This window comes from Drosophila virilis, chromosome 3, assembly GCF_030788295.1.
Source record: "Drosophila virilis strain 15010-1051.87 chromosome 3, Dvir_AGI_RSII-ME, whole genome shotgun sequence".
NCBI lineage: Eukaryota > Metazoa > Arthropoda > Insecta > Diptera > Drosophilidae > Drosophila > Drosophila virilis.
In genome coordinates this window covers 12,985,001-13,090,743 of record NC_091545.1, presented here as the reverse complement: position 1 = coordinate 13,090,743, position 105,743 = coordinate 12,985,001, and the positions used below count along the sequence as shown (strand labels likewise).

At 41.9% G+C, this 105,743-nt stretch overlaps 13 protein-coding genes and 1 long non-coding RNA gene across 24 annotated transcripts; 5 read left to right on the top strand and 9 right to left on the bottom strand.

Moving 5' to 3' along the window:
• The first annotated feature begins 5,714 nt into the window (after positions 1-5,714).
• On the top strand, positions 5,715-9,229 carry LOC6623285 (nardilysin). Its single transcript, XM_002047320.4, has one exon. It carries the CDS (start codon positions 5,787-5,789, stop codon positions 9,030-9,032), a length of 3,246 nt encoding a protein of 1,081 aa, XP_002047356.2. The 5' UTR covers positions 5,715-5,786; the 3' UTR covers positions 9,033-9,229.
• Positions 9,230-12,116: 2,887 nt separating this feature from the next.
• Mrtf (Myocardin-related transcription factor) lies at positions 12,117-62,070 on the bottom strand. The gene is made up of 5 exons (XM_002047319.4): positions 61,149-62,070; positions 22,248-23,090; positions 22,036-22,176; positions 17,568-17,633; positions 12,117-16,927 (listed from the first exon to the last, which is right to left on the bottom strand). The coding sequence occupies exons 1-5, from the start codon at positions 61,210-61,212 to the stop codon at positions 12,609-12,611; spliced, it is 5,433 nt and encodes a 1,810-aa protein (XP_002047355.2). The 5' UTR covers positions 61,213-62,070; the 3' UTR covers positions 12,117-12,608.
• LOC6623761 (dynein light chain Tctex-type protein 2B) lies at positions 24,921-25,725 on the top strand. The gene has a single exon (XM_002047318.4). It carries the CDS (start codon positions 25,053-25,055, stop codon positions 25,608-25,610), a length of 558 nt encoding a protein of 185 aa, XP_002047354.1. The 5' UTR covers positions 24,921-25,052; the 3' UTR covers positions 25,611-25,725.
• On the top strand, positions 52,533-58,453 carry LOC138911065 (uncharacterized). Its single transcript, XM_070208109.1, has 2 exons — positions 52,533-57,599; positions 57,660-58,453. The coding sequence occupies exons 1-2, from the start codon at positions 52,811-52,813 to the stop codon at positions 58,109-58,111; spliced, it is 5,241 nt and encodes a 1,746-aa protein (XP_070064210.1). The 5' UTR covers positions 52,533-52,810; the 3' UTR covers positions 58,112-58,453.
• Positions 62,071-64,278: 2,208 nt separating the features above from the next.
• On the bottom strand, positions 64,279-67,809 carry LOC116650576 (uncharacterized). Its single transcript, XR_004303578.2, has 2 exons — positions 67,496-67,809; positions 64,279-67,387 (listed from the first exon to the last, which is right to left on the bottom strand). It is a non-coding gene; the product is annotated as an uncharacterized lncRNA (long non-coding RNA).
• A 98-nt stretch (positions 67,810-67,907) lies between these two features.
• Positions 67,908-69,973, top strand: Non2 (upstream activation factor subunit spp27 homolog Non2). Its single transcript, XM_002047317.4, has 2 exons — positions 67,908-68,056; positions 68,142-69,973. The coding sequence occupies exon 2, from the start codon at positions 68,214-68,216 to the stop codon at positions 68,955-68,957; it is 744 nt and encodes a 247-aa protein (XP_002047353.1). The 5' UTR covers positions 67,908-68,056; positions 68,142-68,213; the 3' UTR covers positions 68,958-69,973.
• Positions 69,974-70,281: 308 nt separating this feature from the next.
• AhcyL1 (Adenosylhomocysteinase like 1) lies at positions 70,282-73,190 on the bottom strand. Its single transcript, XM_002047316.4, has 3 exons — positions 72,432-73,190; positions 71,212-71,661; positions 70,282-71,143 (listed from the first exon to the last, which is right to left on the bottom strand). Exons 1-3 carry the CDS (start codon positions 72,954-72,956, stop codon positions 70,550-70,552), a joined length of 1,569 nt encoding a protein of 522 aa, XP_002047352.1. The 5' UTR covers positions 72,957-73,190; the 3' UTR covers positions 70,282-70,549.
• A 152-nt stretch (positions 73,191-73,342) lies between these two features.
• Positions 73,343-74,901, bottom strand: LOC6623746 (uncharacterized). Its single transcript, XM_002047315.4, has 3 exons — positions 74,373-74,901; positions 74,098-74,297; positions 73,343-74,036 (listed from the first exon to the last, which is right to left on the bottom strand). The coding sequence occupies exons 1-3, from the start codon at positions 74,820-74,822 to the stop codon at positions 73,598-73,600; spliced, it is 1,089 nt and encodes a 362-aa protein (XP_002047351.1). The 5' UTR covers positions 74,823-74,901; the 3' UTR covers positions 73,343-73,597.
• Positions 74,902-74,954: 53 nt separating this feature from the next.
• On the bottom strand, positions 74,955-75,702 carry Svip (small VCP interacting protein). Its single transcript, XM_002047314.4, has 3 exons — positions 75,530-75,702; positions 75,308-75,478; positions 74,955-75,165 (listed from the first exon to the last, which is right to left on the bottom strand). The coding sequence occupies exons 1-3, from the start codon at positions 75,590-75,592 to the stop codon at positions 75,151-75,153; spliced, it is 249 nt and encodes an 82-aa protein (XP_002047350.1). The 5' UTR covers positions 75,593-75,702; the 3' UTR covers positions 74,955-75,150.
• A 359-nt stretch (positions 75,703-76,061) lies between these two features.
• On the top strand, positions 76,062-84,526 carry UGP (UDP-glucose pyrophosphorylase). 2 transcript variants are annotated; one of them, XM_015175207.3, is made up of 8 exons: positions 76,062-76,283; positions 81,614-81,800; positions 81,857-81,948; positions 82,525-82,871; positions 82,924-83,149; positions 83,207-83,345; positions 83,412-83,821; positions 83,890-84,526. In XM_015175207.3, exons 1-8 carry the CDS (start codon positions 76,257-76,259, stop codon positions 83,995-83,997), a joined length of 1,536 nt encoding a protein of 511 aa, XP_015030693.1. In that variant the 5' UTR covers positions 76,062-76,256; the 3' UTR covers positions 83,998-84,526. The 2 variants fall into 2 exon arrangements, with proteins under 2 accessions (XP_015030693.1, XP_015030691.1); XM_015175205.3 differs by lacking the exon at positions 76,062-76,283 and adding an exon at positions 77,664-77,920.
• LOC6623755 (uncharacterized) lies at positions 79,821-81,616 on the bottom strand. The gene is made up of 2 exons (XM_002047313.4): positions 80,518-81,616; positions 79,821-80,449 (listed from the first exon to the last, which is right to left on the bottom strand). Exons 1-2 carry the CDS (start codon positions 80,953-80,955, stop codon positions 79,967-79,969), a joined length of 921 nt encoding a protein of 306 aa, XP_002047349.1. The 5' UTR covers positions 80,956-81,616; the 3' UTR covers positions 79,821-79,966.
• Positions 84,252-86,078, bottom strand: PGRP-LF (Peptidoglycan recognition protein LF). Its single transcript, XM_002047311.4, has 4 exons — positions 85,659-86,078; positions 85,443-85,591; positions 84,926-85,310; positions 84,252-84,873 (listed from the first exon to the last, which is right to left on the bottom strand). Exons 1-4 carry the CDS (start codon positions 85,798-85,800, stop codon positions 84,425-84,427), a joined length of 1,125 nt encoding a protein of 374 aa, XP_002047347.1. The 5' UTR covers positions 85,801-86,078; the 3' UTR covers positions 84,252-84,424.
• A 383-nt stretch (positions 86,079-86,461) lies between these two features.
• PGRP-LC (Peptidoglycan recognition protein LC) lies at positions 86,462-94,134 on the bottom strand. Of its 8 annotated transcripts, none has more exons than XM_015175808.3 (5): positions 93,858-94,134; positions 90,941-91,963; positions 89,329-89,553; positions 87,796-87,935; positions 87,304-87,732 (listed from the first exon to the last, which is right to left on the bottom strand). In XM_015175808.3, the coding sequence occupies exons 2-5, from the start codon at positions 91,767-91,769 to the stop codon at positions 87,352-87,354; spliced, it is 1,575 nt and encodes a 524-aa protein (XP_015031294.1). In that variant the 5' UTR covers positions 91,770-91,963; positions 93,858-94,134; the 3' UTR covers positions 87,304-87,351. The 8 variants fall into 8 exon arrangements, with proteins under 8 accessions (XP_015031295.1, XP_015031292.1, XP_015031293.1 ...); XM_015175812.3 differs by having other exon boundaries at positions 87,305-87,732; positions 89,386-89,553; positions 93,858-94,133; XM_015175805.3 differs by lacking the exons at positions 87,304-87,732; positions 87,796-87,935 and adding exons at positions 88,287-88,760; positions 88,830-88,957 and having other exon boundaries at positions 89,386-89,553; positions 93,858-94,131.
• Positions 94,135-95,837: 1,703 nt separating this feature from the next.
• Positions 95,838-99,483, bottom strand: PGRP-LA (Peptidoglycan recognition protein LA). Of its 3 annotated transcripts, none has more exons than XM_015175803.3 (5): positions 99,105-99,483; positions 97,087-97,335; positions 96,801-97,036; positions 96,487-96,693; positions 95,838-96,094 (listed from the first exon to the last, which is right to left on the bottom strand). In XM_015175803.3, the coding sequence occupies exons 1-5, from the start codon at positions 99,391-99,393 to the stop codon at positions 95,951-95,953; spliced, it is 1,125 nt and encodes a 374-aa protein (XP_015031289.1). In that variant the 5' UTR covers positions 99,394-99,483; the 3' UTR covers positions 95,838-95,950. The 3 variants fall into 3 exon arrangements, with proteins under 3 accessions (XP_015031289.1, XP_002047344.1, XP_015031290.1); XM_002047308.4 differs by lacking the exon at positions 99,105-99,483 and adding an exon at positions 97,429-97,938 and having other exon boundaries at positions 95,842-96,094; XM_015175804.3 differs by lacking the exon at positions 99,105-99,483 and having other exon boundaries at positions 95,842-96,094; positions 96,801-97,024; positions 97,087-97,228.
• Between the last annotated feature and the right edge of the window lie 6,260 nt (positions 99,484-105,743).

Genomic DNA, 105,743 nt, shown 5'->3' with positions numbered 1-105,743 from the left:
AATCGGACGATATTTACTCGAGATATTAAACAAAAATAATCAAAAAAGTTTTGAATTTCGGACCGAACCCGATTTTGCGAAAAAACGTGATGTAACCCCTTGCTTTTTTTTTATCGATTTGAGTCAAAATTCAGATTTGCAATCTTTTAATGCCAATCGATAGTCCTGATTGCTACGGGTCCAAAATGGTATAAAATTACAAAATCTGACATTATTTGGCTGAGATATTCCAAAAAAATCATCAAAAAAGATTGACTTTACAAACGTATCGTTTTTGGGTCCACAACTTTTTTGATCCCATCCATTTTCAATTTGCTTGAATGCAAATTGAAAGTAGGAGTCCGTACGAATTAAAAAAGGTATAACATATTAAAATCGGACGATATTTACTCGAGATATTAAACAAAAATAATCAAAAAAGTTTTGAATTTCGGACCGACCCCGATTTTGCGAAAAAAAACGTGATGTAACCCCTTGCTTTTTTTTATCGATTTGGGTCAAAATTCAGATTTGCAATCTTTTAATGCCAATCGATAGTCCTGATTGCTACGGGTCCAAAATGGTATAAAATTACAAAATCTGACATTATTTGGCTGCGATATTCCAAAAAAATCATCAAAAGAGATTGACTTTACAAACGTATCGTTTTTGGGTCCACAACTTTTTTGAGCCCATCAATTTTCAATTTGCTTGAATGCAAATTGAAAGTAGGAGTCCGTACGAATTTAAAAAGGTATAACATATTAAAATCGGACGATATTTACTCGAGATATTAAATAAAAATAATCAAAAAAGTTTTGAATCTCGGACCGACCCCGATTTTGCGAAAAAACGTGATGTAACCCCTTGCATTTTTTTATCGATTTGGGTCAAAATTCAGATTTGCAATCTTTTAATGCCAATCGATAGTCCTGATCCCTACGGGTCCAAAATGGTATAAAATTACAAAATCTGACATTATTTGGCTGAGATATTCCAAAAAAATCATCAAAAAAGATTGACTTTACAAACGTATCGTTTTTGGGTTCACAACTTTTTTGAGCCCATCAATTTTCAATTTGCTTGAATGCAAATTGAAAGTAGGAGTCCGTACGAATTTAAAAAGGTATAACATATTAAAATCAGACGATATTTACTCGAGATATTAAACAAAAATAATCAAAAAAGTTCTGAATTTCGGACCGACCCCGATTTTGCGAAAAAACGTGATGTAACCCCTTGCTTTTTTTATCGATTTGGATCAAAATTCAGATTTGCAATCTTTTAATGCCAATCGATAGTCCTGATTGCTACGGGTCCAAAATGGTATAAAATTACAAAATCTGACATTATTTGGCTGAGATATTCCAAAAAAATCATCAAAAAAGATTGACTTTACAAACGTATCGTTTTTGGGTCCACAACTTTTTTGATCCCATAAATTTTCAAATTGCTTGAATGCAAATTGAAAGTAGGAGTCCGTACGAATTTAAAAAGGTATAACATATTAAAATCGGACGATATTTACTCGCGATATTAACAAAAATAATCAAAAAAGTTTTGAATTTCGGACCGACCCCGATTTTGCGAAAAAACGTGATGTAACCCCTTGCTTTTTTTATCGATTTGGGTCAAAATTCAGATTTGCAATCTTTTAATGTCAATCGATAGTCTTGATCTCTACGGGTCCAAAATGGTATAAAATTACAAAATCTGACATTATTTGGCTGAGATATTCCAAAAAAATCATCAAAAAAGATTGACTTTACAAACGTATCGTTTTTGGGTCCACAACTTTTTTGATCCCATCAATTTTCAATTTGCTTGAATGCAAATTGAAAGTAGGAGTCCGTACGAATTTAAAAAGGTATAACATATTAAAATCGGACGATATTTACTCGAGATATTAAACAAAAATAATCAAAAAAGTTTTGAATTTCGGACCAACCCCGATTTTACGAAAAAACGTGATGTAACCCCTTGCTTTTTTTTTTATCGATTTGGGTCAAAATTCAGATTTGCAATCTTTTAATGCCAATCGATAGTCCTGAACCCTACGGGTCCAAAATGGTATAAAATTACAAAATCTGACATTATTTGGCTGAGATATTCCAAAAAAATCATCAAAAAAGATTGACTTTACAAACGTATCGTTTTTGGGTCCACAACTTTTTTGATCCCATAAATTTTCAATTTGCTTGAATGCAAATTGAAAGTAGGAGTCCGTACGAATTTAAAAAGGTATAACATATTAAAATCGGACGATATTTACTCGAGATATTAACAAAAATAATCAAAAAAGTTTTGAATTTCGGACCGACCCCGATTTTGCGAAAAAACGTGATGTAACCCCTTGCTTTTTTTATCGATTTGGGTCAAAATTGAGATTTGCAATCTTTTAATGTCAATCGATAGTCTTGATCTCTACGGGTCCAAAATGGTATAAAATTACAAAATCTGACATTATTTGGCTGAGATATTCCAAAAAAATCATCAAAAAAGATTGACTTTACAAACGTATCGTTTTTGGGTCCACAACTTTTTTGCTCCCATCAATTTTCAATTTGCTTGAATGCAAATTGAAAGTAGGAGTCCGTACGAATTTAAAAAGGTATAACATATTAAAATCGGACGATATTTACTCGAGATATTAAACAAAAATAATCAAAAAAGTTTTGAATTTCGGACCGACCCCGATTTTACGAAAAAACGTGATGTAACCCCTTGCTTTTTTTTTATCGATTTGGGTCAAAATTCAGATTTGCAATCTTTTAATGCCAATCGATAGTCCTGAACCCTACGGGTCCAAAATGGTATAAAATTACAAAATCTGATATTATTTGGCTGAGATATTCCAAAAAAATCATCAAAAAAGATTGACTTTACAAACGTATCGTTTTTGGGTCCACAACTTTTTTGATCCCATCAATTTTCAATTTGCTTGAATGCAAATTGAAAGTAGGAGTCCGTACGAATTTAAAAAGGTATAACATATTAAAATCGGACGATATTTACTCGAGATATTAAACAAAAATAATCAAAAAAGTTTTGAATTTCGGACCGACCCCGATTTTGCGAAAAAACGTGATGTAACCCCTTGCTTTTTTTATCGATTTGGGTCAAAATTCAGATTTGCAATCTTTTAATGCCAATCGATAGTCCTGATCCCTACGGGTCCAAAATGGTATAAAATTACAAAATCTGACATTATTTGGCTGAGATATTCCAAAAAAATCATCAAAAAAGATTGACTTTACAAACGTATCGTTTTTGGGTCCACAACTTTTTTGATCCCATCAATTTTCAATTTGCTTGAATGCAAATTGAAAGTAGGAGTCCGTACGAATTTAAAAAGGTATAACATATTAAAATCGGACGATATTTACTCGAGATATTAAACAAAAATAATCAAAAAAGTTTTGAATTTCGGACCGACCCCGATTTTGCGAAAAAACGTGATGTAACCCCTTGCTTTCTTTATCGATTTGGGTCAAAATTCAGATTTGCAATCTTTTAATGCCAATCGATAGTCCTGATCCCTACGGGTCCAAAATGGTATAAAATTACAAAATCTGACATTATTTGGCTGAGATATTCCAAAAAAATCATCAGAAAAGATTGACTTTACAAACGTATCGTTTTTGGGTCCACAACTTTTTTGAGCCCATCAATTTTCAATTTGCTTGATGGCAAATTGAAAGTAGGAGTCCGTACGAATTTAAAAAGGTATAACATATTAAAATCGGACGATATTTACTCGAGATATTAAACAAAAATAATCAAAAAAGTTTTGCATTTCGGACCGACCCCGATTTTGCGAAAAAACGTGATGTTACCCCTTGCATTTTTTATCGATTTGGGTCAAAATTCAGATTTGCATTCTTTTAATGCCAATCGATAGTCCTGATCCATACGGGTCCAAAATGGTATAAAATTACAAAATCTGACATTATTTGGCTGAGATATTCCAAAAAAATCATCAAAAAAGATTGACTTACAAACGTACCGTTTTTGGGTCCACAACTTTTTTGAGCCTATCAATTTTCGATTTGCTTGAATGCAAATTGAAAGTAGGAGTCCGTACGAATTTAAAAAGGTATAACATATTAAAATCGGACGATATTTACCCGAGAAATTAAAAGACAAATAATCAAAAAGTTTTGAATTTCGGACCGACCCCGATTTTGCGAAAAACGTGATGTTACCCCTTGCATTTTTTATCTAGTCTTCTTCAACTTTAAGTATATTTTAATAATATAATAAGTTGCGATATGTTCATTAAATTTATTATATCGCATGGACAATAATCAACGACGTTAAACTCGAATAGACACCGGAAATATCTTTTCGGCTTCGTATTGACTAAGTGTGAGTGCAAATAGAAATTGCTTTCTATTGGTAATGGGATACGTATTTTTATCAATGGCTGTTCATGCCCGCAAATCATACTTCAGTTTCTTGCTTTTATATACCACTAACAGCAGCTAGCATGTTTACTCTCGTAGCACTACTACTTCCACAACACGCACACACACAGAAGTACAATTCTGCATATTTACTTTTTCTCGGAAAATTGATCAAAATTTCGATTGCATTGGCAACTGCTATTGGTTGCTAATTGCCTGTCATCAAATTGGATTAAAATTCTATTAAGCTGTCAGCCATGGCAAATGCAATTGAAAGTGTCGTCGAGTTCAGTGCACAAATGGTCAAACGGCTGCCATTCGCCTGAGGTTCATAAGACTAAAGGCTTAAGCTAATTTCGCATTTGCTATGACACTCAATTAGTGCAGCCCCAGACAAGAGAAGCGGTACGAGATGTCTAATCCTTTGAAGCCTCTCAATGGCAACAAACCAACAACTACGATTCATAGATCCCATAAAGAAAGATGCCCTTATAAAAGCATTTGAAACGGAATACCGCTGAGTTCTAAAAGTTAAGTTAAGTTGCACTTAAAGGCAATGATGGAGAGAAAGAAGCAGTACTAAACGGCTTTAATACAATGCAGAACTAGGTTTTAAAGCGTCTTGTTAGATATTATAAATCAGAAGATTTATAAGGTAAACTTCAAATTGAAATACTTCAGTAAAACAGAATAAATTTGCTTGAAGTTTAGCAAATGGCGAATTCAGTTAAGCACTGATTAAATCCCTTCTCGATGATAGCCCTGCTTAGATATATGCTTAAATGCTTTGTTAACTTAACAGCGTAATACCTACATGTACTCGTCCTACTCTGGACCCTCTGTCTGGTTGTTAGCTGTAATAGAAAAAACAACAAGGAACAGCGCTTCATTACAATTTTAATTTGGCCTTTTAGCTGCCACGAGGCTGCCAGAGCTTAATTAGTACAATTTGCAAGGCAGGACAAGTGTCTCCCTAAACGTAGCCTTGCTGCTAGACTGCGTTTAAACCTGGCGACAAGTCGAAATTTTGTTGATTGCTAACTGTAAATAGATGGGAAAAGCAGAGGCTGGGCAGCAAGTGCAGAACTGCAAATACGATTTTCTTTCATTTTTTTGTTTTGTTTTTTTTTTTTTTTGGTTTACAGGAAAGTTAATTGAACTTGCACACCAAAAAGCGGCCGCCCTGCCTGTAGCTATTGTGCCTGAGCTGGAGTGGGGTGCTGCAGAGAGTTGGTGTAGAGGTTTTTCAACTGGCTCTTAGTGCTTTATTTGACATCATAATTAAGTCGGAATAATGCGCATGGAAATTGTTGTCAAGTGGCTCATAATTTATTAGGCAATGCGGCAGTTAGCTTCTTTGTGGACTGCCAAAGGTAAAATCATATTGTTAACAGAAGTGTTATGTTGCTAAGGATGCCTTTAAAGCAACGTATTGACATACGCCACTTCTTAAAACAATTGCAGAAGGTGAGGTTTTGGCATTCAAAAAGCACAAACGTCACCCAAATGGACTTACCCGACAAGTCCGAGGGGGATCGAAAGATCTATCGTGCCTTGAGCCTGGCGAATGGCACGCGCGCCATGCTTATTTCGGACCCCGGCATGGGCGAATCTAATACATCTTCGCATACGTCGGTGGCGAAGTCAGCGTCGTCTAAAAGTGGTACCTCCGATTCATCGCTGGAACACTACCAAGGCAAGTTGGCGGCCTGTGCGGTGTTAATGAGCGTAGGCTCCTTCTACGAACCACCTCAGTATCAGGGACTGGCGCATTTTTTGGAGCACATGATATTTATGGGCTCGGAAAAATATCCAATTGAAAATGCATTTGATTCGTTTGTAACGAAAAGCGGGGGCTTCAGCAATGCGCACACAGAAAACGAGGACACGTGCTTCTATTTTGAGGTGGAGGAGCAGCATCTAGACAAGACACTGGACATGTTTATGCATCTGATGAAAGAGCCACTTATGTCCATTGATGCTATGGCACGCGAACGCTCCGCACTGCAGTCCGAGTTCGAGCAGACCCACATGATCGATGAGGTGCGACGAGATCAGATCCTGGCCAGCATGGCGACCGATGGTTATCCACATGCCACTTTCAGCTGGGGCAATCTCAAGTCCCTGCAAGAGAATGTTGATGATGATGACCTGCATAAAACGCTGCATGCGTTTCGACGCAATCATTATGGAGCCAATCGCATGACGGTTTGCCTGCAGGCGCAGCTATCGCTGGACGAACTGGAAGAGCTGCTTGTGCGCCACTGTTCGACCATGCCCAAAAGCGAGCAGTCGCCGCTGGATGTCTCCAGGTTTAACTACAGGGAGGCGTTTCGAGAGCAGTTCTTTCGCGAGCTGCTGCTAGTGCAGCCTGTAGAGGATGTGTGCAAGGTAGAAATCAGCTGGGTGCTGCCTGCCATGCGCCAGTTCTATAGATGCAAGCCGGACGCTTTCCTTTCGCAGCTGCTGGGTTACGAAGGTGTCGGCAGCTTATGCTCCTACTTGCGCCGCCGGCTGTGGTGTATGAGTGTCATAGCCGGCGTCGGAGGAAGCAGCTTTGAGACGAATTCAATTTACTCCCTCTTCACGATGTCCATTTATTTAACAGACGAAGGCTTCGAGCATCTGGATGAGGTGATGGCCGCCACCTTCGCTTGGATACGCATGCTTAACGAGTGCAACACGCTGCATTCCACCTACAAGGAAATGCAGCAAATAGCAGCCACCAATTTCCGCTTTCAGATCGAACTGCCCTCCATGGACAATGTGCAAAGCATAGTAGAGGCCCTGAGATTTCTGCCACCCAAAGATGTGCTCACCGGCACACAGCTCTATTTTGAGTACGATGACGCAGCGATGTCGATGCTCAAGCAGCACCTTAACGAGTTTCGATTTAATATCATGATATCATCGCATATACCATACGAGCATCTGCTTTATGATCAGGTTGAACCTTGGTTTGGCACACACTACACAACTATCAATATGCCCGCTAAATGGCAGGCCATGTGGTCAAAACCCGAGCCGCATCCGGAGTTAAAAATGCCTGAGCAGAATCAGTTTATAACCACAGATTTCACCGTGCATTGGATAGAGGCGGGCAAGCCGCATGTGCCACGTCGCCCCAAGGCTCTTATTAAAAATGATTTATGCGAGCTTTGGTTTCGGCCAGATGACACCTTCCTGCTGCCTGATGGCTTCGTAAATCTATACTTCATAACGCCTATAATGCGCAGAAGTCCACACGATTACATGTCGGCGGTGCTGTACACCTATTTGGTGGAATTCAGCATCGCCGAACAGTTATATCCGGCGCTGGTCGCAGGTCTGACCTATGGCCTGGATACGGCGGATAAGGGCTTGGTGCTGCGCGTCAGTGGCTACAATCAGAAGCTACCATTGCTGCTGGAGATCGTAATGAATGTGATGCAATCGGTAACAATAGATCCCGCTCAGGTGGTGTCCTTCAAGGAGCTAAAGAAGCGACAAATTTTCAACGCGTTAATTACTGGCAGATCTCTCAACCTTGATCTGCGTCTTACTGTACTTGAGCATATGCGCTTCACCCTGCTGCAAAAGTACCATGCCTTGGAAACCATCACCGTGGATGACATACAGAACTTTAAGGATAACTTCTACAAGAAGATGTATGTACAGGGCCTGATTCAAGGCAACTTCACAGAGCAACAGGCGCGCGACATCATGCAGAAGGTGCACAGCACCTACCAAAGCGAAAAGGTGGACAACTTAGTGGATCAGCACAATCGATTGGTTCAGCTGCCGCTGGGCGAGCACTTTCTGCGCGTAAAAACCCTTAATGAGGATGATCCCAATACTATTGTGAGCAACTATTATCAAATTGGACCATGCACTCTAAAAATGGAATGCCTGATGGATCTCGTCGATCTGGTTGTGGAGGAACCGTTCTTTAATCAGCTGCGCACGAAGGAACAGCTCGGCTACAGCCTGGGCGTCTACCAGCGTATTGGCTATGGCATTCTTGCCTATATACTGAATATAAACACTCAAGAGAACAAGCACACGGCCGAGCATGTGGAGGCGCGCCTGGAAGCATTTCGCAGCCGCATGCCGGAGCTGGTCGCTCAGCTTACAGATCAGGAGTTCGATGAGGTGCGCGAAACACTCATTAATGGGAAAAAACTGGCCGATTACAGCCTGGACGATGAGGTAATGCGAAACTGGAGCGAAATAGTTAGCATGGACTATTTTTTCAATCGTACTGACATGCAAATACAAACTCTGAACAGCCTCACAAAGGATGATGTGGTCACATTTCTTTTAGACTACGACAAGTTCCATTTACGTAAACTCTCTGTTCAAGTGATTGGCGCTTCTACCGTGACCAGGCATTCGACAACCCAATCTATTTCCGATGCCGTTGCCGCCAGGCAAAGCTCTGTAAGTGGCCTGGGCAGACGATCCGGTTCGCTGGCCATGATGCTCGATGAGGTGCAGCGCAACATATCCGAGGAGCAGTTGCTGTTTGAACAGATTGGCGATCGCATCAGACTAGAGTTCATTGGCGTAAGCAATGATCCCTCCCACATAACGGATATAGCTGCTTTTAAGAAGGATCTGCTCGTCTATCCGTTCATCACTAGCAATCCGAAGCTCGACAAGTCGTAAGAATCAGCGATATAAATATATGTTGTTCTTGTACAAACAACTGTTAAAAGTCGTCGCGGACGAGCCTCAACCTCAGGCAACGTGTTGCTTATGGGAAAGAGCCAAGAATTTTTAGGAATATGTATTGGTAGATCTAGCAATAAGTGTCTTATGTTTTGAATCTGAAAATCCAATAAATTTGTAATACAATTAAGTAAGGCTTTTCTTTAAATGCAATGTTAGATCAATCAAGATTAAATGTTGTGACGGGACGGGGCAGGGTCTAAGGGGAAACTTTTTGCTGTAGTAAACAAATTACAGTCAGTTTAGTTGAAGGCGATGTCTGGCCGTGTGCGTATTGCCGTGGCAACTGTTGCTGGCGCATATTGTGCCTGCTGTTGCTTTCATCACAAGCAGAAAAAACAACTTTGATGCTGCATAAGAAATAAAAGTTAGTAATTATAAATGTATAGGGTAAATGATTAACAATAGCATATGTTAGACTACAAAATACTCTGCATTAAATATAAATACAAAAATTTTAATAAGCATCATTTTGCGCGCAGGCTGTATGTTGAATGATAAATTAACCTTGGTTTCGAGTCCGCACCAATATTTTATATATTTATTTTAATTTTCATAACACTACACCTTACCAAATTATTCTTGAATTTTATTGAAAGAAGCTGCTTAAATTAAATAACAAGCATTGCAACAGAAATGTTCACGCGATGATTGCAGTTGGCTTAAAAGATTCAGCTCCTGCTGGGGTTGCTAAGCACTGAGCTTCATTATGAAAGCATATTGTGCCAGCCACTGTCCGCACTCAAATATATATACTTCTGTAAATGGGTGTGTGTGTGTGTGTGTTGGAGCCCAGTAGCCTGTGTGCTGCTTGGCAGCTGTCCAACTGTTCAGCATTGTTGTTGCTGCTGGTTATATCTGCAAATTGTGCTGCTGCAATTTTGCGTTATATTGTTTGCGTATTTCGTTTCGGGTCTAAAAATAAACAAAACACAACAACTGCTAATGCCAGTTGAAATGCCCCGCCTCCAAAACAGTGTTGCCCACCAATCAGGCAATGGCCGGTTTTGCTAATGATAAGCCTTGTTTTGTAGCCATTATTATTATTGTTGATGCTGCTGCTTGTGGCTGGGATTGCCATAAAATAATTATGAGAGCACATTATTTTGATATTGATTCTGGTTTTAATGAGCTGACTTTAATGGGCCACAACTTTAAGCCTTAAAATGCCACAAAAAGAACTAACACAATTTATTATTTAAGTGTTTATCTTTACTTACTTGACAGTAGCTGAAAGTACACAAGCGCATTGAATTCACAAATTGCATTTTGGAAAAATGAATAAAGTTTTATTCACGCAATGATTTCTTGCACAGCTATATTTATATATGTATATATATATATATATATATATATGTAGTATATATAGATATATAAGTATATGTATATCACTTGTTATAATTTATTTTATAAAACTTGTGTGTTCCTTTTGTTGGCCAAAAAATACACAACTTTTATGAAGTCATAGAATTGATGCACTGCATTTTATTGATTTGTATTTGTATTGTATTCAAATTAAATTTTAAACGCAACACATAAAATGTTTAAGCCAACATTAATGTAAATATATGTATTTATAATATATATTGAGTAATTGAATTAAGCATTTAAAAAAAAAAAACAATAAATTTAGTTATTGGTAATTAAATTCTGTGCGCCTGTCAGGCGCTTAACAATAAGTAAACTTTTAGCAAACTTTTTTTTCGTTTTTATATTTTTGTTGTTGTGTTTTGTTTAAATTAATTAATGAATTGATAATAATGGAAACATTTTTGCAAGCGCATTGATGATAATATGATTTATATTAAGCATTCAATTAAATTTTCGATGCACTGTAAATCAGTAGCAATTTCATGAATATCTAAATAGATTATTGCAAATGTAAACAAGTGTTAATTTAATTGTTGTCAAGTTTTTTGGGCGCATTTTAACGCATCTGGACTTAGGCTATAATTAAATAAAGTAATTTACTTATATAAAAATATATATATATATATATTTAGGTGTATTTATGCGTTGATTATTATTTTTTTTATGATTTTATGTTTTTTTCATTTTTAGTTCAGTTTTTATCTTTCATTCTAATTTTTTGAAATGTGTCGATTAATCTACATATTGTTTCAGTTTTATTTTATCAATTTGGTTTTTTTTCTATTTGCGAGTGTGTAAAACACTAAAAATATGTCCGAATGCTAAGCACGCTCTAAATGTTCACTTACATTTAAGAAAACTGTATTAAACAAAAATGACTTATTTATAAAAATTAGGTTTACCTTTTAAATTTTATATAATAAGTTAGAATATGCTGTGAAGTACATACCGCCTTAAAGAAATTTTTAGTATATGTTTTAATTATTTTAAGTAACGGAATTTGCATTTTTTCTATTTGCCCCAAAGTTAATTGAATGCAAAAATGTGCCCTTTGCGACTAAATAATTGGCTTAAAGGGCATTAAATGAATTATTTTAATTGATTTAATTAAATTTAATTTTTGTTTCGACTACTTTAAAGGCTTTTTCTTTCCTTGTAGGAAATACTTCTCAAATTGTTTATATTAATTTTAATTTGATGTGTAATTAAAGTTTGCAAGAGTTTTTTTTTTTTAAATGATTTTTAGGCTCGTTATTGCTATTCTTTAAAATTAATTTCATTTTAAATAGAACTTAAAACAAAATTCTTGAATGTGTTTTAATTGTTTTTTTCGCAATGACAAGACATATGTTTTTTAGTGTTCTTTTGCTCGCTCACCAGAACAGGCTCAACCAAATTAAATAATTTAATTATAATTAAATTGCTGATTAAGAATATCATCATCAATTTTTAATTATCATCCTTAAATCATCTCATTCATGCTCTCGAACTCACTGCGCTCGCTCTTTCGTACTCTCTTTCTCTCTGATAGACTTTTATTTAGATTTCACTCGCGATATTTTCAAATTGGAATGACCTTAATTAGAAACATGTACTTTTTTCTCGAGCTTTACAACATTTTTGCTTATGTTTTTCTATATATGTATATCGTTTTGTTATTATTATGTATTTTCACTCATTTCTAAACGTTTTGGCTGTTATTTTTTTCTCTTTTTTTTGTTGTTGCTGCTGCTTATAGGAAAAGGGTGCTGAAATATTGTGGAGTGTTTTTTGGACTAACTCTCCCGGCAATTTTGGCTTTAGTTGTAGTTGTGTATGTGTATGTGTTTTTTGTTTTATATATATTTTTTTAAATTGGAAATAGTAAAGTTTTGAAATTTCAACTATATCGTTCAAATGTTTTAAATGCATTTAGAAAATAAATAGGATATATTTTTAGTTGTGCTTTTTTTTATCTTTGTGTTTTTCGTAACGAATTTTCAGGAATATTTGAGAATAGTGAGCCACACAATAGGTATATAGTGTATTGCATAAGGATCGTCTATATGGGCAAAGCAACAAGTTTGTCCAAATTATTGGCCCATTTCAATGCACATTTTGTGTGCATTTGTGTGTGTGTGTGAGTGTATGTGCCGCATTTTATTATACGGTAAAATCACCTGCCGCCCAGCTCATTTTGTAGTCATCAATATTGAACAAATCAAATATATCGCCACTAGCATTGAATGCATCCACAGCACCACCACCGCTGCCGTCCATGGCATTGCCCATGCCGTTGGCTATGCCCGTTGTCGCCGTGGCATAGTCACCATGGCCGCCCGGCTGCGGTTGGGTCACTGCCTGCATTATGGAGTTCAATGTGCTTTCAAAGTCATCGCACACATCCATCGGAGTGCTGTTGTAGTGACCATTTGCCGTGCCACACTGCACGGCGGCAGCATTGTTGCTATTGTTGTTGGAATTGTTGCTGCTGGGGGTGGTGGCAACATGCTGGCTAAGCTGCGCCACAAAGCTGTCCGCATCGAAGTCAACATCGGCGCCGTGATTGTTATTCAGGAGCACGCTGTCCGGACTGCTGGCATCGAGCAGCTCATTGATGCTGGGCTGCAGGCTGGGATTGAGATCGCGCCGCATGCTGTTGCTGTTGTTGTTGGCGCTGTTCTTGCCGGCACAATAGTTGTTCGAATCGTCGCCAATGTCCATTTCCAGCTGCTGCGACATCAACTCCAGCAGCTCATACTCATCGAAATGATTAAGCTTGGCATCCGGACTGTTTGGTTTGTCGCTGGCACTGCCAGTGACGCTGCTGCTGCTGCATTTGGGCGGCGTGCTGGGCGGTGGCGTGGCATGATGCTGCTCCAGGAATATGTCCAAGGTTTTGGCCACGCTCTCCGCATCGATGGCCGACACATCTGGCTGTAGCGGCGAGGCCATATCAATATTCTCAATGTAACCATGCGTTGTGGCTTGCGGATTGCTGGACGCATAGCTGACGTGGCTGTCGTTGGTGTCCATAGCCATATCAAGGTTGGGCAGCGATTGTGGTGTGGGAGGCGCCTCCAATTTGGGCACAAGCGGCACAATGCTGGCACCGCCAGCTGCTGTTCTGGGCGTCACGCCATTGAACATGGCCAGCTCGGGCAGGGGCGTCAGTGGCGTTATGGGCTCCAGGGCTGCGCTCTCCGGCAGCTCACCCTGCTTGATTAGTATGTCCAGCACATCGCTGACCTGCTCCGATTTTATGCCCGTTGGCTTGCGCTGTATCTGGCAATTGCCGGTTGCCGTTGCTGTTGCTGCTGGTGGCGCGGGTGATGCTGCCGGCTCCTCTTTGATCTTCATTAGCGGCATGCTGTTTCCCATGGCAGCGGCTGCTTTGCTGGCCGCCAACTGCTTTGTCGCCTCCTCGTACTGGGGTGGCGGCGCTGTTGTGGGCTTTATGTCTAGCTGTATGAGCTGTTGGCCAGGCTGAAAATGCTGCTGCTGCTGCTGTTGTAGTTGCAACTGCTGTAGCTGCTGTTGTGTGATGATGGGCTTGGCATCAATGGGAAATACAATGCTGGGCAACGAGTTTGTGCGTTGGTGTCCATTGAGCAGCTTCTTTGTGGCAGTTGTTGCTCCTGCTGCAGCCGCTGGCGGTTGCGGCGGTGTTGCTGTTGTTGTTGTTGTCGCAGTGAGGCTTATGTTGCCCAGCGTGTGTGCCGTCATCTGCTGATCATTGAGGCCCAGCAAAAATATGGTCTGGTTGCCCTCATTCCAGACGAGGCCCACGTTGTTTGGATGTGGCACGGCGGCTGTTGCTGCTGTAACTGTCTTGCCTGCGTGCAATATTGCTGCCGTGTTGGCAGTAGCATTAACCGCATTCGATTGCTTTGTGGGCGTGGCTTGCAGCTTGGGCACGCCATTTGAATTGTTATTGTTGTTGGATGGAATGAGTACAGTTTGTGTCTTTTGCGTAAGCAAACGCATCTGCTGCTGTTGCTGCTGTTGTGCCTGCTGTTGCTGCTGCTGCTGCTGCTGTTGTAGTTGCTGCTGTTGCAGTGCCGCTGCGGCAGCGGCCGCCTTTTGCTTTTGTATCTTGGCTTCCAGCTGTTGCTTGACCACCATTTTTTGATTGATCGGCGGCGCCTGTTGCCCATTGCCGTTGGCCTGAATCCCGTTGTTGCTGCCGCTGCTGTTGTTGGCGGGCTTCTTAGCTTGACTGCTGCTGTTGTTGTGCATGCCATTCAGCTTGCTGGATGGCGTTGTTGTTGCCGGCTTGACGCTCACCTTGGCGGGTATAGTCTTCTCTAGCTGCGGCATCACCGTCAGCGTTTGCTGTGGCCCGTTCGCTGTGGTGGTTATCAGCGTTATCTGCTGCGACGGCAACGCATTAACCACCTGAGCAGTAACCGTCTGCTGCTGCTGCTGTCGCCGTATTTGCTGCAGCTCCTGTTGGGAGCGTTGCAGCTGCCGCTGCAGCTCGTCGATTTTACGCTGCTGCCGGCGCAAAAGCTCCTCGTTCTGTATGATGGTCGCCGTTTGGGGCTGCGGTGGCAAAATTGTTTGCAGCGTCATGGCATGATTGCTGTCCATCTGCTGCACCACATCCATTTGCTCGTGCTCCAAGGTGCTGGCGGGCGACTCTGCCACCAGCATGGCGACTGGCGGCGGCTGCACATCCGTAGCACCGCAATTGCTGGTATCCATGGCATCGCTGATGGTGATGACCTCGCTGACAGTTGCGGGCGTGCTGGCCACCATGCTGCATTCGATGGGCTCCAGTGGCAGATAGGGTTTCAGTCGCTCAATCAACTGCGGCTTAGGCCCCGAAACAGGCAAATTGCGACGCTTTAGATGCTGCTTTAAGTCAGATACCTTCATTTTCTCCAAACGCGTCAGATCTGTTATAGAGCTGGTGGACTCGGCATAGCTGTTGGCCGGACTGGCCGGTATAGATGAGCTCACTGAGAGCGCTGGCGAGGGCAGCGGCGGAGGATGTTGCTGCTGATGCTGCTGCATCGCGGCCGTGGCAACTGTTGCTTGTGTCTGTTGTGTGGCTATAAGCGACAACGTTGGTGGTGCGGGCGCGGGCGTAGCTGCAGGCGTTGCCGCCAATAATGCCGCATCTCCAAAGCTCAAGGGTGCACCACCCGTGCTGCTGGTTATGGAAATGGTGTTGGGCAGCGCAATGGGCGCCGGCGTTGACGCCGTTGTGATAGATGTGGCCAGCGCCGGCACCGTCTTTGTTGTCACCGTGATGCTGTTCGCTGTGGTGCTGATGGAGCTGCTGGGGGTGGCTATGGCAGCGCTGGCTGGGGGCAGTATGGATTGGTTCTTGTTGAGGTTCTCCAGAAACTTGAGCAAATAGTTCTGCTGCTCGAGAAGGAGCTGATAGGAGGTTGTTTGATCCGACTGCGATTGATCCTGTGCTTGGCCCGCGGCGCTGGGTGGTCCCTTATATTCGTGGAATTTAATGGTACGCGCCTTGGACACAGGCTTTGACTTGGACTTTTTGCGATTCTTGTCTTTGCCGGGCGCATCCGACTTCATGGAAACCGGATGCAGCTGAAGTCGAGTCGGCGGCGGCGGCGGCGATGCAATGGAAGACAATGGGCTTAATGTGGAAGTACTGGAGCCCAAGGAGCAGGGTGACGCGAGCATCGGCAGCATGTGATTGCTGGCTGGACTGGACGTTGGACCGGCCACGCTCTGGCACAGCTCCTCAAACAGATTGGCCGTCTCCTGCTTCACCTTGATGGCACTGGCAACAGGCATGGGCGGCGGTGGTGGCGGGGGTGCACTCACAATATGTGTGCCGCCCATGTGACAATCTGTAGTATTCAGCAGCTGTATGGAGGGCACCACGCTGAGCACCAGCTGCCCGCAGTTGCTAGTCGTTGACGTGGGCGTGGTCAGCGCCACAGTGACAATGCCAGCTGAGGCGGCAGCTGCCTGTAGCATATCCTTGGGCGTCGATGTAAGCGGCTCCGCTGGCACCACTGCACCGCCGCTTGCCGTTGTGGCCGCTGTGCCCGCAGGCATGAGCTCATCCAGGCGCGGCGGCGTCTGCCGCGTATCGCTCTCGGAGCTCTGTGAATCCTCTTCGAAGGTGACATAGCTATGCGGATGCTGTGGACGCGTCAATAGACCCTCACTGGTTGCCTTGAATGGCACCAAGCCCTCCTTGACAATCTTTTCGATGGGCTTCTCCGTATGTAGAATGTTTTTCTTGATGAGCTCCAGCGGTCCTGGTCGATGCTGGATCTGTGAGTTGAGCTGATCAGCCAGACGCGCCTTCTTCAGCATGCGCTGCTTCTCCGCCAGACTCGGATCGATGTGGCACTCATCTTCCTCCAGTATATGCAATCGCTCGAGATCTTCGCGATTGGGCCGCTGCTGTATTTTGGCCTTCAGCAAATCGCTGGTCTTGGCGCGTTCCAGTTGCTTGCATTGTTCGTGGATGGCGGGCGAGGTTTTGAGCGCTGGCAGAGAGAGATATTATCAGATATTTAACTTATCAAGATATTTTTGAAAATTATTATAATATATATATATATAAGTGAAGCTCGCAATTCTTTTATGAATAATATTAATGCAATTAAAAGCTAAGAAGTAGTTGTAGGAAATGTTCGTACACAAATATTCGCTCTATTTTAAATATTTTAAAGAGGCGCCAGCAAGGCAGCTAAATATTGTTTTATTTTCATTTATTTTTCTTTTATTATTATTATTATTTTTTTTTTTTCGGCGATGTCGAAAATTTGTCATTTAAATTCAAATTCAAATTCACTTTCGGCTGCGCTCTGCACATTCAATTGGTTTGTAAATTCGCGTATTTTGTTGATTCTTTTCTGGCTTTCTTCCGTTTGCGTTAGCTCAACTTTTTGTGGCGCCGCGCATAAATTTGGTAAGGAGGCCATTGAAAATGCGCAGATATTTGCATATCCTTTTCGCCAGGCTTTCACGTCTGCCAGGACGTGGTTGTGAAGCACATAAGTGGGGCTAATGTGTACTTTCTGCGGCGGCCCTTCAATACTATTTATCGATTTGGCTAGGCAAAAGCCGGAGTTATATTGTGAGGAACAAGTATACGCACCGTGTGCTGCTTGCTGGTTTACTTACATGGTATTATGCCCTGCTCGACAAGCTGCGAGTGCGGCCGTCGCACCATCAGCTTCACTTTAAGCGCTGCAAGGAGAAAAATAAATATAATTATAATACACTTTCAAATCAAAAGCATCGCGCGCTAAATGACAGCTCAACAAGTTGCGGCTACAAATCAAATACCACAAATTTGGGCGCAAATAAATTATAGAGTTTAGCTAGTGCAGAGGAGCACCGCGGGCAGAGATCAAAACAAAAACATAGCTCATAAAAAATTCGTTAAACAGCTGGCCAAAATGCGAACGTCCAAGTTTTCGGCGGGTTTTCGTATTTCTTGACAACCCAAAGCAATAAATGTCGAGCCCAGCACACGAATAGGAAAAGAAAAAAATACAAACAGCTGCAAATGGAAAAACAAGGCAACATAACGCACAAAAATATTATCGCTAAGCAAAGCAAAGTAAAAGAGCAGAAAAAAAGGAAAACTTTTAATATCTTTATGCGCGGTCTGCCTTTGTTGTTGCTCTCGTTCCAATGGGTGTACACAACTTTTACTTTATTCATTTTTTCTGTCTTCTTCTGCTTAACACCATCGAGTGTAAAGTTGGCGCCCCCAAAAATTAAATATTTAAGCCGGGCACCAAGAACGACGTCTACCCACATGCTACCCGGACGCCATGGGGCGTATGCGTAATAATATGATTATATGGCAACTGCTACCAAATGACAGATTGATGTCAATTAACTTGACATAAAGTCACCAAAGTCTCTGCTGCGATAACAGCGTCACACAATGAACGTGGAGTATGGGTGGCAAAAGAATAAATTCATTCAAATTGCTTTGATTAAATTTACACTCAACGGCTACAATAGATAGACCAGCTTAGGGAATAGTTGGGTTAGCTGGACACTTTGTTTATATAGATATAATAAAACTTGCAACTTTTATGGAAGAACAACTTTAAAATAAAGAACTAAAAATCAATTGAAGAGTATTTCTTTAAGACATATGTAAGACACATACATGAGTAGCTCAGTTAGCTTGTTAAGCATACGACCTGTTGTCTCAAGCTGATTAGCATCAATTAGTCTGTGGACATTAGCGAGACTATTGCACAAAATGTGGGACGAGGCATGTAATTAAAATGGAAATAAATCACATTAAGTCAGGAGACTAGAGCCAAAAATAAAGCCAAAAACCACAAATGAAATGAAAACACAAATCTTTTGGCTCCAGCTGGGGGCACTGCACCGCTGCTGTGGTTGTTGTTGTTGTTGTTGTTGTTGTTGGTAATGGTTGTTGCTGCTGTGGTTACAGCTTTGCTGCCAAGGCCAACCGCATGAAATGCCAAATGCAGTGCAGAGTTTATTTTATTTAATTTTGCTTTTTTCGTTTTGTTTTATTTTAGAATTTGGTTAACGCGTTTACACATATGCACACATTTATTTGCATGCAAAACGACAAGAGTTTTGTGGCCCAGCAGACGGCAGACAGCATCAACACTTGACGCCACAACAAAGTCGCATAAGTGAAAACGGCGACGACATCAAAGTGAGATGCTGACGATGACGTTATTAAAGTAATTTGGGCTCTTGGAAAATCATCATAAAAAACAACAACAAACAAAAATTTAAAACGAAAAAAAAAAATATCGGCGACCAGAGCGCTGCCAAGGCGCGTAATTGTCTCGCGGGTTGGCGCTGGCAGCTGTCGCCCATTTTATGATTGAAGTGTGCACAGCGCGCAGAAATGTATAAAAAATTCACTTTACCATCTCTCTCTCTCTCGCAATCTCTAAATCTCTCTCCCTCTCTCTCTATCTGATTTGTTGTTGTTTTTCTCATTATGGCAAATATTTGGGCATGTAACACGGCTAAAACAATCTTGGTGACGAAGCCAACGACTGTGCCGTCTGCCAAATTAATTACGCTAGCAATTTATTCTTGGGTTTTCATCTTCCTCTTGTTATTGCATTTTTTTTTTGTTCTTCTTCTCAATTTCTAAATGGGCGCTGCTCTGTTTACGTGTCGATTTTACACCTACACACGCGATTGATAAAAACAATAACAAAATTCCAAATTAAACACATAAAAGTTTTTATGCGATAGCAATAAAAGTGTAGACGTAGCTAAATCGTTCTTAATATTGTTGTTGTTGCTGCCGCTGCTATGCTTCTTCTTATTCCTACGGTGGGTGAGTAGGTGGCTGGGTGGGTGGTTGCCCTTCTGCTTGGAGGCCCAGTTCCACGGGCGAAGGTCAGGTAAACAAAGCAAAAACCAAGAGAGCGAGATGAGAGCGGCAACAGCTGGCTGACCGCAAATACATATAACACGAATATAAAGACGAATTTATGTATATGTATATAGATATATACAAGTATATAATATTATAAAATCGATTACGTGATCAGCGGCAGCGCCTCAGCTAAGACGCCATCAGCGTGGGCCAAATCATTGAGCAGGCAGCCAAGTAAACCAAAACATTAGCAGCAGCAGGAGGTACAGTGGGGCCTGCTATGAAATACTATATCTAAATTTAGTCACAATAATATATTATATAATTCTTATAATGCCCATTAGACAAGGATATAGACAACTCTTTAGCGAATTTATTATTATAAATATATATATAAGGTATGTCTAACTAAATCTATTTAAATTACAGCGAAACAGTTGCTCGGACACGAATAATATCTACTGCATGCCAAGTTCAAACAACTTTCAGAAGTATCTTAAAACAAACATTTCCTAGCCAGCATTATTTTTGTTAATGCACTACCTTGAACCACTGTGCAATGGCATTTTACATGCCTGCCGACTGCCGTTGTGGCTGCTATTTCCGCCTTGGCGTTTGCGCGCCTGCAGCAGCCACAACAATTTACAGCAACCACTCGTTTTACATAGGTGCCCCGCAGCCCGCATCCCGCAGTTAGCATCCCGCGCCCTACACCCTGCATCAGTCCGACCGCCTTCCGTTTCGACCTCTGCTCGCGCCGAGCGTTTGAAAGTCGCGTGCAGCGTGTTTATTTGTCAAAACATTTTTGCAGCGCCTTCGCCGCCTGCGCCTGGTTGCCATCTGTTTATAATAAATTTTAGTTGCAAATTGCAAAATGTTTACAGTGGGGCCAGGCAGAAGAAGAAGAAGCAGCAGCAGCAGCAGCCTTTTTTCAACGCTAATATGCAGCTCATGTTTATTTGTTAGATAACGGTTTTTGGGCGCCTGTATGTGTGCATTTGCATTAGTGTTTGGCTGCCGGAAATTTGGGCTGACCATTGGTTTGCCTTTTGGCAGTTTATATGACTTTTAATATTTCAAAAGAAAAAAAAAAACATAAATAAATAAAATAAAGAAACTAGAAAACCGAAGAGCACATTGCGAAATGCATGCAAATAATTGGCGGCTTTTGTCAGGGTCAGGGTGTTGTGAACTTTTGTTGGGGTTGGGGCTGCCATTTTGGCAGCCACTAAAGACCGACAAAAATGTCAGAATGCCAGCCAAGCGCAGGCGACAAGAGCTGTCAAAACTATTAGCGGCTATGGGACACAAATTTACACACACACACACACATATGCACATATTCAGGCCATTCAAAATGAATAAGATTATTTCTCTTCACTCAAAATGCCAAGCAAATATGTAGGCCAAACAGCAAAAAGTCAAAAACGAAACACTGTTGACAATTTCTGTGTGTCTGCTCGGACCATGAATGAGTTCTGCTACCGCTGCAGCAATGGGCGACTTGGAGGGTGGGCGTGGCAGAACATGTGCACGCCTTAAGTGCCCGCGGCGCACTGACAGCTTCATTAAGACTTTTGCGCGGTTGCAAAATGCCTCCAAGTCGATAATGAGCAAAGATCTCGATGACGCTGCCGCTGTTAATGATGAGGCGGCAACGGCGGCTACTGCTGGTCAGCGTCGAGTGTCGCCAAGCGTATGACTAAACAAAGCTAAGACAAAAAAAATAAATAAATAAATGAAACAAGTTGACAAATGTCAAACAGCCGCGAGATGGCCAAAAAGGTGGGCGTTTGCACCAAATATGTAAACATGAACCAACAACAAAGCGAATAAATGAAAACGAAGGGCCAAACGTAAAGCGCTAGAGCTGAGCATGTATAATTTTGTAATACACAAGTCTTGAATATGAAAATTCAAGATTTGTCTGAAACAAGTGCTTCTAGAAGCAGATAAATCTAAAAGTTCCGAAAAAGAGGAAAAATCAAATAATGCAACGACTATACTTATTTTTGAAGTGAATCGCTTTACACTCTGAGTTCTAAGTCTTATATGGCTTAAGTAAAGCAGAACCTAAACATAAGCCGACACATTTCTTTTAAACGCTTTGGTTGTCATTCAAGCTAATAAGTTTCCGAGTTCCATGCAAAAGGTTTCTATCGGAAGTCACGCTAACGACTCTTATGTTTTTCAACTCTTAGGATCCATCTCTATTCAGCAGTAAGCAGACAAATCCAATTTTTTACTCACATTCTTTATTCTTATCCATGGCCGGCTGCAGCGGACTAGAGTCGACAATGGCCTTTGGCGGTGATTGACGGGCATCATAGCAATCGGAATTGTTGCCGTCATCGCTGCTGCCCAGAAACGTCGCATGCAGACGCTGTTCGGCTGCAAAGATAGAATGTATTCCATGAGCTAATTAGGCCAACAAAACAATTTAGATGTAAGGCAGCACTCACCCTCAGACATATCGTCGTAGGCCTCTTGCAGCAGTATTATGTTCTGAAAATTATGCTCCAAGGCCTTGCCGCTGAGCCGTGTGGCCAGCAGGCCGTTGCAGCTGTCGCTCGAGATGAGCTCGACGGTGGTCAACGGCGATGTGGAGAAGGTGGCCAGCAGCGAAGAGCCGCCGCTGCCGCTGGCGCTGCTACCGCTGCCGCTGCTCAGGCTGTGCAGCGATGCGGACTTGACCAGTTGGCCAACCTTTGGGCTGTTATTGTGCGTCTTTTGGGTGGCCTTGAGTGTGCGTGTCAGGCTTTTATTGGGCGACGTCGATGTCGACTTGTTGAGCAGACGTTGCGCCGTTGCTGCACTAACTGATTTGGAGCTGGAGCTGGAACTGTTGCTGCTGCAGCTACTCACGCTGCTAACGCTGCTGCTGCTGCAGCTGCTGTTGGACTTTTTGGAACAGTTTGAGCTTATGGATGAGGCGGGCGAGGCTGATGAAGAGCAGCTGCTCAGTATGGCCGATTGCTGCTGCTGCTGTTGTTGTTGTTGTTGCTGCTGCTGCTGTTGTTGCTGCTGTTGCTGTTGCTGTTGCTGGAGTGTATTGTTGCTGCTGTTGGCTGATTTGGTATCAATTGTAATGGGTATGATGCTGGCGGCCACCTGCTTCTGCTGTCGTTGCTGCTGCTGTATCGTTTGTGGCTTGTTTGTTGTCCCGGCGGCGGCTGCTGCTGCTACTGTGGCGCCCGATGTGCTTTGAAACCAACTGGGAAAGTTTCCCTTTAGCGTATCAATAAGATCCTGATCGAGCGTTAAACGCCACGATGCAGGGCCGCCGTCCACGCTGTGCGTAGACTCTGCAATCAGAAAACATATATTAATTAAATTAATTACACGATACCTATACTTATATGTCTTATATACTTAATATGCCCAAAGCTATATCAAAACGAATAGGCCTTTCTAAACGCTAAAAAGTCTTATTTTGATTAAAATTGTTTTAATCTTAGCTCTAGGTTTATGCTTACATTTTGTTTTTAACTTATTTTTAATAAATCTGCATTCATATTGGACTATTTGTTGACCTGTTTAAAAACAAACTTCAAAGCGACGCGCTGTCCCTTGACCAACTCAACTGCTACGCGAGCAAATTTTAGCTGGTTTAGCTGGCATAGAGACGGAAATATATAATATTTATTTATTTAGTCAAGCTGTTGCGCACTTATTTAATCTTCACCCTTTGACGGCAAAGCCAATGACGCAGCTGCCCGTGTGCTAGTTATTTGTGCTAAGCACTGCCAAGTAACCTACTTAATGCTGGCCACGCCTCACTCCTCACGTTCAGCCCCTCGGTGAAAACCTAGAAACGCGCGTACTTGGTTTTTCTTTTACTCTATTTTATTTTTATTTTTTCTTCGTAGTATTTTGTTTTATTTGAAGCTTTCTTTGGCGTTTGTTGCCTTGAGTTAATTTACGAACTTGTCAATGGGTTTGCCTATACGCAAATCGTTTAATATATTTGGCATATTTCATAAACTTTAGTTTATGCGAGTGTGTGCGAGTGGGCGTGTTGATTGCTAACTATGCAAGTAATTGTAATAGCTGTAAATGCGTTGAAATTTTTTGGCACTGAACGTTATTGCATCAGGCGAGCGCGACATTCCCAGACGCGCCTCGAGTTATGCAACAGTTTGTCAACATTTTTAGCTCTGTCCGCAAATAGAAACCGTGAAAAATAAAAACCTTTTTATACCCTTTGCCAACGAGCATTAGACTGACATGCACTTGTCAAATGTACCGTTTTGGCTGAGCTCTTGTTATTTTTGGCAAATGTTTTATTTTTTTCAAACTTATTTTTTGTTATTTCTATTTATAGTTAAATTTGTTTTAAGGTTTATTTACTCTTTTGTTGAATGGACCTATTTATAGCTAGCTTTAGGCGACAACTAGCAGCTGCTCAAGTTTGTTTTTCAGTAAATTCCAAAATTTGAAGACAGCACAGACATGGCATAACGCTGTTGCCACATGTATTTTAATTAATGTGGGGCGCCAAGGTAGCAACTGTGGCAAAAGCAAAAGAAAGCAAACAAACAACAATAGACACTTGCCACAAGCACTGCCCCACGCGACGCCTGTTTCCGCTTGGCAGGCATCAATGTCGCCATCAGCTGCCCCTGTCCCTGCCTCTGCGTGAGGCTTCTGCAAGACCCCTGTTACCCCAGATGTGTGGTGATGCTGCAGCATAGCTTTGATGCTCGCTCGCTCATTGGCGCGACATGTTGTCCACACGCAGCCAACACAAAGCCATTGCCAAGTCTATTTTTAATCAACCAGCCAGCCACTAGCCAAAATGCAAGTGGTTTTTGGTCTAAAATCGCTCCAAGTCCCATCCAACAGACGCGGACGAACGAGACGCGGATGCAACTGACAACACCTTGCTCATTAACATTTCTGCCAATGGGGCGTATGCGCAACGTTGACGCCAATCTGATGCTAAATAAATTAAAATCAAGAAATTTGATTGTGTTGAAATGCAGAAACTACTTAATAGTAAGAACTTGTGTCCCAATTAGCTCCTGAAAAGTCCTGGGCTTATACTATTTTAATATGAGATAATATACATTTTTTACATAGTTACAAATTTATTCATATTCTATATTAAAAACCAAATAAGAAAAGTCAGTTTGTCGTTCACCGTCAAAGCAATCTATTTTATTAATAAATCCGGAAACCCGTATTGTCGGTTTCTTTTGTTATTTGAAATTTAGAAAACACATCGAAAAACTAACTATACAGAATTAGCAAACAAACGAACAGTCATGGCCGATACACCAGACCGGCCAAGCAAGGAAAATGTAGCAGAGTCGGCTGGCAAGGAGGCCAGTCCAGAGCAGGCGGTTAAGGAGAAACCAGCAAAGGGCAAAGACAAGGAGAAAAAAGGCAAGGAAGATGATAAAACTGGCCGCCAATCGGGTGCAACGCCAGCGGGCCTAGCCGCACAAGCTAAGCCAGCGGTGGCACGTTATGCGCCCACGTATCGCCTCGAACCAAAGAATCCTTTGAGGCAGGAACGCCTGGAGTTAATCGTTAAGGCCGAAATGAATAAAAACTATGGCGCGGATTATAGCTTCCATCCGAAGTACTCTTTGCATATGGCTGCTCAAGTCACCGAGGATATCAAGACTCGCATCAAATTATTGAATTTCGATAGATATCGTTACATAGTACTGATCACAGTTGGCGAATATCTCATGCAGGGCCTCTACTCGATGGCAAACTTTTTATGGGATGCCGAAAAGGATGGTTATGTCAATTACACCATTGAGACGCCCACGTTTTTTGCAGTATGCACAGTATTTTATATATACTATGATTGAGGAATAGGGCTAACCAAGAAGTGTGCATTAATCTAACTTATATATTCAATTTACATAAAATATATGTTGGTTTCGAAGCTCGTGCAAAATGGAAAATAAAGTCTTATAATAACAATTAGGAAACAAACTGTCCAGATATACATCAGGAGAATGTTTAATACATGCAAAATTTATATCTCCGGCTACTCTCACAAACCGACATGGCCTGAACCGAATAACTTGGCTGTTAGTTGCTGATTTATGATTGGCTAAAATGCGTTCTATTTGCAAACATAAATTTGTGCCTTTCACCAATTTTATGGGTATAGGGCCTGAGAAGTATAACTGCACCAGATAATCGCGTATAAGCCAAGCCAAAGTGGTAGCCCATTGGCAGCTAAGTCGTAAATTTTATGGCCCAACAGCAACAGTCCTTTAAGCCAACATCTTTTGACTGTCCATGCACAAAACTAATCATTCAAAACGCAGCGGAAGTTGCGGCGGAAATTGTAGCAGCTGTTAGTGCCGCCCAGTGCGTGTGTGTGTGTGTGTGTGTGTGTGGTGGTATGCGTGTTTGTCTATGTGTGTGTGTGTGTTTCTGAGTGTCTGCTCGGGTGTAGTCGCCTTTGCTGCTGCGGTGTAAACATCAATTATGTATGCTCCGGTATATGCCAGCAGCTATACACGAGCCAACGCGCCCGCAAAGTATGCTACAGAGCGCGGCAGACTTTTGTTTTGTTTTGTTGTAGTTGTTGTTGGTTTCTTTGCCGCTGTCTGCGTGTGTGTTTGTGTGTGGGTCCGTGTCTCTGTCTGTTTCTGTGGCTGGCACTTCCTCTCGGCAACAGGAAACAGGATGCTGTTAATGTTACAATACGACATAATCGATGCTTGTCGTACGAGACTCGCATTTAACCTGGCAATTTGTCGGCTGCATAAACATTAAGTTTTATTTGCAGTTTATCTGCACGTTACATGGCCCACATCTCACACACACGACCCGCTTGACGCCTGCCACTGCTGGCAGCCATAAATCAAGCAATGGCAACTTTAATGGCTAGACCAACTTTATGGCACAATTAAATTGAAGGCAACAAATAATAAAACAGCAGCGGAACAACAAAAATTGATTAAAAAATGCAAAACGTGCTAAACGCTGACCTTTATAAAAGCGTGACGTGGCGTATCATTGTTTTGATTTTTGTATTCTTTTGAGTTGGTTTTTTTATACACACATTTTGGCATTTCTGTAAAACAATCTACGCGACGTTTACATATTCATTTGAATGCCAATAGCAGATGCAGCAACAGCAGCAGCAAAGCTGCTGACAGCTTCGACAAGCGCGGATTATGCAAGCGCCACAGCTCGTGAATAGCATTCGACAACCAAAAATCAAATATATCGCATATAACAACAATAAGAACAACAACAGCTGAACGCACGCCATGTGTCGCTGTGTATGGCTGTGTGGGTGTTTCTTTAGATACAATATGTACTATGTATATGCTGCAAATTGAAACGTGTATTTGTAAACAATATGCAGACGTCATAGACAAAACTCATTCAAATGAAGGAAAAAATAGCAAGAACAACAACGGCAACAACAGCTCCAACAACCACAACAACTAATATATAATAAATATGAAAAACAATAAAAATTAGAAAAAAGTACAGAGCCAAGAAGCGCACAGTTCAGCATCTATTTTTTCCACTCGCTATTTTTTGTTGCTTTTGGTCATAGCGTTGAAAACTTGTTTTACTATAGGCACCACAACGGCAACAAGTTTAAAATGTGTATAATACTATAATATATTTAATAACAATTTATAGCGAACATTTGATTTCTTCTTGTTTTTTCTTTTTTATTTTTATAGTTTTAATATGCAGCGAGTCGTTTTTGCCTTTTTGGTGCGGGCAGAAATTTCGCATGTTATCGCAACATGACAAGTGTCAGCGATATATGCCAAAGGGGGGCACACGGCGGGATATTTATTGAAAAAAGCAAAACAAATATATATTAAGAGCAGCGGCAAAAACTAACAATTTGACAAAACGTGTTAGTTATGGACACGTACTAAAAAAAAGCAAACATTTTATAAAAACAGCATTGAAAAACGTTTTTCTATCTGTTTTTACTTTTCGGTGAAGCTTATCAGATTTTATGAGTCACATATATAAATGGATTGAAGTAATATACTTTAAGAGTTGGACTTACTTCACGCCATTAACAAAGGCAATAACTTTTTGAGAATATTATTTATACACATTATTTATATTTTACTATTCTGTTATTTGTTTACTTTTGGGCACTCTCTGCAGCTAGCTTATCTTATCAATACACTTTCAAGCTGCAGCTCATTTTTTCGTTTTGTATTTTTAAGCATTTTTTAAGCATATCACTTTTTAAGTAAGAGATTAAGTTGAGACTTGGCAAATGTGTCATGGAAACGCTTTATCAGTTGATTGTCAAAGCGGAACGCGGAGCGTGAAAATGTTGTTGTCCAACGTGAAGAGCGCGCACCGGCAAACTAAGTCAAATTGAATCGAGCGCCGAGAGTCAAGCAACACGTTTGTGGAACAGAGCCGATGACGAGTACTGAGACTGACCAACTGACTGAGTGACTGATTGACTGACTGAGTGCTTGAGGTGTCTGAGGTGCCTGAGATGCCAGAGGTGGGCGTCGACTATCGACAGTCGATAGTCGTAGACTTAACTGGCATTATGCGCGGTTCTCTAGCTCTCTCTCTCTCTCAGTCACTCACTCTTAATTTAAACAACATTTTATGCTGTTGACATATTTGAGCTGATTGATGGCACACGGCTGAACAAGCAGTAGAAACAGAGAATCGGAGAATTGCAGAATACAGCACAACAATGGCTGGTTAATAAGCGAACAAAGTACGCAAAAAGCTGGCTGCACTGTTGCACACTGCAGCCGAAATTGAATTAAAGCTGTTTCTCTGCGTTTGCTGCATGCAAATGAGTTGTGGGCAACGTCAACGTCAACGCCTGCGGTCGGCCAGTTGTTGGTCGCTGCTGAGTCTCTCCTTTTGTGCTACCTGACCAAACAATTGCACCACAACAAAAGTCAATTGGACGGACACACACACAAATTCGAACACACGCATAGGCACACGCACTCTCTGGACTACCGACTGGCTGACTGGCAACATGTTTTGCATACAAAGCAGCTCCTGTAATGACGCCGACTGCCTCCGTTGCCTGTCCAGGATGTGATGCCTTAGTGTAGCACTTCGGGCACAATGCGTATTGTGTGTGTGAGTATTAGTGTGTGTGTATGTCTGTGCAGTATGCAGGCACTTGTCTGATAAGTTTTCACTGGCCAGCAGCCACAGGCATAAGCAGCAAGGTAGAGTGAAGTTCGTTTTTAACTTAGTTTATTTATTCACCTCATACTGCAGCTTTAATGTGCTTTGAATACATCTAAATCTTATAAGTCAAGTGTTGATTAATAATTGGAAAATAATTTAATATGCCATCAATTATGTGCATACATATATTGTACAGCCTAGATTTAGCTAAACTGAACTTTGTTCGAGCGTAAATGTTTTGTTCTACTTCCCTCGACGAGATCTGCACATTAAAATTTACATAGTTAATACCTTCATTTGCCAGAAAATGTTTGACAGCTGGTAAACAACATTTGCACTACATAAACAAATCAAAATTTATCAATTAGTTCTTGCTTCGCCAATAACAAATCAAAACAGACAAACATAAAACAAAATCATTTTATACGATTTGATTTGATTTCCATGAAATGCATAAATACGCTTGTTTTACAGCTGCGGCTGCTGCTGAACAGTAGAAACGGCTGTGGAAACGGCTGTGGAAACGACAGTGGAAGCAAGGCTCGAGGCTTGTCACATTGTGGTAATTGTCTACGGACGGTGCCCAGTTGTTCGTTTCATGGCCTGGCGGCTACTGTTCCGGCTCTCGAGCGCCTTATAAATAGGCTGGCAGGCCGATTGGTTGGGTATCTATGTGTGTGTGTGTGTGTGTGTGTGTGTGTGAATGTCCTCAATTAAAATTAATTATGCCCAAACGATACGCTCAATAAAAATTTAATTTGCAAAAATATGAGTCAAGAAAATGAGCCACATAGACAAAATTTGACATTTAAGTGCTATGTAACACACACACACACACACCAACACAGACAGACACAAGCGCACACATACTAAAGCCGAAATAATTGAAATTGAATTTTCAATGATAGAGAAGAACAAACACTATATGACGATGTCATCCCGTCTGGTTGTTGTTGCTAGCCACCCGCACGAGCATTTTGGCAAAACTATTTTTAATCAAGTGCACACGTCGGTTGCTTTTGGCAACTGCTGCAAGCCACACACAAGAGCACACACGCACACACGCACAGCATACCATATATTTTGTGGGCTGCTATCGACCGGATGCTGTGGGCGTGACCAGGCCAACAAACAACTGACCGCCCTTTACAGTTAACAAGCTCTCCGCTCTCCAAAGTATGTCTCAAGTGGGCGGTACGAATAGAACAATAAACACTTGCCCGGAATATGTTCTGCATTTAGTTTTTATCAGATCAGGCGAGAAATACAAATTAAAAATAAATTGGGGAAAAAGAAAAGAAAAAAATAAAAATCAAAAGTGTAAAATTCAACTTGTTGGCTCTGTGATCCTCTTCTTGCCTCTACTTCGGCCATGTTGCGTGCCAAGTGGAAAATATTTCGCAAGTTTTTCTACATGAGTACGTATCAACCGTTGTGGTTGTTGTTATTATTGTTGTTGTCGCTCTACACATTTATTTATTGTGCGAAAAGAAAAGCAAAAAAGAAAATGAAAGAAAAAAGTGGAAATACTAGTGAGCAGACGTACTGCGGCTAGCCAGCCGGGCAGGCAGCATCTTGTGTTTAGTTTTTGTACATTTAATTTGGCATTGTTGTTGGCTTTGGCTCTTGCTGTTGTTGTTGTTGCTCTTGCCGGCTAAACAATAAAAAAAGAAAAACACAGAAAGAAGCATAATAAGCAGCAGCACCAGCACCAACAACAAGAATGAACATTTTTTGGCAAACAATTCAGGGCTAAATATTTTGTTTATATGTTTTTATCACACACGCCAGCACTGAACAGCATTAAAAGTTGTATACAACAACAACAAAATTTCTTTTTTTTTTTTTTTAAACTTAATTTGGTTTATTTTGCGCTGGAATCGATCAGTGCCTTCTGATCTCTACCAAGCGGAGTTAAGGGTATAGTGTATAGTTATTATTTAATAATTAATTAAAGCATATTGCAGGTACTTCTTGCAGCCTTTGAAGTTTGCTGCGTGTGCTTCTCCACAGTGGTGACAACACCGATTCTCGTCCTTGCCAAGTGTGCACTCGTTGCTTGGATGGTTGTCCCCACACTCCTTGCACACATAGTGTCTCGAGCAGTAAGATTTTGTGTGCCCGTACTCTTGGCATCTGTTGCATTGTACAGGGCCCGACGTCTTGCGAGGCTTCTCCCACGAAACTTTGTGCCTGCATAGAACTGTTATTGATTTGACAAGGTTATTGTTCTCCGCTTTCCTCAGGTCAACAAATCTCATATTTAGAGGTTCGTTATTGACTCTGCTACGCGGGGTATATATGCGGACAACGTGGTGCCCCTTTTCTGCCAATTGCGCTGAAATATCTTCGGATGCGACCTCGTGGTGGATATTTCGTAGAACTATGCGGTACGGCCGGTCTTCTGCAAGCTGGTGGTGGTGAAACAGGCAGCCGTTCACGCGAAGGTGCCTTGCCAGCGTTCGGTATTCGTCTGAGTTGCGGCATTGGACGATGCAGTCGCCAGAATTAAGCGATCTGACGGTGTAAGTGTCCGCGCCTAGGACGCTGTCTAGTTCCTTGCAGAACTTGGTGAAACTGAGGACGTTTGGCACAGTTATTCTCGGCACCTTAGAGGCAGGCCGCTCATTGGGAGGCGCCGTCTGGGTGGGTTGCGGGTGTGCGGCAAGCTTTTTATTTGCCGTTTGTTGCCTGCTGGCCCTTGCGCGAGCTGCGTGCGAGGTGGATGGCCTATCATCTACATCCTCGTCGGCGCAAGCTTCCTTGTTGGTGGCTAGCTCTACTTCCGTGTCCATGTCGCATTCCTCTTCGTCACAGAGGGCCGCAAACCGGTTTTGGCTGGCTTTCTTGGTTTCGGTGGTGCTCGCCTTCTTACGGACGATATGGGGGGAGAGATTGCCACCTTCTCTTTTTGTGGCCTTAAACCATTGACCTTGCCAAGTACGTGAAGTCTTGGGCGGGTAATTATTCAAAAACGCGTGGAGATCCGGGCTTGTAGCAGGATTCGCGCCAGGAATGGACGGGATTGCGGGGCCTTGGGAGCTGATGCCATGTGCGAGGGACGACGTTACCGTAGTCGTTCCTAGGGAGCAGGCAGTTGTGGTGATGCACGACGTGGTGAGTAGCGTAGTACCCCCGCACAGCGTGATGTATGGCGGTAGCACATTATCCGACGGGTTGTATATAGGTGACGCAGGATAGTCGGGGATGAGTGGATTCGGCTTGTTGGACGCCATTAGGTGAGATGTAGACCAAAATTTACTAGCTGCACTTATTTACAAAAATCTCCAGTATTTTTGTGAAAAGTGACTTTGGTGAACGGGGAGCGAAACGGTGACTGGAAAGTGTCAGCACTGTCACGGTCAGTGACTGACTTGCCAGCACTGATTGTTCTCCTATTGGCTAGTGCTTTACTTGTGTTAGTGAGTCTAGGCAAAAGCTCTCTCGCGAAAGCTCTGCTCACTCACACGCACACACACACACTACAGCTGAGTTAAGGCGATCAGCTGAGCGCAGTTTGAGCTTAGCAAAAGCTTGCTCTCTTACGCTCGCACGCGGTTGCACTTTTGTGTAAAAAAAAAAAAATTTAAATGTTTATATATGTTTATATATATATATAGTTTAGCTGCCAGAGGCAGCACAATTGTTTTTTTTCGCGCTCTGCAGGCGCGATTTGTTTGTTAAGCCCTGGGGCGGGCTTAGTTAGTGTCACTGTCACTTTTTGTTTGTTTTTTGCCTGGGATGCACTGAACATACACACGCACGGGAATGCACAGAAAACACGACCGATCTCCGCGGAAGTTCAAGGCGACTGAACAAAATTTCAAGTTAAAAATTGCAAAATCTGCACACTGATCAAATCAGATGTTCTATTGGCATTCTATATACATAGCTTCAACAGCATAGCTGGCATTTGTAGTGGGCGGCCGGCATCACCTGATTAGAGAAATATGCAGATTATAAGAGCTGGCCATAAACTCTCGAGTGCGTGTAAATATTTACCTTATGCACAAAGTTGCTTGCACGCGTATTGCCTAAGAGTCTGTTTAATATTCAATTAGCCAATACTTTGACGTCCTTTTTAATGGCAAACAAGTCAGAAACTAATCGTTTATTGCAGGCTAAATTTAGACTTTCGCACAGAAATAATAATCCCACATCCGACATTAAGAAGTAAATCTAAATTCTAGTTGAGCTGTAAGTCTTTAGAGCTTAGAATACTTAAATAGAACCTTGCTGCTGCCATAACACAAACTAACTAACTAAGCACGACAAAAGAGCTAAGCTCTTTGAATAATAAACTGTATTTACGATTGCACCGTACAAATATATAAAACTTAAAGCCGACGGCCAAGTTATAAAGCAATTTAAGTTTGATTCACAAAGTACATTTGGCTCGACTCAAGCCTTAGATATGTACTTGCTGTTTATGTTTGTTAGTAAATATTTTACACCCTCAAATGAAAACCTTTAATTTGCGTAAATCTGAATTAAATACTTTTTCCCACCCAACTTTAGCGGGAACAAAAAATAAAAAAAAAACCTAAGCAAATTAAGTTAGTTGGGTTTGAAGTTTATTTTATTTGCTTTGAGCTCGGGCTGGATTTGCTTTTGGGGTTTTGTGGGAAGGTTAAGGTGCCTGCACGCACATATATCTAATTGCAAAAATACTTAATTATGCATGAAACATTGAAAAAGAAAGACAGCCATACACACGCACACTTACACACACACCCACACACACGCAAGCAACTGAATAATTAATTTAACCAACAGCAGGCGTAGCGTATGTTGATCGGTTTTCCCTTCTCTCTGCCCTTCCAACTTTCGCACCTTTCTCTCTCTCTCTCGCTCTCTCTCTCTCTCTCTCTATTACGCTCGCTGTGTGTCTATGTGTGAGCGCCAGCGTTTTGATTGTATAGCGCGCGCGTTTGTTAAACAAACAAACAAACACAACACGGCACACTGTGCACACAACAATAACAACAACAACAACAACAACTACAAATAGCCTAGAGCCAAGCATTAGCAGCAAATAATTTGTGTACCTAATGACGTCGACGTTGACGCGTTTTTCCAGACGCCAACAACAACAACTTTTTTGGCCTGGCCAACATTTCATTTGCAATTTGTGCAACAACAACAGCAACATATTCCTTTGCACATTTTGACAGCAACGGTCAAGTTTGTTGTGGTTTTGAAATTATGGCCTGGCATACCCTTACCGTAGAGTATAACAATTCTGTAATATAAGCTTACTAAACAGGAAATCATATAAAAGAAGAGAATCCCTCACATCGGTAAACAATTTATATTGTTAGGTTTCTAAAATAATTTAATATGGGTATAGCCTTCTCTCATTCTCAATATTATAGTTATCAGAGAATCAAGCGAATTTCTTATTCGGCTTGGTCAGCTCTTGTCTACCTTCATGTTTTTGTTATGCACGCACATGTGTTTACATCGCCACAGACACATACACTTACGCGATACATTTGTAGGCTTCGCTGCTAACAATTTGTTTGCTATACCGAAAAGGCATCAATAACAACTGCGGCCAGCGCCAAGAACAACAACAATAACTCACCTGCAATGAGAAAGGGAGAAATATAGATGGTTAGCCATCAGTTATATAAAGAAAAGCGTACAAATAATACTAATAACTACAAGAAGCAGCAGCAGCAAACATATTTCACCTAATTAGGCGCCCACATTGCGTATACGACGCGTTGCGCTGCGCCATGTTGGTCAACGCACCATCAAGGCTAACGGCAGGCTGAGGCGGCGAAAGCAGCTGCAAGCATGTCGCTAATCATAATTTTTAATCTACAAATTAATTAATGTGCGCCAGAGTGTGATTGCAATTTATCGGACATCAATTGAGACGAAAATTTCATTCATAAAACATTACAAAAGCCGCAGCCAGCAAACACTAAAAATTTATTAATTGCCAGCAAATGTTGCGCGTGTGTGTTGCGAATGATTCTAATGTTGTGATGTCGTCATGTCGTTGCCACACGCTGCCAACCAGCCGCCCCCCTCAGCCGAGTGCATCATCCCAAGTCTCGGCCAAAGGAGGCAGCTATTGCAGCTCGCAAAAGTTCAAAGTTGCAAAAATCTTTAAAACATAAAAGTTTTTCGCACGTTTTGAGCATCGCATCGATTCGTTGGCAGCGGGTGCGGGCCCACACACACACACACACTCACACACATGCAAAAACAGCAGGAGTAGTGGGGCAGGGATAGAGAATATTATTCATGGCGCATACTTTGATGGTTTGGCAATAACTGAGCTGCCGACTGCGAAGCCGGCGTTGTGCACGACGCTAGCAAATTGAAATAAATAATTGCGAATATTATTGGGCACTCAGAGCACATGCCAAATGGCAGCAGCAACTACAACACAGCTACAACAATAACAATCACAATAACAACAAAAATAGCTAACGAAAAATTCGGCGCGCATAGTTTCGCAATAATTTTGCGATGAGTCAAAATGCAAATTGAAAATTAGAACCATAAAAATTATATATTACTCGTGCCCGTAGTATAATGCAATAGACAAAGAAAAAGTGGAAAATTAAAGGAACCATTTTATTCTTATATCTCAAGACCCAAAAAATAGTGGACCAGTGCTTCAGTTTATAAACTCATAGCTCATACAGATAGTTTATTGTTAAAAAAAAGTACAACTGCTTGAGTATATCCAGCTTTTCCAAATTGTCTCTTCATACGTGACCCTAATCCTGCGATTAGCTAATTTTCCAGTTTAATTATTTGCACTGCTGTTTTGGCTTTGAAGTTTCTAATTTACATGTTTCTTCAATTTGCCCTTCAATTTGCATTTCCCCTTCATTCTATCCATTTATTTATCCCGACCGTACTTTTACTGTTGGCACACAAGCACACATATCACTATTTTCACAATTGCATTGTTAATAATATTTGCTGCAAAGCTCTCAAATGATCCTGCACTTCAATAGAAAACAAGTCCTTCGACAGCAACCAGGCGCCCGGTAAGCAGCCAATTGTTGTTGAGTATTTGTTCGGCTGGCTTTTGGGGCGTTTTTGCCGTGTGCCATGCAACAAGCAGTTGTCAAGCGTCTTTCTGCTGCATCCGCCCCTGACTGCATGCAAGCCAAAAGCAGCCGCAATCTTGGCCGCAACCGCACGTCACCAACATACACACACCCACACACAGGTGTATAAACTTTATGACCAATGCAAACACAACAAACGAAGTACAAGAAAACTGCAGTTGTGGTCGCTCGTTTCTTGGCAGCCAACCCACAACCCAGCACCTTCCCCTCTGATTGCAATGCTTATGTGCTGAGTTGTGTGGGTCATCATTTCGATTGAATTTATGCGACTCACGGCCGAAGTGAAATTTTTACGAATGGAATTACGTGAAATTATATTTTCAATTATTTATATTGGTTGAAGAAGCATTCGCTGAATTTCAGGATTGGTCGGGGCTGGCCTTGAATCGGGCGCCATTCGATTTGGCCACACTTGTGTGTGGTGTGTGGGGGGTAGTCAGACTTAAATGCAGCGCATCTGCATTCCACGCCAGATTTAATTAAAAACTAGCCAGCACCAACAAAAGCCACTCTGATTTATGGGTTTTGTTGGGCGAACATCATTTTTGTGCGCTAATTCCGTTGCCTGAAATTTTGCATGCTAAATTTCGCTTAATGCAAGAACGTAAAGATTTTCATAATTTTCACACTTGAAAGCGCGACGATAGCGGCAGCGCACGTTATTTCTTAATTAAATTTATTAATTGCACACAACATGAGCCAAAATGTACAACGGGGCGTATGCGACGCCCACAACACAAGCAATAAGGCAAAAAAAAAAAAACAATTATATATTTGAAACACCGATCCAAAACAAGCAAAAAGAACAAAATAATTATAATAAAAGAAAAATGAATATGATTTATTTATGCGTTGATAACTTAATTTCGGTTGCCGAGCAGCGGCATAAAGCTAATGTTCAAGACAATAACCAGACACTCAAATATGGATTTGAATTCAAATATGCAATTTGGTTACGATTTCGTTGGCAGCAAAAATATTTGTCAGTCTGTGCCAATTTGTCACACGGACTCTCCGCTGTGGGCGTGGATCGTCAAACAATTAATATCAAGTGGAGCAATGCGCCTGCCTTTTAAATGTGTCACATTTAAATAAAATAACAAACCCATAATGTTTAAAAGTATTCCCTATATTCGAATACTCATGTAACAAGCGGCAGGAATTTCTAACGTAAGCTATGCGGCCAAAAACTGTGTGACAAATGCCAAAGTAATTAAGTGGCCCGGCAACTGCAGAAAATCTTTGGCCAAAATTTACCACAACCCAGACAGGTGAGACGAGGTAAGTATGTAAAGGGGCAGGCACTGAACGACAACCAGGGTCGCATGTTTTCCATGACAAAATGTCCACTTAATGCAGTTAATTAGATGAGATTTTAATGCAACAATATTCGCGCTGCGCGTCACACGTTTTGTGCATAATAGACAAACCAAGTCTGGTAAATGCAACAATATATTATGTATTGGTCTGAAAGCGTACGCGCACGGAATTCCAATTTATTTTTCACTATGAAGTGTACTTTAAAGTTGCCTAAAAACAAGGATATTGTTTTTCATAACTGCAAAACAGACATGAAGCTGGTTCGAAGCGAACCATCGACATTTTTGGGCCCTGAAAATATATTTTAAGGGCATGAAGCTTTTTGAAAAGGCAAATGGTTATACGATTGTTATGGAATTTGAAATACAAGTTCCTTATTACACACATATTAAATAAAAACAGTTGATTAAATTTAAAAGAAAATATAGCTATTTTATAATTAAAATAAGGCAACAGTTTTGCCTGCAATTTAGGACACGATTCAAAGCTGACAAAAAAATATGGCGTCGTCTTGGCCGTTAAGCAGCACACAGTGTAACAGATGAGAGGCAGGCCATCAAGCGAGCAGCGCCAGCCGACGATGCAGTTCGCTTAACCCAGCCAAAAGCAAGAAGAAGTGCAACAATGTTGCAACACATGTTGCACGTGGGTGTCTCAAGTATTTGCGTATAATGTGAAAAGGTGGACCCGATTGGTGGATGCGATTGGAAAACACAGCAAGATGCGACTCTTACGTATTTTTCAGCTACAGGTGTTTATACAGAAACAAATGAAAACAGGGGGCGAGAGAGGCAGAGTGAGAGAGTGGGTGAGAGGCAGCGAGTGCAGAGACTCTTGCAACGATGGCGTTTAAATATTTCCCAACGATTTTGCAGCTTTTATTTTTGGCCATTGCTGCCGTTGCTGCTTTTGTTGCTGGCTGTCGCTTTTCTTTATTCGCTTCAGTCGGTTTGAAAAACGTTTTTCGGTTTGGCTTTTTGTTATTTTTATAACGTATGCATAATCTGTCTGATTATTTAACTTGCGCTAAATACAAATATTTAGAAATATTTTGTGGCGATTTTTATGCTATTTTTCTTGGCAACTTGGCTTTGGATTTCTTCATTTCTTTTCTTCTGCTGCTGCTGAACAACAACTTTGCGCTGACAAAAATGAGGGTCATTAAAATATATCGAGTATAGCCTTAAGTCTTAAGTATGCATCCATATATAATGGTTTTTTTTTTTACGCGTTGTCACACTTGGGCTTAGACGCAAGAATTCCTATTGTTATTTGTGGCCTACAGGTGGGGTACAATTTAGCACAAAGAAATTTAATAAAAAAAATCACACAATAAACTTTTCTTTTTATACTTTGTTGGCTTTTGCTCTTTGGTCGTCTGCTTAGCTTTTTTATTATTATTTTTTTTTTATATATCTTAACCTTGAATCGCAATGTTTCAATGAGATTCGTCTATTGACGCCCACAGGAAAGTTTTGCTGGCCTCATAAACTAATTTCTCAATATATATTATATTTTTTCTTGCTAAATACCGGCCGGCAAGTATCCCAGCGCTATACATACAAGCAAATGTACATATGTAAGTGGGCAAGATGGATACGAATATAAACCTCAAATTCTAGACACTTAAGAAATAACTAAATACTTAACACAGCGAAACATTTGTGCTGATAATGATTAATAAATTTTAAGGCTTTTAGTATAAAAACAAATATAAACAGCTGCCGCCTGCCTTCTTATATGTATTTAGCTGTATTATAATTAATGTTTTGACAATAGAGCCACTAAAAACTATAAATTGGAAAGAAGAACACTAACAAAATTTGACAATTCATGTGTATCTCAGCTGTGCGAAATGAGTATAGACCAAGTATAATTGAAAAAATTATTCATTTTAAAATAAATTTTTAAATTTTCATTTTTTTTGTGCGCTTAATAGTATATTTAGTAAATCATGGAGGTCGGTGAACTAAATGATCAGCTTAAGGCATTTTTATATTTAAGTAAGCAACTATTTGAGTATTATTAAAATGAGAGTGTGCTTCAGTTTTTTCTTTGTGGCGAATGAATATCTGGGCACACTTTTTGGCCATTGCTGCCAACATGAAAGCAGCTATTAAATCAGTTAATTTTCCATTAAGCCAAAACAAAGTTCATTTTACCAGCCATCAAAAACATAAATTATAAACATCACATAAAATACTCAATTAAGATGCGACGCAGCGCTCAAAATGTGAAACATGCACAAAAATGTCTGCAACACAAAAATGCAATAAATAAACAAAATACAACAGAAGAAAAAAAATGGCGGAAAAAAAAATAAAATTAATATATGGAAATGGCAAATGACGCTAGAAAATTTGACAGGCCCGCGACGGGAGGCAGCCAAAGTGCAGCGCCATTTAACACATGAGGCAAATTAAGAGCATAAATATATGCAAAAGCTAAATAAAAGAATAACAAATCAAATGGGCATATAGTCAACGTCAAGCAGCCCACGTCTTTAAATGCAAATGGCAGAAAATGGAAAACTGGAGGAAAGTGAAAAGTCCGGCGACAGTCTGTCAGTCAACGGTTGATACATTTGAATTGAATGAAATTAATTAAAAACCTGTAAATCTGCACGGCCAGTGCAAAACATTTATGACATTCTCGAGCTGCGCAATAAAGTTGTCAAATATCCTGCTGCCCCTGCTCCCTCTTACCACGACTAGCTGACGGACTGACGGACTGACTGCCTGACTCAGTAGATCCAAAAGATTATGATGGATGTGTGTGCGACATTTTGCCAATTGTTCTTGTTTTTTTTTTTTTCAGACGCGCACTTTGCCTTTGTTTAATACATGCACATTAATCATCATTGTTGATGCCCAGTGAAAAGAATGTATATATATATTTATAGGTAGAAATTTTCTATTTTATTTGCAATTTATTAGCTCTCCATTTATTTTTAATATTTGTAGACAAGGCGGGATTATTTATTCACATAACATTTAATTAACACCCATTTCTCAATCATTGTCAATTGAACATTTATGTTATTAGCAAACTTAAGTTCAATGAATTTCATATTTTTGAAAAAGCATTAGCTGCTGGAAGAACCCCTTTCTCAAAAGCCATGCAACTATTGAAACTTTGCAGCAAAGTTTTAAAAGCAGTATTATAATATCAAAGCTATTACTGACACAAATTGGAACACACAGAGACGCCCACACAAAGTTTTCCTGCACATATACATGTATATATAGTATATACTCTTTGTATATATGCATGTATATATATATATATATGTGTCTCTAATTATGTTGTGCTACCTTAAGGCAGCGCGTCAAAGGTAAAAAGTTTGCTTGTCATGCAGAGAGGGCGGAAGAATGAGAGAGAGAGGGAGGCGCTGTGAAAATGGAACGCAACAAATCTTGTCCAAAAATAGACGACAGCATTGGGGCAGCTTCAGCTTGTTGACTTTTGTGCCAGCCAGCGGTGCGTTTGGGTGCAAAAGTTGATTGCAGAACTTGTTTACGCATTGTAAGTAAGTATTTAAGCTGATTTCGAATATGTATGGGAACAGAAGCTGCAACTGGCAATGGAACTGGAGCAGGAACATATGCCTTTTTAACTTTCGCGTCGCAAGTCTATTGCACAAGGCCAAACGGAAATGGGCAACAGTTGTCAGCTACCCCACCCAGCCCCCCCCCCTCCCCTCTCGGATTCCGCCCTTTACGTCTTTGCTCCAAATATCAACATGGTATGTGGACACTTGTGAATGTGCGTGAGTGTGTGTGCATCGTGAAAATTTTCCACGATTTTCCTTTAGCCGTACGTTAATCAAATGAGAGGGCGCTGCTGCACATTTGTGCTTTGAGGGCAACTGTCAAAGGCATTTGACAAGATTTTCCAGCTATGCTCGGCCATTGCCGGCTCCTCCTCCGCCTTCTCCTCCTACTTCCAACCTGAGGAGTTATGCTACTCACACCCTATTTTACATTCTTCTTTTTGGTTAAATTTAACGTAAAGTCAAAGTTACATTTCGAAAAGTTTCAAAGCGAAATCAACACACACGTACACAGACAAAGAGTTTTAGCCACAGGCTGTGCGCTTTATTATTTTTGTTTTTTTTTTTTTTAAGCTATTTACATGTGTTGTTGGCTGACAATTGTCAGCTTTGCCCTACCGCAATTACACCCCACCAGATCCAGACCAGAAAACTTTTGAGCCCAATAAAACGGAAAAACAAAAGAAAAACAAGTAAAATACCAGCGGGTTTTTGGCGCAGTCAGCTAGTCAGCGTTTTATATCAAGCGTTCAAATTTGTTGACAACATGTTGCGGCTGATTGTTAAACTCATTGCCATTTCTCGTGCTGCCTCCCTCTCGCCCTTTCTCGCCCACTAAAGATACACACACTTTTACCGTCTCTCTTGCCTGTTACAGTTGAACAAATCGATTGATTGATTTCTCAGGTGTGTTCGATTGCGCTGACGATGTAGAGAATTCCAACCACAATGATTTTTATGCTGCAAACAGAACGGCCAACTTTAGCGGTTTTCCCCCTAGCTATATTAAGGCCGAAAATGACGGCTATTAAATTAATCAAGCTTTAAATTCTAAATGTTTTTGATTAAAATACCAAAACATTTCGAGTCGTAAATTTACCTTATAAGCAAGAGGGGAAAGCTTTTATAAAAAATCTTTAATGTGCTTTCGAACTTGATGTCACATATGATAATGCTAGAAAAGGTTCGTAAGTTTTTAAATATATTTTGCAGGAAGCCTTTATATGCTTTTAAAGCTTCAGCCCACCCGTAATCCCAATGATTTAAGGCGCGTCACCCCACGCATTATTTCATCGAGAAGAATGCAATGTAAACTTCCAAGAAGAATATTTCTTGCTGCTTAAATTCGATTTTAAAGCTTAATCCCTCACCCAAAATAGTGTAAAGTATTAAGATATAATGTTGCTTAGAGCTTTTATGTGCTTGTAAAATTAATTTATTTGTAAATCGTAAAATAGTTATAAACTAAAACTTGAATAAACGTTTTAAATACAACAATTACCGCCTTTCTGCTAAATTTTTTTGACTCTTTAGCTATGTGTGCCAGCCAAATTGTCTGAAATCAACTCTAACGAGCTAACAGCGTTTAGTTTTGTGTAACGCCATTTTGTTTTTATGAGCTTGCGTGTGCGATGTTTGCATTTGTGTGTTACTCACACACACAGATACACATACAAATGGTTCTGCTTGACTTGGCGCGGCTCTCAGTTGTCGTTGTTACAAACGTGTTTGCGTTTCGGGTTTGTTTACGGCGCCTGATGGCAACACCGATTGTCAAAGTGTAGCAGATATTTGTGGGATAGATATGAAATTGTTGTGATGACACCGCGACTTGCTGCTATTTGCGGCTACTGTGCAAACGCACTAGTAAAAACAACAAGAGTCGAGACCAAGAGACCAACTGACTGACTGTCTGACTGAATGTGCGTCCGTCCGCTTCTCTGGGCATTTTGCAGCGTCTTTCTAGAGCTTGGCAAACGTCAAAGTGATGCGCATTGAATGCGTTTGGTAGAACGACCTAAAACCTAAATACGGCGCTATTTTCGAAAGTGCTTTCAAGTACGCAAAAAATGCGCCTTGTCGTTTGATGTGCATCTCGTCTAGATCAGAACAGCACAGAACCGAACTGAACTAAACCGTAAAGAGCAGGGCAGAGAAGAGTGGAGGGGAGATCGGAGCGCGGCTGACCAGCGTACAAATAAACAAGCCACATCAAGTTGAACAATGCAGCCAAAAAGGGAAGGATTTTGTTTTGTTTTGCTTGCCACATTTTGTGGCTGGCAAATTAATTACGGCAGCCAAATAAAACTCACAGTCGAGTTGGCCAGCCCGTAAAAGTAAGAAAACAAGAAAGAAAGTCACAAAAATACATAATAACAAGCAAGCAATAACAATGCAGCAATCGAGAGTGCCCGACTTAAAGATACCCCTTAGTTGACCGGATAGGAAAAACTTATTGCACTTATTCTGTGAACTCTACCCAATTGAATGAATTACTAGCTAGCATGATGTCACAAGCATATGCGACAGCTTTATACTCTTAACAGCTGTTAACAGGGTATAGAAACTACAAAATGCTGTGCATTTTTTATGCAGTCTAAATGCAGCAGCAACAGACAACCGAGTCCTAAATAAACAAGACCAAAAACTGCACGGATACGAATTTGAAGTCGACTAAAGCACATTTGGCCCCACCACACAGCCCCGCTGCGCTGACCCAACTTAACTTATCGCTCAGCCAAGACACAAGTGAAATTGCATTAGAATCTTTGCTCATGCATGGCCACAGCATCCCACGTCTGTCGCTCTGTCCGCTGTTGCGACTGTGTGCCAAGTTATTTGCATTGCTAGCTGCTGATGCTGCTGTTGCTGCGTATCTTACAGATACAAGTGCGTGGCGTGCGTATTTTTGCGCTTATTTGGGCTAAAAAACATTGCCGTTGGGCTCAACATGGCTGACACAATGCTTAGAGCCCGGCGCGCCCAGTGCGGATTTGCATGCTGATTCCCATGCAAGATGTTTTCCCTGCCAGCCTTTTGGGGCTGACAGTTGGTCCGTGTCGATAAAATTTGTTGCTGCCCCGAGCTGGCTTAAGTGGCGACGTTGCTTCCATCTATTTATAATGCTGGCCGATGCGGCCGGGCCAGTAGCAGTTCTTGATCTTTGTCTGAGTCTCTCTGTGTGTGCGAGTGTGTGTGTGTGCAGCATAAATAAAAACTAAATGAAGCAACTTAAAAATTGCTTTTTACTTGGCATAAAAAACCTTTCAACAACAACAAAATATTAAGAAATGCACAAAAAACATTCTAATAAAATAAAACATTTAAAAAAAAAACTTAAATTATAGAAATTTTCCACTCTCGAAAAACAAACCCAATTAGCTATGACAAATCATATGCAAGCCGTATAAACTAATAATTTAGGTGCAAAATTAGTCATTTATTTATTTTTTCGGCATTCAGAAGATATGATTTTTTAATTTATTTTGATTTGGCCTTGCATAAGCAGGCTGCATAGCTTTTTTTATGCCCTCAACTAGCTGCTTTTAGCTTTACTATGAATGACAAATTTCTCAATAATCTGGCCATTGGGAATATATTTGAAAAAAAAGCTGGCTAGCAATAAGCGACAGTTTAAAATCAAATTACGCACATAATTTATATTCAAAGCCCTATACAAAAACAAAGTCGAAATAAAACGAGAGGAAGACAACAATACACATACGCATGCACACACACACACATACACACCACGCACACCCACTACATGGCACACATATATTCGTAGCTAAAACCAAAATCGACTGCAAAACTTTTATAGTCCGCCCTCAACATTACGTTTGCCTCGCCTGCTACCAATTGCCACGTCGACAACTTTATTGTTGCTGTTGTTTTTGTTGCTGTTGCTCTTGTTTGTTTGTTGCTTGGCTCGACCATTCAATATTTGTCCTTCATTTGAAAGTCAAATGCGTGATGGAGGCAAAGAAATCTGTTGCGCCATGCTAGCCTGTGACTGCCACTGCGACTGCGACTGCGACTGGGACTGGGACTGGGACTGGCTGGGATTGGCTGGGACTGCGACGGGCTACACGGCAATGTGTATGGGAATTGGTGCTGGGCGACATTCACCGCCTAACCAAAGGCAGCAAAAAAGATTTTTATATAGGAAGACAAAAAAAAAGAACACTGAAATAATGAAAAGCGAATGAAAACCGGCAGCAGACAAACCAAAGAATGTATGTGAAAAACATAACATAAATTCTAAAAGCCTGACAAGCAAATACACACATAAAAATGGCAGCCAGCGCACACTCACGCACACACAAACACACACACATACACACAGAACAAAATTAAATAATAAAATAAAGTTGATATAAAAACTATGAACGCAAAGACGCGTCGGAAATTGGTTTAAAAATAAATGCAAGACATATTCAAAAATTTATGATGATAATATCCCAAGCGCTTTACCTAAAAATCAATTGGAAGCGATTAAGGCACTTGAACAGAGTTTAAGCAGTTAGTGCATGACTAAATGTATCACGAAATGTTTAATTTAACAATAACAGCTTGTAAACAAAGCACAGACAAATGGGAAATGGGAAATGCGCAACTGAAAACCAATAAAAAAGTCAAATACCAAAACAGACAGCAAAACAAAATAAGTACGCAGCGCGTTGAAATGATCTAAACAAAAAAAAAAAAAAACAACAACAACAACAACAACAAGGAAAAACCAAACAATTTATGCAAAATCAACAAAATTTCCACATAACATGGCCAAGTAACATGGCTCAAATGCGGCTGGCCATCAATTAGGCGCAAGGTGGCAAAAATCGAAATTGATCGCAAATGGGCATCATGTGAATCCCAATTTCTACAAATTCATTTAATTGGCCTGTTACTTGGCCCACTCCAAAAATGTACGCAAAGTCGCTAAAAATTCTAAACCAAAAAAAAAAAAAAAAAAAAAAAATAGAAAAAACTGTGGCGCCGCGCCTCATAAACATGGCCTCATAAAGGGGGGCGGGGATCGCTGCTGAGTTACATTTTCATTATGCTGCGTGCCATAATTTCCATATTTATTTGTTTGCTTTGAAATGAGGACACAAACGGCGAACCGCCTGCCTGCTAATGGCAGCAAATTGCCAAAATGTCAATGAACCAAAGTGTCTGCATATGGCCAGCGGAAAGGAGAGAGGGGGAGTCCGGGAGTCCGGCCGGCCAAGCGGCAAAACTGCCTGTTAATATCGAGCACAAAGTTCAACGCTTTCGCAAAAAGCAGATTGTCAGGAAACGATTTTCAATTAGCCGCCTGCACGCCTGCCAAACAACAATTCTGCCACAGCATATTTATTTTCCAAGAGATTTGGCCAAATACTTGCAGCCCGACAAAATCAACAAATGATGGCAACAACAACAGCAACAGCTACACAAACTGCCCCTAAGCATGGACTGTGCAACTTTCGGGGCGTTCACATTGTTGATCGACTTGGCGCGTGTGTTTGTCCAAGTTCTTGGCTTGATAGCAGGGTGCAGAGGGGCAGCACTTGGCCTGTGTGTTTACCTTGCAGAGGGCAAGGCTTTGGATAAACTTTGCTTTTTAGCAAGATTGTGAAGACAGTTGTCACAACAATGGCTCAATCAGGCAACCAGAAGCTGTTGACACAGGCCAAAGGTCTGTAACCAGCTTTGAGTTAGGCATTTAATCAAACAGCAGAAGAAGAAAAACTCATAACATTTAATAATAGAATAATGAATTGATGAAAAAACAGATTACACGGCAGCAAAATTAATAATAATAATAATCATAGTCCAACAAGCATTTAAGCACGTAGCCGTCATTTGAATAATTTACTTACAGCGGCCAATTAATAAAAGAAATGCATTTAGCAATTCGAAAAGCTGGAACATTAACAGTACTTACGCTGTTTAAAGTTCGCACGATATAAGCACGTTTTGTACAATATAATAAAAAATTAACTCGCAGATTCAATTCAAGATTGAAAAGTTGTGTTGCACCTGCTTTTTGTAAACATTTTTTAATTAAAGCGTCAGTTTTTTAAATCCAGCTCAAAGTAAAACTCATTTGCGGAGATTTGATCCTCCCTTCAGAACATTAAACGTGAGTAATTCCAGTTAACAGGTCCCAAAGGCAGCTCAGCGCTGCGCTGGACTGCACACTGCGAGGGCTTAATACAACTTAAGCGCTTCAGCGCTAGATGGCGCCACAGAGCGCACGAGTGACAGCAGCAGTTCACATTTCGCATACGCCCGGTTGGCCGGTTGGCCGCTTGGCCAGCAGCCAAAAATGACTTTTTATGCGCTTTTAAGTTGGTTTTGTGTCTTTTTTTGTTGAGTCCTTTCTTTTTTTGCTTTCCCCCACATATTTTTCAACTTTTCCATTAAGTCAACAACTAGCTGAGGCCGACCTTTGGTGGTTGGTTCGAGGCCACATTAAAATAGTTTGGGGATTTGTATTTATGTTGATTGCATTGTCGGGCCAAGTAACTGGCATATGTATGGCCAGCGAGTGATTGTGTGACTGTGTGTACGTGTGTGAAGTGGGATTTGTGCGAGAAATTGAAAAGTTGATGCCACGTGCCTGCAGATTTACTCTGACTTGGACGCCCCTTAGCTTATGTGTGTGTAAAATGCAATTCTGTGCCCTGACATATGCAAAAAGTGCAAGCAACTATTACCAACTGCAATGGAAAAAGTTTAGAGTTCAAAGAATCAAGTGGTAAGTGGTGCCCAGATAGAAATTGCTACCACATATCCACTTCAAAGTTAATGCCAGCCAAAAACATCTACGAAAGTCAACAACAAATAGCATGGCCAAGCACATGAAAACTGCAAACTTTATTGCCACACGCCGCTTGGCATCAGCATGCGACATGCACCTGTTTTAACTTCAGTTGAAACTGCTTTATTTATAGCCGAGTGCAGCGCCGGCTGCCTACTATTTGCCATGTTTGACCCACATCAAGTGCCTGACAATTTCTAGTTATTAATAAGTACATGCAGCCAAGGCAGACGGAGGAGACCAGATTCCAACTCTAGACAGCTGTGTCTCTGCCTTCACTGGAAATAACGTTATCAGGCTGCTCTTAATTAACAACCTAATTGGTACACAGACCGGCTAATACTCTATGTAATTGCCGACGAAAAGGCGCATAAAGTTTTGTTATCAAAACTTGTTGCGTAAAACTGAAGGAGAGGACTTCAACTGTGACGCACGAGAGTTCTAGGAAAACTAATTTGTAATTTGAGTAATTTCAGAATATTCAATTTGCAATTCGAGCAACAATGGCAGTTAAGTATTATTATAAATTAGTTATCAGCAGTTGCTTATATCATTGTCATCGATATGTAGTTAGATAAAGATATCTTTCTCACATTCATAAGTTGATGCGCATTTCGTAAGCCCCTCTAATAATAATTATAATTACTTGCAGCACATAAAACACACATTAATCTTGTATCGAAGGCAACCGTAAGCCCGAATCATATTTCAGAATTACGTGAGATTTCTGATTATAGCTAATTGGACAGTCATGGCACGAGTTCTACTCTGGAATTGTACATTTCTAGACGAGTTTTTTCTCTTGGGGGAAAGGGGCATTGTGAATACAGTCGCGGGGGCCTGCAGCGCCTGTTGGCAATTTATCTATATCGAAGTGGCATTAAAAATACAATGACCACACTTCTTGACGTGCCATGGTCAAATTTTTGTGCATTTGTCAAACTGAAAATAAATCAGAAAACAGAAGAAGAAACAACAAAAACAAAAAAAAGGACGCTAAACAAACAAACGCAACGCGAAATGACAAATTTTCTTAAGCTTTTTGGCAATTGTTTTCTGACTTTTTTTGCAGTCTGTTTATTTTTTGGCGCTTTCGCTTAGAATAAAGAGAGAAATGCTTCATGCAACTGAGCTAATGAGCAATGTGACACAGTTTTTTTTTACAGTGCTACGCCCACGTTTGGCTAGATTAGGCTGTTTTTTAGCAAGAAGACTCAACCTCGATTCGATGACAGCGGCGGCAGTAGAAAATGTTGCCGTTAAAAATATCAAAATATATCAAAAATATAAAATGCAAATTTTATGCCACATTTAAAATAGCCGGCGCAATGTTTTGTAATTTATCAACGACCGCCCGCATAATGTGGCAGCGGGGCAGCGGGGCAACGGGATGACGGGACGACGGCCGGCCAATGCGACGCGACGTAATGTGGGGCGTGGCAGGCGTGTGACTGCTGCTACAGCTGTAGGCAAACGCACGACGACAACGACGACGACGACAAAATTGTTGCAAACTGTGTGCAACTGCAGCGACGACGCCAATGCAGACATTTCTCGACACTTCTCTAAATAGTTTTGCGTGCGACGCAATGCGAGAGCAAGTGCAAACTGTGGCAAGAAGGGGGCCAGGTTGGGGAGCACACAGAGAGAGGGGGCCGGACTGACACACGGTCACTCGAGTGCCAAAATGTCCCCGCACGCCATTAAAAATGTTGCGAAAATTACACAGCAAACTGAAAGGTGTTCTAATGAGGCGTGCGCCGGAGTCTTCACTGTATGTGTGCGTGCGTGCGTGTGTGTGTGTGTGGGTGTGAATGTGATGTGGGTTGCTTGAATAACTGTGGCATGAGTGAGATCTTTATGCACAAGAAACAAATGTGTTGAAGCATAAATTATGAGTAATAATTGCATTAGTTAAACAAGACTATTTTTTTACGATTAATAAAGAGCTTAAAAATTAATTTCAGCGGGTGAAATGCAGGGCGACAGAGCAAGAGGCAGCTTTAAACAGCTTGCAAAGTTTTCGTTTCTATTATAAAATAACATATCAATAACTAAAGGCATCTTAAAGTAATTGAAAACTTTATACAATGAATCTAGCCGAGAGCTTCTAACTTCTAGGGGCGATTCTTCTTTAAAGATGCAAGCCATAAATCGTGAGCGACTTAAAAGCACATTTGGAAACCTTAAAATAAGCATTAATTAAATTATATTGACCAACCCAGCCCAGGCTCTAGCCCAGTTAAATAGCCATCTATATGATATACAAGCACCTGAACAACTCCCGCAAAGGTGGCGGACCAAAAAAAATTCAGCCATTGGCCTCAATTTTAATGCTGCAATCCTCATTAAATGAGTTCAAAATCAAGGTCGCCCCAAGGGGCTTGAGCGAGACGAGCGAAAAGAAAAAAAGAAACATTCATGCTACATCGGCCATGTCTCAAAGTGAAGACCATGCGATGCCATGAATACAAATTGTTGCATTTTACACAATAAAATAAAAAAATAAAGGGAAAATACAACAGCAACAAATTCATGGCATTCCATTTCAATAAAACGTCGCTACAGCCAAATGCAATGGAAAAAAATAAACAGTAGAAGCTTATTAAATATAAAGCAATGTACAACATGGAGAACGACCTTAGAGTGGATACGAGTGGGGTCTGGGGCTGGGGTTGGGGTGGCACACACATGTTGCACGGCAACGTGGCTGAGAACTTCAACGGTAATTGCCAAGAAAAATATTTTTCAATAAGCAGCAGCACAGAAAGCGAAATGAAAAGAATTTAAAAATACATAAAAACAAAAGAAACAACAACAATTGAGAGGGCTAACAGTAAAAGCACACCTGGAAATTGCCAAAGATTTCAACTCTCTAAACAATAGCTCCACATGCTCTCTCTCTCCCTTTCTGTCTATCAAAATCTCTGGTTAATCCCAATAAAACTGGAATGCAGCAGCTATACTCCAACTATTTCACAGCATTGCTGAAATTTTTTTTATTCCATTTGTTTATTTGCACAAACGCGTAAGCTTTCATTTCATTTTTCCGTCGAATTCCGAACAGCAGTATTCAACGCTAATCAAATGTGGATGCTACACACACAAAAATTTGTGGCAGTGGCTGGAAAACAAAAAAGATATAAGGAAAAAGGCGGCCTGTTGCTCTCTGTCGAACATATGTCTGCAATATGCAAAAGTAATGCACAAGCTCCGACAATGGCAGAATACTCGTAATAATCGTAAGCCCCAAAAACCCGCCTCCTCCCAGCCCACAGTCCAGCAATGACCACCCCCAAAGGCCATGCCCCCCATCATACTGTACACTGTTTTACATGAATTTTGACTTTGGCGCGCCGTGCGTTGCCAATATATAAGCGTGTGTGCGTGTGTGTGTGTGTGTAAACATTGCGCAAAACCGAAAACAACAAAATTATTCATACGCCACGTTGTACCGCAGCCGCTTGGCACGGCGAAAGACGTCAGCGCAACGCGGCTGATTCAGACAGCGGCAGCAACGAAATTTGACTACAAAAATGGGCAAAATACAAAACAGAAACAACCGTTTGTGTGTGTGTGTGAGAGTGTGTGTGTGGCCATGTATGTGTATGCGTGCCTGTGTGTGAGTGCGTGTGGCTTTTTCGGCAATTTTGCGGCATGTTTTTCACACTTTGGCGCGCAGCTAAGCAAAAAACAATTGAACACGACGCCCTGGCTGCCATGGATATCAAATTGTTGTTGTCGTTGTTCTTGTTGTTGTTGTTGTTGTTGTTGTTGTTGTTGTTGTTGTTGTTGTTGTTGCTGCTGCTGTTGCTGCTGTTGATGATGCAAGTGCAAATTAATTTGCCACTTTGTAGCGCGTCCAGCATGTATTTCAAATATGTATGTTTTGTTGACTGATCAGCCAAAAAGGATTCGATTGATTTGCATTTTAGCTTTACGTTCAAGTTTCAGATAGCTTAAATTTAATTAGCCTTATCACAAATTGCGCACATTATCTGAGTACAACTAATTACAATTAGGAAATTATTATAAAAATTGTTTGTCCATGAGGCAACTTTGTGTTTTTGGAATATATATATTTAGCATAATACAATTATGTCCACAAGATACTGCTGGTTAAATAAAACTAAGCTGCATCAAATGCAACAACTAAACAGAAATTGTTTAATAAAATAAAAGCTCTTGATAAATTCTAAATTGCATTTGAGATCTGTTTTGTGTTAAAAATACAACTGTCAGAAAAAATGGAAAGTAAATATCTAAATAATTGGAATATAAAATTCTATGAATTTATGAGACAAAGGTCAGGTTCCAGATATTATAAAACAGTGTTAAATAACATGCAACTATTTACAATGTTTGCATATATTTTGTTTATTCAATATAATATGTGTTTGGTCAAGTAACAGCAGAGATAACACCGACGGCTGCGGACATCATCCAACAGCAGAAAATAACAATCATAATTACAGCCTAAGAGCAAATAGTTTTTTTGCGCGCTCTTTGTAAGCTGCTGTCCACTCTCCTTCTGAATTGCTTTGCTTGCATTGCTGCCCTTCGCTCTAACCGGCGAGCGTCTTATTGGAGTTTCGTTTCGATTCGCTTTACATATTGTCATAACCAGTCAGTCTTTCGTTTTGATCGCAACCTAGGCACAACTAATTCGAGTTGGCTGCCAAGCAACAATTTAAAACTTATAAATTCTAATAAGTGCCCTGCGCGGCAAATAAATCCATTTGAAAACTAATCTAAGTGTTTGAATTTCGCTGCACAAGCAGTTAGAATTAATTGGTTGCAAAAAAGCTTGCAACTACACAATTTGGTGACCCCGACGTGAATTTTCTTTCTTTCATTTTTTCTATTTTTTCTTGTACTTCGTTCTTGTCGTGTCAACGGACAGTTATCAGTTCGGGCAAAGCTGTGTGGTGAGCCGTTTGCTTGCGCATCTGCATACAGTTGGTTGTTATACATAAACGCCGTAGCAAATCCCCGCTAATCGTTGCGCGCTATAACCCGCTATACGCTATCTCGCTCGAACGAACACTTGCGCGATCAGACTTGTATTGTAGTTCGGCTGTGTGAACCTTGTTGTGCGCTACATTCATAATGTTTGATGAAGGTGCAAGTGCAAATGGAAATGATGAGGCGACATCAGCTAGTCAAGTGGCGGTTGGAACCCAGGCTGCTGTTTTTAAAATAAAGATCAAGAATTTAACTGATCGACTCAATAGATTGTCCTCGGAACTTGATCCCGCTCGACTTCGCGATGTTGATGACTACGAGCTGCAAGATTACATAAGCATGGCATCTGACTTGCAGGCGAAATTTGAGATAGTCTGTGATGGTTTGTTGGAGGTGGATCATGCCAGCGTTGATGAGGATCTTCAGACAAGTTTTGAGTCAACTATTAGGCAGCTACGGCTGTCCCTTCAACGCGAGCGCGGAAATCGAAGCAAGGTTCAGCAGATTCCGCATTGTTCCACCTTCAATTCAGCCGCAGCCGATGACTCGCGTTCTACCTTTGTTGTTCCAAACCACTCTCGATTGCCTCAACTTAAATTGCCGGAGTTTAGTGGAGGCTACACAGAATGGGCCGATTTCTCGAACCTGTTCACCACGGTCATTGACAAGGATCCGTATTTGACCAACATTGAAAAACTCCAGCATCTACGGTCATGCCTTAAAGGAACAGCGCTGGATACAATTCGCTCATTGGAAATTTCAAACGCAAATTATGCTGCCGCTTTAGAACTGCTTGATAAGCGTTTTAATAACAAGCGTCTTATTTTTCAGGCACACATCTCTGAAATTTTGGGTTTGAGAAAGGTGGACAAGGGCGCGACTGCACAGCTGCGCGAATTTTCAGATAAGCTCAACTCTCATCTACGTGCTTTAAAATCGATGGGCAGTGTGGAACAGATCGCCGGTTGCGTCATAGTACATACGTTGCTGCAAAAACTAGATAGCGTTACGCAGGCTAGCTGGGAGGATGATGCGCCGTTGGACGTCATACCATCATGCGAGCGGTTTACAACCTTCATAGAGAGGCGTTGCCAAAGGCTGGAAAATGCGGATCACGCTACGGCAATGTACACGCCTAGCTCCCAGGTGGGCCAGAACAACAGTAGTAGAAGAACGTTTGTAGTGACTAGGAATGGAACGAGTGCTTGTGTGTTTTGTGAAGTCGCAGGCCACTCTATTTATAAATGTTTGCAATTCGCAAATTTATCGCCCTTGCTGCGCCTTCACGAAGCCAAGCGGCTTGCGCTGTGCCTAAACTGCCTGCAAAGGGGACATCAGCTGAGAGTCTGCGGCTCCAGCGCTTGCAGAGTTTGTGGAAGCAAACATCATAGCTTGTTGCATCTTGGCAACACAAGCAGTCACATCGCTGCTTCTAGCCCAAACAATGCTCAAGATACCGAAACTTATTCGTCATCCCAAAACACCTTGGCGGCACTTTTATCTTCGCCTCTCACTACCGCCCAGCATCTCAAGCACGATGTGGTCCTGCTTGCCACTGCCGTCATCAACGTGAAAAATCGCGCTGGCTCCTTGGTGCCTTGCCGTGCGTTGCTCGACTCTGGGTCGCAGTTGCACATCATCACCTCTCGTCTTGCTCATCAGCTCCAGCTGCGCAAATTCAAGTCAACAGCAATCGTCTCTGGCATTGGTGATGCAGCATTTGCGTCCGATGGGTTTTCGGTCAACATCAATGTCAAATCTCGAGTGTCGGAGTACTCCACATGCATCCCGGCCTTGATTGCACCATCCATCACCGATAATCAGCCTGGCTTCACTCTTGACCCTGCATCATGGAACATTCCATCAAATATACAACTAGCTGATCCTGAATTCTTTAAATCTCAGCAAATCGACATGTTGATTGGAGCCAGTCTGTTCTTCGATCTGCTATGCGTCGGCCAGATTAAACTAGCTGCTGGACTGCCGATATTGCAAAAGACTCGCCTTGGTTGGGTGGCTACGGGAGGTGCCTCACATGCTGGAAAATCATCATTCATGGCCATGAGATCAATGGAGAATCCAGATCTGCTGGTTGACTCGCATCTGCAGCCTAATACACAGATTGATGAATTAATCCGTCGTTTTTGGGAATTGGAATGCTGCACCGACCCTGAGTCCTTACCAAACAAGGAGGAACGCGACTGTGAGGCACACTTTCAGGCCAATTTTAAACGTCTGTCGACTGGCGACTATTCAGTTCGTTTACCGCTACGTCTAGGCATGTATCCGCTGGGTGACTCCTATCAACAGGCGGTTCGTCGATTCCTGAACTTAGAAAGAAAACTAGACCGTAATCCACTATTGAAACCCCAGTATGCAGCATTTATCAAGGAGTATCTTGACTTGGGTCACATGTCACTTGTTACCTCAGCTGCACTGGGCCAATGCAAGTACTACCTGCCACATCACTGCGTGCTGAAGGAGGATAGCACTACAACCAAGCTAAGGGTCGTGTTTGATGGCTCAGCAGTTACTACCTCTGGACACTCGCTGAATGATGCACTGATGGCAGGTCCTACCATCCAACCGAAGCTGTTTTCGATACTGATGCGGTTTCGTACATTTGCAGTCGCCCTGACAGGCGATATATGCAAAATGTATCGATGCGTACGAGTCGAACCCGCAGACAGTTATTTTCAATGTATCTTGTGGCGTGAGTCTCAGCATCAGAAGATACAGATTTACAAATTAGACACCGTCACCTACGGCACAAAACCAGCATCGTTTCTCTCAGTGCGAGCTATGCACCAACTGGCCATGGATGAGCAGAAAACTTTCCCTATTGGCTCTGACATTGTTAAAAGAGATTTCTACGTGGATGACCTCATTTCTGGTGGTAGCTGTGTTCAAGAAGCAATTGAGATATTGAAACAAACATCTGGACTACTCGCCAAGGGGAACTTTAGGCTGCGCAAATGGTGTTCTAGCGACACATCTGTACTCCAAAACATACCGGAAGAGGATAGAGAAACGCTGCTTAAGTTTGACGATGGCAGTGACATCACGAAAACGTTAGGCCTCGTTTGGGATCCCGCTTCAGACTGTTTCCTTTTCTCCTTCTCTCCACTGAGGTTGCCCTCCAGACTGACAAAACGGTCAATACTCTCCGCAATTGCTCGCTTTTACGACCCCCTTGGTCTTGTTGGTCCCGTAATAACAAAATCGAAAATTTTTATGCAGGATCTCTGGAGAGAAAAGCTGGACTGGGATGAGAGCCTGCCCGTACACTTAAGCACAGCCTGGGTCAACTTCTGCGCTGATTTTGAGTATACTCAGCAATTCCAGTATCCCCGTCGAGCACTCTCATCAGACAGTACAGTGGAGATTCACGGATTTTGTGATGCCAGCCTAAGCGCTTACGGAGCATGCGTCTATACAGTCTCAAAGTGCAATGGCAACACCAGCGTGCGTCTCTTATGCTCCAAATCGCGTGTCGCGCCTGTGAAAACCATCACGGTACCAAAGCTGGAACTCTGCGGAGCTGCATTACTGGCTCAACTTCTCAGCGAAATATGCCAAATGAAAGTGTTCGACTGTCGGTATTACTGTTGGTCAGACTCTGCCGTGACTTTGGCTTGGATTCGCAATGATGCTTCGAAATTCAATGTTTTCGTTGCCAACCGAGTCGCAGCCATCCAAGAGCTCACCACTGGAATGGAATGGCATCATATTCCCACCGAATTAAACCCGGCGGATATAATTTCACGAGGAGCGCTGCCTAGTGAGCTCTTCCGGTCTCCATTATGGGCCCATGGTCCGAGTTTTCTCAGTAAGGGAAAGGAAGAGTGGCCTGCCTCCTGTGTACCTGTCGAATCCTTACCAGAACTTCGACACAAGGTACTCCTCGGAACTGCAGCGCAACCGGATCTCTCGATTGGTTGCAAGTTCATCAATTCGTTTTCCAAGCTGCAGCGGGTCTTTGCTTATGTTTACAAATTTGTAAATCGAATCCGAGGAGCTGAACTAACCGTTGACCACTTGCATCATGGCACACATTGGTTGCTGCGGTCAGTGCAAATGGCTACTCTCAGCGATGACTACAAGGCATTGAAGGAAGGAAGGCATGTCAAACCGTCTAGCTCAATGGCCTCTCTTGCACCATTCCTTGACGACTTCGGCCTACTTCGCATCGGTGGACGGCTGAAAAACTCGTCGTTGGACTTCTCAGCGCGACATCCGATTATATTGCCCCGTCAGCATCCTGTGACGCGAGCAATCATAGTTTACTTTCATAAACGAAACTTACACGCTGGACCTCGCGCTTTATTGTCTTCGATTCGGCTCCAGTACTGGCCCATTGGCGGTCGAAAAACAGTCTCCAGTATTGTTGCCAAATGCATAATCTGTTTTCGTGCCAAGCCACGATTGGCCGAGCATATAATGGCAGACCTACCAGCTGATCGTCTTAATACATCGTATCCCTTTATGGTCACTGGCGTTGATTACTGTGGACCATTTTACTACAAGAACGAAGTGCGCAACAGGCCACCAGTGAAATGCTATATCAGTCTGTTCATATGCTTCGCTACAAAGGCGGTGCACTTAGAGCTTGTAAAGGACTTGTCCACAACATCGTTTCTAAACGCCCTAAAACGTTTCATCCTGACTCGCTCTCGACCTTCAAGGATCTGGTCTGACAATGCGACAAACTTCGTAGGTGCCAAGAACGAACTAGCAGATCTGAACCGCCTGTTCCTGAGAGACGAGCATGTCAAGGCCGTTAACGAGTTTTGCCTAACCGAATCAATTGAATGGTTGTTCATCCCTCCTCGCTCTCCGCACTTTGGTGGACTATGGGAAGCCGCTGTGAAGACTGCTAAGCACCACTTTTATCGATCTGTTTGCTCTTCCATTTTGGATTTCGATTCGCTGCGTACGCTCGTCTGCCACATCACGGCAATTATTAATTCTCGACCATTACTTCCACTTTCAGAGCATCCAGGTGATCTTGACGTCTTGACACCCGCACACTTCCTGGGTACAGCGCCATCTTCATCATACATTGAGCCCGATCTAAGGCAGCTTAACTTCAATCGGCTTAATTATTTTCAGCGCGTCACATATCTCCAACAAGTATTCTGGGCCCGTTGGCGCGAAGAGTATTTGACGCTTCTTCAACAGCGCTCCAAATGGCGCACTCCTCAGCCTGGACTCTCCATTAACGATGTTGTCCTTGTAAAGGATGAGAATCTACCGCCGCTGAAGTGGCCACTCGCCAGAGTGCAAGAGCTGATCTCTGGATCTGATGGGGTATCCAGAGTTGCTGTGCTTCAAACTGCGACTGGAGTCATACGTAGAGCTGTACGAAAGCTGTGTTTGCTGCCCAAACAGGATGATGTTGAAAGCCCTTGCCTTCCAACGGGGGGAGAATGTTTGGTCAAGTAACAGCAGAGATAACACCGACGGCTGCGGACATCATCCAACAGCAGAAAATAACAATCATAATTACAGCCTAAGAGCAAATAGTTTTTTTGCGCGCTCTTTGTAAGCTGCTGTCCACTCTCCTTCTGAATTGCTTTGCTTGCATTGCTGCCCTTCGCTCTAACCGGCGAGCGTCTTATTGGAGTTTCGTTTCGATTCGCTTTACATATTGTCATAACCAGTCAGTCTTTCGTTTTGATCGCAACCTAGGCACAACTAATTCGAGTTGGCTGCCAAGCAACAATTTAAAACTTATAAATTCTAATAAGTGCCCTGCGCGGCAAATAAATCCATTTGAAAACTAATCTAAGTGTTTGAATTTCGCTGCACAAGCAGTTAGAATTAATTGGTTGCAAAAAAGCTTGCAACTACACAATATGAATATTCTGTCTGCAAGTTGTTGTTGTTGTTGTTGTTGCTGTCGATTGTCGCACGGCAGCTAATTCAGAGCGCAGGCTGCGCGCGCTTTGCATGTAAATAAGAAAAGTCATAAAAAAAAAGACGGCATAATGAAAATTTTTCGTTTAGTATACATATATGAGGGACAAAACTGCATTTAAGTGCCACGCCCACGCGGTCAGAGCAGCATCGCGATCAGGCTAATCAAATTGTTATAGCTAAAATATATATATATATACGTGTGTATATCTAACAAACTGTATAAAAATCAGAACAACATTTTGAAAAGAGTGTCAAGGCTCGGTAGCAATTCGACGTTGGCCTGGCCCACAGAAATGAGTTTTTCTTGCGGGTTATCCGACTATTTGTAAACACTGCGCTTTGTTGTAAACAAGTCATTTATATGGCTAATATCTGTTGATCCTCAAATGCAAGCTGTTGTTGTTTTTGCCCGCTTTTTAGATTGATAAATTCTGGGTATTACAATAATTTATTTATCTTTAAATGCGTTTGATTTCGCAGGCGGCCACAAAAGATGGAATATTACAACTTTACAACTTTTCTGTTTTTTTTTGGCTGCAACAAAAGTTTCCAAAAACTTGATAGCTAATGCGAACAAAGTAGACTTATTGATAATGAATTTGTTTTTCATGCAACATTTTTTCACTTTTTCAAATACGTTCAGCATTAAGCAAGAACTTAATAATAAATCGGATAATGCAAGTTGAATGAGTTTTCAATAAATCTCAACCATTTATATGCATTCTTTGATTTTAAATATTTTATGCATTCTTAACGCTTCATATTAATTCCAACCATGGATAGAACATGGATATCTTTGAATATATCTAGGCAAGTTTTGTTAAACATCTTCTTCTGCGGTCAATTGAGTTTCATTTAAAGCCCTATCTAATCCTTAAGAACAGCTTTAAAAAGATAGCATCAAAAACGTTTTGAATCTCAAACAAAAATCGAACTTTTTGGGGTACCCTCAAAGTACAAAACTTTGAGTGTGACCCAGCGTCGATGGAAAATGAAAACATTGACCCCAATCGTTGCATTTTTCTGACCCTATTTTGTATATTTGAGGTTGTGGTCAAATTTAGCCCGCATTTTGTATAAGAAAATATTTATGGCTTGTAATATTTTCAGTACAACGGGCAATTATAAATGTAAGATAAGATTTCTTTTCAATAAGTTTGCATGTTTTGAAAAAAAACAATGTTTTGGACATTGAAAATGTAAAATAAAGATCAAATACAAAGAAGTTTATCCATTTTACAGAACTCAAGGATATGGAAATGAAAGATAAAAAAACACAGAAGTTTGCTAATAATAAAAAGACAAAGGTTTTAGTTCATGGACATGGATAACAAGCTTCTAGAATTGAACTTAAAATCAGAAAATTGATTTGAATCGTGAGCCAAAGCTGCAAGCAGTTCCTTTGGCCTTGCACCCCGGCTATATTATGTGAATTAGTTGACAAAATGAACATTGTTGCAGGTATTTTTGACGTCTCGTTAGCAGGAACAGCAGTGGGTGGGCGGCCAGGGGCTGGGTATTAAGTGGGAGGCCTAATGCCAGCAGCCTTTAAATTGACATTGATCGCGTGCCAACGCACGGCCAACAGAGGAGACACACAGAAGCAGCTAGAAACCCTAACGAGACCGGCTGCAGCAGCGGCAGCCACAAGTTTTCTAATTAACATAAACAAAATAAAAACTAAAACTAAATCTGCTTTTATAATAGAAAATTCGGCTCATCTAGTCATATATCAGCTGAGTGATAAAAGCTTGATGCACATCTCCCTCTCTCTCTCTCTCTCTATATATATATATCTTTATATACATCTTAAAGTCGTGTTTGCTTTAAGCTATTTTTAAAGGTAATATAATTAATTTTGGCTATATTGTTTTGACATTTCCGGCTGTGTGAAAACATGCAAAAAGTATTTGTTTTTTAGAAAAAAAGCAAATATATTTTGTACAAAATAAAAGAGTATTTTGTTTTACGGCTAATTTGCGGGCCTAGAGGCCGGTTAGTGTGGCTGTCATGATTTTGAAAATTTTAAGTAGACACGTCAGCGGCTTTTTAGTGGCAACAAAGCGGGAAAAACAAAGTGCCCCCACCCCCAACAATTGCTGGCGTTCCTTTTTCAACAACAACAAGAACAACTGAAAATTTGAAAATTAAAACAAACAAAACTAAGAGTCAAAACTCGGGGGCACAAAGTTAATGCCAGTCAAGACAATCAAGTACCGACCGAGAGGAAGACAGAGAGAGTGGGCGAGCGTGAGAGAGACAGCAGAGAGAGAATTGGTGAGAGTGAGAGGCTGAGGCAAATTACGCATAAATCTATCAATTGAAGCAAGCATGCAATCAAATCGAAACGCTTTCGTCTAGAGTCCCAGTCTGAGCGTCTAGTGTTTGGATTTGCCTCCCAGCTAATTACCGCAGCTAATAGATACCAAAAGTTCGTGGCATCCAGGGATATATGTGGTTGGGTTAGTGAACTCGCCGGCGGCATAGCTAACAGCATGTATTATAATGTTTCGATATATGTATATAATAGAGACTAATTGTATATAAATTCTAGGCATACCCTCACAATATTTGCAACATTTTGCTGGTGGCTCATCGTTGGTGGCATCGGCAATGATCGGCATGGTCCCGGTCCCGGTCCCGGTTCCAGCAGCGCTCCAATTTCCAACTGGCCAACTTTAATCGCTTTGCGCTGTCCACGTCGCGTTACGTGTGTTGGACTTGATGACGACGACGGCGACGACGACCTCACGACCAACACAATGTCAGCTGGCACAACATTTGGTTAAGCACAACACACTGACACACACGCACTGACGAGGAACGAGCACACACAAACACAAATGCACACACACACACACACCGCACTCACACGCACGCACACGCACACACGCGAGACGCGCCTGCAATGGCTGTGGGTTGAAAGTTTCTGTATAAGAAACTAGAGGAAACCACCTGCCGAACGAATAAATCGCTAGTTGTTGCAAATCAAAATTAAGTTTGCAAAATCTTTTCAACACTTTCGTTTATTTTGTTTTTGGAATGTTAACAGCATTTTCTGCACAGTTGTTCGTTCTCTCACACTTGGCTGGCCATTTGTCAGGCGCGACAGTTTTACAGGATCAATGATCTGCGATAATGATCTTATCTGAGATCTGATCCGATCCGATCTGATCTGATTTGATCTGAACTGGGTTCGCTTCGGTTTGCTACTGTCAGTGTCTAGTCTGTTTGGGGACGTCACGCCGTGGCTATTTCTAGTCTCTGGCTTTCACATTGCGCTTTTCCGTGAATATTGTACGAGACGTTCAAACGTGAAACCTCCGCAGAGACCACTGAGCAGACACACACGGCACGGCCAGGCGTGCAACGGATCGCCAGAGATTTCGAACTTAGAAAAATATACGACAGCGAGTGCGAGTGCGAGTGCGAGTCCGAGTGCCAGTCTCCCTGATTTTCGAAAAATGCCGAAAAAACCGACGAAAATTCTCAACGAGCATCGTCAGCAACTGTTAGATAATTTGGCGGCGGTGCGGCCAAAAAGTTTTTCACCATTTTCCTCAATGAAACAATGAACTTTCACATTTCGAACAGGCCGAACAACAACAGTTGCCTGCTTGCGGCATAGCGCTCACCATTTCGAAAACAAAATGTTTTCGAAAATAGCATAGGGCGGAGAGCTAGAGAGAGCGCACACAGCGTCACATTTTCGAAAAGTTTTCAAAAGTTTTTCTATTTTCTGCGCTCCGCATTTTCGTTTGTATTTTGCACCCTACACGCCAAGTTCTAGGCGAAGCATACGGGAACTAACACACGGTTCGTACGCTAAGTGGGTTTCTGGGTCAAGGTGCGAGCAATTAGCAAATTTCTCAAGTAAATTGGATTTCTTTTTTGAGGAAGACAGGAGCCTCGATACAGGTGCCTTGACGCAAATTTAGCCAAGGCAACGCCTCATGTTTCCAATTTGAAAAGTTAAGATTTCAGTATTTTTGTATCAAGCTGCAGCTCACAACACTGGCAGCAATTTGAAAAGTATTCAACACTGTTTATGAACTGGTTGGCAATTGCATATTCCACATTTCGCTTTGTGTGGGAGTTGATCAGCTCCCAAACTATAAGCATCTCTTTTAAAAACAGTTTTATATGTTCAAAATTAACAAATAAAAATAAAAAATATACAGACGCAGACCAGAAAAATCTGGTAGGAGCTACAATATTTTTGATAAAACCATAAAATGTTTTCGCTCAAGAATTTGAAATATTATTAATATGATCATTTTATATGAGACGAATGCGTATACTTAACGGAGCACTGTTACTTAACTAAACAGTTTGAAGATTTATAATAGTATGTATTAATTATTTGGCAATGGGCCAACGAATCTTAACTACACACGGCAATACACAATAACGAAAATCCTTGCTAGGCAACAATAACAAAACACAGAACGACCTTGAAAAATAGACAGAAAAAAAATACAAACAAACAATTTTCTTAACAACTTTCGCCAGATCGTAGCATAAATTCGCATAAACAAATTCACAAATTGGCGAGCGCCAATTACCAATATCTAAAAGATAATTTATATGATTTGTGAAAATGATCTAAACATTGATCAAATTGTGAGCACGAGTGTTTTATACAACAAGAAGCCAAATCGTTTTGTGTGCAGCCAAACACCTGCATGACTAATCGCCCCCGCATCATTCGACCCTTGCGCCTCTTCCGCTCTGCCAGTTCACGAAGTAAATGGCATGTTTAAATTTAGACGCCAGTCAAATATAATTTTTAAATTTAGCATAAATATGATTTCTAGTTGAATATTTCTTTAGTATAGTGTTCAATAAAATGTGTTGGAATATATATATATGTATATAAATAAATACATATATTTGTATGCATATATACTTATAAAATAGATTTCGAGCGCAGCGTTGGCAAAAATAAATCGCAATCAACCGAATTTGCCGCTCCGCGCCGCGCGGCTAAGAAAAATAGCAACTAAAAATAAGAAAATTGACTCAGCTTTGGCTTTTATTGTTGTTGTTCTTGTCGCTTTTGTTGTTGTTGTTGTTGTTGTTGTTTTTGCTCTTTAGCGACAACATTTTTGTGCACGAACAAAATTTTTAGAAATGATTTTTCAAATTTATTGCCAAATTGGGCGCAAGTCAAGAGACGAACGTCAACAACTGTGCCTTATGCACCTTACATGTCCCAGTACCACCACCACCCCCCCCCCCCCCCCCACCCCTGCTCGCTCCTCTAATCTTTCCCAGCCTCCACAGCACAGTGGGCGTGGTTGTTTATGTGACGGATTTACGTGGGCAAGCGCCTAGACTTCGAACTAATTACTCATAATGCACATTTAGCCAAAAACAAAAAAAAAGTTTTCACAACTATTCGCGCTGTCTGGCAAATTGTCGCAAACAATGTGCACATTTTTCACAGAAAAATTGCAATTTCCACACATTTTCCTCCATGCTCCAATGTCAGGGACAAGCCAGAGAGAGAGAGAGAGAGAGAGAGAGAGAAAAAGTAAGGGAATTTATTGCACAATTTTTGACTGCGTGGCGGGTGGGCGTGGTTGCACAAATTTATTGTGCACATGTTTGAAAACATAAAAATATATGTGCAATGACATTTTGCAACCATAATAACGGGCGCCGATGTTGTTGCTGCTGTCAAGCACCTCGCCCAGGGTCAGTAGAAATTTGCAAATAGTTTTTTGGGTTTTCTGTTTTTTTTTTTTTTTGGCTTATGAATTATGAGTGGGCCGGCTAACTTTATGGCCCACTGTGCACGCACACTTGGCCGCAGCTTTGGCAATTCGTTTTCAAATGTCTTTTTCATTGCAGGAGAAAGAAACAACATATTCCTATTTATTTATTTATTTGCCTTCCAATTTTCTTTCGCATATAAATTATAAAACGGGTAGCATAAAAAAAAAGCATATAGAAGGAATGAAAAAAAAAAAACACCAGAAAATAAAATAAAAGATCGGCCAGAGAAACTGAAATCGAGCGCGTCAGAATTTTTGCGGCGTGGGCGAAGAAATTGAAAAACATTTTTCACCATGCGAAAGTTGCTCGACTTTTGGGGCTGCTCACTTTGACGTCGTTTATAATGACGAAATGGCGAGCATTTAGTTTAGAAAAGCCATAAACAAACAGTAAATGGCAGTGCATAGCAGGGATTTTTTTTAAAGAGATTTGCCAAATTTTAAATAAATCTGCAGTTAACCACAAAATGTGAAAACATTTACTTGTTCATTTATTTTAAGATTAGGTGGCAACTCTTATAGAAACTAGCCAAAGAGTCTTTTGAGCCGCAGCGGAGAAATAACTAAGTCTCCGGGCTACCTCGTAAGTTTAAATATCTTTTGTATTGGTCTATTCGTTCAAGTCAGGTGGCAACTCTTATAGAAACCAGTCTTGCGCCACAGCAATAACCAAGCAGTTCCGCGGAACTAGTTCGTAAAATGAATGGCTTTAGTTTTGCAAAACAGTCAGGTGGCAACTCAATTAGTAACCAGCTAATAACTCTTTCAGGCCACAGCAAGAACTAAGCTGTTCCGCGCAACTAGTTCGTAAGTTTATAAGCTCTTGTTTTGATCTATTTTGTGAATGAGAACAGCTGGCAACTCTTTTTGCGGCTGCAGTAAACACTACCCAAGAGAGTGGCAACTCTTTTTTAACTGTCACATCTCTTGGGCCAACCGAATGAAAATCCTCAACAGTTGCCTTTGAGCCCAGCGGGAAAATAGCTGATGGAAAATCTCAGCTGTGCTGTGATTTCATAATCGGCGATAATTTATGTGATTACTTAAATGAGCAATGTTATGCGAAGAAACGAAACAAAATAAAACTATGCCAAGAACAACTAATTGGTGCACACAACAAAGAAATCCAAAAAGAAATATGAAGGCATGGCACAGTGCAAACGAAAAGTATGTGCACATGTGTGTGGGTGTAGCAGCTGCAACAGGTGCCAGCAACTGCTGTATATCAACTTTTAACGGCCACTGTGCGCTTTAACAACGCGACAACACGCCACAAGCTGGCAACATTAACAAAACACGACAACAACTCATTAATTGTGGCAAATAAAACTGCTGATGCTAGTCGAACTATTCATTAAATTCACGAATATTATATTTTTTAGGAATATTATGGTATTGTATTCTTGAAAATATCATTTTCGTTTTATTTTCATATATATTTAACACAAAATTGTAGTAAATTAATCTAATATGGAACATGTCAGCGGTAAAAAGGAGCTTCCGATAATTTCCGATAATCGATATGTTTTCGATAACTTGAACTATAACTTCGCTAAGAGCTGAGCCTGATATAAAACTTGGATAACTTTATTGATTGCATCACAACTACATTACTTTGATACTGGACCTGAAGCTACGTTTCGAGCTGAACCTGAGCCACAGCTTCGATAACTGCCAGTGTTTCGATAATCTGTATACACTTCAGCCATAGCCGATATTTATTCTATGCAGTGATCGATCGCAATTCAGTGATATTTTGCTCATCACTGATGCTAGCTAGCGCTACGTTGAGCGCGGACAGGCACTGCAATAAATACTGAAATCAACCAATAATATTCCACAAAATTAATATAAGTCATATACGTGAAGCAATGTCAACGTTCGAATGCTCTTTTTACATACAAAATATATGAGCCATGGCTCCAATACGATTTAGTGGCACGTACCAAAATCTAATTGGAATGTCTTGCCCGCAACAGGTTGGAATGAAACATTACAAGGCTTTATGTTTTGAAAAGGGTATGCGGAATTCGTGAACTGTTTTTGTTATTTCAATAATTGTTCTAGCTGCGGTTTACAGCTTTTTTTTTTTTTTCAAGCACTGCCAAGGGAAAATACAAAAGCCATAAAATCGTAATGGCCCGAAGACGACATCAAAAACCGCCGCCTACAACAACTGCGACAGGGTTGCATAGGGTTAGGCATGTTGGGTGGAGAGCTTTTCGTGTTACAATCTTGCACCGAGGCAAACAAGTGGCACACACACACACACACCCACACCCTCCAATCAGCCACAATCAGCTTCTTATAAATAAACGAGTACCTAGCAATTTATTACAGTAGTCCCTCGACAAAAGGTACTGTAAGAAACTGATGTATATTATAGACAGCTCTCATTAAATGTTTCTTAAAATAATATTAATAATTGTATAATATAATGTAGAACTTTCATGTATCCCCATTCATAATTCACATTTCCAATTTTGAGTAAGGGACTTTCCAAAGTTGTAGTTAATTCTAATCTGAATCCCAATTCGAACAATTCCAATTAGCGAGCAAACACTGCGTTGTTTTAATGTTCTGTGTTGAGATATGCCTTATGAGCTTTTGATAGAATCTTATTGTTCTTATATCAATTGTAAGCGATGTGTTTTACTCACGTACGCAACGAGCGACACCCATACACACACACACGCACACACACACGCGCGCACACAGAACCAATGAGACCAGCTGCACATGCGACTTCATATTGGAAAAGGGCGTCGCAGCGAAGCCGGCAAAACAAAGACGCGAATATGACACAAAAGCGACAAGGCAAAAGCGCTGCCAATAAGAAAAAAAAAAGAAGCATTGCAAGCTTTTGCATTTATTTGACATACACAATTTGTTTGCCAAAAACTAGCTAACACTAAAACAAGAACGCAAATAAAAAATGTAACTAGCTGCAGAGTGCAACAACAATTCACACGTCGCCATCTCCAGGTTGCAGCCAGAAGCAAATTTAGAAATAGAGCAACTACACTTGCACGCACAGACACAGGCACGCACGCACACACGCATACACACATGTAAAAGGGGCAACAATAAAAATAAACAAAAGCCACATAAAAAATAGCAAAATTACCTCAGCGCTGCTTCTGCCGCTGCTGCTGCTGCGATTGTTGTTGGATTCCGTTCCCGTTTGCTGTGAAGGCGTCTCTGGGGCGATTGTTATTGTTGGCTGCGTCTGTCGCCAGTTGGCACTATGCGTCTGACACTTGCTGTGGAGTGTGCATTGACAACTTTGAGCACTGAGTTTAACTGGGAGCACACAATTTAATTAAATTTACGCATTAATGTTACTTTAATTTCGAATTTTATGCACAGACGTCGCGGAATTCACAAAAACACTTGCATTGCACACTAGCGCCGCCTGCAGCTGTTCGCATGAACTAACAGGCAGTTCATTTGCAAACAGTTGGCAGCCCTGCAGCATGCAGAGTTGCATTGGAGACAAGGGCGATAAACATATAATGCAACACTAAAGACGCCATCATACAGCTTGAACGTAGTGTATCCAGGCTTGTAAGCTGCAACCCTATTAAGACGCCGGAGAGGGTATAAAGAAAAAAGAAAACGAGCCGCTTCACTCTTGGACCGAAAAAACACACAGGCAGCGAGAAAAATATTATAAACATATTACAGGGTAAGCAACAGTGAAACGTGCAATTATTAGTATTAAATAAAAACAAAAAATACGTGAACTCACGTGTACTTTTCTCGTATTTCAGTGCTGACGAAACGTGTCTGGCTTCTGAGTCTGCGTCGGTCGTACATCAAAACGAGAAAACAACGAGAACAAAATGTCGGACATCTCCAGCACTCAGCTGAGGAGCGAAATTCAGTCTGTGCTCAAGGATGCGGATCTATCGACCATTTCGGCCAAGAGGGTGCGAGAGCAGGTGGAAAGCAAATTGAATTGCTCGCTGCTGAGCCGTAAGAAGGAGTTCGACAAGATTGTGATGGAGGTTATCAACGAACAGCAGGAGGAGGAGGACGATGACGATGAGGACGATGGCAAGGATCCCGATGCTGAGCCGCAGGACGATAGCGACCCCAGCGAGGAGGACGAGGTAGCCAGCAGCAGCGAGGAGGAGAAAAAGAAGAAGCCGGCACCCAAGAAACGGCCACAGCCGACCAAGCACAAGTTGTCCGCCAAGAAGAAGCGCAAGAGCCTCAATGCCGATGATTCGGGCACCGAAAGCGATGCCGGCTCCGATTCCGACTACGAGGTGGTCAAGAAGCCAGCGCCCAAAAAGAAGGCGGCCAAATCCGCTGGCAGCGGCTCCGGCACTGGACGCAAGAGCACAGGTTTCACACGAGCCTACAATCTGTCGCCGGAACTGTCCGCTCTCATGGGCGCCGACTCGTTGCCGCGTCACGAGGTGGTCAAGAAGGTGTGGGCCATCATCAAGGAGCGCGATTTGTACGATCCGAAGAACAAGCAGTTCGCCATATGCGACGATGAGCTAATGAAGGTCATGAAGGTGAAACGCTTCCGCACCTTCGGCATGCTCAAGCACCTGAAGCCGCACTTCCTTGACTAAGCTGCTCTCTGCAGCCACATGCCCAGTCCCATCCAGATGCAATTGGTCAACAAGCACCAACAACAACAACAACAACAGGCACACGCACACACACATACAACCACGAGCACACACCCACACACACACACACATATATAAGCAAACGCATATACACATCGCTTAACATTTAGTTTAGTCCCTTTGATTCCTTTGAATGCAAATTTTCGGCTCTGCGACATTTGTTTGTTCCATTTATCGCTGTTTTTTTTTTTTAAGGATTATTTGCACGCGGTGTAGACGACGTCGTCGATGACTTATTTTGGGCTCGGCCAAGGGGTCCACCCCACCAATATGTTAGGATTAAACCTAATTAAGACGAATCTACAATACTTTCATGTAGTCTACGGCATTTTAAGTAACGAAATAACAAAACAAAAATCAAGAATATATAATTTTTTGTAACATGTAATTTACAAATTATGGTAAAAAAAAAAAAAACAAAAAATATCAAAGAAACATAAAATTTTTAAGGCATAATATCAAATAAAAATAGACGAGTGATGCATCTGATAAAATAAACCAAACTGTTTTCTCTTTTATCTCTAGAACTGGGCTCTCGGAGCTGAAAGGGGAAAAACGAGCGCGTTGCTCAATAAAACGTTTTTTATTGTTTATACTTTCACAATTTTCGCTTAAAGTTCAGTTGTTTTTTTTTTTACAAACATTTTGTGTTTCCTTCACTTTTGTTCAATTGTTTTTATTTTTTATACATAAAGTTCTCTAATAATATGCGTGTATATATAGAATTCTTTATCTGATATATGCCTGCGTGTACGTAAGTACCTCAATAATTGAATAAATGGAATTATTTGCACTGCATTTCAATTAACTGACATCGTGAACGACGCTCAAGGATTAAGGATACAAAAATTGCGATCAAAAGGGGGAAACATGAAACATGCTTTTGGTATAAAAGAAAAAGTATGCAAATAAACGATTAAACAAGTAAAAACAGGTGTAAATATTTAAGTAAATTCCATGCAACGGCAACAAAACGTTTTCAATATAATTAAAATTATATATTATAAATTCAAATGCCGCTGGTTAAGTACACCAAATGTGGGCGGCGGGGGGTGGCGGGTGTGTTAGCAAAGCGAAAGTTTGGTTAGCTACCGAAACCGTTAGTCGCGCGTCAGTGTGTGTGGGTGTAGTGTTGGCAAATGACAAAATGTGACAAACAATTTAAATACTTTTTGCGGCTATTAAATAACTGCCAAAAATACATTAGTTATTAGTTAAATGCTAGCAACTAAAAAGCGTCCGTTTTTTCTTGTTTCTTGTGTGATTTGTTTTCTTTTGTTTTGTTTTGTTTTGTTTTGTTTTGGTGTCTCGTGTCTCGCTTACTAAGCAATACAATTTTATAGTAACTTTGTGTTGTCGTGTTTTGTTATTCTTTTGTTTTTTTTTTTTTTTTTCATCTTCTATGTCAACAATTTGTGAGACGCTCATCTCTCGCGTAAATAGTTTTAAATCTTGCATTGGAAATACTTTCGTTGGCGTTGTTCTTCTAATTGTTGTTGTTTGCGTTCATTTATTGTCCCGTCGTCGCCGCTTTAATAGCGATAATAGTTGGGCTTGAAAGGACCGGCCTTGTTGAGGCCCATGTACTTGGCCTGCTCGTCGCTCAGCTCCGTCAGGTGCGCATCGAACGTGGGCAGATGCAGGCTGGCCACGTACTCGTCCATCTTCTTGGGTAGCAGATAGACATCGGACTTGTAGCGACCGGGCGGGGCATTGAAGAGCTCAATCAGCGCCAGCGCCTGCGTGGCGGATGTAATGGATACCGCAAATGAGGGTATGCTGGAGCAGCTCAAGTTGACCAGCCGTCCCTCGGCGAGCAATATGATATACTTGCCCTCCGGCCAAATGATGTGATCCACCTGGGAGCGCACCTTCTCCCAGGTGAGATCCGGTGTGCGCAGCCCATTCACATCGATCTCCGTATTGGAATGGCCCATGTTGCACACAATGCAGCCACTCTTCATTTTATCCATGTGCTCGCGCACCACCACATTCTTGTTGCCCGTCGCTGTCACCACAATGTCCACATTGCGGATCACCTCGTTCAGCTTGACCACACGGAAGCCATCCATGCTGGCTTGCAGCGCACAAATCGGATCGATTTCGGTGATGTACACAATGCAGCCCTGATGAGAAAAAGTTGAGGATTTTATGTTAAGCGGGCTCTCACGAATGGTTGCTAGGCATCTTTTACCTGACCCTTGAGCGCCTGGGCACAGCCCTTGCCGACATCGCCATAGCCACAGACAACGACCTGCTTGCCACCAAACATGACATCTGTGGAGCGCTTGAGACTGTCCAAAATGGACTCCTTGCAGCTGTACAAGTTATCAAATTTGGTCTTTGTCACCGAATCGTTGACATTCATCGCTGGCACCGTCAGTTTGCCCGCTTTGGACAGCTGATAAAGGCGATGCACGCCCGTGACGCTCTCCTCGACAATGCCCTTAACCAGCTTGAACATGGTTGGATACTTCTTGAGCATTAGATGGGTGGCATCTCCGCCATCGTCCAGTATCATGTTGGGCTGCCAGTTCTCGGCGTTGACGCAACGATCAATGCACCACCAGAAATCCTCCTCCGTCTCCCCGCGCCAGGCAAAAATCGGTATACCCGATTCGGCCAGTGCAGCGGCCACTTCGTTCTGCAAAAAGTAAACGCAAGGGGCGTTAGAGGGAAAGGCGGGCGGTTGCTAGTACAGGTGACTCCGCCTAAGCACAGCACTCGGCTGATAAGCTGAAAGCTACGCAGCGCTTACTGTGTGATTCAGTGTGTCAATAAGAAGTCGATAAGGGCGCTGCCCCGTCCGATCCGTGCCTGTGTGGGTGTAGCGATTAATTAGACGGCACATAAAAAAGTGCAAACAGCTTTGGACTGTCAATGCTAATTGCATTCGATATAGTCCCGCCGCCTGGGCTAGATGAGGGGTAGCTGCTCTGCGAGCTCGGACTGTAGCCGGAGCTGGGCGCCAGAAACCAGTTTCCCTTGCAGGCCCGCAGAATACAATAGTGCCCGGAGGGGGCCCAGACCCAATTTCGGGCGCGCATACACAGAGACACACACATATCAATTATCAGCGTCTCGCTTCTTTGATTGCCAAACCAAGCCACTTGAGCCGCCCGCGACCCCTTTAACTTTGTCCGCGTCATTTGATTGATGATTTGTTTGTCTTTCTATCTGTGTGTGTGTGTGTGTGCGTGACAACAAATTGGCTCAAGTGACTTGCGTGAAGCGAATGGCGCTGGCAGCACAAAACAGTTGCCACCAGATCCCCCCCATACAAAATGTTTTGCTTATGCTAAGATCTGTACTTTAGCACTTTGGACTAGATGTTCCCCTTTAGAGCTCAACAGTAGGATATACACATGTTATATAGGGTGTTCCAACCCACCCACAACAATGATTGTTACTCACTTGGGTGGAGTAAATGTTGCAAGCGGCCCAGCGAACGCTGGCGCCCAGCTCTGCCAGGGTTTCGATTAGCACCGCCGTTTGGGCATTGATGTGGGTGCAGCCAACGATTTTGGCATCCTTCAGTGGCTTGTCCTCCGCGGCACGTTTGCGTAGTGCCATGATGCCCGGCATCTCCTGTTCGGCAATTTCGATTTCACGGCGACCGAACGCATGCTGGGCGCCAAGGTTGCGCACACAAAAGTCGGAGCTACCCTTGGAGTTCTTTTGCACTTTTTCGCGCGGCGGCACATCGTCGCCGTCCTCGCTGCTGCCCGTGTACGAGGCCGAGCTGAAGGAGTCCGTGGAGGAGGCGCTCAGGGAGCGACTGCGATACCGGCTTGTCTTCTTCAGAGCTGAGGATTGCTTGGTGGCGGGTGGGGGAACCACAACGCTGGCATCCTGCGGCTGTGTGGCCACCGCCTGTTGCTGTTTGTCGCCTCCACCAAAGCCCGGATCGATCACCACAGAGTCCGCCAGATTGTTCATGATTTGCCGCTTGTTATGTAAAAGACGCGTTGCAGGATGTGTGTTGGTTAATTTGCTTGGGGCGTTTGGCAGGAGCAGGAATATCACGTATTCACGTAATTATCACGTGATGTGCGATCACTTTTCTACTGGCAGCTTCGTTACTTTCGCGGTCCCGTGCTCATCCAACAGCGACAATTTATATAAAAAATATTAATTGTGTTTTTGTGTGCGCTGCGCCGTCGCCGTCTCCTTTGTTTCACCTCTCCGCTGTTGTTGCTGGCCCTGCTTCTTCTTTACGCTTCCAGCTGGCGTGCAATAAAAAATCAAACACAATCGGCGGAATAATGGGAGTAACGCGTATCGCTTATTAGTTGTTTTAGGTTGTAGAAGAGAAACGAACTGAATGCGTGAGTGCCGCAAAACAAAAGGTATTTATGGTAGAGTGGAAAAAAAACAACAAATTGCCGTGCGTCTATCTGCCGACCACCACAAAACTATCGGCCACTCGATATCATGTCGATAAGCACATTGCGATTGCGACTCGTATCGATTATAGAATTCAAACAAATTCTAATTATTAAGTTTTAAGTGGCCATTAAATATTAAATAATATACATTTTTAAAGGAATTTCGAGAGTGCAGTAATTAGTCAACAGGTTTCACATGTGCAAATCCAAGTAGCCGCACAGCTCGCTGTCATCCAAATCGGTGACGAGTCGAGCTTCAGTCAGCAGCGCAGCTTTATAGGTTTCGCGCTTCTCTACCACGCGTGAGAGATTTGGCAGCGCCAGTGGACCCAGCTTGGCATAGTTTCTTATGAACTGGCCCACCAGCTGCTTGTCCACCACCGACATGGTCAGACTATGCCTCCAGGCCAACAATGCCAGTGGTCGCTCCGGCGTCAGCAGTTGCGAGGGCGTTATAAGATGTCTATAGAGGCAGCCGCCAACAATATTCTGCAGCTGCGCCACCTGGCCATGGTAGGCGCATGGATGGTACAGCATGACAATGGCGCCTTCGGCAAGATTTCGCATATATCGCTGAGGGGGAATGTACTTGTAGGTGCCATAAACGGCGGGCAATGGACGGAAGGCGCCGCTATAAAGCAAAAATTTGGTTAAGGATTCGATTAAAGCAGTTTATCGTGTCGCTGACTAACCTTGTGGCTGGCTGGTGCGAGTAGCCAATGGACTCATTCAGGCACTTTGCAGGTGGCACGTAGGCACTGGGCAAAAAGTGTTTCGTCAGCAAGGCCTCATTGTTCAAATTGGGATTAAAGCGGCTTCGGTTGCTTTCCAGGCACAGATAATTGTAGTTCTGACGTATATCTTCCGGCTGGTAATCAACACTCAGGTTGTGCTACATAATTAAATAAAAGTGTGTGATGAGTAATCCAATATGTCGGAAAAAACCCCCCCCGTTTAGCTTGCCTACCTCTCCATCATCGCAGATGACGATCTGCGGCTCCTTCATTGTTTTTTCTTCGCGGTGAGCAGCGTCCTTTAAATTGTGAGCCTTACCTGGAGCGTGGGGAAACCATCGACCCTGCCAGCTATCTGTGGTTTCAGCAGACGTATCCGCTTCAGAGCTAGCCATCAGCTCATTTCTTAAGATGTGGGGCTCTCCAGGAGCTTGAGGAAACCACTTGCCTTGCCATGCATCCTTTGATGTAGCTATTGCATTTGACTGCAGTTGCATACGTTGCACTTCTTCTGTGGGCGGCTCGCCTGGCGCATGGGGAAACCATTTACCCTGCCAAGGGCTTAGCTCATCCAGTGGTTGCAGCAGGCTGGCTCCAGCTTTCTTTATGGTTTTTGCATGGCAACCGAATTGTGTGGCACAGATCAGGCACAAAACAATAAAGCAACTCGGCTCGAGAAGCATTTTAATTTAATTAAACTCAAAACAAAAGCTTGCAACAGGTGTTAAAGAACAAATCCGATTGCGCAGTTGACGCAACGAACGAACAAAAAAACAGCTGTTTTAGCGTTAAGCTGTGTTGCCCAACACTGGTCATTTGCCCGATTTAGAATCTTTTATTTTTGGTTGAAAATTTGGTATGTGTGGGTTTGGGCTTAATCACAAATATAGTTTGATAGTACATATTTACACAAATTTGAAAACAAATTAATACAAATGCCTTGATACACAGTCAACAATTGGGCACAAAAAAACCCGTAAAGGCAGCTGCGGTTGAGTTTCTTCCAAGCCCTTAACTTGCCTGCCACTGCAAAAAAAAAAACGGAATAACAATATATGTGTTCAGTTTTTAATCAAATAAAGAATGTACACATCCAATTCCGATATTTAATCCGTCAGCACTTATCGAAAATTTCGACTCAATTTCAAGTTCAGTTAGCTAAACTCACCCGCAGAGTGGGGCCGTTGTCACCTTGGCGTGCTGCCTCATCCTCTCTACGCTCCATTTCGGCGGCACGCTGCTGCTGACGACGAACCTTGTCCAGATTTTTAACTCCTCGTGTTTCGTTTTCCAGACGACGACGCTCTGCAGCCTCTAGTTGCTGCCTGCGTCGCTCCTCCTGGAAGGGCAAATGCTTAAATGTATTCAGTCAAAAATAAGAAGTCCCTACCGCAGGTGGCATTAGATTTGTCTCCTCGGCGCTGTTTCCGCAGCATGATAAACAAACTCCCATATTATTGTTGTTTTTTCTTTGCGTGTGCAACAAAGTTTAAGTTAATACGGCTTCTCTTTGAATGGTTTTGCCCTGTTTACTTCGCATTACTTGTCTACCCTTTTGTTTTGGTCTGTCATACTTGTCAGCTGATGTGGGGTTCAAAGTGCCATCGCTAGCACGCAATCAGCTGCTTAACTTCTTAGAGATGGGTAATTAATTTGGCATTTTCCAAACAGTTACTCCAATGTATCAAATGTTTCTGTCACAATTATAGACGTAACTCAAGCATTGCGTTCGCAATTTAATTTAAATAAAGAAATTTGAAAATTTCGAAGTCTTACAATACAATTTGGAAGATATCTAAATGTCCTCGGCTGTGTCATTTCCTACGACAGTCGCAGTGACTCTGAAACGGTTACTCTTTTAGCGTCTCATCTCTATTTTTTATGCTCAAAGCGTTCTCCAATCAGAGAATCAAACGGCGGCATCACTTTAATATCTTTCTTGCTCCTCTTGTTGTGTTTTTATTGTCAGTTTATTAAAATTCTTTGCGTTGTGTGGTCTCGTTGTTCGGTTAATTTTATCTTGCACTCTGCTTGTTGTTGAATTAAGTAAATACGTTTAAAATTCAAATTGGAAATTTGTGTGGGTGCTTTCATTTTAAACAATTAACTGAAGCAAAATGTTGGATGTGCCACAAGAAGCCAAGGTAAGTTTTGTTGTTGATCCAATCGCTCTCTTTCCTCCCTCTCACTCACTTCGCACACGAATGTCAGTCCCTCTCTTTCACGCTCTCATTGAGTGCAGCAAAAATGCAGCGTTAATTCTCCAGTAAATGCAACAACTGTTGCCGGTTTTTACTCTCTATTTATAGCCGGACATTTGATGGCGGTTGTTGCACTTCAGCTTGGGTTTTCCCACTGCGCTGCACGGCTAAGGTTAACCTTCAAGTGACCTAGCCGCCAAGCACACACAAATGTTTCTACATAGCTATGTACACAGCCGTTTGAGGGTGTGTATGTGTGTGTGTGTGTGTGTGAGAGTTTTTGGGGGTCTTTGCCCAAATTTGTTATTGGGTTTAATTTGTCGTGTGCTTTATATACTTATATATATATGTATGTCATATATTTGTGTATGGAACGGCTTGCCAAAAATTCTAATGTTTACCAAATCAGAATCAACTATAATAAAAATCCAATAACATATTCTTATCACTAGCATGAGCTTATGCACGCAGCGTTCTTTAGCTGATAAGAACTACTTAGTACGGTAATCACTGCAATTGCTGACAATTCATGACACAGTTAAATGTGGGTGTGCCAAGTGGCTGAGTGTCTTTGGCGGTCGGCTGATAAACAGCGCTGCCCCCGCATATTTTCCACTTCCGCGCGTTTACTGAACCTTCCTATCCCCTTCCGATGCCCTTTTCTAGCAGAGCGCGCTGTGCGAAAGGCATTGCAACTGTGTGACAAGGCTTGTAACGCATTATGTCTAGATGATTCAGGAAGCATTTACATATTTAAACTGTGGGAATTGGGAATATGTTTGACAGCTTTGAAAACCAGTTCATAATTGATTGAAGATCAGTTCGTTGAACGTTGAACGTTCAGTGAAATGTGCTTTTAAGTTCTTAAATACGCTACGCTCTTATGTGTCAAAAGTGCTAAAGGGCATTTAAAATTCATGTTGAAAACGAAATCTTATCTCATCATTTTGCTGCTGCTTCAACACTTTTTCACTCTGCTCATTAAGTGCTTGCCGTGCTGCTCGTTTACTACTTGATATGTTCATGTCTTTGTACGCAATTCTTAAAAATTTGTTTTTGCTTGTTTTTAGTTAATTTTTACTGCTGTCCCAAGAACACTCACACATACACACACGCACACACACACACACACACTTACAGTGGCGCACGGAGGCGCGCTATCACTTGTTGCTGTTTCACTTGTCGCTCAGCCGACGTCGCAGTCGACGCCAGCCGCGCCGCCGCAGTCGACGCCGCTGTTGAGGCTCTCTGTGTACTCGCTTTGAAAATTGTATTGAAATTCAAATTCATATTGAATTCTAGCCGTATTTCCAATTGCACAGTCGTCGCGCAAAGTTCGCCAACAGAGCTGTCGGCAGCTTCGGAATAGTCTTCGCCCGTTCAAGCGCGCTTTTGTGTTGCTAAATTAAAAACAAAAAAAAAAGACGAAACAAGTGGTTAGAAACAGAAATCAAATAAAAGGAAACACAGCTGTTTTAAAGTGACTAACAACAAAAAAGAGTTCATTAAATAGAGTTGCTTACGTTTTAACCATGACGTCAGGCATACGACCCATTGATGTGCTGCTGCAACGCGCCGGTGTAAGTTCTCAAAGCCTCTGGAGAGCCCGTGTTATGCGATATTTGGGCCAAGTGCAGTTCGAGAGTTCTAACACAATATAGAAAATTCCTATTGAGTTACTTAAGCGTATTACATGGCCTTATATATCTCTTCATGGGCAAGTTATTATCTATGTAACGTTTTATCATTATCAGCAATGTAGCTGCAGAATTCAGCGCCTTTTAGCTTTTACAACTTCAACATGATTTCTTGCTTTTGTTCCATGTTCCAAGAATTTAAATTATAAAAATAGGCTACAGCTGGCAATTTTCTCTGACTAGCAACGACAATACACTCCTGTTTCTTTGTAACAATCTTATCTAAACGACAATTTTGCATCAGTTGTCAGGCAAATAACCTTGAAATTACTTTAATTACCGCATCCAGGTTATTTGATAATGCTTGCTGCCCAAAAAGCCAAGTTCAAAGAGTTTAGATCACACGCGCCAGGCAGATATCAAGTTATTACAATTGCTAAAATATAAATATTTCGGCAAGGGTCTGTCACCTTTCCATTTGGCATGATCATCAGTTTATGATCTTCCCAAAAAGGCCCAATTAAAATACCAGCTTGCCAGGCAATTAAACAAATAAAAAGGGAGTTGTTTTCATCATCTAATATGTTGTAGCTCCCAGGTGTGGGGCTTACGTGCAGCTACTGCAGGTTAATAAATATGCTAAACACATTGCGTTGCAAGCCTTCTAAACATATATATACCATATTATGTGTGCATGTTGATTTATATAAACAAGCAGCCAGAAATCGTCGACATATTACTTATCTGGACAGTTGACCTTCCTGAAGTTCAAACACCTGCCCTCTGACACTTGCCTTATCACTCGACTAGGCGTTGTTTATAAATAAACCAACAGAAGGCGTGTCTCATGCTTTTTCATTTAATAACTGCGAACTTTATTGGTTTTTTGTGCGCCATCAGTTGGAAAAACGATTATGGCAATTATACGTTCGTTTATATAAATATATATACATCTTTTCATGAATTGTCAGTTTTAATTGATGCGTGCACGCGATTCCGAACGCTAGATGGCGCCAGCGCGCAGTATCATTGAAATAGCCAAAGTTAAAACTTGAGAAAACATTTGCTGCAAATATTTGGATATATTTTAGCCTGATTGATTTGCGTTTTGCCCAGTTAACGAGCAGCTAGCTAGCCAGCATTGACTCCGGCATCTGTTGAGGGCTTTGCAACCTTGCTGAATGTCAATGCACAGTTGGCAAATAATTACACAACAAAATTAAAATTTTTGTCATTGCATATTTAACAAATCATTAATATATGGCCATAAACCTTATTGATAACCAGCTTTGATAAGCAATTGCCTGACTAATAATAGTTTAGCTTATGTTTATCTAACGATTCTCAATGTTGGCTCAATTGTGAAATAACAATAGAATTTAGCCTATATGTTTTGGAAAGCCCTTTTTTAGGAAAAATCTGAAAATGATGCGCTAATGTTTTCTTATAGCGAAATATATTAACTTGTCTGTCGTATACAAACATTTAGCTATTAGCTGTCATCTCGCGAATTCGACACTAATCTCGTAATTGATGGCGTTTATGTTAAGTATTTATAGCATACCTTTAATATCGATTTCATGATTGGGCAGCACTATTTCAATATTGGGGGCCTAACACTCAGGAATGTCACCGCGTCGTGGCGTCAATGAAGTCAGCATGAGTACAACCCGAATGCTTGCTAGAGGCTGCTTATCATGATGATAGCGTATAATCCAAAACAAAGTCGGGGGGTTGACAAAATGCCAGCCAGGCATAGTTGGGTGTTACATGTAGAGTAAACAGATCATATAATAATATAGATTATATACTAGTAGCTTAGAGGTCGTTTCATGGAACATTAGGCCCGGCTTATCGCTTGTTGCGAATCTCAGGCTAATTACAAAACAATTTATTGATTTATTGATGCAACTATTTAGAACTTAAAACTAAATGCCAATATAAAAAATTGCGTCTTTGGGTTGATGGGTTAATATTCTTGGGTACTCTTTAGGGTTTGCCCAATGTTGCATTGCGTGGACAGTACTTGGCAAAGCGGGACTCACAGCCCGCTCCATGCTCCTTGAACTCATCCAAACTGGGCAAATATTTAAAGAATGCATTTGCATTCATGTAACTCTGCTCGTCGAACTCCTCGGGCTCGCCGGCCAAGCGCTTCTTAAGCGAGTTCTGCATGCCCCAAATGATGGGCGAGCTCTTGCACATGAGCAGCTTCAGGCAGGCGGCTTCATTGCCATCGGGTGTCTCCTTGGACTCAATCATGTCCACAATGTACTCGGGCAGCTGGCGATCCATGATGCGGCGCACCATGCGCTGTGTATGTGCGCCGGGACGTTTCAGGAACCAATCTATTGGGCTGCCGGGTGTCAAATCCCGCGGCTGATGTTCGTTGGGCTCGAAGAGCGCCTCGGGTCCAGTGTCAGCGTTGCTTTCGCCGCCGCCACGTGTCGCCTGCATTATTGTGCTGCCAATCTGTGAAAGAGAATTAGAGTAAGAATTAGGGACGGGGAATTAGCGAATTGTATGGTTAGCAGACTTACCGCCTGTGCAATCATCACAATTGCATTGAGAGCCAGTGCACCCAGCTTGCGCGGATCGAAGCCTATCATGCGCATCATGTTGGTCAGCATTTGAACGCTGCTGAACTGCAAGGGTCGACGACGTGTGTCTCCGTCAACGGGCGGCGACTCCTGTGCATTCTCCTGCTCCTCTTGATCACCTTCCTCCTCTTCCTGCTGCTGGTTTCGCTGTGCTTCGAAACCCTGCTGCAGCACGCTCATTAGATCGGGTTTCTTGCGCGTTGTCACTCTGGAAAAGGCCTTGGCCACCAGATTGGCCACATCAGCTGCTGTGTTAATGCCAAACATTTCTCCTGCCAGTTTCAGGCCATCGTTCACATTGTCCATAACACCAGCTGATGCCTGCTGGCTCAGGCTGAACAGCAGCAGACCCACAAATAGTTGCCAACGTCTTGCCATAACTGTCTTAGGAAAACTGTCGCCAAAAGCGCCGAAGATGCGCTCGTCTGGCTGCCAGGCGAAGCTTGTAATTGCCCTAGGCACGCATTACGCGAGCAACAACAATTTGTCTTATTATATCCAATACCCATTAATAATTTTTGTAAAGGGTATGACAGAGTTTTGACTAGCTTTCGACTCTCATTTATTACAAGCTTATACTCACTCCGCCTCGGTCACACTGCCGCCGTCTCGTGCGCTCTCTCTCTCTCTCTCTCTCTCTCTCTCTCTCTCTCTCTATCACTATATCTCTTTCTCTCCCATTGTCCCATATCCTTCCTCACTCCCGTTGTCTTATTTCTGAAATCTTTAACTTTCTCTTACTCTATCATTGCACTTTTTACTCCGAAATATCACCTTTCTATGCGATTTTCATAACGACAACGTGATTATTTATGTTGGGAATAAGTAAATACGACAATTCCGAGATAGGTATAGGCTATCTTTCGGTCTAGCAGACCGTCACGTCTTGTATTCGTCGTTGTTATTGGAACTTTTGTCACTTGAGCGCTTTTAGCTTGTTGCGCTTTGGTAGGCCGTTTAATCGTTTGCTTGCCGCAATTTCTTACAGTGTATTTGAACAGTTGTTGAATATTTGTTTTTTTTTTTTTTTTTCCAGATGCGCGGCCATCAGCGCGCCCCATCCGATTCGAAGGAGTTCCATGAGGTAACCAAGCGCGATGCACTGCGTCTGCTGGAAAACGACGTGGATCGTCTGCTGCAGACCACGGAACCGGCTCGTCGACCAGCACTCCAAGCTGAAATGGGTCGATTTGCGGATCTGTTTGGTCGCTTCCTGCAAGAGGGTAAATTTTTAACTTGTTAAATTCTACTTATAACTCACCGAGGGGTATCATTGCAGAGGGACCAGCGCTGGATTGGAATAAAATCCAAAAGCTGCCCGAAAATGCGGTCATGAACTACTCCAATCTCAAGTCGCCCAAAAACGAGCAGGTATTTTATGATTTCCAAAGTTGAGTGACCTTTTAAAGGTTTGCTGGCCCTGGTATATTCCTCAAAAAAAAAAAAACAATAAATAAAAAAAACGCGCGCCTACCTCAACAATCCAACTTAACCTAATGATAACTTTCTTATGTACATAGACATATTATATATATATATATTTTTTTAATCTTTTCATATTTCGTGTACTTTGATTTGAACACTGAATTGTACTCATTGTTGCCGTTGTTATTGTTGCAATGGCTGTCCTATGGCTAATGTCTGCATATATATACATACATATCATGAATAGAATGAGGTAAAAGCGTTTTCTTTACTCAACTTCTACGCTTCTCTCTGGCGCTTAATTGTCGAACTCACTTGTTCTCGCTCTCTGCTCAATACTTAATCAATATGGGCTATTGGAACGCTTATTTAGTTGTTTGTTTAACTAGTTGTTGCTTTGGTTCTTTTAGCACTAGCGATGTATCTAATTCCAAATGCAGCCTAACAAATCCTTTTGTGCTAACCCTAAAAAAATATATTAAAGAGCTGCAATTAATATTTTGTAACTAATGCATAATGCAGATTCGCAATATGTTGGACAAACTGGTGGTCATTAAGCTGAATGGTGGTCTGGGCACCTCGATGGGTTGCCATGGACCCAAGAGTGTTATACCTGTGCGTTCCGATTTGACATTCTTGGATCTGACGGTGCAGCAAATCGAGCATCTGAATAAGACATACGATGCCAATGTGCCGCTGGTGCTGATGAACTCCTTCAATACGGATGAGGACACGGAAAAGATTGTGCGCAAGTACAAGGGCTTCCGCGTGCAGATACACACCTTCAACCAGAGCTGCTTTCCACGCATCAGTCGCGAGCATTTCCTGCCGGTTGCCAAGGATTTCGATGTGGAAAAGGACATGGAGGCGTGAGTATATTATTGTCCAAATTTGCTGCTCTCTAATGCCTTTCACTTTTAGCTGGTATCCACCTGGTCACGGTGACTTCTACGATACCTTCCGTAACTCGGGTCTGCTGAAGAAGTTCATTGGCGAGGGCCGGGAATACTGTTTCCTGTCCAACATTGACAATCTAGGCGCCACCGTCGATCTGAACATACTCAACAAGCTGGTGGGCGAGGAGCGCGCCAGCACGCCATTCGAGTTCGTCATGGAGGTCACCGACAAGACCCGTGCTGATGTCAAGGTGGCTCCAGTGCAGCAAAACTGTTTTGTGTGTGAATACATATTCTCTCCTTTGTAGGGTGGCACGCTCATACAAATGGAGAACAAGTTGCGCCTGCTGGAAATCGCCCAGGTGCCTCCAGAGCATGTGGATGACTTTAAGTCTGTCAAGACCTTCAAGTTTTTCAATACCAACAACATTTGGGCCAATCTGTCGGGTAACTAGCCTGCTTTTAAGCTTTCGATCCAAAATAGTGCCTAAAATGCTGCTTTTTTTTATTTAGCTATCGACCGTGTGCTGCGTGAACGCACGCTCAACATGGAGATTATTGTAAACAACAAGACACTGGAGAATGGTCTACGCGTCATTCAGCTGGAGACGGCGGTGGGTGCGGCCATGAAGTGTTTCGATGGCGCCATCGGCATCAATGTGCCCCGTTCGCGTTTCTTGCCCGTGAAGAAATCGTCTGATCTGTTGCTTGTCATGTCGAATTTGTATACGCTTAAGAATGGCAGCCTGGTGATGTCGCCGCAGCGCATGTTCCCCACCACGCCGCTTGTGAAACTGGGCGAGAATCATTTCTCCAAGGTCAAGGAGTTCTTGGGTCGCTTCGCCAATATACCCGATATTATTGAACTGGATCATTTGACGGTCAGCGGCGATGTGACCTTTGGTCGCGGCGTCTCCTTGCGCGTAAGTAATCAGACATTCAGCTTCAAGCATATAATCCTTCTCACTCAATTTCTCCGTTGACTTTGCAGGGCACTGTGATTATTATTGCCAATCATGGTGATCGTATCGATATACCCGCTGGCGCCATACTGGAGAACAAAATTGTGTCTGGCAATATGCGCATCTTGGATCATTAATGTATAAATAATTCATATGTGATATGCCAGAATCTGTCGTTATCTCTGTAGCGTAATTAACTAAGTTTATGTAGTAGCCATGTTCAAAGTTCCAAATTACGAGTTTCATTTAGCCAATTGTTGTAAGCACAAAGTGTAATCTAGTGAAGCCGCATCATATATAATTGTACATAGTTAAGTTTGAAGAACAAGAAATTTACATAATTGGCAATGTGCTTTCAAAATTAATTTAAATATCGCAAAGCTGTTAAAAATTTAATAAAGGCATATTTATATCTAAAGAAAAAGTTGTTATTTATCGAGATATGCGCAGCAAACGTAAAGTATTTATAAATTAATTTAAAATAATATTTGGTTGACCACACGGAATGAATACCCTGCTCTATGGCACTGGCAAATGCGAGGGCGTTTGTACAGTTTTTTTTTTCTATTTCAGTTCATCTCTCAGTTGATAATCCTCTGCCAGTTTGCCCATTTTGATGCCCTGAGCCAGCAGTTCTTGAGCGACTTTCCTTTGAGTTGTACTGGGCTCGGACATGCCCAAAAAGCCCACAATGAGTCCATCGAATGGCGGCTCATCTGTGGAGGCCGACTCGCAGCTGGCGTCCCAGCCTCTGGCCACATAAACGCTGCCATCGCCGCCCACCACAAAGTTGTAGTTGATGTCCTGTTTGTCGAAACTTTCAATGTGCAGGGTTTGCAGGTAGCGCATTCTAAAAGTGCACGATGCTTGCGTGTCGCAGGACTCTGTTGAGGTGCTCACAAAGCGTACGTTTTTGGCAGGCAGCGTCCAGGGGGGCAGCGCTTCCAAAGCTGGCTGAGCTAGCCAAGCAGCACGTGCAACAAACCTAAGCGGCGCGTTGTTGAGTCTGCGTACTGAAACAAATCGTTGGCTTTACGGCTTAGACAAGTGATAGATGGAGCTTACGCGCGGTCACGTCTTCGGTCCAGCGTGGCCAATGCTGCATCAGCTCAAACAGTTTCTGGCCGGGACTCTCAGTGGGCCTCAACTGCCTGTGTGCATAGATGTGATAATCCGGGTGCAGCTTATGCAATCGTACGCCCTCATCCATCAGTCGTTTGGCAGCACGCACTTGGTGATTCGGTGGCGCCTCATTACCAAAGGTGCCAATAAAAGCAATGCTAAGTGAAACGGGCCCATATCCATTGATGTGCTGGCCTTGTGCGTGCCAGCCGCGGCCCACATAGACTTTTCCATCGCCACCGACCAGAAAGTTGTATCCAATATCCGTAAAGCCAAGGGAGGCCATATGGAAGGACTGTATCATGCGCATACGATAGATGCACACGTCCTGCAAGGAATTTAATCCATAAATTTAAGTCGCACTTCAAGTAAACAAGTTATTAATATGCATAATAAAATATCTCATTAACCCGGACATGAAATATGTGATCTTTTTTTTCAGATTATCGAAGGTACACACCTCTGTATCGCATCCCTCCGTGGCGGTGTGATGTATTATTACATTAGATACGGGGGTTCTTAGCAGCGTGAATCCGGTCGGTGGTTCCCCGAGCCACTCGCTGCGATCGAGTATACGTAAAGAATTGCTAGCCAGTTCGTTGTTTTGGCCTGCGGATTTCACATATGTGGAGCTTGTATAAGCTGGCATTATTGTTGGATAGATAGAGGTACTTACTCATCAGCCACACAAAGTAGGCGGCAGTTGTGGCTACCAATATCAAGAGAATGGCGCACATCCATATTAGACCGCGCAGCTGTTTCACATTTGTATTCGCCGCTTGATCTTCGATGCCCGGCACAGATTGTTGTATCTTCATTTCGACAATCGCCCAAAAATTTCCAGAGATCGCAGCGTTGTTGTCTTGTCAAGCCGGTTGCCCGTTGTTAACTGAATCCGAGCAAAGCGAGTTGATGATCAACCGCAAATTACGAGTGCTGTTTGTTATTTTATGTTGTTTTTTTTTTCCGCTGTCTGCAGAAAAATCCCCGCATGGAAGTGCGCAGCAACAGCAGCTGCTGCGTGCCAGTGAGCTTTTGTCAAGGCGCGTGTTTAATTGTCGGGTTCGTTTTGAAAGTTCACGGTTATACCCTGTATTTTTGCACCAAGAAGGCTGTTTATAGTGAGTGATCTGTAAGAAAGAGTGTTACCAATTAGGGGCAGCGGACAATAATTCATGGGGCGAGCATAAGTAAACATTGTTTGAATTTAAATATGAATTCTAAATTCTAATTCTAGCTATGCTTAGGGTATTCTTAGAGCTGATACTCGATGACTAGCATATATATTTGTATGTGTTTTTTACTCTCTCGACTCTCTGGTAGGTGGAGCCTAAACTAATATTATATTCTGTAGCGCATTTGTGTCTGTGATCTATAAACCAAGCGCTAAACAATATTTCGAACTAAGTCACGTATTGCGGACCCGTTCGAAACGAACAAAACTGACGATTAGGGTGAGTTAAAAATAAGAGAGTATAATTCATTATTCATAATTTCATCATAATTTTTTTGTTTTTTGTTTTTTTATAATATCACAATTTTGTATTGAAAGCTTACGTCTACTAGCTTAGGGAAATATGCCACATAATCAAATAGAGAAAAACAAAACCAGTCATGACTTCAATTATTTTTGGATAGCTTAGGCTGCCGTTGTCCAGTGTGTCCAATTGGCGAAGCTTTGATACAACAGCTCCGCGTTGTATTCAGTAATTGTTGGCTCCAATGTGCTGGCAGCTACCAGCTTATAGTTTGACGATATTTTGCCCAGCTCGACGCCGCGCTCGAGCAGCAAATGGGTGACGCTGAGCTGCTTCGATGATGGGCGCTGATGCCGAAAGGAGCCAATGTAGGCGAGGCTCAGGCTGCGCGTATTGTAGCCGTGCATGTGGGCGCCGACCACATCCCAGCCTCGGCCCACATAGACATTGCCATCGCCGCCAATGAGAAAATTGAAGCTTATGTCATCCTTCTGCTGCGATTCAATGTCGAAGGTCTGGAGGAAGCGTACGCGGAACACGCACTGCGCCTGGGTGCTGCAGTTCTCTGAGTTTGTGGGCAATAATATGACCATGGGCACAGGCAGAGCCAGGTCGGGTAGTTGTTTCTGTGGTGGCTGGGCCAGCCAGGCAGCACGCGGCACAAATCTCAAGACCAAGCCACCACCAATATTGTCCTGATCTGTAAAATAGGTGCAAGAGAAAATAGTTAGTCATATTGATAAATATATATAGAGTATACAGAAGGTTAAAGTGGGTGAAGCAATGTAGAAGGCGTGTCAAAACAAACCGCCTTTTACTTGAGTTATTCTTTTGTTTATTAAAATAAAATACCATAATAATACACTTGGTTAACAATAAAAAAGGGGAAATCTAAGTTGTCTTTGCAAAGTGTGTCCAGGTCTTGATAATATTGTAAAGCTTGTCGCCAGGACTTTGTGTGGCCAGCAGCTGCCTATGTCCGTAGATCTTATAATCCGGCGTAAGTTTCTTGAGGCGCACTCCCTCCGCAAGGAGCAACTGGCAGGCCCGCAGCTGCAGCTCCGTTGCATTTATCTTATCGAAGCTTCCAATGAAGGCTATGCCAATGCTGCTCCTGTTGTATTTGATGGTGTGCGCTCCAATGTAATCCCAGCCGCGACCCACATAGACGCGTCCATCGCCACCCACCATGAAATTGTAGCCGACCTGCTCCCAGTCCAATATGTCCATGTGATACGCTTGCATGACTCGTACGCGATAAGAGCACACATCCTGGCATAAATTTTAGGTTAAAAAAAGGTGTCCTCTACCGAATCCACATTCAGATGCACTCACCAGCGTATCACAGCCCTCAGTTACGGTGTGTGCTATAATAACACGATCCACGGGCAGTTTTAGGGGTTCGAGAGTCGGACGCGACATTCTACCATCCCACTCATCAATGCTGACCAACACTAGTTCGCTGCCATCGATAGCTGCACAAAGAGGCCTTGGTTAGTGGGTCAGTTGGCAGGGAATGTGATTGTACAACACATACAGACACACAAATGTGAGTAAATTGTATAGAAGCGTGCATAGAGTAGGTATATATAAGTACATACGTGCATCATAAGTATATATTGATATTTACGAGTATATCTATATATTTTCATATTCCATTCAACTCAACATGGCTTTGGCCAATTGATTGTTCAACACTGCACAACACTTTTTTAACGGCACAGGTATGAAAGACGCGATATAAATTTATGTGACATGAGTTTTAGTGTAGTGAAAGTGCTTATGAGGGAAATTAATACATGAAAATAAACTGATCCTTACGGCAAACAACTTATTTTAATAAGCTACCAACTTTATTCATTCACTTAAAATACAAATTATTATTATCATCACATTATTCTATATATCAACTATGTTGTGGGTATTTTTTTTGTCCAATGCGGCCAAGTCTGTATGATACTATATAGAATTTCACCGGGACTCTCGGTGGCGCTCAGTTGCCGATGCCCGTAGAGCTTGTAATCGGGCACCAGCTTTTTCAGGCGCACACCCTCCTCAAGTAGCAGCTTACACGCCTGAAGCTGTTCGTCCGTCGGGTGAATCTTGATGAAAGTGCCAATAAAGGAGATGCCAATGCTGTCGCTATTATAGCCCAGCGTGTGTGCTCCCTGAGAATCCCAGCCACGGCCCTCGTAGACCATTCCATCGCCCCCAACGAGAAAATTGTAGCCAATATGATCCCAATTCCATCCGTCCATGTGGAAGTTTTGTACAACACGCACGCGAGCCTCACACACATCCTTTAAACGAACGGAATATTGTTGAATTTGAAAGTGGCCTGTGGCTTGAAGAGGAGCTGTTAAGCTTACCCGGGACTCACAACCCTCGGCGGCGGTATGCGATATGATGACACGATGTACGGGCAACGTAAGGTTTGTGAGCGCTTTTCTCGGCTGCCGTCCACCCCATTGCTCAACACTAAGCATCTCCAGAGTAGCTGCGGCACGATTATTAATTATTATTTCAAACACTAAGAACTATTTATTTTCATATTCCATTCAATCAAACTAAGGGCACACTTTAAGTTCGAAGCACTTTTCAACACTGTTAAACTCTGTACAGTTCCCCGTATTCACCGATAATTTGGAGATGCGTTTAAATATAAGACGCGTTTTTTTAGTAGATTGTTATATAGTTTCAACATGATATTGTACGCATTTGCGCTTGTTAAACAGAAATAGAAAATAATAAAATAATAGAGTAGAATAGAATAGAAGAGTAAAATGTGAGGGGAAGTACGCCAATAGCAAGCACCAAATTTTAAATTGAAAGCGTTTTCGAACACATAGAAAAGCGACAAAACTGTACCTATTGTTGAATTGATTGGAATATTTTGTCTGGAATCGTCGCCATCACCAAGCTTACTTTTATTTAACGTCTTGCCAAAGAGATTTGTGGTGGTTGCCAGTATAACGATCAAGACTAACGTTAAAATCGCAAAGGCTGATGTTATAACAACGGCTTTGCGGCCGATTGTATGTGACAGAAACGGGCAAATCACAGGCTCCTTGCAGGACTCATTTAATTTGGCACCTGAAAAAAAAATATATATAAAAAAATATAAGCTAATTGCACGTGCAACTTGTTGCCACATATTCAAAAAATATGACTTCTGTATAAATATATTGGACACTCACGCCTCGCTAAGCTCTGTTCTAATATTTGCAAACGTTTCTCATGCTGCTTGACGCACTGTTCCAGCCTTTCACTTAGCTGTTGATTGTTTTGGGTTTGTTTAAGGCAGCTATCACAACGCCAGACGATATTGGGATAAATTTGGATAATCTGCAGCTGCTGCTGGCTTAAACCACTGCAATGGGCGTGACAGACACGCCCACATGCAGCTTCGCAAATGATTAGATCACGCTTGACTAGCCCGCGACACAAAAGACAGTAATTCAACGCGTTCCTCGACATTTCTGCGACCACGGAACATTAGCTACTGCAAAAGTCGCAGCAAAATAAAAATGCCATTTCTTACAGCTCGGTTCTTTTTTTTTGTGCTCTATATAGTATACGGTAAATACAACAAGTGCGTGCTAGAATTTGCACTTGTTATTCGTGTTGGAGAAAGTAATTAATGAACATTGTATAATACTAAAAAAAAAGTCCCCCTGCTGGGCAAGGCACGTGACTTTGATCCGAGTTCTATACCCTAGCTTAGGGGAAACACCGACTAGCTTAGTGACATTAACTAGTTGAACTGTGCGGCTTGCAAGACTGAGCCAATTAATTAGCTGGAATTCATATTCAATTTTATTTGCAGTTGTTGCTTTGGTTCGATCTTTAATTATGGGAATTGTGAGAACAATTCGAGTAAACAATTGCCAGGTGCCATTGTTTTTGTTTGTTCATGAGTGGGCTGTGTATGCCGTTCGTTTGACTGATTTACGGCAACCGGTCGTATGCGCAATATCTTCGGCACACGATGCGTATGCGCAATCACAATAATTACTGAACTGACCTTGACTTTCTTTACAAAAACTATAGTTGTAAATACAATATTATCCATTCGAGTACGAAGCATTATAATTTTACTATATTATATTATATTTGTATTATATATAATCGAGTCGGAACCTCTTTAGCACAGCTATAAATTACAACATGAGAATAATGTTAATTTTCCATTCACTAGCATTTAACACATCTTTCTGAAAGTGTGTATACCCGAATTCTCTGCTTCCCATACATTTTTCAAAATGTCTGACCCATGGCGATATTGTTAACGCTCTCAGTAAACAAAAAAATATTATTTACACGCGTTGAGCATTAGCCACAGACCGCCAAACAAAACAAATAAGTGAACCAAGGTGAATGCGAAGTATAAATAAAACCAGACAGACCGACAACAAAGTAAAATATAACATATATGAAATACTATCTCTCCAACTCTAAATGCTCTCTCAACTAAACTCACCTGAAGCGTTGCCATTTGACGTTGACTGTGGATTAAAACCGGGATTATCCTGACCACCCGATTCACCATCGAGCGTTTTCCACTTTTCGCGACTATCGATCAGGATCTGTTGTATCGTGACAGGTCCCTCGTAGTAGTGTTTATCACCAAAAGTAACGTCTGTAGTGTTGGTCAACGCAATGCTGCCGATTTGCTGCGGCGAGGATGGGGTTGCTGGCGTTGCCAGATTTAGATTGCCATTGAGCAGCTGCTTGGCCACGATATCGGGTGCTGTGGGCGGCGATGGCACCTCACCAGTGCTGGGCACCACCTGTCGACTAATCACCGTTAGTCCTTTGTTGAGCTGCGTCAGCTCGGCACTGTGTGGCGGGTAGGTGACCTGTTGGCCCAGTTTTTGCACCGTGCAGCTCTCGTCTGCTTCCGCCTCGGAGTCGCTGTCAATGCAGCTGGAATCGATGGCATTTTCATCGATAGACACGATGGAGATCGTCGTACTGCGTATTGAGACTGCGGGTGATGATTTCTTCGACCGATTGGCTGTTGGCTTGTTGAGGTTTACTGTTGCCTCAACCTCAATGCTGATACGTTGGGGATTTGCTTCCGCCACCGCCTGCGGCTCGGACTTCTCCTTTGTTTCCTCACATTTTCTGCTTGTCGTGCTATTGTTATCTTTGGTCGTTGACCCCGCCTTGATTGTAACTGCATTATCAACCAAACCGACGCCCGAATCTGTTGAGGATGTGCTGCAATTCTTGCCGCTGCTTCGGTTTATGCTGTGTGTATTTAAATTTGTGCTCGTGCCTAACTCCGTTCCATTGTCGCAATACATTTTTGGCACTGTTTGGTTTCTGTTATTTGTGATTGCTTTTGTTTTGTAACGTTTCCTCTTCTGTCAACCTGGGTGCTACTCTTAGTAGCTGTTGCATCGCTGTCGTAACATTTTGACTGAATAACTTGTTCGCAACGTTTTGATGTTTTTGGTGGCCCGGCCAGCTCTCTAGGCAAACATCACATCATGAGCATCTGAAAGTAAATATACTTTTTCACTTGAAATGTTGATAATGACTGCGCCAAACGATAAAATACAACAGTCAGTGTTTTGTATTTTTTATCTTTTCATTTTGTCATTGCAGCGTTTTGCTAGGTTTAATGCAATTTTTAATTACTTTAAAATTGTATCAACTTTTGCAATTTTATTTCATTAAAAATTTCTGTGTTTTTATGCTCAGACAAATTTTTCACTTATTAATTGACTTTTAGTTTGATTATTGTTTTATTTTCACTTTCTATATAATTGCAGCTTGTAAAAGTTTTAAGGTCTGCTTAAATTTGTTTGTATTATTGATAAGCAAAAGAGGTCAGGTGGGAATATATATATGTCTATATATATTATATGAATATGTAAATAATATGCAGATGTAATTCAGTCTCCGCTTAATTTGCGTTTATAAAATTAATAAACAGACAGGCTTGTTTGATTTATATTGCCTGGTAAGCAGCAAATGCTTACAATTCAAATAGAATGCTCAAGAAACCGGCTTCAGGTTATGAGCAATTAAAACTCTAAGTCATTATGAATTGAGCATTTTATATTTCTTGATTTGCAGCTGATTCACATATTGTTTAGTTCAATTATTCGTCATCAAATGCATTCTCAAAAACAATTCCTAACATTTAAAAAATTAAGTGCACCCCTAATGCAGTACAAAAAATGTTTTAATTAATATACTAAAAAATGTGTTCTAAAACATGTTTAACTATTCCAAAGTCATGCGTCAAATGAATGAAAGGGTATATTTCCAGTCTGCTGGTTGTGACTTTCGGTGACTTAGCGATCAGTCCAGACCGAAGGTGCTGTTATGGCGCATGACTTATGCTAATTACAAACATTTACGCTTTGAGCTTGTAAAATGCATTCCGAGAATTTAGCTGCCCACTTAAAAGGCTATGGCTATAAATTAATGCGAAGAGCAAAGCTCAAATTGATTGAGCAAGTACGAGTTGATATCTTAGCATTATGAGACCATTGTTATCCAAGATTTGGAGCATTTGGTCTGATCCCCACTCTCCAGGTGGAAGTGGGCTAACAATCAAATTCTTTCATTGCGAAATCGAAGCATTCTCCGAATGAGGCAATAAAATGAGGGCTCAGCTGGGCCTTCGGACTGAGTGCGATAAGGCAGTCGTTGTCGTTCCCGCAAAATTCGCACTGAGCGCACTTTCCAGATAACAACTACACGAATAAAACAACAACAACAACAACAACAACAAGAAAACGAGCGCACGGAGACATCGCGTTGCGTCTCTGAGCGCACCAATACACGCAAACCGGCATTTAAGCGGCGGCCATTGTCACTTATACACATGCAGCAACTGTTCTCTGGGTGTGTTTGTGTGTGCGTGTGTCTGTGTTAGACAACAACGAAAAAAAAAACGGCAACAACAACACTGCAATTACCAAGTTTTGCTTGACTGTTTCATGTGTGTTAACAATTATCATTGAATGGGAATTGCTTGGCGCAAATGAATCGTGTTTTTTTAGTTTTATTTATTTTTTTATTTTCTATATGACTTGGTTTATTTGCGCCTCTTTCGTCTTGATAATTTATGTGCACACAGTTTTAGTTATGGGTCGTTATTTATTTTATCAGTTTTGTATATTCATGCGAATAATCCTTTTCTTGTTTTAACACTTTCCAACACTAGTTTAAGTCAGCTTTAATCTTTGTTTCTTTTGATGCACTTTTTCGTTCCAATTTGTGTACTTTTTCTTTTGGCATTTGTTTTGTCATAATTATTTTCAATTCATTATTTTTTGCTCCACACTTTCCAAAACATGTTTCGCTGCTTCCGTAAAATATAAGGCGCTTAATTTATTGTGCTTGCGCTGCTAACTTTATTTTATACGCTTGATTACCGTCAATTTAAGGCATCCGTGCGCCGATCTCCGACGGAACAACGGCGAATAAATGTGCACAAAAGTCAATTCAGACCAACTTATCAACAACTATTACACTGCACACTATAAAACGTTAGCGACGTAATATTTTGGTTGATGTTTTTAAACAAAGGTTGTATACTATACGTATAAATACTATATATGTATATGGTTTATATATTTTTTAAGGTAAGCGCATGCCACATTCAATTCACCGAGCAGCGACGCGTTCGAGAGGCTCCAATCAACTGAGCGGCGATCAAATCGCGATGCGAGTCACCGAGCCGAATACCCTAGAGCGTTGGCGGCTGCTGTCAGTCAGACAGTGAAACAGAGTAAGAGCGAGTGGGAGAGAGTGAGATAGTGTGCAGGCAAGTGAGCGCCCGTTCGAGAGAGGCGGCTAGACTTTAGAATCTCTTCGCAACGCCCAAAGCTGAATATATAAATGCGTATTCGCTTATTTTCCTGTGGCCAACTGCTGTTGGATTTTCCAAAATATTTTCTGAGTTAGTGCTGAGCCATTCTTGTTTTTGGGAAAATTTCTAAATGCTTAGTTAAACCTTGTTCTAGTTTGGTGCACATACCTGCCTGGCAGGCATAATTAGCATTTAATGCCCAATAACAAGTTATGCCTAGTTGATTTTCCATTTGGTTGGCATCTGTTCCACATTCAAACAGGTTCTTGGCCAAAAGGAAAACCCTAAATATTTGGAGAGCCCAACTCAGGTTCTGTTCATTATAGATCTGAGTCTCCTGTGCGAACCTGTTCTCCATCTTACTTATGTTATTTAGCGGGAGTTTGCTTTGCTTTTGATTTCGGGTTTTTTGAATTTTTTAAAGTTATTTCTCAAATTTTAATGATTTTTTGCGGCTAGCTTTTGCTCTTTCTCCCAGCCCGCTTAGGTCTCTACCGTTTTGATTATATTTAGACGTATTTTTCTCTCCGCTGTTTGCACAACTTATAAACAACAAAAAAATCACAAACACACGGCAAAAATGCACAACGACAGATGCTATGCGGAGTGTGGGCTAAAGAATTCTACGAATTGTTTTGTTTGTTTTTGGTGAGCAGTTTTTTAATATATTCGACTAGACAGCCAAAGTTTTTGCGAAAGAAAGTGACCTTTATCAATTAGCATTGATGATCTATAAAATATTAAACAATCTCTTAGCTAGGAAATGGTTAGGGTTAGCTTTGCTAAGGTTCACTTGTACCCGAAAGTCAACTATCAGTTGATTCCTATTAAGATTGGGATTTAATCTCTATGTCATTGCATTGATTTTGAAGTAGGGGAAACGCTGATAAGTGTTTGAGCATTTGTTAACATAGGTCATTAGTTAATCAGACAAGCAGATCACTTGAAAAAGCTTTTCAATCTGACTCAGTAAAAACTTCCAGGCTTCCGTTATTTAGTTTGAGTTTTACCCAACAATAATGGTTTGATATTTGTTGTTTTTTTTTTTTTCTGTGCTTTTTAGTTATCAGTGGAAATTTAATGGTTCCAAATGATATACAGCTTTTAATTAACTCACAAACACAACAAAAAACAATAACAACAACTTAAACAGCATCAATATAGTGCAAGTGTGTGCGTGTGTGTGTGTGTGTATGTATAAAAAAGCGACTACAAGTTCTGTCGATAATGATGTTGTACTAACCGCATGCATATATATATATATATATACATATATAGACTTACATACAACCCGTCTGTATATGCTGATAGGTTTTTGTTTCCCGCTTGGGAATTTCCAGCTTTCGAACGCAGCGCAATATAAACAATACAGCTTTTGAGATTTAAGAGAGAGACTCTGACAGAGAGAGTTTGAGAGAGAGAGCTTTGTCTGAGTTGAGATTGAGGAGACGTACTCTATAAATAAAACACCTGTAAGGCACACACCTTCGAACCGGTTTAAGGCCGAACAAATATAACTGAATATTTAACAAGAAGCGAAAACTTACGTTGACTTTTTTATTTGGTTTACTTGTAAGATGCAGTAATGTGTGTGTGTGCGAGTGTGTGTGTTGTGTGTATTGGTGTTAAGGCTAAGAGTTCTTTTAAAGTCTGTAGTTATTGCCCACCGTTCCAGGAGGCAGCCGTCATGCCCAGCTCGCTGCCACATTTGGGCGCCTGCTCCATGTTGCAGCCGTAAAAGTGCGGCCATTTGCTAATCTCACGGTATACATTGATGCCGGGACTCTTGCTGCTTTTGGTCTACAAAGAAGAGAATTAGTCAGTCAGTACAAACTTCAAACACAATTCAGAAAATATTGTAGGAAACGCTTGGTAATTGGCCGGAATTTAGGAACCTATTCAAGAGATTTTAGAAACAACTTGAAGCTAATAAGCAACATTCTTTAAATATTTGTAATATATATCTTAAGAAACTAAAGAATCAGACAAAAAGTAAATAATAATAGTAATAATAAGGAAGAAGCACAAGAAAGAAATAGTTTAGCTTCAATTAGGACAGACTTCATCTTAGATTAAATTTCTTATTTGTATTCTCTTCTCAAATCTCTTCTTAAGCTTTGATAGCCTAAATAGAGTATCTAAGGCTGTTTGCTGGATAAAACAGGTAGGATGAATGGGTGTAGAGTGCTCACCTGATTTTGTGCGACCAGCTTGTAGTCCAAATCCAATTTGTGATTGGCCACGGCATGGGCCAAAAGGAATTGCACGCCCTCCAGCTGCTTGGCGGTGGGCTGATAGCGGCCATAGTCGCCCATAAAGGTGATGGCCAGTGTGTGATTCGCATACGTGTTGGCCCAGTCCCAGCCGCGACCCACATAAATGTTGCCCTCATCGGAAACCTGGTCGAAATATCAACACAATTTGCGTAAGCAGCAAGCGGAAAACGAAATGTCCAAAAGTGTTAGTCGCCGGAACGTGCAGGGAATTGTGCATGTCGGCTGCTTACGTAAAAATTTGACTGTATATCCGGTAGGTTCTTCTCCGCAATCGCCGAATCCTGTATGGTGCGCATTTTGATGGAGCATTTGTAGAGATTGACGCAGGGTATCGACTGCACGCCAATGTGCGTGATTAGCACATAGGGTATGGGCCGCTGCAGCGGCATCGTCAGCTGCCTGCTGCGATCCGAGGCGCCCCACTGTACACGCTCGATGACCAGATGACCATTTCCTAGATTTGGAACTGCATAACATGTGAATAGGCTATGGCGGTCGCATTTGTTGCCCACTTACACGTGCCATCCTCATAGGTATTGCCAAAGTAAATGGACTTGTTCGGCAGCTCGCCACGCGTGCGGCTCAGCTCCACATAGACAATGACAATGGCGGTGATAAGGACCAAAAGGACGAGCACGCTCAGCAGCAGCGTGTTGCGGGTCAGGCGCCTCGACCTGGAGCTACCGCGGCTGCGCTTGCCCCCGATACCCGCGTCGCTGCTCGTGCTGCTGCTGCTGCTGCTGCTCCCGCTGTTGCTGTTGATTCCTGTGGATAATGTTGACGATGATGATGATTGATTTATTACTGAGCAGAAAGCGGGCAGTGTGCAGCTCTAGTTCTGACTTATACACTACATACTTGGCGCTGGCGACGCTGTGAAGGTGCGCTCGGGCGTGCGACGATTGCGCGCGGTGCGCTCGGAATGTACTTTTAGCAATAGTTTCATGATGCGGGCGGGCGGGCGATTGCTCTATATATATTATAACGGTTAGTGTTTGTATAACAGAAGCAAACACTCTCACTCGCACACACAACGCACACAGACACACACGCACACATGCGCGTTTATCGACACACACAAATACACTTTTAATTTGTTGCTGTTAGAAACTTTTTGCTTACGCATAAGTAAATTAAGTCTAATTTGTTGTGCTTTGTGCGTCAAATATGTGACTAATGCGGCGAAATGAAGTTAATCAATGCTCGCGGCAATTGTTGTTGAAATAGCTGCAAATGCCGCGAATAGCATATGCGGAGAGCTTGTTGCCACAGTGGCACGTAGACGCCTTTGACCGATAAACGAGCGCTGGACGATTGGCGCGCGCAACTGCCGCACCTGAACCCGTCACTGGAACGACTGAAACAACTGGCGACGACGTCGTCGCGACGCGAAGCGTTGCTGGTAATCGGACAGCTCGCCAAGTGGACACTGTTTGCCCTGCGCTGCCCTACAAGCGCTTGGGTTGACATGTTTAAGTGCGACTTTGCTGGCTGCGTCATGCTTTGCCGGGCTTTGTTGTTGTTTGCCGGAATTGCCATATCGTTTACACTCTTGTGTTTTCTGCTACCTATTTTTTTTTGTTTTGCACTTTTGTATCTCATTGCTCATTGCTCATTCTCTGTGTTTTTGTCTTTGTCTCTTTTGTTTTTAATTTTTCGAGTCTGTTTTTAATTGCGGCGCGCGTCGCCAGACAACATGACGTATGCGCACTGCGCGGCGTTTGGCATTCGAAATGCGCTTCTGTTGGGCCGCTCACGCAGTGTGTTTGTATTGGGAATATCTCGGTATTAGCTCGTGTTATGGGTCATATCAGAGTGTTTGTGAAGGTGCTCTGCATGTATTTGTACAGCTGTATTACCTGGAACCGGGTGTTAGCACATATCAACTACTTGGCGCTGTCCAAAGTTGACTTTCCACTTAGATAAATGGATCTTTTCATGCAACTCTATAAAAACAAGACTGAATAGCTGCCTATAGGGTGCACAAGATATGAGCAAGAAAAAAACCCAGGCAGAAATCGCTCTTCGAGCAAATATACAAACACATATGAGAATAGCGATCGGACATAGTTGAATAATTTATAAGCATAAATTATAAGCTTGCAAAAAAACTAAAAATGTATACAATAGAGCATTTTTTTTTGTTTAAACAATTATATTTGGCCTTTCGCTCTATTCAAAAATTAAGCGTTACAACTTTTGCTTAATAGTTATATTCCCCCATCTAAGGGTATAAAATAAAGCTTTCCCTTAAGCCATTCACCTATGTGAACTGTTTGGTTGCGTTTGCGTTCCTCCCACAATTTTAAATGGGTACTTAAAATGCATAAAGTTCTGTTAAGCTATGCAAATTGTTGCATACAATATAAAATAAAAGCTTTTTTGTACTTTCCGCAAAAAAGGTATTTATAGTATTCAAATGAATTCTCGATGAACTTTATTGTACATTTAGAATCGAAGATTTGCTTGAAGAACTCCATATTTTGATAATATTTGACTTGCTCTTAAACTAGGCTCACCTTTTGGCAACTTACCTGCAGCTGTCTGCATGCTGGCATCCATGTAGTATATGCTGACCGGTCCCTGATACTGTGTCATGGGCCCAATGACCACGTCTGTGGAATTGGATAGGTTGATCACGCTGGAGGGCTGTATGGCTGGATTTGTGAAGATATTCTGCGGCATGGTCATCGTAGAAGTGGACGATGCAGTAAACGTATGATTGTTCAGGCCCTGGTTGCCGGGGCCGCCTTGACGTCCGTGCCCTGTCCACAGCGCTGTCTCTCCTGAGGTCTGTTCCTGCGCTCCCTGCGGTGTGTACATGTCGCCGTAGTTTAGCCAAAAGCGAAGCTTATCTGTTTCCGGAGTCAGTTGCGAGCTGCGTGCCGTTCAATTGTCAAGCCAAACAGCGACTGCCCGAAGTTGAACTCAACAGATCCGCTGGTGCAGTATATAATATGTATAGAAAAAAGTGTCCGCTGCGAGTGCGCTCTCTCAGATTAGTTGGCAAATGTATTTGTATCGGAAATAGGCCCTCACTTAAATATATAAATCTCAGCCAATTTGAACTGTTTTGTTGGCCAGCGGCTAAAACAGTTGTAAGTCGAAACATATGTACATATATTATTTCAACTGGATGCATACCATCTGTAATGACCTTTGGTCTGGGGCTGATAGAAATTTTATAGTATTTGAGTATTTATTGTAAATCTTGTTATTATATTTCTATTGTTACTGCAAATTAGGAAGGCGAGCTCTGAACTTTTAGATATTTGTTTATGGGTTTGTGATAAGATAAGAAATGTAAATAAATTTTAAAGGCATTTTTTATCCGCCAGTGGGGATTCCTTTTAATTGATATTTGTTATCAATTAAATAAATGTTAAATGGCGTTTTTCTTTAACTATTATATTTTTTCCATTCTTTAAGTCTTTTTTTTTTTAATTTTTTGGCGCATTTAAAAGTATTTTGTAATAAGAGAAAGCCGCTATCACATTTTATTGTTATTCATAATTGGCAACAAACGCGCCATCTATTGTTTGAATTAATCAGGCACATGCAAAAGCTGCGAAGAAAGCTTTCGCTAGTTCAAAAAATGGCCAACGCGTCTTATAAGTAGCGCGTATTTATTAATCATACGCCGCGTCAAACAATTGAAATCTTTTGCTATGTAAAATAAAATCAAGAAAATAAAAAATCTTAAAACTAGAATTTTGAGTTTTAATTAATTTGATAAAATTTTTAAATTATATAATTAAGGCTGATAGGCGAATTCTTGATCAGCTTTAAATAGTATCGCTCTGTTTCACATTAAATGCAACTGCATCCAATTCATGCACTAACTCTCATTCACTTTCGCCTCGCACGTCAGACGCAACACTTGACTTGCCACGCCCTACTGGCGCCGCCTCGTGTGTCAAGTCATGCAAATGTCGGCGTCTACCACGGTTGGGGGGCTATTAACACGCAGCAGTGGCAGCAACAACAAAGCGCATACTTTGACGCATGCCCTCCTAATGACGACCACGAGAACGCTCCATAAAGACGACAACGTGGACGCGCCAGCTGCCGCTTTCCCCAATGGGGCCACGACTTTGTTCCTGTTCAGCTGACTTTAGTAGCCGTTTTTTTTTTTTTTTTTTTCATCCACCTCTGCTCCTTTTTTATTTAACCTCTTTATGTGGTGCGGGTGTGTAGCGACCATTGTGCCAACAACTGGATGCTGTAGCTGGCGCTGGAGCAGCAGCCGTCGCAGGTGAAAACCCCAAAGTGCCCTAGGACAGTGCGAAGTGCTGAGTCAAGTGTCAACTGCAAATGACATTTGCATTTCGCTGGCTGCCTGAAGCTGCCGCCGAAGCGGGTTGGGTGCGAGTTGCGGGCTGGTGCACCAAGTGGCGCGCTGCTCGGTTGGTCGGTGGCTACGCGTCAACTACGACTGACATTTGTTTTAGTTTTTCTTCCGCTTTGCGCTGGCCATTTGGCAGTTCGTTGTGTTTCCGCCAGCACAAAAAAAAAAGCAGAAAATAAAAAATGAAAATTATGAGAAATATGCAACCGCAACAACTACAGAGAATGTCGCTTTGGAAATTTAAACTGTCACAAGGTCTGCTAATACTTAAGTTCCACCGTTGGCAACGCAAAGGCTGTGCGGGGCGTGGCACTCATGGACTTCAGTCTGCAACGCCAGAGCCCAAGTTGCTATTGCTCTACTTAATTCAGCTTTTAATAAAATACAATTTTAAATATTTAATATTTGTTTTTTTGATGGAAAAAAATATTCTTATCTCTTGATAATCTGTTTTCAGGCTATAAATAAAATAAAATATCATTAAACTTGATTGGATTTTAGTTAAGTGAAAAGTTATTAAATATTTTTCTCTTTTTTTTTTTTAATAAACGCTTAAGCTTTATCTAGATTTCAGCTTTGCGTGCAAAGAGTTTTATTTAAGTTTTGATATACAAATTTCATTTTGTTTTTAGCACAGCTTTAATCAGATCATGCAATTTTCTAACTTACCTGCTACCCATTGAAATATTTCATAATTCTGTTTAAATTTCGAACATTTAATTTAAAAATAAACACGTCCAGCTACTGAGCAAGTGGAGCTGATCGGGGCACGTTGGGTGCAGAGTTGGCGTTTGGCCAGTTTCGGCAAGACTGGACATGTTAAGCATGTATTTAATTATGTTGCACAGTGTGCCGTTTCAGGTTCTTAAATAATTGCCACCTTGGACAGCTTGGAAGCTTGTGCCTCGCCTGCTGCCTGCCAGCTTGTTGCTGTTCATGCTGCTGCTGCTGTTGCTGCTGCTGTTGCTGTCAGTGGTCTAACCTCGACTCTGCAGCTCTTTGTGGCTGCTTGCCACATGTTTACTTATATTCAACATACATAATTACATTTTCATATGCAGAGTAATTAGTGAGCTGTTTGCACTATGGCAAAAGTCTAGACTTTCGTCCAGTCACTTCGTTTTTATAGATATGCTTGGTGTGTTCAGCCAGCTGCTCTTTGGCCAGATGAAACGGTTCATTTCATTAACGCACAACAACAGCCAATTGATTAGATAGCGCCACCTCCCACTTTCCCACACCCCCAACCGCCGCCAGCCAGCCAACTCCCGCTTTGTACGCTCTGTAATGCAATTGCATCCGACAATATGCAAATTAGGCGAACCTATGCGATTCACTGCAGCTGCGTGCGTTCGAAATGCTAAATTGTGGGCATAAACTACATTAGCACACATTCCCCAAACCCCCGCTCCCCCTTCATGCCACCGTCCCCTCCCTGCCTCGCTGCTGCTCTGCATAAGTAGCAAGTTGGTTGCTTGGCAGCACGCTTTAAATTGCTAGCGATTTGTTTGCCCGGAAAGCATTGAGCGTTAGGTTGGTGTTGGGGTCGTGGCTGGCAAACAAATGAGTTAAGTTAACTTTAATATGAATTGGTCTATAGATAGATAGAACTACTCTCACTCTCCCTCTCACTCTCTCTCAGTGATTGTATTCTAATTCACTCTGCCAGGCAAAGGCCACCCACAATTGCCTTATCTAATGTGATTACGGCTCAAACGTAATTTGCCAAAAGACTCGCAGATGATTATTGATCATCGGAGTGTATCGCATTACAGCTTGCAGTTGAATCTAACCAATTTGTGTCTAAACGTGAGCATAATGGAAGCACTTGATTTATCTATGGAATAGATTTTATGCTATGCATTTTTAATAAGCACTTCGATTTATAAGTATGTAAAGCAAGATAAAGAGTTTATGAAGGATAAATTACTTGAAACATTTCGTTGATACGCTAAGAAAGATCGCTAGTAAGACGTTTACTTCTCTCTAGCTAAATAAATGATTGTTTTTCAATTTATGTTCTCAGTATCTTTTATAAATTATATATATATTTCTAATACTTTTCATTTGAATAGGAATTTCTAGCTGAATTTATTTACTTAAAAATAATTTCCTTATAGACTTTTCGCACATTCGTTTTGACGTACAGAGATGTCATCTTGAGCCTGCAAAGTGCACCATCAGCAGCGCCATCAAAATTTGTGAGCCCTTTGGCTGGCTTGGCGGCGCACAACGCGGCGTATGCGTAACGCGACCGCCAGCTGGGTCTGCGCTGCTGTGCCACATTTATGCACATTGCGAGCGCTGTAAATACAATAAATGGTATTTGCAACAATTTTTGACTTTTGGACGCGCTTATGCTGACGCTGACGTTGAAGTTGACGTAGACGTTGACGCTGGCGTCGCATTGCATTATCGCAAAGTACACAAAACACACATTTTGGCTCTCCATGAGGCACGAGCAACGGCAACGGCAGCGGGAACGGCAGCAACAACGGCTGCTGCTGTCAAATGTAAAACAAACAGAAAACAGACAGCGTATACAAGCCCCCGCCCCCTTAAGCAGCGTCCTTTAACCCACCAGCCACACACACACACACGCACACATACAGACCCAGCCCCTCGGCAGGCACTCGTTTAGCTACTCGCACTCTAACAATAAAATCGAAACTTTTGCATTGTGCATGAAAATTGCCATTGCTGTTGGTTGTTTTTGTTGTTGTTGTTGTTGTTGTTGTTGTTGTTGTTGCTGGCATTATGCAAAAGAAAAACTTTTTTGCAGAGCGCATAAAATTTTATTTGTTGCTACTTTTGGGCTTGCGCTTGATTTGGCAACTTGCACACACACACACACACAAATACACACACACTCGTGTACACAGGGCACAATTCATACACATGTAAAGTGCATGGGCGGGCATCCTTGTTGCAATTGCTGCACGGCAACGCGACCGCACACCGCGACCCTCCCCCATCTCACTGATATTTGGCATATTTTGTGCACATCAATATATCGCGTACTAGTTGGCAGCGTCCGCAACGGCCTCAAGCCCGCTTCTGCCCCCGCCCGCGCCCGCGCCCACACCCGCACCCGCACCCAAGCTCTATATCAATCCCAAGTTGCCAAGGCCCGCGGGCGCATTGGCAGCGCGTTTTGTGGTGCGGTTACCGCTCTGACAGGGCTGCAGGAAGGGTATTGGCAGGGGGAAGGTGGGTTGGGCTAGGCTAAAGCAGGCTGGTTGGCTTGTACGTGAGCTGAGCGCAGCTGTGTACGTTGCTCTGTGTGTGAGTGTGGATGTGCGTGTGTGCGGCGCATATTTCGTATTTCATTCTTGAACTATGTGAGTTTTGGTTTGCGGCATTTAAGCAAATATTTTCGAAATGCAGTCAGCCTGAGCCTCGTACCGTCGCCCGTACCGTCTCTCGAAAAGGTATCCTGGGCATCCTTCTGCTGCTGCTTCTGCAGCCGCTTGCTTGAATACTTTTTGCAATTATGGCTGCTGGCTGCTGGCTGCTAGCTGCTGGCTGGTGGGCGTGGCATGCGCGTGACTTTGGTCTAGCTTTAGCTAAACAAGTTTTTCTAATGACTTTGTCAACAAATGTGCGCAGTAATTGACGACTGACAACTGACTGCAGCAGCAGCAGCAGCCGCAGCCGCAGCAGCTCTTACCAACGCACAAAATCCAACTTAAGTTCTGGTTACATATGCTATATTGTCTTCTTCTTATTTTTGTGAAATTTTTTCTTATTTGCAATCTTAACTTTCTTTCTTTGTTAGTTTAAATTAGCTGGCAATTTCATTATTTCTTGGCTTAAAACGTGTCACAACTCTGTGTTAATTTATTCGAATTATTCCCATTTTATTTTTAATTATTTCTACTCGAAATCTACTTTTTTTGTGTTTTAATTTCAATTTGTTTAATTTCTGTGTTTGATTATTAATTAAATATATATTTTAACTGCTCACACTGACAATTAACAGTGCCTTAACATATGCTGCTAACCAACCCCCTTAACTGGGAACAGTTAGATAACATGCGTTCCACAAGCAGGGGTAAAGGCATAAGCAGCTCTTTCAATAACATATAACTGTAATGTTATTGTTACAGCTGTAAAGTTGCTATAAATTGCACACAACATATGTTAAGTTGCCATAAAATGTCTAACAACTGCCACTTAACATAATTTTAACGTAAGCCCATCAGAAGGGGCAGCTGTTAGACTGAACATTACAATTTTGATAACATGCAGTCCACAGCTGTTGTCAGCTTAATGTGGAGCGTAGTGGATTTTATTAACGCATTTTAATTAGGCGAATTCAATTTGCATGTTTAATGGCAATTGGACGTTGGCTAAGTGAATTTCGCACATAAATGCCGTTATGTGATGAATGCAGCAGCCGGGAGCCTTTGCAGCAGCCGGGAGCCGGGAGCAGCAGCAGTTGCACTTCGCCCCGCACACATGTGATTTTCGAACAGCACCCAAAGGTATGCTACAAATTATTGTATCGCTGCGCACACACACGCACGCTATTCCGGTTGTTGTTCGGCGCATTGTGGCGACATTAGCATTGAGCAAATTGTCAATTGAATTGTGCAGCATAATTGGAATATTAAATGTTTACAAAATGCAATATACAAATACACGAGCAGAAGCTACAGCCAAAACAAGAAGCGCAGCAACAACAACAACAACAACAATGGCAACAAGAACAGCAACAACAACTGCAACAATGCTGCAATTTGCACTTAAATGCACACGCACAACGGGCATAAATCAAACAAGCGCAGCCGTTCTCCTACACCAACCCCCGTTGAGCCACGCC

Coding starts and splice junctions, on each gene's coding strand:
- LOC6623285 (XM_002047320.4), top strand. CDS start 5,787: ATGTTGCTAAGGATGCCTTTAAAGCAACGTATTGACATACGCCACTTC.
- LOC6623761 (XM_002047318.4), top strand. CDS start 25,053: ATGGCCGATACACCAGACCGGCCAAGCAAGGAAAATGTAGCAGAGTCG.
- LOC138911065 (XM_070208109.1), top strand. CDS start 52,811: ATGTTTGATGAAGGTGCAAGTGCAAATGGAAATGATGAGGCGACATCA. Junction 57,600..57,659: donor TTTGGATTTCGATTCGCTGC/GTACGCTCGTCT, acceptor TTCCACTTTCAG/AGCATCCAGGTGATCTTGAC.
- Mrtf (XM_002047319.4), bottom strand. CDS start 61,212: ATGCCGATCATTGCCGATGCCACCAACGATGAGCCACCAGCAAAATGT. Junction 22,177..22,247: donor CTACGACGATATGTCTGAGG/GTGAGTGCTGCC, acceptor CTATCTTTGCAG/CCGAACAGCGTCTGCATGCG. Junction 16,928..17,567: donor CGAGCAGGGCATAATACCAT/GTAAGTAAACCA, acceptor TCTCTCTGCCAG/CGCTCAAAACCTCGCCCGCC.
- Non2 (XM_002047317.4), top strand. CDS start 68,214: ATGTCGGACATCTCCAGCACTCAGCTGAGGAGCGAAATTCAGTCTGTG.
- AhcyL1 (XM_002047316.4), bottom strand. CDS start 72,956: ATGAACAATCTGGCGGACTCTGTGGTGATCGATCCGGGCTTTGGTGGA. Junction 71,662..72,431: donor GCAACATTTACTCCACCCAA/GTGAGTAACAAT, acceptor TACTTTTTGCAG/AACGAAGTGGCCGCTGCACT. Junction 71,144..71,211: donor CCCAGGCGCTCAAGGGTCAG/GTAAAAGATGCC, acceptor TTTTCTCATCAG/GGCTGCATTGTGTACATCAC.
- LOC6623746 (XM_002047315.4), bottom strand. CDS start 74,822: ATGCTTCTCGAGCCGAGTTGCTTTATTGTTTTGTGCCTGATCTGTGCC. Junction 74,298..74,372: donor TCATCTGCGATGATGGAGAG/GTAGGCAAGCTA, acceptor TTAATTATGTAG/CACAACCTGAGTGTTGATTA. Junction 74,037..74,097: donor TCGCACCAGCCAGCCACAAG/GTTAGTCAGCGA, acceptor TTTGCTTTATAG/CGGCGCCTTCCGTCCATTGC.
- Svip (XM_002047314.4), bottom strand. CDS start 75,592: ATGGGAGTTTGTTTATCATGCTGCGGAAACAGCGCCGAGGAGACAAAT. Junction 75,479..75,529: donor CAAATCTAATGCCACCTGCG/GTAGGGACTTCT, acceptor TTGCCCTTCCAG/GAGGAGCGACGCAGGCAGCA.
- UGP (XM_015175205.3), top strand. CDS start 77,873: ATGACGTCAGGCATACGACCCATTGATGTGCTGCTGCAACGCGCCGGT. Junction 82,872..82,923: donor GTGGAAAAGGACATGGAGGC/GTGAGTATATTA, acceptor TTTCACTTTTAG/CTGGTATCCACCTGGTCACG. Junction 83,346..83,411: donor CATTTGGGCCAATCTGTCGG/GTAACTAGCCTG, acceptor TTTTTTATTTAG/CTATCGACCGTGTGCTGCGT.
- LOC6623755 (XM_002047313.4), bottom strand. CDS start 80,955: ATGGCAAGACGTTGGCAACTATTTGTGGGTCTGCTGCTGTTCAGCCTG. Junction 80,450..80,517: donor TTGTGATGATTGCACAGGCG/GTAAGTCTGCTA, acceptor TCTCTTTCACAG/ATTGGCAGCACAATAATGCA.
- PGRP-LF (XM_002047311.4), bottom strand. CDS start 85,800: ATGAAGATACAACAATCTGTGCCGGGCATCGAAGATCAAGCGGCGAAT. Junction 85,592..85,658: donor CTACTTTGTGTGGCTGATGA/GTAAGTACCTCT, acceptor TGAAATCCGCAG/GCCAAAACAACGAACTGGCT. Junction 84,874..84,925: donor GACCGAAGACGTGACCGCGC/GTAAGCTCCATC, acceptor GATTTGTTTCAG/TACGCAGACTCAACAACGCG.
- PGRP-LC (XM_015175809.3), bottom strand. CDS start 91,769: ATGTATTGCGACAATGGAACGGAGTTAGGCACGAGCACAAATTTAAAT. Junction 89,554..90,940: donor GTCAAATGGCAACGCTTCAG/GTGAGTTTAGTT, acceptor TTTTTTTTTCAG/GTGCCAAATTAAATGAGTCC. Junction 87,161..89,328: donor TCCAATCAATTCAACAATAG/GTACAGTTTTGT, acceptor CCTATTTTACAG/ATCAGGACAATATTGGTGGT.
- PGRP-LA (XM_015175803.3), bottom strand. CDS start 99,393: ATGTACACACCGCAGGGAGCGCAGGAACAGACCTCAGGAGAGACAGCG. Junction 97,336..99,104: donor CAGCATGCAGACAGCTGCAG/GTAAGTTGCCAA, acceptor CATTATCCACAG/GAATCAACAGCAACAGCGGG. Junction 96,095..96,486: donor AGCTGGTCGCACAAAATCAG/GTGAGCACTCTA, acceptor TCTTCTTTGTAG/ACCAAAAGCAGCAAGAGTCC.